We start from the raw sequence: 138,465 nt of genomic DNA, 5'->3' as shown, positions 1-138,465 counted from the left end.
CATTGACTATAATTTATGTCATGCCAAACCTAGCACATATGTAGCTAGTAAAGTTAATTTGAACTATTTGGGGAAAGGTTTGAAAACCAGTTGGATTGTTCCAGATAAAGATGAGCTGTAATCTGTTAGCTCCACACAGCCCATTAAATCAACTTAGATGCCCTATAATCACCTTTAATGGGCCCTTTATGAATGAAGCAGCTGTAGAAAGGTCTCTGTTTTACTTCTTCACTGGAAAACAGTCACAGATCCAATACATTGCCTTTTGTAGGTATTGAACATTATACATGATACATTACTTTAATATCAATATTTACTTTGATTCCCTCACAGTATACAGACACTTAATAAGTTAATAAAACACCACAGATATATATATTTAATATTTATATATAAGTTATTCTGTAGGATTACAACAGTTTTATATCATATTGTTTGTCTTTAAATGTCATGTTGACCTTTTCAAGTTACGTTGATCTCTCTGAGGTTTGTTCTGACATGCATCACAAAGGGTGACTCAGTATTGTGCCCCGCGGAAGTTTCGTAAAAGTTATTTAGAAGAATCAAATTGCCATCCTGAATTTTCAGAGAAATACCTCTGGGGAATTTTTAGATCAATTGACTCAGTTTAAATGTAAGAGAAATGGCGTAGATGTGCCATTTCACTTCTCTTTCTGTGAACTCCCATGAGTGTAGTGTTAAAAGCTGCTAAAACGTCAGTGAATGCCTGTAGAGTGGTGAGATGTGGTCTATCGTTTGTAGTTAAGTAGCGAGAAATGGGTACTGACATCCTGCCAGTGCACTGTGATTCTGAACATGTACGTACCCATGGTAATGCTTCCTCCAAAATTTGTTCAAACAATCCTCTGTGATGTTATCAGAGGGTTTTTCCCACCGTTGGTTTTGAGTTGCTGAAAGGTTGGCATGTCTTACTATTTATATGCCATTCTTGCGTGTTTCAGTTTATGATGAGGTCACAGTATTGGTTGCTGAGGTGTGAGATTTTCTCAAGGGAGAGGAGAGGCATAAATGCAACCTAAGAATTAATGACGTCAACATTTTTTGTAATGGAAACTCATTTCAGAACGGGAAAAGAAACAAAAAATAAATGAAAAGTTTTGAGTCAGATTCATTGATCATTTTGAGTACACTGGTTAAAATGACATTTGACTCAGAATTAAAATGAAAAGCTAAAAAAATGGACTGGCTTACATTGCAATTTTGACATTTGACTTAGTATTATCTAATGATTCTGATGTAGCAAGTTACTTTACTTTTACTTGCATCTAACTTTCCACTTACTTTTTTCTTGTCCTGACAGAAGCAATCTTCCATACAATGTAGGATTTAATCATATTTAACTGGATTTAAACTATGAATCTACACCATGAAATAAAGCTGACAAGAGACCAAATCAGGCTCTGAGGAATGAAGGAAGAAAAAAAAGGCCCCTCAATACAAAAACATGACAGGACAAATGTAAATATTTTGAGACAGATGGGATGACAGATATCTCACCTGCTCACACATACGTCACCAGTAAAGCGCCCGCATTAGACGCCTCTCTCAGTGTCACTGCTGGCTCTGTGCCCTTTCCATTGCATCCTCCATGTCTACAGAGGTGCTGACAGATGGGGGAGGGTCAAGCAGCCAGGTGTGGGCCCATCAGTGGCCCTATGTAAAAAGATGTGAATGCTATAAAAAGTAACTTGAAGAATATATAAATATAAAAGTTTTAGAAAACCTTTAGATACAGAACAAACATTTCAAGTTTACTGTATCTTTTAGGAAAGCATGTGTACTATTACAGAATGCCACAGAGGTTAGTGTTACTTCCACATACACTGTGTTCATGCATTTTCTTTGTGTGATTGTTTGAACTGATAAAGTTTGTGTAGTGGTCGCAGTACTGATCTGACAAGCGATGATCACCCCACACTTTCTCATATGTTTTGGATTATCACAGTCAGAACTTTCCACCTTAGATGAAAATGTATCAGGGGCTTTCAGTGTTACAGTGTAACACTTTAACAGTTTTCACACTTTTGATAACAGGCGTTTTTTTACCCACTTTATTTGAGTGTCTTGCAGTGGGTGTAATGTATTTCTCATTTGGGATACAAAACAGAAATCCACGATTGCATGCTGTGAGTGCTACAATTAGCTGCTTTGCTTTTGGCCTGCTGCGCTATTATTATTTATCACCGGCGGCAATGTGTCTGTGGGAGCTGAAATAAAATGAAAGAGCTACTGTGTGGTTAAGTACTACTCAATGAATCTGATGCGCTCAAGTGGATCATCACGAGGAACAAAGTGATTTTTATGTGGGTTAATAGAAAAGTGATTATTGCACAGCAGCAGGGTCATGTGATTTTGTATTGTGCCAATGTCTTTGGTATAACCTGTTCAACTTGACTTGTATAGAGGCCCAGCTCAGATGAAATTTACAGTACACATGCAAAGAGAAAGTAGAAGGCAACTCCAACAGTGAGTATTCAGACATTTGAGGTTGGACTTAAGCAAGTTAAAATGTCCAGAGTATTATTGTGCCACATCTGTATGTGTATGACAACATGCTAAGAGCTAAGTAAAAATGCAGCTGATGATGATAGTCTCTTATTTTCTGCATCTTATCATAGCATATCTTATCATCTGCAGAAGGGCATTTGCTCTGCTCAGCCTTTCCTTCTCTACCTTCATTAAACACACAAGCAGATACAAACATTGGTGCAAAAGTAGGGCTTTTATGCAGACTAGGAAACAGCAAGAACATGCAAACAAATGGCTGGTTTATTGTTTTCACACTGGTGCTCTATTTCTCAGCATGCCTCCATATCTAAACTCTCACACTATCTCCCACCCCCTCTCTATGACCCTGCAGCTGTGGCTCCCTCAAGTCCCTCCGTTAGTAGGGTATTATTGTCTGCAACCTACCCCCAGGCCAGTCACATGGTAGTCAAGTGACAGAGCTCAGGTTACTTTATGCTATTGATCTCTGAAGACATTTGTGTTGGACCAATATTTTACTGAGCTTGTTTCTCAAATGCAGAGTACAACTATTTGACTATCTTTTCAAACAGACACTAACTCTGATATCTCTGTCTGTGTACACAGTAGCAGCTAGTGGAGTCGACAGCACCTCTTTGTTATATGCGAGAACCGGTTTTAAAGAGCTGACTGTATTTACATTGTTTGTGATAATCCTGCTTTATCAATCATGATACAGCATCCATTGTCTACCCTTGAAGATACAGAAAGCAATGAGCTGAAGAGACACAGAAAATGACCAAAAGCTTTTACCTTCAGTGCCCAAATGACTTGTGTACTTTTATGCTACAATGCAAGATGAATTTAATCTCAGCAACAAGGTTTGACAGCTCAAGTCATGTCAAACTGAAAATAGAACAACAACCGCTCCCTGACACAAAACCACATCCCCCTGACTTTACTCAACTTTGTATGACCTGACCTAATAACTAATAGCTACCTAGCTTCAACTGCTGCTTTAGCTACTGTTGTAGTTTATACCATAGATATTTACCCTGAATGTATTATATGAGGTGGATATCTGACTGAAAATGGAATTGATTGCCTGGTGCATAAGCTGAAAATGTTTCTAGCTTCCAGGTTTACTTCCATTTCCACAACAGAGGAATTAAAAAAAAAAAAAAGTTTATTTTCCATGTAGATCATACACCCTTGCACATATAAATCACTCATTCAAATTTGTTGAGTAATTTAAACATCATAGTGCTTTATATAGGGCTTTTTATTTGTAAAATAAAACATCCAGGGGTCAAACATTCATAATAGAAAGGGTCATAATTAACCTTGTTTAAAGTTTGAGGTGTCCTGTCAACAGTTTAACAGACGTCTTTTTTTCAATGGAGGTCTATGGGAACAAATGCTTTTTGGACAGCAGGAGTTTTTCACTACAATGCCACTAGTGAACACTGGGAAAATTGGTTGCAAGGCTAAGCAGCAGAGTCGTATCCAGCTCTTATTATACATGCATGATATATACATGTAGATACCACATTTGGTGCTGCTAATCATTGTATTGATGCATCAATGGCAGCTACTGTATTGGAATGGGGTAGTCGACTTTCTGAATGCATAAAAGTATATTGCTGCAGGAGGTCAATTGGCTTTTACATTCACCATAACTTAAATTGGTCAATCAATCTATCAGTTTTCCAGTGGGTTGCTAATCTTTTATGTGTAATAAAGAATTTTTGTTGATCAGAAAACAAAAACAAAAAAACTTATAGAATGTAGTAATATACTACTATGATGATTTACAAAAATACAGAAAATACAGACTCAGTATATTTTTTTCATAGTTATAACTATTACAAATGTCAAATGTCAGTGCATGTTGACATGCATCACAATTCTGTTTTAATGATATTCATATTTTCACACGTACATTCTACTGATGTTATAGCATCAGGTTTGTGCAAGTTCTGCTCATTCATTATGTAAAATCCAAACCAAAAGCAGCAGGAACATGAAAATTAGTTGTCGGCTGCATGTATATGTATGAGAGACATAATCAATATACATTTAGCCATAATCAGCTTGGTCCACAATAAAGGCACTGTTTATTTGTTAAGGCTCCTGTGTGGATGTGGCTGCATCCACGTTTGGTGTCAATGAATCGAATTAAAATTAAGGTAGGTAGGTTAACGTTATTTGCCGGTGGGAGATTCTCGCTGGATTTTGAAGTATCACTTTAATTCAGAAAAAAAATTAGTTTGAAAAACAGAAAAACATTGACTCCAAAAAACAGAAATAAATTACTCAGAAAAAGCAGCAGAATATTGTGAAATGTTGTGAAACTATTCAACCATAAAATTTGTTTTCATTTTTCTGGAACATCCGAATACAGAACAAATGTCAGGTTCCCTGTATTGAATGTACAAATGTTAAGCCATGTTGGTGACATCACGCACTCTTGACAACACAAAAGTACTAGTAAATGTATTCCTTTCATTTTCCAACCGCTTATCCTCTCTAGAGGGTTGTGGGGGGACTGGAGCCAATCTCAGCTGTCATTGGCCGGGGTACACCCTGAACAGGTTGCCATTGCATCACAGGACTAACATATAGAGACAAACAAACATTCACACTCACATTCACACCTACGGGCAATTTAGAGTCTCCAATGAACCTAACCTGCATGTTTTTGATCTGTGGGAGGAATCCAGAGTACCTGGAGAGAACCCATGCAGGTTCGAGGAGAACATGCAAACTCCACACAATAAATTCAGATTTGATTGAAGTCCTACCGCTGGTGTCTGAGATATCACATTTGACAAAGTAAATCCTTTTAAATGGGGGATGGGATTAGTAGCTAGTGCTGTAGATGTTGGGGGAAGTACAGTATGTTTCCCATTCTCCCTTAATCTGATTGAATGTCAGACAAGGCCCATAAATACCAACATAGAGTTTTTGTGCTGGAACTTCCACATTGTCATGTGGTGTGCAGCTTGAAAGGAAACATTATCCTTCCTCAATGAAACTACTCTAAAAGAGAAATTTAAAAAATCATGGCAGCATTATTGTGGAATGGCCCTGACTGTTAAGTCTAAACTTCCCTGTTTAGTTTCACTCACAACTAAATTATTTATCCTGATATTTGATTTAAATGTTTTCTATACTGTATCATGTTAAGTAGTTCCCAGTGTGATTTACTCAGTCTTATTTTGCTGTTTTCCTGGTGAATGATTCTCATTTCTTTCTTCAAGAACATAAATCAGTAGCTGCTATTTTAACTTAAAGGCTGTGGGCACTCACATGAATCATTACCATGATTTATGTTAAATACAGTGGAGCTTCCTAACAAAGCCCCTCACGAGGTGAAAGTCATTGACTGGAGCATACACTGTTTTACGCTTCAGAATTAAGGGCTGTTGCCGTGACAGTTGAGCTTTAGTCAGGACTGAGAGACGACCGTCATGGTTGCATGCTCCTACACTCTGCACACAGGTGAACTGTGCAAGCAGGAATTACTGTCAAGCCCAGTGAGTAAATGTATAGCTCAATTTATTTCTGCCTTTCTGGACTGACAGTGGTTGCTTGTTGTCTGGCTGAAATTATATCAACCCTGCATTAATGGGTGATTCTGATAAAAAATCAAGGAAGTAAATGGCATTATAAGGTCAGTGAACCAGGCTCAAAAGCCTAATTTAATTCCCAACTTTTTGCAGTCTTACATAATTGAAGAGTTTGAGAAAAGCTGAACTCTTGCTGCCTCTTAAAATTCACAGTAACACACAGCAATAAAGCTTCTATGTGGATGTAAATGACCTTAATACTGTACACAGACCTATGAATGAAAGTACCAAGATGACTGGTGTATGTTACACTTACCAATATGATAAATCTGATACAATGTGTGGGAAAATGTCATGTACGATGCTGAATGGCTGGCAGCAGAGATGTAACCTTACCATAGCCTAGCCACATGTCTTGTATCCTCAGTATTAGCACACTGCTTGTCACAACCTGCCAACTGGCTAAGTTCGACTTCCTCTTGCAAGCCCCCTCAAACACATAATAGGAAGGCTTTGCAACATGCTTTGCTGACACCCTGCAATAGAGTAGCCATGAATGGAGACATAAAGCCTGTCCGTGCATGTACACACACACACACACACACGCAAGGAAGTGGTAGACAGACAAGCGTGTGTGTATATTTGTGTCATCGACAGAGACAGAGAGTCTACATGGGTTAAATAGTGAGTTGATAAACACATCGAGGGAAGACAGAATGACGCCGAGCTGTGTGGAAGTTGCAGCCGATACAAGTAAATAATAAGTGTTTCCTCCATTGACTCACAAGCTTCTTTCTATGGTTTTTCTCTTTATAGTGTCATTTGCACTTAAAAGCTGTACACATTTCAAAATACACTATTAGAGAGAAAGAAAGTATATTTTTCTGTGATACGTATTGTTTTATCTTTTGGTATTATTACATCACTTTATTTTTCCTTTGCCCTACTTTGCTTGCTGCATATGATGCCGATATCAAAGGGAATGAGAAAACGATCATATGTATGCCGTCTGATGGAGAAATACTCTGTTGTGCCATACAAAGCAAATATAAACTATGTATCTTTCTTCCCCATTGTCTATGTGGACTATATGTACAGTGCTGCTATTTAGATCATGCACTCTTTGTCTGTGTCTTTCTAATGGGACTTCCTGTTGTTGCCACCTCATTAAGCAGCAGACTGCAGCAATCTAAGCCTATAGGTTTCCCCAAGGCTCTACTTTGGCCCTACTTTATCACATGATGGATCGAGCCCATAATCGTCTGAGCAATGTTGTGTCTGCAAGCACGCAATCTTTCCCAGTACCAGAGCCACCAGTTCTCATCTTGCATGGTTGGAAGTATATTGGGTGAGTCTGTTCCTCCCACAAATTAAAGATCATGGTCGTTGTGGGTGATTTCGTTACCATAAATATACAAATATATTGACACTGCAAATTCATAGAAGGGTGTTTTCGATCAAATATGTAAAGTAAACAAAATGAGAAGTGACATAATACATGGGACTCGTGTCTTGTAGCTCTATTTTTTATGTGGATATAATTTCCAAAAATCTATATTATCACTAAAGTAAGTTATTAGTTATTAGGGTTAGTTATTAGTAGACGGATATGCCAGGAATTGCAAGTGATCCCACAAATCCCACAAAATATCTCTCACATTATAAGCCCCTCTTACCTCTTCTACAAAGGTCAAATTAATTTTTTTCTACATTCAATACAGATATTTTATGGAATAATATTGGAATAATAATAGGACATGTCAGAATAGCTGCTATACTTTTCAATCATAGCAAGCAATGGAGATTTTCCTATACTTCCTGTGCTGGTTGTGGTTAAAGGGAATTACCTAAGACACCCGTTTTCTTTGTCATCCGAGTGTTCTTCGTTATTGGTTAACCAGTGTTTGCAGATTTAGCTCCAAGGGCAGTGACCACATCAGATTGAGTCACTCGTATTGCCACTCTCTTTTGGAAATACCTCTCTATATGAGCGTCTGATCATTTATTCAGTTGTACAGTGGTACTTTCTGTCTGTGTCATCCTAAACTGAGAACTCTGAGAACTTGCAGTCGCAGCTTAGAAGGTAAAGTTTGTTTCTAACTTCTGGAAATTTTAAGTCATAAACCACAGATATCATTTTTAATTATGTACATATATATATATATACACGGTCGCCCATAAAGTTGGAATAAAATATTTTTTTACCTCTTTCCATGAAATGATTGTGAAAATGTGATTTATTCTTGATAGATAAAGTGTATATATTATCAAAATTTTATTGATCAATCGTATTTCAAAGGTGGCCAAAGGTGATTACTGATGTGTATAAATAGAAAATAAAAAGAGGAATGTGTCTGAAAACAAAATTATTCCAACTTTATGGGAAGACCGTATATATATGTATATATATATATATATATATATGTGTGTGTGTGTGTGTGTGCATATTGATTTTTTTTTTAAGTATTTGTTTATAACATTACTAATCACTGACTTTAAAGCAGAGTAATATTTGAACACACACACACACACACACACACACACACACACACACTACAGTTTTCTGCTCGCTGTGTTGCTGTGCAGATAGCAATAAAATCTCTTTTACTCATCTTTGTAAAAGGAAATAACTCTGTAATTCTTACCTCAGATGTGCCGTTAAGCTGCTAGTATGTTGACAGTGTCGTCCACCATCAGATATGATCTAATTAAGAGCCCAAATGATGCACAATATGTCATCCACAAAATCATTTTCAGCATGGTGATGTACAGTAATGTTTGTGTATGGCTTTGCATGGGAATGTTTTTTCCATGTTATCTGTCTCCTAAGATATGATCAAAGATACAGCCTTGAAACAAAAACAGGAATCATTGTGGGCCAAGGATGAATCCATGACCTTGGCCTAGTGGGGCTTAAAATAAGCTCCTTGGCACTCTCTGCGAATTTAGAGAGTGACTCCGTAAACTGTACCCTCCATAAGAAAGCCATCTGTGTATGTTGTATTTTAGAATTTGGAAAAAAGCAAGTAGAGTTTTTAATTTCAAAGTTTTTCGTAACCACAAACTATATAAAAACTGCACAAACACATCTATTTACAAGAGTTTGAGCAGATGAATGGTTGTTAATGGAAAATAATACATTGTTGTTCATTACAGCTAGCTAAGAAATGAAATGATCACTGTTCAGTTCTACAGGTAAATAATAACTATTGTATTATTATTAAAGGAAAATACACATATTCATTTACTTGCCAATCGTTACATGAGAAGATTGATACCACTCTCACATGCTTCTGTCTGCTCTAGTGGCTAGAGGAAAATCCACACCACTCAGCAGATAGTTCATCTATGATTTAGATGATACAACAATCAATTATTTATTTTGCCACAGTAAAGTTTGGCACTGTTCATGTAGGAATTTCACTCAGAGACATGAAATGATCAAACATGAAAAAGCCTGTTTAAAAAATCTTGTTTTCTGTTCAGTGTTTGCTAAATGATAGGTATTTTCTTAAATACACTTATTAATGGTATGGTTCATTAAAATTGTTTGCAGATGATGAATGACTTGAATAGCTGGCAAGAGAGGTTAAGAACAAGAATACAGATTATGGGCCTTTAAGAAGGGATTTATTATTCAGTCTTTGAGTTTCTTAGGGGTTAGAAGTTACAGTAGACACTGATGTTATCTCTGGTGAGCTTCTTTCCTGAGGTTGAGCTTTCGCGCAGATAGTATTCCCTAGTATTATGATTCACGTATCAGCTATACAGTTTTACTAAAGTCTTAAGAATAGGAATAGCTGAAAAAACCCTTAAACTACTTCAGTGGTAAATTGATTCATATAAAGCTGCAATTATTACAAGCATGTGGAAGGTATAACATTTTCCCTAGACATTTTTTCAGTTTTCATCTCCCACTGATCTCTTGTCCCCTTTGAGCTCCTGGAGTGTCAGTGTTATTTCCAGATGTGGACCTTAAGTGAAGGACACATTAAGTGAAGGAAGAATATCTCTGTTAACATGACAGAGATGTCACTCAAAGCTACACTGGCCTGTTATTTATGCACTTGCCAGTTTTAAACCAATTAGGGCAATGGGGCATGAAGGAGAAGAAGAAGGAAAACCACAGTTGTACAAGACTGAGTCATGTTTCAAGCCCCCGTAGTATCACATTAAGTTGGATGTGGCATTATCTTGGCAACTTGATTTAGGATGTGCAGTGCAGCAGATGCATTGCTAGAAAACAAAGTGTGCTTTCCTCTTCAGGAACACGGCTCCTTACTGGCAGACCACAAATAACCGTGCGCTTCTCAGATATGGTTAAAGGATGCTTCCTGGATTGTTTTTCTGGTTATTGATCAGTCCCTCTTGTAAGTGACGTACATTAATTATCTATATGCCAAAGGCCATGAAGTGCCGCCAAACTCAACAGGAGTCCCATGTCAGCTCTGAAAAGCCTGTGACCTTTGGACACTTCAATAGATTTGTGTACAGTATATGTGTGCATGGGCACATCTCAGGGTTTGCTTGTGTATATATTTAATTCTCTTGGCACGTACAAATCTCCTGACCCCAGATGGAGAGCAGCGGGTGAGCAGATTGTATTTCCTGCTTGATTCAATATTAATAGATTGGTATGCTACCCTGCCACACTCTTTGCAAGACAATAACGGAAGGCGCCAAGCCCCCCTTACCCTAACCACTGTGTCTCACCTTGGTTCTCAGCCCAACAACTGCTTATGTAGGATATAGAGAGACCTTGTGAGTGTCAGGGCATTAATAAGACCCAAGATGTGAAAACTGAATTAGAGTAACCCAAGCAGGTATGAGGGACAGTACTATGGATTTGCTGCCATACAACAATCTGCTGTGAGCAGACACATGATAGGATGAAAGTACAACTGTATACAACAACAGGGCCCATGTTGCAGTTTAATTTTCTCATCTATTAATATCACTACTTGTATTCTCATAAGCTTGATAAACATAGTGTCTGTTCAAACTGTGTGACTGTGTCAAAATTGTCATGTTCATGCTGCTCTTCATTTTACACTGAGACTGACAGCTGGTAATGAGGACTGATTTAAACAGGTACAGACATCTGAATTTGACTCCAGGCTCTGACTCAACATACATTGGCTTGACTGCACATGTGTGCACAGGAAAATGAGCTGGAATTTCATGTGCAGTGATTGCTGGCAGAGGACAACCATCATTTCCCTTTAACATAATGGTAGTGATGGCAGATTAACTTGGTCTGACACAGGGACAAGGCATGGTGTATGAGTAAAGGTCAGTAATGAAAGAAAGTTAGGGAGAAATAAAAAGAAGCATTTGGGTAGTTTTATTTTCATTCCAAATGATATGTGAACACCACAACGGTAATTACTGTGCCTGTTGACAGAGATCATTTTTCTTCTTCTTTGTGGCAGATAGATGAGAGTAGACAGCAAAGATCACGCTTTTACAAACTGCCTAACAGCGCTGTAAATTCATGACAGATTCCTGTTACTCTTCTGTACATTTAAGAATCCTTGGTCCTCTATAGACCTGTGTGTATTGACATGAGTGACCCTGATTTGTAACTCATTCATAACTCAAAGATGTACACGTTTGCCTGTGCCTTAACAAACTCTGTCCTCCCACAACCAAACCTGTTTGTAACCCCTCCGTCTCCCAATCCATATCTCACTGAAGTCATCAGTTATCATCTCAGTTTTTATACATGGCAGTTTAAGTTTTATAACTTTTTTCTGACAGTGCAGTCAGTGTTCAGCTGTGACTCAAGATGATCACCTGGATTCTCTCACTTCACAATGACAGTAGAAACCACCTACTTGAATACAGAGTTGGTCTTTAAATGAATCATGGAGCAAAGAGGATTGCTTTTCTGTAAGTGATGATTATTTGTGGTCCTGAAAGGGATAATTAGAGCGAAGCATTTTTAGGAAAAGCTCTACAAACCTGAATAGAACCACCAAATGCAGCCACTAATGGACGGCTGCATGATGGTGTTTCTATATTTAGACTACTCGACTTTGTCAATATTATTGAAGGTGTGCTGGAAATTGATTTCGAACATTACTGTTCATGGCCAGTGTCTAAACAAGACATTAAGGATTGTCTGGAGAAAATAGTTTGTACTCAAAACAGACAGTGGTCGAAAGTAACTAAGTATATTGACTTAAGTACTGTACTTAAGTACCATTTTTACCAGCTTTTAAAATACAACACATTGTTAAAGGTAAAACCAGTAGTCCTTTTTGGCTTTCGACATCTTACAAAAAGCAGTATGTAGTTGGGGTTCCATTTCAGATGTCTATGAGTTGTTAACAGCTCCACCAAACATTGATTTTCCCTCTAGACTTCTCACATGTTTAATTTCAGTAAATGTTCAAATGATTCTATATTTCAGCTAAAATCAAAGATAGATAAAAAGTCCAAAAACCGATTTGTGTATCATAATTTTGTTTTTTCTTTTCCCCTTTGGAGGGACCAGACTCTTTCAAAGGGTCAAATATCAGTGATAGGGATGAAATAAGTACTTTTAATTTAATTATTCAAGTACATTTAGGTACTAATGTGTAGGCATGTGCCTGATATGGTTGTCCACAAAAAGAATATAATCACCATAATAAAATTCTTAAAATGGCATCTATTCCTACTTCTACTCTAAATCATGCTCCTAGACCTGCCCCTTAAAATCTGATTTTCAGTGAGCACAGATAAACTTTCCACTTTCAGCAGATAACTGTGAAAACAGACTTCTATTATCAAACACTGCACATATCATTCTGTATTAAACTTAAACATCCAACTGAAGTACCAAGAAAAAAACATATTTTTCAATGGAGAGGGGCTTAAAGTAGGATTTTTACCTGAAATTAAGAATATATATTTAAATAGCTTTGTTGGCACTTTGGTAAAGAATCTGAATACTTCTCCCACTAACGTCTACTACTTCCGCACCACTTCTAACCTGTTAGGTCTTTGGATTTCAGCAAAGTCAACCATGGCAATAAGATGAAAAACACGCCTCTCACCTAGTCAATCAAAAAATAGTGCTAGCTAAGCACATACCATTATTGTGTGTGGCAGCCAGTCCAACGAGCCCTACACATTATTGCATTTGCTGCCGTGCTGAACAAGGACTGTTACAGCTGTGTGGGATGTTGACGTGTCTGCTGGCTATAAATGCAAGAGCACACCCAGTCACAATGCGATTTGAACATCTGACGAACAGAGAGCAAAACCATGTGAAAAGAAGAGGATGAAAAGGTGCATTCATTTACACTTCGCTAAAAAGAGGGGGCGGGGGTACAACATAATTTACTGAGATACCTCATGTGACCGTCAGTGACACCGCTGCTCTAGACCAGTGATCTGCCTCCGCCGCCGCTGATGATGATGGAGGGAGTGCTTTTTCCTTCTGCCAGTCTTGATGCAAAGTACAGCTGGTGAGACGGTGGGACACACACACTCACACACACACACACACATATATATATATACAGTCAGACTGGCCGCCGTCTTGTGCTCACAGAGCCTGGGTACTTTCACGGATTTCATCACGATGGCTTGGAGAGGAGGGAGAACACGGTCGTTTTATCCACCAGTCCATTATTTACACTAAGGCTGCTATTGTTTCTGACTCGAGGACTCAAGAGGAAAAGAAAAGGTAATGTTTACTACTCCCCCCTATCATTGGGAAATGCAATTGAGAAGCTGCTACGACGTGTTTTACTCGACAATGATGGTGGTGGTGGTGGTTAAATTTGGCAAACCCTTGGTGAAACGTGAGTCTTCTCCCAACACCAGCTAACGTTCACCGGGATACCTTAGTATTGTTCCCAGTTAAGACTGCGGTAACGACACACTCACATACCATCATTATCCTACATGTCTAAACTGGTTTGCCACCTATTGCGCTTGCTGCTGTGTGAGCTTGTGTCTGGCCACAACATTTCCCAACCAGTGCTGTGTTGTTACGCTGCAGGCCTGCCGACGGGATCAAGGCAAATGTCCCACTATGCCAACGTAGCGTTGTTAGCATTAGACCCCGGCTAACCAAAGCTAAGGCTTAGCCGCTCGGCACCCACCGCTGCCTTTTTTTTTTTACACTTCTCATTTACTTTCTCTGTTTATAAACACATTGCAACAGTTCTGCCCTTTGTGTCGATTTGCCATTTAAAAAAGAACAAAGCCCCCCAGGAAATGTTAAAGTAGCCATTGTGTTTGGAGAGACAGAGGTGTAACGTTAGCGTTGAATAAAAGGACTCCAAAGTCCCGTTATGTTTGTCTTGCTAGCTGCTCAACTTCGTTTCGTGTAAACTGCTCATGTTGTCAGCCAGGAATGTAACATGAAATAAAACACACGACTTTAAAGTGAAAGTGGAGACCTAACCTTGGCCCGAAATACAATGCTTTTTAAACCCTGCTTAAACCTTGCTGTGGCTACGAAAACAATTTCTCATTGTAAGTGGTTAGTTTAAACACTTTGATGTGTTCTCGGTAACAACGCTCTCGGTTAGGCTTTTCCTGCTGCTTGGTCGTACCCTAGTTTTTTGTTTTTTTTTCCTGTCACAAATCCGATCTAACTATATTTAGTTGTTATGTATGTAATCGTGATTGGTTGTTTCTGTAAGTGGCAGTTAACTCGGTGTTTTGAACCCCCCCCCACCTCTCATGTAACCGCATGCGTGGATACATTGATGCAGGAAATGCTGTTGAATTTGTGCCACATGTGTCTGTTTCTCAGTTGATAGACACCCCCCCCCCCCCAGCCCCAAGCCTGGTTAGAGTGAGGGCTCAATCAGACTCGTTGGTTGTTTGTTGGATAACTTTTAATATAATTCATCACGTGGTTTACTGATCTTTTGAAGTGCATGGTTTTGCAAAAGTATTAGAGACTGAGTTAATCTGAACTCTTCCCTCTGCTAAAAGCTCCATAGTCCCATATTTACACATAGTCATGCCTAGGGTGAAACAAAGATGAATCATATGACTCATTTTTTTTTTTTTAACATTTCACATCTGAGAAGTCCTGCACAGTGTGAGGTGTTTTAACAGGGCCTGTTTTTTTTAAATAAAAGCTAAAGATTATGCTTAAATAAAAACATGTCGGGGGTTGAAAGAAAGTTGCACAATGCTGGGTTACAGTCTGTAAAATTAACAGTATTGACAACTTGGGTTGTTTGGTACATTAATCCAAAACCACAGTAACCATGCCACACTGACACATGAGTCACTGATGGGTTGACCTGTTTGCTGTCAGACAACATGCAGGCTGAACATGAATCACTGTGTGTAGACTGCATGTTTTGCTGGTTTAATATCTATCATCTAATGCATATATTTTACATATTACTTATTCTTATGGGGTTTTTTTATAATGTCTCTATGCTTACATGTATTTCTCTTTGAATGTGAGCAGCTGTAATATGAACCAATTTTCCTTCAGGGATCAATAAAGTATTTCTGATCTGTACAGTGGAGATCATGTGTGCCTAAGGCTGGTCGGCCAAGGTTAAGTGACACTAAATAGAGCAATAATTATGCGTTATCATCCTCATCATGTATCTTTAATTCATGTGCAACAGTTGTCAGGGTGTGGTTTCCTTGAAACTTAAACAGACTTCCTTTTCACACACACCCCCACACACACACATGAATAAAATATAAAACTTATGTTAAAAATGATTTTCTCAGAGCGCTCTGCTAAAAACAAACATCCCTGGTTTGCTTACTGCCAGGGAGCTTTGTTGCATGTCATACCCATCTTTCTCCGACATTTTTCCTGTCTGCCACTTTACTATTGACTCTCCAATAAAGGCAAAAATGCCCCCATAAAATCTAGAAATTATTTCCTCATAAGTTTTTATTGCCTTTGGAGAATACCGAGAAGCAGACTCTGTCCTCCAGGCATGATTTGAATAATCCTCAGTGGGAGAGGATATTGTATGTTGCCATGGATGATATGTGATATTCAGCCTAGGCGAAGACAGATCAAAAACAATCTTTATAAAACTGCCTGGCATCTCACATGTCTTAGATACATTATATTTTCTTTTAATTTCATACATGTCGTCCAGCCTGTCCTCTACTTGGTCTCCACCTTTTTTCCTCCTCTTTCTCTCATCCTCTCTCTTTGCTGTTGCTGTATGTAATCGCCATGACAATGTTCTTTTGTCAATTTATTGTTCTTGTTGCTCACAAATGCATATCTTCTCTGGGATTTTTAAATGCAGCGCCTCTCTTTCATTTCAGGTGATGACCTGGATGGTGCCATGTAAATGACTGAAGACCATGAAGCCCACACACAAGCTGCTGTTCGTCCTGTGCCCCATGCTGGTCCTGGGCTTTATTTACTACTCCTCCGGGAAGCTACATCTACACGTATGGGGCCAGAAGCCTCGTAAGTGACATCTCCAGTCTGACTGTTTTGAAACATTGATGTATCACCTCATTATCCACGTGTCATAGTCTGTGGTCCTTCTGAAACCTACACGTCTGTTATTTCAAACTGTTTTTCTTATTTCTCTGTCTCTTCACTGAACTGTTACTATGTCAAGCTGTTTGTGGGTGTCTCAAACCTGTCTGTCTCTGATATTATTGAATTAGCTTTCACTTCACCAGAGCACCGGATGTTGCAGGGAGAATTTAATCAGATTTTCTTGTACATCCAGCATTAGTTGCTCCAACTCTGGGGAAGCCTATTGACAGCCCTCTTCCTATGCTACAATAAGAGAGAGAGAGAGAGAGAGAGTGTGTTTTAACCTAGATATGAGAGGGCTTCTTCGGACAATGTCTTAAGCTTCCTGTTTATCTTCTCTCCTTTCTCTGTGAATAGGAGGAAAGGGCATTGTGAGGTTTCTACACCGAAATGATACAACATTATCACACAAAACTGGAAAGATATTTCGCAATACTACTTCAACTTAAAAACCCTTTTGCGTGTTTGTTCGTCGGCCATGACTCAGCTTTCTTGTGAAATTAGATATCCTGAATCCATATTTAGAAGAGCATTGACGAGCCACCTGGATGTTTGTATACTGTTGCTGTTTGGATAAGTAAAAAATATCTCTTTCGGCTTCTTTACTCACTAAACTCCAGCAGAGGGGGCTACAAGATTTCTCGTAAAAACTTTAAATCTTGAAGCAGCATTCATGCCTGCACCCCCTACAGAGTTTATCTTCTGGGAAAACATTCTCAGGGAGCACCGTACAGTGCAGAAAACATGTACATGCCGGTGTTGTGAACCAGATCGAGAGCCCAGCTAGAGGGACAACATGTTGTCTAAAGCATCCAGCTTGGGGAAAAAGGTTTATATCCCTCTGTGGTGTCTTCATCTCTTAAAATAAATTGGTTGTAAAGTTTGATTATGGGACTGGATTTGGATTTTCAAAATTGTCCATCTAACTTGGATTAGTTTTAGGCTTAAAGAGGAGTGTTCCCACCCCTAACAAATACACATACATTTCACAACACTGATCTCAGGTAGCGCGTGTGTTTCTGGTTGGCAGTGGTTGATTCAGGATGATGATGAAATCCATCCTCAGCTCCAGTTGTAGTCAGCTGTAGTACTAGTTGAAAGTACTAGTACTCGTAGTATCAGGAGTACTTGTTATAGACTCCTTTTTCAGACCTTCCTCACTCAATGGTCAGAAATTTGATGTGCTCGAAGTCATTTATGGAAAGAACCCCCAACTTTTTTGCACAAATGTCTGACTGAAGTAGTCAAGTATGAAACTGACATGGAAATGTGTAGTATCTGTGCTTAAACAGCCACAGGGCCTCTGAAGCAATCAAGCCATGAAGACAACATCATACTGCTGAATAATTGTTGTTTCTTTAGATGCCTATGGGGCAACTGAGACTGTTCTTCTTCTTTGGTGTCATTACTTTCTTGGGTGCATCTTATACACCGGTGTGTCCTAAACAGCAGTACAATACAGAGAGAGGTTGGTCTGTAAAAGGCTGTCCACACGACGAATGATAACTAGAACAATAACGATAAATGTAACAATGTAGACTTTACACGATCAGGATTTTTGGGGCCGATCACCGATCAGTGAGTTTAAATAAACCGATCACCGATCCGATCACGTCTTCTTTGTCCACGCTCTGTTCCTTAAACTCTGCATGCTCCTCCTCGTGTTCCCTATCCAGGTACATTTGTGGTGTTGAAACATTTTACAGATGCTTCCCCACGAGGTTCTTTAGTGTTGCACAGATAAAACACAAGCCATCTGCAATCTATGCAACGGGAGCATCTGCAAAAAGTTTCAACATGACGACACTGATCGGATCGGCATATTAAGACATTACAGCCGATCTCACACATTGCATAAAATGCAAAATATCGTCCGATCCGATATAGCCAATCAGATCAGCATAAAGCCTACAACAATGTGAGCATCCACACGTATGACCTATAAACAGTGGTATCAAGCATACACTGTGCGCTCCAGCTGTGTCGACGGCTAATAAAAATAGATTGATTGACTATTGATGACCTGTTAATGCTGTATGCTGTACGGAAAAATAAAAACTAAAAGCAGGTGGGTTCACCGGTGTTTGCTGATTCAGTGTGTTGATCAGAAGTATTTCAGGACACTAGTTTGAGAGCACAGATCTGAGGCCTTCGCTAACGTTGTTGTTTTTCCACTGGGTGGTTCAGAGGATGATGCTTCCTTTGACTCAATCAGGCGCAATATTTGCACACAGCAACAGAACTGATGAATATGTAAATGAAAATTGAAAAAGGTTTGGAGTATAAACGTATATGTTTGTAAATGAAGCGCTACTGGTGCATTCGAATAAACCAGTCTTTAATAGAAAAGGTTTTTTCCCAGCATGGCACCTCCAAAATAGACTGCATTTTATACACCAGTGCGACTTAAACACTGATTTTTAGGGTAGATAGGAGATTTGGCTACTTGTCTGAAAGGGGCTACAGAGCCGGCACAGATTAAACTTTAAATGTGTGTCATAAGACGTTGTGTACTAGGAGTGTGACGATTCACTCAGCTCACGAGACGAGACACGATATTGGGTTCACGAGATCAAGACGAGATGAGATCTTAACTATATTTTTAAGAAAACCTCAATGAGGAAATACATGACTGTTTCACAAAATTCACAAAATTGAATTTTTTTAACTAATCATCCTTTAATGAACCACTTTAGTTCCACTTTCTAAATATATAATTATCATGCAGTATGCAGCACTGTAAAAGGTTTCCTCATATAGATAGATATTTTATAGATGCATCATTTTGGTATTTTTGGAAATAACAACCATAAATACAAAAGTTAGATACAATCACAAATACCAAATATATTGCTAATAAAAAAAACACAGAAATAAAAGTAAATTGCACAATTCCTGTATCACATAAACACACAAGTAGAAAAACATATAAATTGTGTTATAATTTGGTAGTGTGACTCATTTTACTTTTGGCATCATTAGGCTTCCATAGCTGCGCTAGATTCCTCTGCTCCTCCTACCTCAGGCTTAGTGTAGAGACCTGAGGTTAACCTGCTCCTCTCATCATCTCATACTTCTGACTGAGATCTTCTCAGCAGGTAGAAGCTGCGACTAGGTTAATGAAGACATGAAGTGCGAATGAGCGATACAAAACCGATCGTCTTTTTTTTTTTTTTTTTTTGGTGCGGCCCTTTAATTATAGCTTTGCGAGACAAATTTCACGTCAACTAGAAATATCACACCCCTATTGTGTACTAATGTTTGTTTATTTTATAGTGAAGCAGGTAATGTTAGCTAATACTAGTCTCAGTAAAACACCTGAGCGGTTTGCTTCAGGTTCCCTATTAGCTACAGCTTTGTTTCTTGCTGTGCCCACCATTATTATAACCCACTATTCCTGGTCCCAGTAACAACCAGCAGGATCACATTTGCATAAATCTGTGTCAACTAACTATAGCATATAAAACTTCTTTTGTAGTTCAACCTGACCTTGTGTTGCCCCTCTGCCATGTAGAGGAAAGTGTACATACAGTACCAGTTTGGACACACCTTCCCACACACACACACACATAAAAAAAGTGTGTCCAAACTTTGAACTGGTACTGTATACTGTAGATTATATATTTAGGAAATTGGTCATTAAATACATAATTTTTCCCTTCACACTAATTTGAACAATTAAACCGTTTATCTTCTATATTGGTGAAAACGTCCTCTTTGTGTGATATAGTTGGATCACTGACAATATTCCAGATGAATAGTTGACTTTGTCCTGTGATTCATAATGCTGAAAATTTTCAAGCTGTGACCCAGGAGTTTGTGTAACTAAGCTCCAGTGTTCTGTCCCAACACCACTCTATTTAATCTAGATTCAGCTCAGGCACACTAAATTCTGAAGAGGCGAAATCAAATGTTTTCAACCTCATACTGTCAGTCGGTTTATTTTAATAACTGCTTGATATAAAGAAGGGAACTTTTTGTTTTTCAGCAGCACAAATAGGGAGAGCAACTTTGATTTCAGTGAGAGATATTGGCTTTCTGCAGCATTGTAGTGCCAGATGTTTGGCCTAAAGAGGCTCAAAGGGGAAAGATGAGCATGTTGATAGTCTCTCCTGCCCTCCACGCTGGTCAGCTAAGCTATGCTGTCTCACTGAGAGGATCAAATCTGGATAATCTTTCCTCCTCATTCTTCACTTTAAGTGTTAGAGACTCAGTCATACAGACAAATGGGACATATACTGTATAGGTTGATCCCCTGCTCATCCTATACATAGATGAAGACCATTTTGCTACCATGGTACTCAATGCTCATTAGATCTAGTAGATGATCAGCAGGGCTAAATTTAATTTTCTTGCAGCAGAAAACACATCTTTTGGATGAGTTGGGTTATAAAATCATGGTGAAAACCTGTCTGAACTCTTCTGGGGGTGTAAAATGATGAGCCCTACTAATACAAAGCCTTCCATCCTGTTTTAGTAGTATATTCAGCAAGTCCATGAATGAAAAGTTGGATTCCTGTATAAAGCATGTGTGGTGCTTGTATCTACGGGCTGTGACAGGAGTCGGGCTCAACCAGCTGCTGTGCGCTTATCTACCAGATGGTCACCACATACAGAAGGTTTTGGGGCCAAATCCTCTTTTTTACTGGTGTTTACTGATGCCTTTAGTCAGAGGCAGGCATTCCTTTGGCTGCTTAATACGTGGCTTCCTTTTTAACTCTGCCTCACTACATTGAGAGTGTTGATTTCAGAGCCAGTGTCATTCCTGTGGAGGCTGGAGTGTCTCTTGGCTGCAGTACAATTCACCTGTTGTCGTAACAGTGGTGTCCTCTTCTTTCCACTTAATTTAGTTAGTGTTCAGATTCTCTTCGTGGTAGCACTGTCAGTTAACACGGTCAAGAGCTGCTGCAAAAACAGGCTGTTTTGTGTGCACTGATTATGCAGCTGAACAAGCAATGACATGTGCCTGCATAGACATGACGGGATACTTAATTAGTTAACAAAGCAAACTTTCCCTGTGACTGCTCACAACTTCACAACTTGCAGAGCAGGGATTTGATCGACTGCCAGGAGTTATTGTTGGCCTTGTTTAGCAGAAACACATCAGAACTAGTCCATCATGTGTTTTAGCTTTATTATAAGACACTAGAAGTAATCTGTAAGAAAAAAGGTTGCAATGTACAGTTTTGTTGTTTACAAACTGATAAGAGGAAAAAAAGGTTGTTCTTTTGTTTCAGTGTGCTGTGAATGGGACTTTTTGTTAATATGGCCATTGTATTGATTCTCTTTTACACACGTTTCCACAATATCACTTTTTCAAGTCTGTCTTGCGTCCGCCCACATGTAACACATTTCAAATATATTGGCCAAAGCTTGTGTGAAGCCCAGTATCTTCAAATTGAACTTTCACTGGAGTAATGGCATGTAATGTGGTTGCAGCCAAGTCTTTGATTTCATTGCTTCCCATCAGGGCAGTTGCTTATAATAGGTTTGGTTGACTTCTAGTAACAGGAACATCACCTCAGGGTGTCACCTCACACTGGAAATTAACACCCGCAGGGTGAGAAATTAATGTGGGCCACCAGCCAAGCTGCTGTCTTTTTTATTTTATTTGCAGTAGCCAACAAGCCACAACTTTCAACCCCTTAACTCCAGCCTTAAACAGCCTTTTGAAAACGAAACCGAGAAGTAGCATGAAAATGTGATGCCAGTTGTCACGATAAGAGACAATCCAGCTGTTTATGTTGTATAGATCTTTAAGAATGTATTCATGGTTTGCTCTTGAATTTGTAATCTGTGATATTTCCTGGTCTCTTATAGTGCTTGGTTAGCAGAAAGGTCAGCAACACCCAGCTTTGTTATATTAGGGATTTCTCTCTCATGTCCTGTAGAGATGTTGCCTATACATTTTCAGCTGCAACAGAGTTTGAGGTTTACTAATTGGGGAATTTGATCTGTGACAGCCTCTCCTTCACATGGAGAGGCTGCGTTGTACATGCAGCCTCTGGCACAATGTTGCACACTCGTTGTGTCACAAGGAGCACTTTTTGTCCTTGTTCTGTTTTGAAAAGAACGTTGTAGTGGTGTCGTACTTAATGGCTGTCGGCTGTCGTCTGATTGTTTTCACAGAAGACATTTTAAAACTTTTTTTCCTCATAATTGTGTTTGTTTGAAGCCAACCTTGTTAAGCAACATCCTCAGCTTTAACCGATTTTGCAAAAAAAACAAATATGTTAATAATTTGAAAAGAGAAGTAGAGAAGAAACGTGCAATGCTTGTCAAAATCTGTTAAAATTTCACATTACTCTGTAAACCTGTAATAAGACTCATTCTTGTAGGGTCTTTAGTGTTCTGGCTGTATTGTTGCAGTACTGAGCGGCACTATTGTGATGGTAGACAAACATTGGAGGATTAGCTATAAACCTTTGGTGTGTTGGGTTTCTTTCTGTCTCTGTGTCTGCCTTTCTTTTTTGTGCAATTCCGGTGTGTGTGTGTGTGTGTGTGTGTGTGTGTGTGTGTGTGTGTGTGTGTGTGTTTTAGTGAAGCTGCTACAGAAAAAAAAAATATTCTGAGTATTTTGGTTTTGGTTAATAGTTGCTTCCACAGCTCAACAGTGATCATGTTTTTTTCAGTGTCTTAACCCCGTTTTGTTTTCAGAGAGTGATGCAGAAACGACAGCTGTAGACCTGACTAAAGGTGCTGAAGTGAAAAGGATAACAGGTAGAGGCACTGAGACTCTGGCCATTTTATACTGGTTGACTATCAAAGTATTGTGAAGCAGGTGATTTTAAAACTGGGCTGTAGAGTTTTTTTTGTTTTTTGCCATAGAATATAAATATCTGCTAACTCAACAACGAAAGCTTTGCATTTTACCACTTTCATCTACCTTTCATAATTGTTTTTAATTACACAAAATGTTTGTGCTCATTCACTCATTCAGTCTTGTATGGGTAACTCTCAATATACCACTGCCATAATAATCACAAAAGCACAATGGGGGCTTTCTGCAGTTAATTTTCCACTTCACTGAGCTTGTGTCTTTGAATTAAGACTGAGACTAAGAATTATAATTCAACCTACTGGGATTAAAGCTACTAACGTCGCCGCCGCCTCCTCCTCCTCGTGCTCTGTTATATCTGACATTTGCAGTTGGCCTTATCTTCAAGTCCAATGCTGCCATAACAGACTGACCTCAAACGGTGCTAACTGACCCTTTTGTGTTACAGAGTTGGAAACGGACATCTCCGTGGGACGAATAGTAGGCTCAGGTACATCTGCAGCCCAAACCAATTTAACTTTTACCCATCCATATTGTCCCTGCACCATTTGAAAATAAATAACAGAACATTTTAAAAACCCTGCAATACTTCAGCAGCCACATTTGGAAAGCTCTCAACATTTTTTTTGACAAATGACTGAAGTTGTTATTGTAATGAGGGACTACATTTGGTACAAAGAACAACTAGTGAAATCAAGCATCTGCTCAGTCGTCCTCCTCCTCATGAAGCTGCAGTGTGATACAACATTGCCCTCTGTTGTCTTGGCCTGGTAACAAATGGTTGGCAAGTCAAGCAGTATGCAGGAGTTTTGGTGCATATATTGTAAAAAAATGTGTTTTACTAATAGGGTACCCCCGCTGCTTTAATTTTTCTTGCGCTGTTGCCTCTGGCTGCTTTATGCTTCTCAACAGAAACATAATGCACACACGCTCACAATCGCTCATCTTGGCTGCTATAGTAAAACGTGCTCATCCACCAGGGCAGTGCTTGGATCCTTCCCTAACCAGCCGTCACACATTCCCATTGTCTTTTTCTTTATCTTTCTCCCTCAGCTTCTCTGTGAAGACAAGATCCACATCCACAGGAGTAAAACCACGCTCTTCCTACTTTCCACTAATGCTCGTGTTTCTAAACGTAGCGTTCTTTCGTTCTAATGCAATCACGGCATGCAACAGACAGACATTAATAAATGATAAGTGTTTTTATAGATCCTGTAAGTATCATTATATAATATTGCACTTCCAGAAGAGCCTGCAGTAAACACTCAAATTACGTAATTCAGAGTTCTCATCTCAGTATAAATATTGACCTCCTCGTTTTCTCTGCTTCTCTGTCTTCTAAATGGCCTTACCTCAACGCTTCACCAGGCACCTATTGGCTGCCCCTTCGGTTGTCCATAGGTGATCTCTAACTTCTTTTCTAACTTTTTATTTTAAACTCAACAGACTGTTTTGGCTGGCTTCTCCCTAACTTTGCTTGTTTGTACACTCCTTAATTCTAATGCTTTTACATTTGCCATCTTATTTTCCGTATGAAAAAAGTGCAGGTTGTTTACCACTACAGCTAATGAGCTGATAGGCAATTATGGTACAGCTTAGATTGATCCAGCGCTAATGCTCCAACCATATAATGACACCGTACTCTCTAACAGTGTTCTATTTAGAGCTGGGTAGTAATGGATCATATCCATCTCTGCTTTTGTCTTTCTCTTCCAGTGTATGATAAGCAGGGCTTTTTGCTGCAGCTGGACACAAAACTGTGAGTACATGTCTTTCTAGTAATCACCTCTGTCATTTCATGTAGTACGTTAGCCAACTGTCCATCACATACTGTGTGGGATATTTCCAAGTTGTTATATTTAGAACAGCTGAATTCTCAGTCTGACACCGACCCCATTATTTAAGGTATGTTTTACAGCTATTTTCACTAAATACTTATTCATACAGGTTCTGGTTGATCAATGGGGAAACATGAAACATGAAAATGTAAACCTTCAGCGAATTAATCTCACTTGATTATTTTTTTAAATAAACATCTAACATCTCATTGGAGTCCAAGCCAAAACCTCATGACAAATGCTCCTATTTGATTGCTGACCTGAGCAATACATTTTGAAATTAGTGTGGTTTGAGTTTTTGTTAGTGTTTTTCCGTTTATTCCAGAGCAGCTGGGGTTTGTCAGGGTGAGAACGTGCTACATTGAGTCATTATGCAGCTGTCGTTGTGTCAGTGTGTCTGTTGAAATGTGTATATTTCCCTGAATTGGTTTGACACTCTTGCTCTAAACTGCCATGATAAGGCCTTTTCTTCCGCCCATCCTCCCCCTTTACCAAACAGGCAATATGCATTTTCTGCCATCACCACCCTGGTTCTCACAGGGCATGTCTGTCCACACTCTGCACACACACTGTAAGCATCATGTCAGCACACATTTTAAGGTGGTTTTACATGGATGATACTGCTCCTTACATTGTATGTACAATCTTCCTTTATTACACCGTTAAAGAAAATACATACATAAATGCAAAACTTGTTGCAATAATTAATTTTGTGTAGTGACCAACCTATACTGAATTTTTGGTGCCAATGGCAATACCGATATGTGGGATAAAAAAAAAATCAGATATCGAAATAATGGATGATAATCTTTTTTATATTTATATATACAAAATATATTCTTAATTTTTTGCGATGATTCCTTAAAATGTGATTATCAAACACTTGACAGTGTTTTGACAAAGTCTTCTACAGTTTAACAATACATTTTATTTATGAACTTGGAATTTAACAATTATAAATTACTAATAAATAAAAAAAAACATGGATCTGTATATTAAACTTGAATAAAGAAAAAGTAATCAAATATACATAAAATGCTGCTTATATCATTTTTTAAAATGAAAGAAAATGGTAATATCAGTAATGCCAGTTATATCGAATGATATATCGGTTGGGCTCGAGTTGTGTAACTCTGGTAATTTATTCCTGCTTCAATGAAGGACTGATGGTGTCCTCTACGCTTCATCACTTACAAGTGAACTGAAATGTGTTATATTAGCATCAGAAGAGCTTCAGATTTTGTACAAACAGGCCTCAGTCAAGCTGCTACTTCTGCCAACTCTGGCAGACCTGGGCCTCTCTCCCTTCTCCCTGTTTATTTGAACTAGACTCATGGCATACATCAAGTTATTAATGATCATGCTGGTAATCGGGCGGTTCTAGTTTTAGCACTGCCCGTGTGATTATTTGTACAAGGCCCCTCTGCTTTGTCTCGCCACACACAGGTGATGCGTTGAGCTGCTGTTGAGTTCTCCAACTTCCTCAGCAAACCGTTTTCCTATCTCTCAAGCGGATTGTTTGACAAGAGTGGTTTTTGAGGGTTGAAAATGTGTGGTAGTATAATTAATAATCAGTTATCACGATGTGTCGGATTAATCTCTCCCTATGTTCTTTTAATGTGCAGGCCACCGGAGTTGGCATACAAGTATGGCAACCTCAGCGAAGGAGTGTGCAAGCTGGGATATGCAGCAGCCAAGATGACTGCCATCTATCCTAAGTGAGAAGGATTGCCCTTTATTTTTTTGGGGGGGCAGGGGGGCGGGGGGGGGGGGTGTGGTATACACAAGTTCACAAAATAGTACTGAAATTAACTGGATGTCCCCAAGTGTCTTTTATCTAAACGTACGAAGCAGACTCCTTCAAACAAGTGTAAGATCTCCACATACAATTTCAGGAGTTCTGCAAACAAATCATTTTAATTGCATGTCAGCACGAGAACAGCCAAAAACGAAGTATTCAAGCATACCAAGATGCATGATGTCACTTCTCCAGCCACCCTCGCCTTGAGGGTTTTGAGTCAGATACAGAGAAGCCCCCGCATTCCTATGCAATCTTCCACAGTTTCAATCATGTTTCTACCACCATCTCCCCCACCACAAAAACTTGACTGTGTCCTTGTGATCCTCCTGTTACACAAAAGAACCGTTGTCATCTGAGCACAAGGTCTCCCATCTCTCTCCTATCAAGTCCTAGAGCCTTAGAGTCTTTCACTATGAACCACACGAACCAACTTCCTGTCGATCATGCCATGACTCACTATGAGCTTCCTGGTACCCAGCCCACACTGTCCGCTGAATCCTCCACGGCCCTCCCTGATGTCAGTGGCTCTTTTGATTCTGAGGCTCTATGTGCCGCCCATCTCAGCTCAATGTATAGGACATTGTCCTATTAGCATTCTTGGAGCTAAGCTAATAGAGGGGTAATTTTCCGCATTGCTGAACAATAGCAAGTGGCACTTCAATGCAGTACTTGACCTAGTTATGGTGCAAATTCGCCAACTTGTTTCCAAGCATTGAGCTCTGAGCCTAATTTATCTATTGCCTGAAGATATTGTAAGCATTAGATCAAATAAAAAATCATGTCAGTTTAGCTAAAAAAGTCCCATATATTATGAAAGCTTTACTTTCTTTCACATATTTGTACATTTCAAAGTACTTTTTCTTTCTACAAGGGAAATGTATATCAATAAAACACTCTTAAGTGTTTTAAGTTGGGTTATCCAAGGCTTTTAAATAAGATGTATAGTATACACTATATCAAATGACTTATTGGTGTGTATTTGTGTACAAACTGCTCTAAATAACACCATGAGCTGCACTGTTGGCTGGAAATTCAACACTTCTTAACAAGACAGACGAGGCAGTTTTGTGGAGGTGCCCTATACCTATCTGAGAGGCTACGTGTTAACAATGTCCTCCCTCATAATGACTTCCTCTAATCAGCCGCACGTGTCGGATCAAAGTTCTGTACAACACAGAACCCCCACTGGGAGCCCACTGATTACTACCACGTTCAACCCAGTCACACATAGGTCAATGAGCACAATTAATGCTGCACTTTGTAAGTTTGAGTGTGTATATGTGTTTGTATGCATTTATGTTTGTTTGCCCAATTCTGTGATTTATTGTATCCTGTGTGAATGGGTGGGTGTCAACCGGTTAATATCTTGTTTGTTAACTTGTTTGTTCTTTTAAAAAAAATTCTCATCATCGTCATCTTTTTAGTTTACTACAAAAAAACCTCAAAATCAATTTAAATGTTCTTGTTAACATTTTGTATAAATAGGCGTGTCATGCTGCTCAGCTGTTAGAGAAAACCTACTTAACCTCTAGCAGTGAGGTCCTGTAGCTGTCCTTCTAATCATCTCCTGCTTCCTCCATGTTTGTCTTCTCTGAAGCCCCTGCCCTGGAGAATCCAATTTATTTTCCACAGCCCCCTTTCCCTCGTTTTACCCAAAACTGTTTGTATTGGACCCCTAAATCAAGTGTTGGCAGTGAACTTGAAGCTGCACGGTTATGAAAATATTGCCAGTGAGAGATGGACCTAGCAAAGGAAATGAGTACAATGCTTTCCGGCCTGTCGGCTGTTTTGGGAACCCTCACTTTGTATTTAACAACAAGCAGCCCCCTGTCTCTGCTTTGTCAGGATGTCAGTGACTGACTGTTGGTCAGGGCTCGGCAGCTTGCAATGGTCCTGTGTTATTTATAGCCCCTTATGGCCTCAGAAGTCTTGGATTCAATGAATCTCCACTTGTTTTGGCAGGTCAGAAGTCTCTGAGTGTATGTGCTCCTGTCAGGTGATGTGAAGAGGAGAGAGAGAGAGAGACATACATAACTGCTTCTCCTCTCTGAGTCTGTCTCTCTCTGCTCACATGCTTTAAAGACCGAGGATAATGAGGGTATCAAAGACTGATTAGAGTGCTTGGAAAAGAGACAAGCTAACCGGAAGGCCTCCCAGTAATGTCGGCCATGTTTGGTCATCGTGCCGCAGAGCTCAGCATATTTGTTGTGAACCCATGGCAGTGTTATGGTAACAAGCTATCCAAGATACCTGAAGAGAAACAAAGGAGTATGATCCTGCTTGTGTGTCCTCTCTTGATCCCACAGTTTAAAATGCCTTTTGCTTGTTGATGTTGTCTCTGGGAGCCACAATTTATGTGTCTGTATCTGTATGGGGGGGGCAAAATGCAATAGTTGTTGCTGGTGGTCTGGTTCCAGCTAATGAGACAGTGCAACAATCTCTGTCATAAACAGAATAATTCACACCAGCTCAATAGATCTTCACCAGGCGCCCAGCATTGTCGTGTGTGTGTGTGTGTGTGTGTGTGTGTGTGTGTGTGTGTGTGTGTGTGTGTGTGTGTGTGTGTGTGTGTGTGTGTGTGTGTGTGTGTGTGTGTGTGTGTGTGTGTGTGTGTGTGTGTGTGTGTGTGTGTGTGTGTGTGTGTGATAAAGTACAGCTTAGGAGCTCCATTCATATTAACATCATAAGAGAGACTTCCAGATTGACTTGTCTCTTTCCTTCTGTGCCCCCTCCTCCCCCGTCCAAGCATGACAGCAGGTCATAAAAACACACATCCATCCTGAAGCCACACTCGCACAAGTGGCACGTAGCCCAGCTCTCGGGTCGCAGGCGTGACTAAGAGGAAATGGATGCTTTTGATTTTAGAGCTGCGATTAATCAAAGTGGGACACACACATACCTCTACAGACACACAGGATAAGGAAGAGGCGATGCTGGAAGTTACAGTTCATGGAGCATTAAAACATTGGTCACAGGCGTGTTTTTGAATATCATCTTTTTTTTTAGGGTGGCAGGATGACTGGCGTCTCGCTGGAGCAGTTTAAACTGTGTGTCTGTCACAGGCAAACAGGCTTTTTTTTAAAAAACAATTTTTGTCTGTGTAAATTTCATGGTTACTTATTGTTTTTTAGTGTGTCTTCCCCTAAACTGATGTAACTTCCTACCACTCTAATTCAGTTTGCATAAACAGTCTCTGCAGATTTATCAAAACCGTGTGTCAGCTGTGATTTAGGCTCGGGTGGAGAGGTTATGTTGATGGTTCATGCCCTGCAGCCTCCTTTTGTGTCTCTCCCTGCCTCTCACTATCACCCCTTTTAGTTTTTAGCTGCCTTGCTAATGTTTGTGCAGGTTCTGCTTGTTTTGGGAAGCTTAATCAGTGTGTAGGAGGTGGAGATGTCATTGGATTAATGTCAGTGGAACAAGCAAATTTGGTTATCACTTTGTGCCTTAAAATTTGCCCGAGACATTGACACTGCTGGACAGGATAAAAAGTGTCTTGGGGAGATGCACATTAGAATAGATCTTCCTTAAAGGGTATTTGTCACCATTTGTTCTTTGTCTCAGCTAATGAAACATTTTTTCCTCTTTTTTTTTTTTTCTTTCTTCCTTTCCTGTGTCTCATTGAAGGTTTATGAAACCAGCGCCCATGTTTCTTGATCGGAACTTCAAACGTCTTGCAAAAGTCAGCAATTACTTACCTCCATTTGGTTTCAAAACACAAGGTAAGAAATATTGATTTGTTTCTGGATTAACTGTCATCTAAAATCAAAACCCATTAAACCAACTAGAGACATTTTAATCAGATCTGTAAGACATGCTTCTGTTAAAACCAACTCTGAGCTTTCAGTTCTCAGTGCTACTGTTTCTATGGGTTTAGAAGGCATGTTAGGACCTTAACAGCGACTGCTTGTAGGGTATTTATTGCCCGCAATGCCCTGCATCTCAGAATAATAAACCATCTGATTTAGCTTGTGTAAAGCACAACTTTGTGTGTTTCCACAAGTTACAATGTTGTCCTGGTTTGCCAACAATTACACTTGAGGGCTGCCAAGCCCTTCTCCTTGTCAGCAGACATCAGTTAACTTCTAACACTGTATCTACTTGTGGCATCACTGATTTAACATGTGAGACCTTTCAACACACTGTGTACGTCTCTAGAGACTAGTTCTTCTGTAGCGTGATAATCAGACTGAACTGCCATTTTGAACAGTTCATATGTAGAGAATGCGAAATGTTGTGCCATATTGCTCCGTTCATGGTTCATTATTGTTGCAAGGCTTGAGTTTTCTGCCTGGTTGGTTACTGTGCCTTCTCCCGAGTTAAGACACAGGTGATATATTTAGTCACCTTTAGCTTTCGCTATAGGGCCAGTTAACTTGATTAGCCTCCATCATCTGGATTTTGAGATGATCATAACTGATGAACTGATGTTCAAAATAGCGTTGGAAAGCTGCGTCACCAGTTAGTTACTGACACCTGTGTCATTACCACGGCAACCCATGAAGATGATGTCTGAGTACACAAATCCAATCTGATCACTTGCAAATAACAGTGCAGACAGTCTGTCTTTAAAGTTCTGATTTGAGAAACAAATTTGACTGCAGTCTAAACAAAGCCAAGTCTCCCAGGACTCCACTTACATGTATCCACACATAACGCTTTCACTAGTTCTCTGACCTCAACACACTACAGCTCTTCAGGTATCAAACCAGTGCACAATGCCATGGGAACTGAAGAGATAACATTAACCGACCTTCAGTGACATGCCCTGTCACATTTTCCAATCCTTAAAGCAGAAGGTACAGTGAATGTTACCTTTGTGCTCTGGCAAGTCCTCCGCTGTCATACGAACACACACACACACACACACACACACACACTGTCACAGTCGCTATCAAAGGAGCGCTCCCTGGGTGAGTGTTACACCTGGTTTCTGTTTTCTCCACGGATTGCGATGGCAGTGGGGTTTCCCTTTTAGCGGTACTCATGTGGAGAGATGATACGTGTGGATCTTGAATAGAACGCCACAAAGGATTCCAAATTAGGAACACAGAGTGGAGGCGGGCAGGAGTTTTATTTTTACTTTTTTTCTGCCTGGAGGTATCTGGCACACAGGGTTAGAGTGGGGTTTTGTTGGTCCTAGAAAAAAACCATGCTTATTAGCTCTGTGTGATGCAGTCAACCATTGATTCTTACTTTAAATAGCATACAGTATTATTCCCTCCTTAATTCTTTCTGCAGTCTAAAGTGAACATTTGTTTACATTCACACAATAACACAATATTTTAAAAAAATGCATTTGTCCAATTATAGGCTTTTTACTACTTCAGCGATACATGCTACGGGCTAATGAACTCATCAAATCGCCATTTATTTGAAATAATTTCTGGTATGAAAAGAGTTTTGCAACAATTCTTTTTTGGTAATGAGTTGCAAAAGAAGCACCTTTATCATACTTTTCGGAGGAACATGATTCAGCCAGAAAAGAATTTTAGTTATTTTTTTCTTTCTCAACATGGCAATCGCTGTTGAATCAAAAGCTTATTTAAGTGAAGGCCTAACAAATACCATTCTCTCATCACGTGATTCTTTTGTATTGTTTAGACTACACTCTTCCCAACAATGTGTCTATGTTTATGTGTTATGTGATGCTTCCAAGCTTCCTCAGTGTTACCAGTAAAGATTTTTGTCATTCATGCGCAGTGTTGCCATTCATCTTTGGCTGCACCACGAGACATACTTAGCTGAAATGTTTATCTCGGGTACTTATAACAATTAGCTTCCATGTCGTCCTCTGGAAGAAAGTCTTGCCCATCGTGATTTTTCACTTTTCACCCGCCTGGTTTCAGGTGTGGTCCTCAGCCTTGTGTTTATGCTGTTCGGGGTGGTGCTTGACGCCAGACATCGACACCACATCCAAACAATGGGCTGTTGCCTTGCTCGCCTCTCCTCAGCAGGTTAATCATTAGGATCGTTAACCAGGGTGAATGGGGCTGTAATATGTCTTACAAACAGCTTTGAGGCCCCACTCTAAACCCTCTTCTTCTCACTCTCCCTTACTCTCACTTTTGGTGTTTCTCTTGGCCCCCCTTTGCAGACTATATGCTGTATGGTGATTATATTACATGAAGTAGAGAGGGTAATGAAAATACCATACATGTTTTAAAAATGTGACACATGTGTTTCCATGTGGGATGCAGATAAATGAAACGACGATTAACCGTTATCACAGTAGTGTCATCCAAGTAGTCCTTCTATGGTGTTTCTGTATTACCACAAATATAACATGGATGAAGGATAGTGGATACTTTAATGGAATCTGCATATCGGATGTTATGATGGATGAATAAGTGTGAGAGGCCTAAAAAAGGTCAGGAGGAGAGACAAATATGTTTACTATCTAATGCTGGAAGCATGACTCCAGTCGAATGCCCTGTAGAACATGGCAGGAATGTACAGTATGGCTAAACATCCCTGTTTCTCACCCTGCGATCAGAAGGGTGCTATCCACGCAGGGAGACAAGCTTAACATCGCCCACTTAACCAGGAGAATGTGCTTGTTTGAAAACAGCATTCCTCTCTGAGTGCTTTTATGGGAGAGTTTCTACATATACACACATACCATCCTGAACCCTGTATGTCTCTTCCTTCCAGATTCACTCTTGAAGAACACAACAGCTTTTTTCCCTCCATAATCCCATCACGGCTATTTCTGTGCTTTCACTCCTTATCTGTAACTGAATAAACGGAGAGACGTGTTCTCTCCTCCAACTCCTCTTCAGACCACCTAGATTGCCATACCTCGAGTGTGATGGTGAAGTCCTTGGCAGTTTGTTGATCCTTTGAGGGATAATTTCCCTCAATTTTAGTTTTTCAAATATCCCATTATTTCAGTATTAGAGTTGACCTTGTTCCACCATCTAGTCTGATGCACTGCTTCATAAAGAGTGAACGCTTAAGGTAACTAACCCTGGTAATAATGGTACATTTTCTGGTAGCAAATTATGATATACAGACTTAATCACTAGTTATATAAATTCACTTGCCCCTTCTGCTGCCAAGAAAGCAATTAATCCACCAATGTATTTATACACAAACTGTCCTGTACGATAAAATAATCTACTCAAGTATTTATATTTAGTACGCTCATGTAAAAAGTGTGGGATACAACTAAATGTAATGGTGGTTCTTCTTGTTTTTCCTCTGCAGAGAGAGTCATAGACAGCATTTTAACTGCCACCAAAAACTACGGGCTTGGAGATGAACTGGACAGGTGATTATTGATTCTCTCACTCACATCAGCAGGAAGTTCTGTTTTGTCTATAATCACTTCTTAATACCACTGATCTCTGACCCTCCTGCCTGACAGTCTCAACTGTAAAAGATGCATCATTGTGGGCAACGGGGGCATCCTGTACAACAAGTCTCTGGGTTCCCGTATCGATGACTATGATGTTGTCGTGAGGTGAGATGATCCTCTCATGACAAAAGACACTGTGAAGAAAGTCTGAGCATTTTTCCACACAAAACAGTATTACGTGTACATTTAAAGAGCAGTATTAAAGTGCTCATAGTTGATGAAATGTAACTAACAACATCCCAGATTATTTAATCCCAGTGTTATGGATCATTTCTGATTTTCTGAAAGTCAACTTTCACTCATTAAGTGTCTCTTTTTTTTTTTTGCTGGCAGGTTGAATGAAGCTCCAGTAGCTGGTTACAGCAAGGACGTAGGGACCAAAACTACCTTGCGGATTACCTATCCTGAGGGAGCTATTCAGAAGCCTGAAAACTATGAAAAAGACTCGCTTTTTGTTTTTTCTGCTTTCAAACCACTGGATTTCAAGTGGCTAAGACAGATGGTCTTCAAGGAGAAACTGGTAAGGAAATGTTAAATATTTTTTACAGAATTAAGATGAATGTTCTAAATCCCAATAATGTCAGTATAAGACTTCTTTGTGTGTATGTTGTGCCATATTTGCCTGTTGGTGGCGTTAATTTACCATTTGGCATTTGGCTTTGAGGTTCACAATAGTTTTTGAATCAAGATGTTCAGTCATTACAGATTTGTTTGGGTGGGTCGCACAGGCCCGTGAAATAAAGGGTTGATGACTCATAGCTGACAGATGTGCAGGCATATCAAAAACACTTGAAGTATGTTCAGGTGTGATTAAATCCAAAATGAAAACTGGTTCTGACACACAGCAAAACTCCATGTAAAAGCTTTATTTACTCATGTATTTCAACATTTAACCCTACCGTATCCTAGGTTACTGTCTCATCATGCTCCCTATCTTATTTACCATTCTTTCACATTATGCCACATTATTTTTCTTCTTTTTTTTTTAAAGCTAAACATAGCAGTCCAACCTCTGATCACATTCTGCACACTCCTTCCTTTGGAAATGTAAGCCATTTTTGTAAAGGGGTTAAGAGGACAACATGACTGTCTGCTATATAGTTTGGATGTTTTAGATGGTTTAAATGCTTAATGTGGAAAGGACAGATGAGAGAAAACAAAATGCTAGTACATACTTTTTTTTTCTTTCATTCTCATGCAACAGAATTAATTTTTTTCACACTTTGTCACCATTTCCTCCTGACTGATATTGTTAAAAAAGTAAATTACCCTCCTAACTTGTACTCTCCCATTGGGTTAGTTTAATGATGTCCTACCAATTAATTTCTACTTTTTTCCTCTAACAGCTCTTTTGGATGTCCTTTAAAACGTAATGATTGCTACAGTTATATGACAAGCTGTGAATTGGCCTCTTAATCGGAAGGGTCTGCCTGACAGACAGAACGGTCTTTCCCTTATCTCTTAGTGTTACAGAGGGTTGTCATTTTAATGGCTGCTGTGTCCTCTCCATCCTTTCTCACTAAAAAGCTCACATAAGCATTTTCATTTTGTTCTTGTTAAACAGTCTCTAGTATCTCTCAGACTGAGATTATTTTGAGTCCATTCAACTCCCCAACAATGGAGTGACTTATTAAAAGTCCCTCATAGAGTCATTACAAAATCATTTTAAAGGACCATTGCAGGGTTTCTTGAATGATTTTTCTCATTTACTATAAATACATATGAACTTAGAAAAGCATAGAGTGTTTAAGATTTGTAAACATGTTTCCCAGACAAATGTTTGAGTTTGAATGGATTTATTGTAAGTTACTTTGGACAAATGTAGGTAGTGTTAATATAATTTCTTGACAGAATAAGAGGAGAAAGCTGCAAATATAGTTAGTGAAGAGAAGCATAAGTAAATGGGCAACATCATACAAAAGCACTTGTACAGTCCTGGCAAGTTCTCTACAGACAGAAAAGCATAACTCCTTTTTTCCCTCATTTTTGTTGAGCGATGCTTCTGTCTAATTGGGTAATCCAAGATTGGGGAAACCTGCTTTATTTTCCAGCACAGCTGTGTGACTGTGGGCTACCAGCTGCCAGCTGGAATTTTTTACAAGGTGACATTTGTCATAATACAAGAGCCATGAGTTAGGGAAGGGGGACAAAAATAAAGAGGAAAGGACAATACTGTTACAATAGGGGATGAAAAGGGCATATGATGTCAAGCTGAAAGTAAGTAATGGTGCAAAGTTGGATTAAAGCACATGGCAGAATAGAGGAAAGATAGATGGAAAGGATAAAGTGAAAACGAGTAAAAAGGATAATAGCTGGGGAAAAGAAAATGAGCAGTGGAAGGTAACGGTGAAGTAAAATGGAGGAAAATAGCTGGGTTGGCTGGCTGATGGCCCCTTCAGCCTTTGATAGGGCCCAGATTTTTCTGGTGTGTCAGAAGGGGAGAGGACAGTGGAAATGGCTGTTTGGAATAATTGATCTGGCCCCTGGCATCCAACTCAGCCCTCTTTGATCTGCTGAGGAAGGAAGAATGTTTCTCATTGGTTAAAAATCAGGTTGGTTTGTGCCTTGATGATAATATGGCAGAAGAGAACTGACAGATGTGCAAGCACCCCCGTTTGACCTATGGACGGTCTGTTTTATACACATGCAGCAGTTAATTTACTGTCATGTAAACACATCACCTTATGTCCATGTTTCCTGTGCACTTTAGTCCACTTTAATAACCACTTGATGGAGGACTCTTTGGGACTATGTTGTAGATATGCTCAACAACATCATACATAAACACATAACACACAAATACAATACTGAATGAGTTGGTGCTGCTCAGTCACTTATTCCATTTGGTGAAGATGAGTGTGATGGGTTGTGTTGCTCTTTCTAGTGCCTCCTATTGTGCTGTTAGATACATGGTTGTGGTAGGTGTTGTTATTAGTATTGTATGTGCATATTAAATAGCAGGTGTCTGGTTAATTTAAATGACAGTAACTCAAAATTTCGAAATTCTCAATATCGATGTTTTTTTTCTTATACATGAAGATGTGTTGCAACTGGTAATTAGATTTTGGTACCTACATAAGAAGCTGGAAAAGCAACAATAAAAAAAAAACTTGTGTTACCAGGGCAACAGTATCTGTTTACTATGGACAGTGTATTTTATGTCTTAGCAGCAACATGAAAGAAACTGAAGTCCTGTTAAAAGACTGGTATCCTAGCTTCATTGTATCTGACTCACATCCAGCATAGACTAAAGCAGTGGAAACATAAACATTTAGAGGTGGTCTTGTGTGTGTGTGTGTGTGTGTGTGTGCTGTCTGTGCACGCAGGGACCCATTCAGATTAACAGTGACTCAAAGCTTTTTCATTTTTATTTTATACATTTATTTGTCTTATTACCAGACAACATCAGTTTATCTACATCAGTAAAAAGACATTAGCAGCTGGGCATTTGGTTCAGGGAGTGATGGTGCATACTTTAAAAGATGAAACAGGCTAATTTCACTTAGTAGTAAGCAACTCTCCCATCACCGGATCCATTTAGTCCATCTGAGAGAAAGAGAAAGAGAAAGAGAAAGAGAAAGAGTGAGAGTCTTAATGTAACTTGGCACAGTTATCCTTTGGCAGCTTTTACATCTGTTAGTCCAGCAGGGGTTTTCTTTGTGTAACCTGTACACTCCCAGCTGGAGGGGATGCAAAACCTTTTCACTCTTTTTTCAATGGTTATGAAAGCAAGTGTATTTCTTCTTCTTCTTCTTCTCTAAAAGGTTAGTGGGTGGTAAAGAGTTGTTGTAGCCGCAAGTGACTCATCCAGTCAGTGGTCAGCGTGCTCGTCTCTCCTGCGCTATTGTGGCTTCTTAGATGCATGCAGCACAGTCTTGGATGGCTGAGCAGAATTCAAATTAGCGAGGCAATTTCCCAATCTGTTATTTAGTGTTTTAGTACACTCTCACAAACACACACACACACACACACACACACACACACACACACACACATAACCTCCCACGCACACAGAGTCATAAACTTCAGGGCAAAATTCAGAACAAGTTCAGATTTGGAAACTAGACCTCGGTCCTGATCAGGTTCTAGGCTTCCCTCCCCGAGTGTGTCCTGCGCTGTAGATCAAAGAAGTCCTCTGCTACGTATACAATTACAATATAGGAGCATTACAAGGATTTTAACATCCCTAATCCCTCATTACAGCAGGTCTGCGTGATTACCACTCAACTTTGTCACTCTGCTTGAAAGTCTGACCCCACAGACGCAGCGGCCTGGTTGATTGCCCAGTTACACGCTGTTTACATATGTGCTCAAACATGATTTTGCAGATTGTTGTCTTTTCCCTACGTGTCTAATTTTGATTTTGCACTCATGCACAGCACACGCTCATGGTTCACGCACACACACAGCCGCAGTTGTTTGTATATGCGGGGATATTTTCAAACAGAGCCAGTGAAGGATATACAGCCGGTGGTAAACACGGGGTTCGAAGGTGGAGTGTCGGTGTTCTATCTCTGCTGTTTGTTTACAGGAGCTCTCCCTGTGCTCTGCAGGCCAGAGAGATAAATGATGGATGGAGACAATTTGAAGAACAGAGTACTTCTTTAATAGAAAAACAGCCAGGGTTCTTACTAAAAAAGTATCATAATATTGTGATCAAACCAATATTTCATAAACATTGCACATCTCTCAGGCAATGCCAGAAATGGAGTGTGTGGGGAATTACTAAAATAGCCAGTTTGGAAGAAATTGAAAGTTGCGCCACATCACTGACAAATGTCCAATTTAACTTCCTACAGCCACAATTTTGTTATGAAGGCTTCCCTGTTTTACACTCTGGTTTTTCCCTTTTAGAGACGTGTCATTTTAACCTATAGGTTTATGCTACAGAATGTATGTTACAGAAATAGCCGCTATATGACTCTTTTTTTTTTTAAAGCCCAAACATCTGTGCAGAAGCCCAAAGTAGCATGCATACATGCATTCATAAACATTTACATACTTGTAAACATGGATTTTGAACATGAACCAAGTGACTAACATAAGGTCCGGATGTCACTGATTACCATGGGTATCATGTTTCACAAATGAGTCACCTACCTAGAAAGAGATGATTAACACTCAGACCAGTACACAGGGTTCCTAAAGTATTGTGTCCTAATGCCATGGATGTGTTGGTTGAAGTATTTATGTAAGTTAACGTATTAAAATAGGTGAATAGAATAATTTTTTCTCTTAAATTACTGTAAAAAAACCAAACAGCAGGATAAAATAGTGAATCTGCCAGTGGGCCAATGGAGCAATAGCCTTCTGATCTGTGTATATGTCACCGTGGGTCACAATGTTGTCAAATGTCCACGCTGTTTTTACGTTTGCCGTCATGGGAGCGTGAAGACAAGGGTTTCACACACCGGATAACCCTCCTAAGAGGCCAAGAAAAGAGAAACCACCATGACCTCGATGAGGGCAGAGGTCGTGGTATGTGTCAAGAAAAGCAAAAGCAAATCGGCGAATGCTTCAGATTCCTGACTAACAAAAGGGAATAAAACAACCAAAGCTGACCACCATTTTTCTTCTCTGAAACTTCCGAACCATAACCCTCCGTTGTTCACCTCCAGTATTAACCACCTTCTTTGGAAAAACCTCTCTGCTTTCAAACATTCCTACAGAAATACTTCCTTCTCAATGGAGCGCTTATGTGGTGAGACACTGTAACTTGTAAAACTCAAAGGTCCAACATGTACACAGTGCTAATGACCTCCAGACAACCTTAATTGTGATTGTTAGCAGTTCGTGGGCTGCCGTTTTTGTTTTAAATTGTTTTAGGTCTACCTTCCGGGAATCAAGTCCACCTCGTTTGAGTCGTCCGCTCCTTAAACATCAAACACAATCACATCCTTTTAGAGAGTGGTTTACAGGACTGAAGAACTCAGACAGAGGCAAATAGTATGGATAGCTGCCTATTAAGGAAGAAAGGACATCCCTCTGTTTTACTGATTATGTGAGATCATTCTGGAGAGCAGCAAATAAAACACCAAACCTTTTTTGAAATCACTCGTTTTGTATCTGGTGACAAGATGGTCATGCTTCACTACTTGCGGCCGACTGAAAACTGAACTTTTGGTTTTTGTTTGTTCACATCGAAGGGATTCCCAGCCACCTGTAGAAACCCTGCAGATGTGAAAACATTTAGTTCTTCCCTTTCCCCTCTTATTACAGTCCTGCTCAGTGCTCCACTTTCACACGCAGAGAATGAAGCTCAGTTAATAGCTCCTGAGGGACTGCTTTGCTCAAGACAGAGACACATTTCAGGTTGAGTTAAGTTTCATAGGCTTGTGCTGTAAGCCACACTGAAAACCAAACCACACTGAAAACCATAAACTCAAATTTTGGGTAAGACTCTAAATCTGTAAACCAAGCTGTTTCTTATTTGGGCCATTTTACGTTTGTAGAGAGAAAGTGTAACGGAAGTGCTTTTTTCAGTTTCATGCAACTGTAAAGTGATGTATGTCATCATGTTTATGCCCAGTCTAATTTAAGTCTTACACAACCACTAACCAATAGTTATGGCTAAGGTATGGAGTTAAACATTTAAAAACAGTTTATATATTTTCCATTTTAGTACCCCTCTTCTCATTGTCCCTATCCGTCTTCATCTCTCAGTTTACATCACTTCCCTTTCTTCTCTTGGCTTACAGTAGGTGCTCTCCTCACCCTTTGAATCTCTCATGCTCTAATCCTGAGTATTAAACTCCTTTGGTGATGGTTTGTATGGTTGTGATATTCCTACAGCTGTAAAATTACAAGATAAATACTTAAAGTTTGCAAAGCTTCTGTTCTAGTTGAACAACACTGACATGGAGAGTGTTTTAGGGTATTAGTGTGCGCTCAGAAATGCATTAAAGGAGAATTCAAGCGATTAAGTATTGCACTCTATAAAGTTGGGGGATTTGTAAGAGACAAAAGAATGAATGTAGTATATTCATTTTTAGTCTCCAATGGATCCTACACTTTCCATAACGCAACTACCTGCTTTGTAAATGCCCATATCTTTCAAACGTCAGAGCTCCAGGTTGTAGCACAGGCTTTCTTTTTTATTAGTCTCCAAGCCCAACCTGAGCCATCATCAGGGTTATTTTTTAGTTTAGATTAGTGTCATATTTAGTCCCCATGACAAGTAAACTCGTCTTGATGTGTAAAATCAGTGCAGTACCCCTTTCACAGTACATCCTGAGGTCTCCTGACAAATAAGGATCTTCATTAAAACTTAGCAATTTAGTAGTGTTTAGCTCAGTGGGTAGAGCACCTGCCCCATGTGTTGAGGCTACAGTCCTCACTGCAGGCGACCCCGGTTTGAATCCCGTGCCGACTGGTCCTATCTTGCATGTCATTCCCCCCTCTTTGCCTCCCATTTCCTGTCTCTCTCTTCTATCTACATTAAAGGCAAAAAAGCCCCCCCCCCCAAAAAAAAGAACTTAGCAATTTAGGCTAAAGCAATTAAATAGTTTAATCATACACAACAAATTAAGTCTTGCCTCTTTGAAATCATTAAAGATGTATTCAGACATTACACACATATACAAGCACACGTGTACAACCCCACTTCTTTCGACAGGAACCATGTTTTCATCAGTTTGTTCTCAGCAAATGCTTCAACTGTTTATGACAACTCTCCACTTGCATATGAAGAGCTGTTACTGCAAATTATACAAATTTGCCTCTCATTCTGGCTTTTAAAACCACTCAACCATTCTCAGCCCTGGTTTCTTTAAGGCCCACTTCTAAACCTCTTCTGAAGCTTTGGAGCAGCAGTGGTGTGGGACCTTATCTTTTTTTGTACATTCCTGCTAAACACTCCTGAGGATTGACAAACTTCACCTGGATTCACAGAAGAGGAAAACTTGGCACAGAAATAGAGACCTCATTGTGGGTTATTGTCGAGCCCTGTTAAATGTAAAGCTAGGGACTGTGACGATTCTTATCTTTTCATGTAATCTGTCATTCGTCAATAGTACTTTTCCTCCTCGTTTACTCTTAATCTCAGAAACACCAAGAACTGCTGAAAAATTGTTGTCACTGTGATTTCTCTGGAATCCACTTTCAGTTTCAAGATGCATCTGTCCCTGTTAAGAGTTGAAAGGCTGTTAACCTCTGATAGCCAATGTCAACACAAGTGTAGCTCTAATATCCAAGTTTAGTTCTAAACTAAACTTATTCTAGTCTCAGTCTGTCTCCTTGCATTGCAAACAATTAACTCTCCCAGTTAAAGCTTGTTTTAACAGGTGCTTTATTGGAGCGCGCAGCCTTACGCACACACTTAAATCTAATAATCCAGGCCAATTTAACCATAAAGCTGTTGCCGGAGAAGGGAAACAGCCATTTCCTCTCGGACCACATCCCAGTGACAGCCCAAACGCCAAAGCTACACACTTCTCTTCACCTCTGAGCGTGTGTGTGTGTGTGTGTGTGTGTGTGTGTGCCAGGCTTGCTGAGTTAGTGGTGTACGACCACTCCGCTGTTTCCTGTTCTGTCTGTGCTGCTGTTTCTCTTGACAAACTAATATGCACTCACACAGAGGTTAGCGGTCAGTTCGCAGTGGAAGCCACATCCTGTTCCCTTTAGGGTATTTGAAAGATCATTTGAGTACCCGGCCTGCTGTCCTGGCAATGTTTTCAGCATTTCAGAAGTCATATTCATTTCTATTTTCCATCATTTACAGTTTGCTTTTAACCTTTATTTTACCTGACACGGTTTGGTAAATAATTTTTAAAGGGGACATAAAAATATATACTGTTATGTCTATGTTAGATATAATAAGTCAAAGCTAGGGTTTCAGCTTGTTGTGAATGCTCAGTTTGCAAAGTTACCTCTACTTCCCCATTGAACTCACATCAGATTGTTCACACATGCCCACAAACTGGCATCCATTCCATAGCCTTTGTTGCTGAGGTTGTCCACTCACATAATTCACAGTCTGGCCTGAACATGTACAAATCTTTTTGAGAAGTTTGTATTTGGAGTAAAGAAAAGGAAAAAGAAGTGAACTCCTACTACTAAAACTGTTTGTTTACGTAGCCTGGGTGGACTGCAAAAGTCTGCTGAGGGGCAGCTTATGGGAGCTAAACTATCAGAACGGACTGGGCTCATTGGTAAAGAGCCCTTAATAAGACAGGAGCTAAAGCAGCCTGTTTTAGACACACACTGAACTGAGGGTCCAGTATAAAATAATAATTATTAGTTTTAACTGTAAATCATGCATCAAGATATTCTGACTGAGCCCCAGAGTAAATATATAGATCTGGAAATGTGCATGATACGTCTCCTATAAAACTCACCTGTATCATTTTGGCACATTTCAAAATATATAACAACCAAATTCTTCAATGATGTCGCTTCATTTAGAGTTACATCTCTGGTGTAGTGTGTCCTGTTGTAAGCACACTGCTGTCTAACAAGCTTGGAAGATTATCATAAACTTGTACTCTCTATTGTAACTGGTGTACATTTGAGCTGGTGACATCTCCTGTAATCGACTGCCCACCCCCCCCCCCCCCCCCCCCCCCTCCTCCCTCTGACAGTCCTAAGTCCTTACATACTAATTGCTCTTACATCTCTCAAAACCACCTGTACTTTGCCAGTTGTCTGAATGTCTTCAAAGCGATCCCCACCCCGTGACATTTGTGTCTGTGTACATGTCGGGTCTTTGCTGTGTAAAGCGAGGGGTGTGTGTTGTGTGTCATTAGCTGCTCGCTTTCCTAGAATAAAGAAAAAAACGCATCACTCTCTTTATTCAGCGTACACAGACACGCACACATCCAAACAGCACTGCTAAATAGATTCCTGGCAAACACAAGCTGTGTTGACAGGAGAGATGAGCTGCTGTTCCTGTTGCAGCTTGCCGAAGGCACAGAGCTGGGCCTGCGTTCAAAAAGAGCCGCCACTGTTGTAGCCACAAAGCCAGCAGACTTGTTGCTACTGCCTCTGCCAACACACACAAACGCACACAAACACACACACAGAGTCATGCATTGCTGTATCAAAGACGGCCGGGCGGGTGCTTCACTATTTGAACAGGTGATTCCCATTTACATCTGCTGCTGACCCGATTGGCTTCATGCCTTCAAGGAAGTCATACTGTCGGGCAAGTCAATCACGCACTGTTAGTCTGCTGCACATTGATTTGGTTTGTCATTTTACGGTAGTTAGGCTGTAAGGATTGATTTGTTGGAGGTGTTGTCATGTTGATTTGTTTTTGTTAAGAAACCAGAATTGGGTATTGATTTATATTATAATTAGCCGCTACAGTCGTGTCAGATTCCTGTTTGTGACTTTGAGTCTAAAGGTATGCTAATGTTCAAATGCTGTTCTGGTATGACTGACTGCAACAAGTGCATTTCATTAGAATTGCATAATTTCATTCAGGTGGTGCTGCCTGACTGTCTGACAGTAATGGAAAGGAAAATCTTAAGTCAGAGAGCGTGAACATGGTTTTACGTCTTAAAAGTTCTCCCTCAGCGTCATAAACATCTGTCATTGTTCTCTCTGTTGTCAAATATATGAGATACAAAACAGGAATAATATAGTCATATGTTTTAAATATAAGTGAGACAGAGTGAGAGTAAGACTTTGTATCTGCTGTTACTTTCAGAAATACTATACTGAAAAATGTTAAGATGCTTTTGGAAAAATTGTGGTTCCTAAAATGCAGATAAATGCCACTGATAATATAATATAAGGATTATCATATTAACTATAGTCCCACAGCTAATAAAAAAAACTGGGTAGAGGGAGGCTGTAAAGCAGTACCTTGTCAGCAATCCAGGGCAGCTGCACCCCTCACCCACTGCTCCAACTATGGTCGTAATTACTAATGTCCCGCGAGCCCCTCGCCCTGACTTCATCCATTAAAGGTCCAAAAGCCATTTGCCTAATCAGTGCTGGTAGGGGTCTGGCTCCTGGTTGGCTTCTGTGTTTTATGTCAGCGGTGCACAAGATTATCTCACTTTGATGTTTAGTCTGTAAATTACAGTTGGTTGTCCCCAGCGGAGGTGTCATCACATGGGTGTCAGTCTTTGTGTTTTATGTACATAGGAAAAATACTCTACTGTTGACTAATGCACAGTTTCTGTTTTTCTTCCTTTCCTTTTGTCTGCATCAGAGGGGTACAGAGGGTTTTTGGAAGTCGGTGGCCCACTATGTGCCTCGTGAGCCGACCGAGATGAGAATCCTCAATCCCTACTTCATCCAAGAGGCCGCCTTCCAGTTCATAGGCCTGCCTTTCAACAATGGCCTGATGGGCAAAGGGGTAAGACACATGCAGGCTCACACACATCATCAACATCATGATCGGACCTTAAAGAATTATTGTCACTAGGCCTCAGCAGAATATTGGTGTAAACACTACTTGATGAAAACACATTGGTTTGCATTTTCTTTCGCAAAGAAAAAAGAAAAGAAAAAAGAAATCTTAGCATATTCACATTTTTATGGAAATACAGAATGAGGGATTTGGTGAAAAATAAAGAACTAAAGTGAAGAATGAGCTGCATTCAGTTTATCAGAAAATCATTAAGAATGCACAAACAGCATCTGGATTGCATTTGAAGGGAAATTAAGTAAACTAACAAATCTGGATGTTGGATGAGTCAATCCAGACTTGGGCAAACAAATATTTAGATCATCATTATTATTATTATTATTATTATTACTATAATATTCTACATGGCTCAGCACATCGTTCTGTCTTAACCCCTCAGGAAAACTGCATGAACATTACTCAATAGTCCTACACTAAAGCCAAGATAAGATGAAGATGGCATGTTTTGTTTTTTTTAATTACTGATTGGAGGGAAAAAAATCAAATATTATGAGGACAAGAGCACGAATGTAATGTTATATGTTTGGATTCAAATGTGCTTTTTGCCAAGGTGGTAGACATGTTTCAAAAGATGCTTCACAGATGTACACAATCCCCTCCTCATTTGTGTTTTCCAGCAGTGCTAATGTATTCTCATAGGCCATCTTAGTCATTCTTAACCTCCAAATTGCAACATGTCTCCACCATTTTCAAAATACTAAGATGGAGAAAAAAAGTACATTTGAGAGGAAAATTTCTAAATTTTGACATAGCAGAAATGTTGAATAGCTGCTGCAAGTTTATTCTACACTATATTTTACCATTTGATTTCAGAGGTTGAAATATATTCCTGACTTATGAATCATGTCTGTCTTGACATGAGAGTGTGTGCATGTGTTATGTTGGAAAGTAGAGAGGGAATGTTGTTGGAGAATTGGAGAGGACATGAGGAGTGTATCACCATAACTCTGCCCTCCGGGTCCACCAGAACACCCCTGCATGAACTCCACTCTGCAACATGTGTTCAACATGTGGGCATCTGGCCTGTGTATGTGTATTTGTGTATGTGTGTGTGTGTGAGAGAGAATGGTCTGGTCATTTGTGTTTGCAGTGCTGTCTTATACAATACAGGCAGCACAGTTGCATGATTTTCTTTTTTTTTTTCTCCTAGCACACTTTCCTGTCTCTACCCTGACCATTGTAGTGTATGTTTATGTATGTGGAAATTAATGACTAGTTCTATTTGTTATGCTAGAGTTTATGTTGAGTGTGTATGAGCATGTGTGTAAATTAATCTGTATTAGAGCACGCAGTAGGGGGTTGGCCAGCTGCTGGTTCAGCTCCACCTACCCTGAGGGCTGCAAATCAGGGTAATGGTTTAAATGGGGCCTCCCTCCACTCTTTCTTCTACACCCCCCCCCCTTTTTTTTTCAACAACACACACACAAGCTGTACCCCCCAGATCTCTGGCAGCCCAAGGCGTTTAGGAAGCATAGTTCAACCCTGTAGATCAGTGTGTGTCGTAGCAGGGGTCGCGTCTTAAAGGTAATAGTTAATCACCAAGTGCTCAAAGTCAGTTAGCAGCAGTGTAGCAGAACAAAGACAGAGGTACAGAGGAGGGAGGGAAGCAGATACATGAGCATGAGTGGATGTACCTCTCTTAACCAGAGTCAGAAATTCAAAATTGTCTGACAATATTAATCCATGTGTTTATCATCATAAATGATCTGCTCACTGTATTCCTCATCAAATAACAGTCTCAGTATATAAGGTAAACAGTGTGTGAGTTGTTACTGTCTAACGGCCCGTGTCTCTTCCTTTTATTACAGAACATTCCAACTTTAGGCACAGTTGCCATAACGATGGCACTGCATAACTGTGATGAGGTGGCGGTGGCTGGTTTCGGGTACGACATGAACACGCCCCACGCACCCTTGCACTATTACGAGACTGTCAAAATGTCTGCCATCAAAGAGGTGAGTGTTTGAACATCTCAACACAGCACTTATTTCACTATAGAAACTCTTCTGAGGGGTTTTGTTTGGCTTTTCTTCAACTATTAAATGACCAAATTTGAAAATGAAATCAGGAATTACATTTCCTTTCATGTGTAAGAGAACAATGTATTACAGCTCCTTCTTACCCCCCAAAAAAAGAAAAAGAAAAACTGTAATCTTTGATGAGGAGGGACCACCACTTGTGTGGAGGAGGGTGAATGGGGATTTAAACTGGACTGCAGCCAAAACACATTCACTACAAAGTATTCACTATTTAATCTGATGGGAATATTAGCCAAGGAATTGTGCATGAACTCTCAGGTACTGTTTTTACATCCAATGTGACAGTTTTAAACTTGATGAACATTGTGGAAATATGTGTGGAGGTGCACTAAAAGGAACAGTCATTCAGGACTTTGACAGCAGACGTTATTTCCAGAGTTTAATGGCCGCTCTTTGGTGCTGGTCAATTCTGGTAAATTTATAAGTGGTTAAGATGGTTTTATTTGTATCTATGATTGCTGCCCAGTCACATTTATACTTGGCTACTATGTTCTTTTCAGTCCAAGATCAATAGTTTTTTTTATATAAAACACATTTTGAACTTCTGATGTCCTCTGATAGGGTCTCAGACATCACTATTGCCACAGTGTACCCTTAAACATAAAATGTCTCGTCACTACAGCCTCACTGCACAAAGTCTTCCTCCGCAAAATCATCTTTTGTGAGTTAGCCAAACTACAAAATGAAAAAGTTCACCATTATCTGGATCACAAGCTCATCTACACTTTGCCAAAGATGGTTTGTTATAGAAAGAATCAGCACTCTGTACTGTTTCGTTAGTGAGGTTCTCAAGTTAATGAGGTTTGTGTGTTTTGGTGTTCAAGAAGACCACCAGAGTTAGCTGCTTCCATGCATCATACTGTAATACATTGTAGATCGATAAGATAATGCTAGCAGATAGTAAACAACAAAATGAATAGCTCAGTTACACTTTAAGTATGTCACATTTATATATTAATCACTTTAATCGGGGTCTCCAGACATTTAGAGCTGAGCACCTGCTTGTCCTGTCCTGTAACTTATAACGTTAGCTAACATTAGCTAATGTTCAACAGTGAAAAGGAAGACTGGGAGCTGTCAGAAGGATTTATTTAGATATCTGATGTCGTCAGTTTTATTGTTTCACATTACTTAAAAGGTTTGTATTCACTCACTACTAAATGTGATTCCACTTTTGAATGTAATGAGTAATGAAAAAGTACATTTGAATATCACAGTAACACAGGAATTATCTCTAAATATGAGCTACAGTAAAATAGTCTTGTTTTCTAGACACTGAGGAATTAAGAAATTCTTTGACTTCAAGCTAATTGCTGATTAAAATATGTGTATGTATATATGTGTACAGTTAAACCCTGGTGTTCTACATGATTTTTGTTTAGAGTAATAGAAAATTAAAACTAAAAATAAACTTAACTAAAAGAAAAGTAACACTGAAAAAAATCATAATCCTTAAAAAAAGAAACAAAAAAAATTAATTAGTAATTTCCGCAGATTAAAGTGACACTAGTCTCTTTTTGGATTAGCTTTTTGAACGATCATTTTCTAACCGCCTTCATGACGGATCTCTCTCCTCTCCATCAGTCAAGTCTTCCTTGCACTGTTTACACTCAAGCCCAGTGGAATCAAAGATGTCACCCATGTGCTGACGTGTGTAAACCATGAGCTCAGTATGATGGTCATTTTTTTAAACTCCCAGTGAACCTTTGGCATTTATTATCATCATCTTCATCAACATTGTCATCATCAGCCACACATGGATAATTAATGGGAATAGTTTTGGCTTTAATGTTTGGAACACTTAACCACTGCCAGTCCCATGGGTCGTCTGATTTTCTGGAACCACACAGCTGCTGAGCTGTGAAATCAACCACATATTATTCCACTGCTTTGGAGAAAGAGCCTGTTTCCTATTTGGTTGGATGCTTTAAAGCTCCACGGAAATCATGTAACCTGACAAACTACATAAAAAGTGATTAGAAAACATTCTTGAGACAGCGCAGTGCTTGCCGTGACGTTATTTCATCCTCAGCTCTGTTATCTCAAAGATAATTAAGGACTGATTTAGTTATTATCAATATTTTCATATTACCAATGGAACAAATGAATCCACAGAGAATCATCGCCAGTTTCTGCAGTAGCGCTAAGTAGCTTTCGTTGACATTTAATTTATTGTTTACAGCCCGCAATTATACTGTTTTGATTTACTTTCATCCACCTCGTTTACAACCACGAAAATGCTCCGTTTCCCCCGCTGTATGTCGCCTGCCAGCACCAAACTGCAGGCAGCCAGGGGAAGAAAGTGGAGCATTTAGCAGCTGAAGAGGCAGATATTTCCCTCGGGAGATGGTGGAAGGCAAATCAGAGCCTAAAGGAGAATACTAATGTTGCTACATGTCTGCTAAAAAATGCAACTGTTTGTTTAGGGTGATGGTATAATAGTGATGCTTGTTTCTGCTGCCTCTAAAAGAGTGGAAATATGCAGAAAATTAAAGTCCAAGAGAAATGAGTTTAATATTGAAAGTCAGGATCAGTCGATTTGGTTACTAAATGATGGCCATCTTTATTCTTCATCACCACTATATCTACTAACACACAGTGGCTCAGCTGTCAATCACACACGTTCTGTAACAAGCATATTTTTTTCTTTCATTGTAATGATTAAAATGTTTAACACATTATTTTAAATTCACTTTGACATGATTTTTAACTGCAAAAAAAGGATGAGCTACACCACAGCCCAGTTTCCTATGTTGATTTCCAATACAGCTGTAGCTTATTGTTCTTTGTGGTCCTGGTGCATTCTCCATCGTACAGTGGTAGGAGGTCTGACCCAGACAGACTTGAAACCAACAGGAGAGTCTTACACTAAGTCTGAGTCTTACAGGGCCCAACCTAGCTCTCCACTTTTCTCCTCCAATTCCCTCCTGTATGTTTCTTCCTCCACCCTCTGCCTCCTTCATTTGCTCTCTGGCTGTTCCTTCGTCTCTGCATCCCAAAGCAGCACACAGGAACCTCCGGCTCTGGTTACACATCAGCCCACAGGACTGAATCCTCATAGCACAGCAGGGAGGAAAACTGATCCAGCCGATGGCTTTATATATATGATATGGCTTTCAGTATAAGGGTTGTTAAATATGACCAGCACAGTACGGTGTACACTAGACTCAGGTTTTCCTTCTGATGTATTCTCACAATGGTCTTAAGTTACCTGATCAGTTTTCCTTCTTCTGTATCTGTGATTTTATGTATGACTCTGAATCTGTTCCTCTGATTCTCCCACAGTCTTGGACACACAACATATCTAAGGAGAAAGAGTTCCTGCGCAAGCTAGTGAAGGCCAATGTCATCACAGACCTGACCAACGGTATCTGAGTTTACACCCACCCAGTCTCCTTCTGCCTTTCCCAAAGGACTACAAAACAGGAAGCTGGGAAATGGATCAAGTCTGGGAGAAAGAACCGTTAGAGTCCGGGTGGCCTGCACACTGCCGGGGTTTTTATATCAAAGGAGATTATTTAAAAAAAATTAATAAATACAAAAAAAGATACAGTAGGGTTTTTGTGGAGTGATGCACACACATGTGCCTTCTGAACCAAAGACTCCTGCTGATTGAAGCTGGGGGGGGTGGCGACGTGGGGAGAACTGAATCTGCCCGTTTCCTATCTTATCAAAAGGACAGTTGCAGGAAAGCTCCGCTGGGCCAGCACTTCAGCGTTTGACGTTTGCCACTTCAAACCCTCCTCCACCCCCCCACGAGTATCATATGAATGAATCGCAAGAGCAGAGGTGACCAAGGATGTACAGATGTCAGGATTTCAGTTGACGGAAGGGACAGAAGAGAAAAGGAATAATTAAAGGACTGAAACAGAGAGCGTGCAGGGATTGGGTTGTGTATTAGCAGTGCCAAACGTACCTCGATCAAAGGAGAGGTGGCCCTCCTCTCCTTTTGCTGCCTGAATGTATTTACCTTCCTCAGTGTAAATATCAAAGATTTTTACTGTGCTACAAGCTGCAGCAGCCCCCCAACCCCTTCCCCTCCCCTCCTCACCCCCGTCTGCCATTTGTCCATTCATTCACTCATTCATTAATTTTTTATTTTTTTTTTACTTTTTTTTTAAACTGTCTGTCCAGAGTCCAAAATTACCACTTGCCAAGCCAGGTGACAAGAGTTAAATCAGCAAGAGGTCACCTGTCAAAATGGTTGGTTTCATGTTTTTAGACGCCATCGTTCAAGTGTTTTAGGAGTATTCAGACATCAGAGTTTGAAGATTTGTTTGTTTTTGCTGCCATGTTGACCTCTGTAAATTCACTGGAATCAAATTAAAGCAGTGACTCCGAAATCCCGGCAGTCGCTGCCTGTTAAGCTGGCTCAGCACAGGATGCTTATTTGTGTTTCCTGATGTCTTAATGGATCTCTGGCAGCTCGCATCAGTTGAGACGCCAAGTTTTAAATTAAAACTAAATATGCTTGTTTTTTGAATTATTTAAAAATGATCAGATTCTCTACATGCAATGGCGCTGACAACAGGTAGGAGTTAAAAAAGTGTATGAATTATTTTGTCTAAATTATTTTTATTGTGGGATTTAATTTTTATAGTTTACTAGCTCTGGCAGGTGAGACCTGAAGTTAAACATGCAGCATCTCTTCCACCTCTACGTCTCTTTGTAAACCCTTCTTCCTCTTACTCCATTCATGTCACGATACAGTCTTCATTGCCATGGAGACGTGCCCTGTCCTGGTCAAACATAGAACAGACTGCACGTATGTCGAATCCATAGACTATATAAGCGAATCCCTCTTCCATCCTCTCGTTGCTGCAGATTTTCCTTGTTCTTCAGTAACTGGTGAAATCTTTGATTGTAGAATATAAATATATATTTTTGTTTTTAGGTTGATTTTAAATTATTTATTTCGTTACAAGGTCCCAGCATTTTGGTCACAGGCAGGCCTGCTTTCTGTTGTTTTGTTCACAGGAAACAAGAGTTTGTGTTTCTTTTGAATTCACCACCATGTGCTTCCTCAGAGACTGCATCATCTTTATGTTTGTGGCAGACGCTATGTTTAAATCCATACATGAATCTGTCTTTAATTGGCTTAATGTTGAATGTTGTTAAACCAGCAGCCTTTTATTTCTTTACTTGTGCTTTTTTGTGACAATGGACATACAATAGCATTTTTTTTTTTTTTTTCTTGGCAACATTTAGAGAATATGTGAGTTGTGAGTAAATCACCATTCAATCTCAAATCAGCATTTCATGTGTTGATCTTGCCTTTGCACTTTGATGGCACGGTCACATTTGCCACGTATTTTTCAGTATTTTGACACTGCATAAGCAGAGCAGTTGTTCAGTGTTATATAATCAAACAGTTTGCTTCTCCTTCTGCTTGCTCCTCGTCAAAAAAAAAAAAATCAATGCGAGAATGTCAAAATGTCACCTCTCTGTTTGCTCATCATCTCTACATATGAATGCGATAATCAGCTTTATGTAGTAATGGTGCATTTTAAATTTTTAATTACTTTATCAGATGACAGTTTAGTGGGATTTCACCTAATTTCTGTATCTACTTCTTTGGAAGTGCATACTTACTGTACACACACACACTTGCACACACACAGACTCACTTTCATTCCTCTCAATCAGTAAGCTGCTGTTATTACATCTGTTAAATTGCTACTTTTTTTTTTTTTTTTTCATTTCACAAACACTGCTGGGATTGTGCAGCCAGTTCTGTCGGAGCAGGCTGCAGGGTTTAAATGAAAAGATCACTTTTTGCATAAATAGGCCCTGCTTGGGTACTTCAGAGCAAAGGTACAGGGAACAGCTGACCATTGCACTATCATGAGGCATCTCAGCGCCTTACACCTCATCACCTGGAAACTGTGGCAAGGAGTTTGACGCAGGAAAGTAACTCCAGCCGGTCCAGTATGTCAGCTGTCAGCTGCAGGTCAGGACAGGTCATTCCTCTGATTTGGGACCAGTCCATTTCATATCTGTGGTGTATAAACAGCACATTACATACAGTATAGGAAGACTTGAAGCAACCATAATGGTGGTTTTGTATGTTTTAGCCACAAATCCACATATATGTTGGCTGCTATAAAGTAATTGTTTTGTTTGTCTGAGGTTGCGTATGTTTGTGTGTAGCGTATGGTTTCGGACAACATGGCTCATCAGTGATATATTTTCCGGCAGCTGACTGTTTATGCTTGATCATCAGTGTCCTTGAATGCAGCCACACTATCGTATCATGATAGTACGTGACTCACAAAAAAAAAAAAAAAAGACAACTGTCATAGATTACATATCATTAACAACTTAGTAGACTTTCCAGTGTGCTAAAATGTTTGATAACCACTCAAATCTTGTCGTATGTCTTCGGGAAAGGGTCATTAATAATGTAAAATATGTACAATTTGTACTCAGCAGGATAAAACGTGCCAAACCACCAGTATGGTCTTTAAAGGTTTGAGACTAAGCAGATCCTTAGTTGGAGTAGACTCTATTCTTTTCTTTTCTTTTTTTTTTTCTAGGTTTTGAATTTGTATGAATGCTGGAAGTGTTCAGATGGATTGGGCCAAATCCGCTCCTCTAATAACCTGTTCATAATAAAGCAGAATGTATTCGCTTTGAGCATTTCACTTTCATATTTATAGACATTTTTTGTTTCTTTTTAACATTTGAACATCATCAGTGGGAAGTTTATGTGATCAAAAATAAAGTGGGTTTTTTTTATATACAGTTATAAATGGCATTCTGCAACTCAATAAATACGTTTGTAAAGCATATTTGCCTCTGCACGTTTGCATCTTTTAACAGATTCTGTGGAGCATCTGGATACATTTTCCCCAAACAGCTCAACACTGACTTTCTGTTTGTTTGTTTTTTTCTGAACAGTGTATTTAGTCTACGTTTCTGTTTTATCTCTGCTCGACGTTCTTTTTCATCCTTGTTTCTGTCAAAATGTGACAGCTGATGCTCTTTGCAGATAGCTCTTTACAGCAGATGCCCTCTCAACTGTGCTTATAGTGGATGGGTCCTCATTATGCAGCGTACTGTAGCACAGGCATTATTATACTGCTTGTGTGTCCATTAGTCTGTTTGAGAGGTTATAAACTGCAGGAAGTTCACAGTAAAGATGAAGGAGGGATGGAGCGAAGAAGCATGGAGAAGGGGATTTCCTCTCCTACTCTGTACTCTGTATCTCCTACCTGCAGAACTAAGAGGAAATCATTTTTCAATCCCCATCCACAGGACTTCCTCCCTAATGTACTCTCCTTCTCCCTTGTGTGTTTATGTCTGTCCCTCTCCAACTGTCACTTCCCCCCCAAAAAAACTCTCTCATCCCCCCCCCCACCACCACCCCTCTTTATTTTGCTGTCTGTTCCCATCTCTCTGTGCTGTGTATTTTTCTCTCTTCACCTGCTCGGCTCTGAGGCAGATCTTGTTTCATTGCTGTAGCCATGCGGGACCCATTGGAAATCTATTATGCACGCGCACGCACACACACACACAATAAACACACAGACTGTTCAGCTGCAGTCATGAATCTCTCACTCACATTCACACACCACAACATCACCATAAACCAGAGGAGCGCTGCTTGTCCAGCTGTGGCGGCTGTAAGTCACTATTGGTGTGAGGTGAAAGAGGACAAGACGCCGAGGGCCCTTAAAGCACCGCTGGACCGTCCCATCCTGCTGTTAATGGGGTGCCAGAAACTTCAACCACACACACATACACACGTCACGCCTCACCGATCACCAAAACCTCCCCGAGCTCCATCTACTCTTGACTCAACAGATTTCCTGATTTGCACTGGCTGGGATTGAATGCTCGCTCCCTTGTGCCTCTGGAAGGAGGATATTTGCCAACTGGGATCACCCTGAGGCAGCTGGCTGAGCGGCTAGAGGCGGTCGTTCTTGTTCGTCCAGCAGACAGAGGTATGAGCATGCCTGCACCTCTTCAGCCGACGGGCCTTTTATTCTCTGCGACAGGTTCCCCACCCCACCTCCTCTCTGTAGGGTTGGAACGGAGAGGCCACGACCTCCGGGCCTGAAATTTAAACTCCTCGTAAAAAGAGTTGGAATAGGGAGAGAAACACCCATACAGACACCCATGTAGGAAGACAGGACCCTTTTCTTCTTGTGTTTACTTAATGCTGGGTCAGCTGAGATGAGGGAAAACAACATTCCCTGATCCAGACGGTGTTCCACATTCAGTCAGTCCACCTTTGTCTCTGGGTGTGACACACTTATAGCCCTGTCATGTACCTGTGTCAAAAGCAAACTTTCTTTTTTGGTTATTTCTCAGGGAATATCTACAAACACAGTTTCAGAATGACACAAATCTTTGAAGATGTGACTGAATTGTTAAAAGATGTCAAGACCTCCTGTTGGATGTTTCTGATTTCTGTTCTTTGTTTCTCTGTCCTGCTGCAATGGAAACGACACACAAACAAGTGCTCATAGGCAAGAAGCAAGTTAGAAACATCTGTAAGTTTGAACATCTGTAAATCAGAAAAGACTCTATTAAGTCAGTTATGTGGCCCTTAAGATGATGTATGAGAGGAAGGGAGTACGAATTACTGTCTCTACTCCTGTGAATAGTGCAACATGTTGCACCTTTTCAGAAGACTGCAAAGTAAGACTGCAAACCTAACTACTGTACTGTAGTTCTGAATAGCTGTAATATTATATTCATTCATGCTGATGTCATCTTTATCTTTAGCCTGCTTACAAAATCATTTTTGTCCTTGCAGCTAACTATAGTTTTAATGTATCAGTCAGAAAATAGTAGGAAAAGCATCAATTTAAATTTCCTAGCCCAGTATTTTCAATTGTCTTGCTTTCACAGACCAAAAACCCCTAAATCTTTGGTTGACAAAGGTCCATTTAGTAGCTGTTCTGGAGCTTTTGATCTTATGGCATGATCTTTATTAGCAGATGGTGTTTGTCCAGTTGTCATGGAGTTCTAGATGGTCATTTATCTTTTTTTTTTCTTAGCACTTTAAGGACTTTTCATCCATGTTGGCTTTTTTAAAATCTACTACAGCATGCGTATGAGTTCTGTAAATCACTGCGTTCTCCAGATAGAAGATCAGAAATTATTTGTTTTTAAATTATTTGATTTCCTGATTGGGCCACCTAATTTTACTTTATTTTGATCAACTGTTCTGATAATGTGGTGCTCTATCATTGACAGAGCAGATTATCACACTGAGCCTGATAGCAGCTTGCTTCACAACACAACAGCCACAGACTCTGTACAACAACCCACATTAGCTGTCCTGCAAAAGTCTCCTCCTCATCCAACATAAAAACATGGACATGCATCTTGTTCTGTTTCTCAGCTGCAGTACATTAAACAGCATGTTAACATACATGAAAATGTACTTTGGACCCATTAAATGCTGGTTTGGTCATTGCTCTTCAAAATCAGCGGAATGCTGTTAATCCATGATGTGTGCAGCAGTTTGTTTCTGTCTGTTCTGTACAGTGTAACACCAGCAGCCTGTCAGCTAATGTCAATCAAATAAGTCTCCAACATGTTCCCCCAGCCAGCTGAGACAAAAAGAGCCAAAGACCTTTTATCATTCTAGTGGATTCAACACTATTACCACTGAAAAAGCATGTTGAGATTCTTGGCTTAGTTTTTGGACTTAAAAAGTTTAAAGTTCTTTCTTAAACTTTGAAAGAACCTATTCTGGAGTTTTTGAGCATATGGTTTGCTACTAAACTGACTTTACAGTGAGATTATTTTATCATCTGCAAAGTCAAGAATTAATTTTTAGCCTAAATTTAAAAGCCAACATGCACAAGAAGTCCTTAAAGTACTGTAAAATCTGAACATCTATAATTTTATTAAAACCAGGCAAATCTCATCTGCTGAAGATCATGTGGTTTCATAGAAAGTTCCAGAGCAGCTACTAAATTGGTTTTGTGGTGAGATTATTTTGTCAACTGCTTTGTCCAAGATCAAGAATTAACCTCAACCCAAATGTTAGGTTGAAATGTATACAAAATAACAAAAAGCAGTAATTATTCATGTTTTGCTTCATGAATGAATTATTAATTGGTCATCCAAATTGTTGCCAATCAGCTATCCTATCTTGAGATAAGGATAAGGCCGTAGTAATGTGCTGAAGTCTAACTGTAACTCCCACGCTGTGTACTCTGCTCAGCCTCCATCCATCCACATTGTAACGCCTCTAATCAAGCCACACGCTGGCGCTTTGCTTTACAATTTGTTTGTATGAACAATGATACAAACAAATCTGGAAGACGGCTGTGGGAATGCAGCCTTGAAATGCTCTGAAGTGTAAATCACTGCAGAGATGATTATCAGAGCTACAGTCACTTGTTGAGCTAATGTGGAAACACGTTGTTATGGAGCTCACTGTTTTTGCTTTCTAGTTATAACTTTGTCCTACAGATTTGGCTTTGTTCCATACATTTGGCCAGGGGGGCTTTTGCACAGTTATGCTGGATGAGGGGAGTTCCACTTGAAAAGTGAAAACAAACTTGGAAGCTGGAAGAGGCCCAAGAAAGAAAGGCACCTTTGGATGAAGAGAGCACAAAAGAGACAGAGAGGAAGGACGAGCAGTGAGGGCAGTGACCTGTGCCTCCAGAAGAAACTGGAGAAACTGTTGAGGGAATTTAGGAAGCATCTAACTGTCCTTTACATCTGGAGAGCCACTCTTCTGTCTCCTTTCTGTCTTTCTGTCACTACCCAAAATCCCACCCTTTCCTCTATCCGGTCCTGATCTTGCGTGGACTTAAAGCAGCTCCAAAGGCCCAGACCAGTACCCTGTATCCATGGAAACCACCATGCATGCACATCCCAAAGTGACAGCAGCACTTTCTGGAGAATAGTTGACACTCAATAAATGAATACTACAAATCATGAATATCTTCTAGATAGTTGTCCTCATAAATTCCTTACAAGGAAATGAAGAAATTCCACAACAGCCATCATGTTCCTGGAACTTGCCAGAGAGGAGGTGTGTGTGTGTGTGTGTGTGTGTGTGTGTGTGTGTGTGTGTGTGTGTGTGTGTGTGTGTGGGCTGAAGATGTATGTGTGTTTAGCTTGCATGGGGTTTTACTGTGGGTGTACAAGCAGTGTCAAACTGCAAAGCCTCTGACAATGCTGAACAAGTTCATCGTTATTGCTCACCATGATGGATGACACACTTCTGAAAAGCACTCTCACACACACACACAGCGGTGCCTTCTGCTGATATTCTGCCACCTACCTACTTTCTTGAGTTTACATAGTGATTCATTTTATTAAGGACATTTTTCACTCTGGAGGTTATAATCTGATTTTGTTAAGAGGGGAGGACTGGCATGATTTGGCAGTCAAATCAGTGTGATGTGTGTGATAATGTTTCAAGTGTGTTTAATGAGTAAAGCATCTTTGTGTTGGATGATATCAGGAAAGGAAAGTTTTTAAAAACTTTTTTCATGAATCTGTCTCCTTGATCTCTCACTTAATTTCCCTACACTTGGTATTAAGCTCATCCTTATTATCTGACGGTACATTCCTGCATGTCATGCGCCTCAGCTGTGTGCATTGTTGGCTTGTTGGTCGCTTCTATTAATAGCGCAGTGGCATAGACCAGGGATCCTCCCTGCATTTGTCTCTGCCTCGGCGCGAAGAGTGGGCCCGGAGAGGAAAGCTAAGGAGCTGTTTACCCAGCCTTTGTGTTCAGCGGGCCTCAGTGTTTGCCCTGCAGGGAGTGCCTCAGCTGGAGGACCTTTCCGTGTGTAGGAGGGTGGAGGGCCGGTGCGCCTGAGCAAGTGTCTGTGGTGTATCCCTGCTCCTTCCTATACTTCCTCTGTCCATCCTTCAGGCTTCATAGCAGGTGAATCAGTCTGCTGAAGAAGCCATAGCAGAACTGGGCAAACACACAGAAGTGTGTGCACAGTACGCGCACTCATTGTGTGTGTGTGTGTGTGTGTGTGTGTGTGTGTGTGTGTGTGTGTGTGTGTGTGTGTGTGTCCATGCTTTGCAGTCTGTGTGTGCTCCCAGTGGAATGGTAAGTGGAATGTAGTGAAACACATTTATGAGACTGAGAGTGTAAACAGTACAGGACAGATGTCACTCGGTGGATTCTTCCACTGGAACACTTTTCGCTCCATGACCATCCTGTATGGTCCCTGTCTATATAATCACCCCTCTCTCTTTCTCTCTCACTCTCTATCCCTCCTCCTCCTCGCGGAGGAACAAAAAGACATCTGAGCTATGTGGATGGGGAAGAAAAATCACAGCACTTTGAACAGCGGCCACTGCGCTCCGGTTTCAGAGTCTCTGACAGGCGGAGCGGCGCGCTGTTTTTACGCATAGCCTCCAGTCCTGCGGGGCATTGTAGACATTGTTTAGTAGCTGTGTAGTAGACTCCTGAGAAGACACCGCAGCGACAGAAGCTCTGATAACCGGATACCCGAGTCCTGAGTAAGAGCATTTTTAGAAAGCAAGTCAGGTACATTTGGAGACGCTGCGTAAAGGCGTGACGCATGGACTTTTCGCTTTCGCGAAAGATATTTTGACAGAACAGCGTTTTTCTTCTGAATTTGAACTTCACTCACAGACCAATTGATACACAAAAGAAGAAGAAAAAGACATTTTCTCGTTGATCCCGTCCTTCATCAGGAGCCGCGCACTGAGTCTCCCCGGAGGTCTTGATATCGTCTCGTCCTTGACTTCTTCTTTAAAGAGACGCAGAACACGTTGTGAGAAATTTACTCATTATTCCTACGAACTGTTTGGAGGCAAGACTGAACAGGTTGCTGGAGGTAAGAAGACGGGGAGTCATGCCTGAAAAACTGGCTTCATTTCATTAGACGATGGGACGTTGAAGTGTGACATTTGTTACACTTCTGACTGTTTATCTGTCCTCTCCCGCCCACAGTGTTGGCTTGTTTATCTCATTGCAAACAATCTCTTACTTAATTAGATTTTATAGGCTTTGGTGTACATGCGCCAGGCGGTTGTATAGTTTATTTTCACTGTCCCGGGAGGCTTTCCGACTGTAAAATATCCATCCTAACGACTAATTTGGCCTTGGGTTCCAACCTAAAAATTGCATTTCTTGAAACAACTGAAATACCTTTGATATAACACAATTTATTTCCAAAAAGAGCGGGATTTGTTTCATATTTTTGGCGGTGGCAGATGAACAAAGTGATATTGCTTCAGTCAGCTCACAAAGTGGCAGCTGATTTTATAAAACACTTAATTCGGGAAATTGGTTAAAAACTGTTTGAGAAACTTTGAGAAACCCAAACTTAAATAGCTCTTACAAAACTTGAGAACAATATGAGAGTTCGTAGGTCTTATCTTCATTAACCACCCTCTGTGTTCTTGTTCAGGGTGCTGAGATTCTGCAAGGAGCCGTGACAGGAGACCGGTCAGAGAAAAGGATTTTGGGCCACGCAAAAACTAGGAGGAGGCGCCTCTCGCGTTGAAGCAGCGCCGCTTTTAGATGGATTCTTCATGTTTGCTTCAGCCTCAGAGGAGACAGCCTGCTCTGAAGAGTTGTACGCTGTGACAATCAGGCGAAAAGCATGACACATCATAGTGTATGGATAGCCAAAAACATGACCTGCACCCAGCGTGGGACAAGCGTCTTTCCTGTCCTCTCCGGTGCGCACTTGGAGCAGAGCGTACACAGGACAGCTGGTAAGATTCCATAAGGATGTCTTTATATTGATTTCATTAAAATACATTGAGAGATGTCAAAGTTTTCAGATTAATATTGTTGAATATCACTAGTGATTCCCTGCGCAATGCTGCTGTGATGTCATTTGTCAGGGCTCTTGTCTTTCTGTTTGCTGTGACAACACTGGAGTGGCTGTTTGATTTCTTTTCACATAAGTGTTTTTTTTTTTGTTTTTTGTTTTTTGCTGAGCTCCGAACCTCCGTGCTCGCACCTGCCAGCTGTTTTAGACTCTTTTCACTCTCGAGGTCACCGTGACCTGGATTCAGAGTTGGATTTAATTCAGTGTTTATTGGAAGTGTTCGTGAGACGCCCTCTGGGAGGAGGATAGTGGTGAAGGTGTTTGTTTTCTGTGTTTTATGGAGGGAAGTTTCGTGATTTGTGGTCTGAAGGTACGAGAAGGTGATTCTGAAAAAGAGAGAAATATAAATCTCTCTCTCTGTGTGTGTGTGTGTGTGTGTGTGTGTGTGTGTGTGTGTGTGTTCTTCTGGCTGGCGAGGAAACAGTGGCAGTCAGGAAGTCTTCCAGTGTGACCCTCTTCTGTGGTGGGCTGCAAATCTAAATATCAAAGTGCTGGTCATACACAGAAACACACATACATACAGACAGAGAGAGAGAGAGAGAGAGAGAGAGAGAGAAAGAGAGAGAGAGAGAGAGAGCTACATCTATATCCCTCCCCTTTGGTACCTCTGAGGGTTTCTGTGGCAGATGAAGTCTTTAAGCTTCAGGTATTTTGACATGCTGGAAGTCAAGCGAGTTTCTTTTCAGTCTCACATGAAACTGTTTTGATCGTGTCAGCAGTGATACAGTTTTAGGATCTCAAGACTTAATTTTTATCATCATCACACCTACAGTTTCAGTTTTTGGTGCTTTCCATCCCAAACTGTGCAATCTGTCCACATTGGTCCTCTTAAAGATGAAGAAACATGATGCCTCACTGACTCATAGTCATAGATGAACTTTCATAGTTAACGCCTGACTCAGTGACCCACTGACTCACACATTCATGTACATACAATGTCACTCATGCATGCACAACACAGGCCAGGCTTAGTTGGAGGACTGCTGTTCAGTTGAATCCTGCTTTGGTTTGGTTTTTCCTTTTCTCAGTGTGAGTGTGTGAGAGTTTTGAGACTTGTCGCACATGGCCAGCAGGCATTCCTCTACTAAATGCCTGTAAAATGTGCATAAGACATGTCGTGAAACAACCTTGTTTTTCATCACTGGTGTCTCCTAAAATCTCAGGTTTGCTCTCCGACTGAACATGAGAGCATCGCCTCTGCTTCAGGCATCTCACACTCCCCCGTCACACTGCCACAGCTTTCACTTCCTGCAGTCAAAGGTCACAAGGTCAGCGGCCCTGTCGAGGGTCAGGTACGGCAGGGCCGGCTTGTTCTCTTTACCAGCAGCCTCCTGATGTGTGGTCTGGTTTGTTTTAACTGGCATGCGGCTTTACGAGAGCAAGCGTGCCGTTTGTTGGTGTTACAGGTTTAACTCTTCTTTTGCTCTACTCTGTGCTGCTCCTCAGACTCACCAAAAGTCAGTTAAACACTTGTAATAAAAATGACAAAATAAGTTATCGTTATTACCACTTATTTATATAGAAGGATTCTCATAAATGTATTTTGGAGCCATTGTGGCTATAGACAGACTCTGACACAGTTTTTCCTTCTCTTCCAGTTGTCTTCATTACTCACTAAGCATTCAGAGTTTTTTTTAATAAACAATAAATATTCCAAAATGATTTTTTTTAAAGTGTTCATGACCATATAGGGTAGTTTTCCTGCTGACCTTGTCTTCATTTAACTAGATAAGCTGTAATGCTCAGCTTCTGTAATCGGATCAATTAGAAGTAGATTTGCAGAATAAACCTTTTCCTACCTGTCTCAGTAGGAAATTAATAGTTGTAAATAATAAAATAAATGTTGGCTGAATTCCATGTAGCTGCTTCAGTTTCAGGGTCCTGGTGTTGTGCATGATGTCTCGCTGTGACAGTGTCATGGTTTACTGGGACACTTGAACGCAGCAGAGTCATTGTTAATGTTGGCATTTTTCAGTCTTGCATTGCTGGGTGACAAATTGAGGAAGAATTAGTTTAAATGGCTCAGAAAACAATATATCTATACTTAATAAAATTAAGATTTGCTCCTTAATGACCTTTAATTTACAATGTAGTTTTCATTCTTTTGACCTTGTTCTTCCAATAACCAAATTAAGTATAATGCCTGGATTTCTAAATCTGAAGTCATCATTTTGTCCATTTTCAGGATCAAACACTGGGCTCGACTAATCTATAGATTGTTTAAACATCCAATAAAGTCCAGAGTCTTGTAATATAACTTTAATTGCATCGTAAACCTTACTCACTAAAGAATAATAAAGATAGAATCGAGAGCTTGTAAGAATCCCGAAAACAAATACAAAGTAAGAAAAGACCTTAAAGTACAGGTTCATATTTTTGAAACAATGATCAGGTGCCCATATGAACACTGAAAGAAGTTTTGCTATCATTCCTCCTGCTAATACTGACCAATAAAAGATTGTTTCTAAATGTGCTCTCAATGTAAGTGATGAAGAACAAAATCCAAAGTCCTTATTTTGTGCAGAAATCTATTTAAAAGTTTATTTGAAGTTGAAGTGAGGCTTCAAGAGTCTGAGTTAGTCAAATTATCTGGATATCTTAGAATTCACACTATTTTATTTTGAAAGTGACAGTCACAGGAAGGAGGATTTGGTAATACAACTATAACTTGGAAAGACAACGACTTGATATTGACTAATTCTGATGGCTGACACTTCACATTAGCTTTAAATGAACTTTTAAACAAATTTCTACACAGAAGGTCAACCGTGGATTTTGTCTCCCATCACGTACATTGTAAGCACCTTTTTTTGGCTTGTATGAACAGAAGGGATGATTACAGCAAGAAAAAAACTATTTCAATGGTCATTTGGGCATCTGAATGTTGTTTTAAGACAGACTTGAAAAACAGAATCCATCCTTTTATGTTGAAATGTACAGATTTCTTAGAAGGAACAAAAACTATAGAGATACATAAAAAGCATCATTAACACTGACAGGTTCAACAGATTCAAGCTTTTTATACCTTATACATGGACTTAAACGTTCAACCATTAAAGAGGTGTACATTATTTTCATATTAGTGGAAATCAATTATTAAAAGATGGATGTTTGCTCAGCGCAGGGAGCCTCGTCTTCAGCTGGGCCTCAGTCTCGGCGTGTAACATTACTCTGGTTGTTTTGTCCTGGCGCTAATGGAGAGAGTGCGGTGAGAGAGATTGATTATGCAACCTGAAGTGCCACAGGGCAACTTCAATCTGGAAGTGCTTAGAGTATGCAGCGAACCACAGTGATTCCTTCAGGGCAAATTGAAGGAGGCATGATCTGACAACAAGGAATTTCAATTTGTTAGATGTATTCCTTCAGACAAATGCTTCCCATGCTACTTCTGTTCTTTGGGTTCCTTGCTTTTGTTACAGCGGACAATCTCGTGTAAGTATGCCGGGGGAATTATTTCTTTTCTCTGATCTTGAATTGTTTTGTTGTTGTTGAGCACTTTGGCTTCTTCAAGTTCAAACAGCTTAAATTATTTAGAACAAAGCAGCAGTTAATACTTTTGGAGCCGCTGATGAAACATAAAGCTAACTCCTGTCCTTATCGTAAAATCTCCCTCCTTAAAACAACTTTTTCTCAAAATGCAGAAGAATGTTAACTAGCCCGGTGCAGTGTTTGTGTCTGTGAGAGCCTTTTTTTGATACAATAAGCTGTATTCTTCTAAAATTAGAGGGTCAGATTCATTAATCATAGCATCTGAGGGTTGCTTTGAACTATCAGGCCAGGTCATTAAACCCAGTCTGTCTGGGGCACAAGCGGGCGACACGGAAACACTTTGGAGAGCGCTGGTTCACCCAGACACAAGTCACACTAATAATGACCAGTGTGTGTGTGTGTGTGTATGTGAGTGTGTGTGTGTGTGTGTGTGTGTGTGTGTGTGTGTGTGTGTGTGTGTGTGTGTGTGTGTGTGTGTCACTGATGGCCACTTTTCTGAGTGCTACTCTTGGGCTCAGTGTGGGCTTAATTTGGAGAAATAACAACATGAGATGGGAGCAAGAAAAGGTCGTGAGGGTGGGAAACTGGATTTCAGTGTGTGTGTGTGTGGTTTTGTATCAAAGGTGTGTGTATGTGTGTGTGTGTGTGTGTGCCTGCACATTGCAGTGGAAATATCTGTTATACAGAATGTGTTTGAGAAAGAGGAAAAAGAAAGAAACAAAAAGGCGCCTGGGTCGAATCTGTTTCCCTCTGTCCTCTTTGCGGCCTTTTCAGTGCTGCCGTCCTCTTTACAAACACCGGAAAGTGAAATCTTACCCTCTGATCACCGCTCCAACACCGCTAAAATGTGTTCCCATTTAAGGTGAAGCTAACCCAACCGCTCTCTGTGTGGCTTCCTTTTAAAACCAACTTAATCAGGCAGGAATTTGGGTTATTAAGGTCAGACACTGGGGAAACTGCCTTAGTGAGAAACAATGTGAAGGAGAGCGAGACGGTGAGGACACAGATGTGTCGCATCAGGAGGCCGTTTTTACCTCAGTGCTCATGGGGGGAAAATGGCCCAGCTCGGCAGATGATGGTGTCCCAACCAATTTATCTGATCGGGTCACAAGACACGTATAAGTCTGTTGCATTTTGGGTCTCTGTATGGGTAATTAGTGCTAACTGCACATTAGCTAAACTTTCCAGTGACCCTGCACGCTTAATCTTGTAGAGGCCATTGTACATCATGGACATTACAGCTGATGTGGAAAATCCTACATCAGGTTCATTATAGCTCCTTACTGTACCAGAAACCCTTCACTGTTCATGCTTCACCATTTCTAGCATTGATTCAGTTCTCTGGTTGTGTACCCTAAACCATTTCAAAGATGCTTTTTTTAAATGTTCTGTCATTTATGTTGTTATAATGCTGGATGTTCATGTTCATGTTACCTGAAAGTCGAACACCAAGGCTTCAACTGATTACTGTTACTTCCTCTTCAAAATGACGCCAGATCATTCTGTTGTCTTCGTTGCTATGGTTCCATGGGTTATTTGTGTTGTCTGCTTACATATTTTGGATCGGAATTGAACATGTCAATCAAAATAGGGTGGAGACTACTATCATTTTGTAATGCTCTCTTGGTTGCCAAATGCCCCATAGTGCCTGTGTTTCCTCTGCTGTGAGCTATATTGCAGCGATTATGCTTCACAGTGAGAACATGTTTCCATTAGTGGAGTCAGGTGGCTTTAGTGGCAGCTCTCTCCCTCTTTCTGTCTTAAGGGTTGAAGCTCCAGGTTAATGTGCCGGTCACATATGACACTTTTACATACTGTGAAAACGTGTACTTTATCGTGCTTGTTGTGACCCCCCCTGATCCCAGCTCCATGATGACCTGCAGTAACGTTCCTCAGCACCTTTGGCAGCTTGAACCTGCTCGTGTGAAGGTGTTAAACCAGAACTGTTACACTTCAAACACATTGTTCCCTGTGGAAAGTGCTTTATTTATCCCACGGAAGAACCATTAGACACCTGGAGCTCTTGTCTCTTTGGTGTGGAGAGAAAGCTGCAGGGTCAGTGAAATAAATCGCTAATCACTCAGGTTTATCATCAGACAACCAATAAGTTTACCTCTAATAGGTACTTCTAATGAGGTCCAGGTTGTATCGTCGAACCCTACAGGCAGTGCTTGAAAGAAGTACTGCTTCCCATAATCTGTGGCTACTTAACCCTTCACAAGCACATAATCTACAATAGTCATCATAATAATGTGTATGATGCATTTTAAAGCTCCTAAAGATTTTTATATTAACACTGGATCATATGAAGAGATGTAATATTAATAATAAATAAATATAAATAAATATTAAAGCTGTTGTTTATAGTGACCCAACTCTGCTTTATGGAGTGTTTTAGCATCTTTTAGCTCACTGTTTTGACTTTACAGCCTGCAACTTTCCTGTTTTGGTTCCCTCTACACAGCTCTCATCAGTTAAAGAGCTAGATATTTTGCTCAGGAGACTGAATATTAAGAGAGAGACATGACTTCAAATGAATGATAATCTTTCTCTGTTTCTCTGTGTGTGTGTGTTGGATGTGTAAATAAGCAACTGATAGCCAGTACGTTAGTCATATCTCATAAACTAATGTAGCACATGATGAAAAACAGTAGGACTATTTATATATACCTTAACATTTTTTGAATAATCACTTAGTCAGACAGTGAAAAATGCCAGTCACAACATCCCAAAACCCAAGGTGACATCTTCACATTGCTTGTTTTGCTCGACCCAACAGTCAATGAAATTCAATTTATATGTAATACACTGTGATGCAAAACTGATGAAGACATTTGAGAAACTGAAACTAGCAAATGTTTTATATTTTAGCTCCAATGTCATAAATGATCAATTGATAATCAAATTTGTTGGAGATTCATTTCAATTTTCAATCAATTGTCCATTCAGTTAATCAGTAAATTAATTTGCCACTAATAAATGGGTGAATAGCACCTGTCTTGAACATGTGGTTCTTGGTGAGAGATTGGAATCAAACCCGGTTTGTGTTACTCACAGTCACGCTCGCTGATCCTGACAGCTTATTCCTCTCAGCTAACCGATGTTCTCCTCCCTGCTCATTTCTCTCTCACACTTTACGTACCTACTTTTTCTGTTACTGGCCCGACAGATTCTCAGACATGTACGGCCTCAGATGTTGTCAGTCGGGTTAATAAAACCTCCTGGTGGGAGAAACGCAGCGAGGGGTGAGGTCACATAGATTCCCTTCACTCTTCACCATCCTCCTCCAGGCTCTGTAATGTCCACACCTCTGATTACCCCGGCCTCCTCCTCTATGTTTGAGTGTGTGTAGAAGAGAAATTGATGAAGATAGGGTGTATATGTGTGTGTTTGTGGCAGAGAAATTACTATGAGTTAAAGAAAGGACAATTAAAAGGGCAACAGACAGAAAGAGCGAGGCGGCGTGCACTCATGTGTGTGTGTGTGTATTTCATGGGAGGGAGTATGGTTGAGGGGCCTACCTACCTATTTGAACCGAGGCATGGGATCTGCTATCTGTTTCTCATTTTGGCGGCGCTCTGTGGTTTTCCAGCAGTGACAGGCCTCAGAGTGGAAACTGGCACTAACGAGCAATTACATCCTGCCTGGCTGCCAGGGATTATGGGATTACAGACTGACTGGTCCTCAGTCTGCGCTCTCTTTCTGCACTCTCATTTGGCCATTCCCTTGCTTCCCTGTGTTCAGCTTATCTTTACTTTTAGACTTCTCCCATTTAATGGTCCAATTATCTTTTTCTCCATTTTCTTTTACCTTGGAAAAAGCCCCATTCTCCTTTTTCATTCTCCTTACGCTTCACCTTTTTCTCCTTGTGTCTTTTTTCACCCCAATATGTATTATCTTATCGCTCCTCCTCTAGTTTTTTTTACTGTGACTTTGTGGCTGCTTTGAATAGTTATGACATGCTGTCATTAACTGCTGAAGAGTGAAATTGGTTTAGCCAGAAAGGAGACGATAGCACATTAAACAAGAGAAAAATATATTTAATGTGTATGAAGCATTAAGTGAAGTGTCATTAAAATGAAAAGGTATTTATTTATTTTCATTATTGATTAATCTGGTGATTATTTTATTTATTAGTCCATAAATTGCTTTGTCTATAAAAGTTAAAAAAATTGTGTTCTTTATAATTTACCACTTCTTCAAATGTCTCGTTTTATCTGACCAACAGTCCAAAACTCAAAGATATTTTGTTTAAAATCATGTACAATAAAAAAAGCTTCATATTGTTACACTTGAGCAGCTGAAGCCAGCAAATGTTTGGCATTTTTACTCCAAAATGAATGATTGTTTAAAATAATTAGGGTTAAACTACTAGACATAGCCCTGAATCAGAAGTTTGTTTCTTAAAAAACTGTTTAAATAAGGATAAAAGATAAAACAAACACGCATGTCAGATTGTGAGTGCTTAGCGTTAAACCCTGAAGCCATCGACTGTCAATAGAATGTCACAAGCAAGATTAGAGGAAAGTTCTCACACTGCTCTGGATGTATGTATGCAGAGCAGATTTCACAGATTTCTCAGTGTCTGGTAGTGATCAGACGGCTCTCCTGGTGTTCTGCCTCTCTCTCCCGCATCTCCTCTTACACTGCAGGTGTCTTTTACTGAGCCAGCGGTGATTTACTGTACCCTGTTTTCCTCCTCGCTCCTGCAATCAGGCACCGCGGTAGTGACAGGTTAAAGCTGGAGGTCAGAACATTTCGCGTACGTGCATGCGCGCACAGCAGAGAACAATATTGTGTCTCTAATAGCAGGTCATTATCAGAGAAGTTTGGCTTTTAGAGAGAGGTGAAACACCAGAGAGCTCAGAGCTTTCTTTCTTTTCTTTTTTTCCTTTTTTTTTACAAGGTGAGAGGTTTATAGAGGCACTGTGGGCAAAACCCAGGTCTGAGGATGTAATAGTATACAGTAGGCACCAAGATCACTAATCAGAAACACATTTATATTATGTTGCCCTGCTTTCTTTCATAGCAAACACGTGTCTCTGCTGGAAATAGCAATAATAATAAAAGTCTGAATGATATCTTTAACAGTAATAAAATTGTTGATTTATTGTATTACTTTTGCTGCCGTACAAAGGCAGACAAAGACAATGATGTTGGCTAAAAAGGAAGTCAGCCAAATGTGTAATAGATTTACAAGTTGTAAAACCTTCATTGTATGCCTTAGGCTGATTATTAATAACTGTCACAGATTTTATGAAACCTTAAACAAAATCAGCTTTTTTGTCCATTTGAACAAGTTAAGTAATTTAATACATTATTCTATAATTGAAAACAAATGTGTGTTTAAAGGCTGCTTGAACCACATCATAACATACTAATTCTGCCGAGTTACAGTCAGATGCTGCAGAGACAGCAGTTACTGCTACTCTGCAACCCTAATTATCTTTTTGCAGGACTAGTTTATCTGGTATAACTATTTGCATTATGATAAGATTTAGATTTTATTTTTGTAGTATAAAAAACTCAATTACTGAAGCATTGGAACATCTAAATGTAACGCAGGAAAACAGAGAAATGTAGATAATTTAGCGTTAGCTGTGACTATTTCACCTGCTAGCCTAAACTAGCCAGACTGCAGTCACTACAGTTTCAATTTTTCTCTTGTTTCCTAATTATTGAACATTCCTTTCCTGCCCGAAAACACATTTCTGTGGTTTAATATTTTTTTAAACAATTCTGGCCTTAACTCAACCTTGACTGACTGTTGCTGTGTTTTGACTTGTAAATTGATAGACCAAATGCTGGCAAAACTGATGTCCCTGGTTTAGTGCATCCTGCTCCTTTGTGAGTAAATTCAGTGAAATAATGGTGCATTTGGACTGGCCGCCTCTGTTTTAAAGCTAATATCCTACTCCTACCTTATAAATATCCTCAAAACAAAGTCCACATTCATCCTGTCCAAGCACTTAAATAGTATTTGGAATTACAGTGAACAGCAGAATAAGCTCTGGAGATAGTAACTGGCTCCATCTTTATGGGTTGTCTCTGCTTAGGGAGGCCTTACCCTGCTGCAGACATCCAGCCTGATGAACAAACCAATGGCTTTAATCAGCCACTCAAGGAAGAAACACACGCTCTGTTCTCTAAACACGCATAGAAACACACATGAACTTTGTTGGATCTGAATCGTTACATATACACACACCATCAGCAGGCTTGTGTCAGTCTGGAGCTCTTTAGGACCAGTGTCCCACTCCTCCTCTTCCTCTTCTCTCCACCCCTCAACCCCCCCACTCGCCTCATCCTTGAAAAGGCTGGAGGCGTCGAGCTGTAAACAGCTCCAGAGTACCCAAGTGAAATGAACCAGCAGACAGGCCCATGTAGGCTCCCAGCTTGCTGACCTAAAAGGAGCTAAACACTCCCAGCTGTGGCATTAGGGACTCAGAATGGCACCTCTCCTGAGACCCAGTGAAGATCTGTGGAGGAAGGCCTGCACGCTGCATCCCCCTCTGTCCCGCCTCACACTGCTGTCAGGTTTTAAATCAGCTCAGAGACAGAGGGAGACGGAGGGCCGAGGAGTCAGCACAGTTTGGTTTTAGGTTGCAGCCGTGGTGTGTACTCTGTCTGTCTGCCTGAATTATGCTCACTTTGTCTCTTTGTCCCCCTCTCACCCCTCACTGTCTGTAACTTTACTTCGCAGCCTTTTCTCTCGACTGGATCACTACAGCTGGACTATGCAGGATTGCATAAAAGCATCAACTGTTCTTATCATGACCTGTGATCCGTAACGCTTTGTCAGTCTTCCATCTCAGAACTGCTGGGATTGTTTTTGACTTTTAAATAAACATGGTACACTACATATCAGTGAAATCTAGATGAACAGTACATGCTTGAATACGTTACTATGGGTGTATGGTCTTGCCGTAGTTCAGTGCCAAAGTTATACAAAGCATTTCAGAGATGACAGATGTGGTTTAAAAGATGTTGGGGGTATCTGTAGACATAATGTTGTTACACAAATCTGTTTTTCATGTTGCATTTAAACAGGTTAGACATTATTGCTGATGGCCAAATCTCAAAATATGAAGTAATGAAAAGTCAAAGAAAACAAGATGTCTTCGAAGATTTGTGCATTGATTTGGCGTCTGTGAGACTTGGTGGGAGGGCTTGCTTGACACCAGCAACAGCATGATCACCTTTGTTTTCAGTCCTGACTTTAGAGTAATCAAAACTCTCAAGTCTTAAAAAACAGAGGCACAAAAACTCTTTAAAGTATGATTATTAAGATAATTAGGAGCAATCTCATAATTGTTTAAGTCATTTATCAGGCAAAAATGCCAAACGATCACTCATCACTTTAGCCTTTTAAATGTGAGGACCTGTTGCTTTCCTCTGTTTATGGCAGTTTTCAACATACAAAGTGAAATGTACTACAAGTTGGGTGAGCAGTCACTTAGTGTTAATGTTAAATGTTTTGACCTATCATCAGTCCCTGCAGTGTGTGTGTTTGAGCGTGAGAGTGCAGAAAAGTGTACAGGTTCATCAGGGGGGCTTTACCTCAAGCACTAGTGTTTCATTGAGTTGGACCCACAACACCGAGGCTTCACAGTGTGTTCAAGCATCCCAGAACCACACTACATTCACTTCTGTCAACATACTAACAGAATCTCCAGCTAGCTAGCATATTGCCATCACTGGTAGCATGCTGCATGACCCGCCATGTCATTATGAATATAATATACATGCCTAGGAAGCCCTTAAAAATGATATAATTGCTATTTTTTTGTAATAGCAATGTATCAAAGGACCAGAATTACAGAGGTGTTACTCATAGTGATGAGTGGACAGAGCATCATAACCCAATTCTGCTGCTCCCCTTGGCTTTACAGAGATTTATAAGTTTCATTTCATTGTTTGGCAGCCTGGCTATGACTTTGCTGTTTTGGTTCACTCTCACCACTCTCAACACTATGAGACACAGTTTACAGATTTCTGGTGAACATTGTGAAACATTTAGCAGCAAAAGATCTAGAAATTTCCCTTAGAAGTTACGACAGACCACAAACAGCTAAAAGAGAGTGAATACTGTAATTTCACTCAGCAGGTGGACAGAAACATGACTCGTAATGAATGATAATGATGCTCCATAACTGCTGAATGTGTAAGCAACAGCTTGAGAATAATTGAACATATTAATGTGATACGTCACAACTTGTTCACAACTTGTTTCCATTGCCCTCAAGTGGCCAAAAAAATCGGTTAATTGGTCAATTCAAGTTTAAAGTGCTGAGAAGAATGGAAATTTTAATATCTACAATTTCATGAGAACTGTATAGTTGGACATTTTTGAGGAGGATCCTGTGATACAGTCAAAAGGTCCAGAACAGCTACTTATTGACCTTGGTACAAATCTTTTCAACTGCTGTTTCCAAGATCAAAAATGAACTTTCGATCTCAACTTAATACATACTACATATTTGGGTTTAAACCCCGTTAATTTCTTCTCATACTTTTTTACAGTATTTCTTTCTGTGCCAATAAACTGATGCAACATAGACGAGGAACATCTACAAACATGATGCTCTGATCTCCGCCGTTATGGATGGGTGGCACTCTGCAGCCAGTGCAACTCTCCACACTGCACGTACTATATATAAACATCTCTATCCGTGACACTTCTTATCACCTGTCCTGCATCTCTGTGGTTTTTGTCCAGGACCTCCGCGAAGTGCTCTCGCTATGCCTGGTTCCCCCTGCTTGTACCTCTGCCACAGGAATAACCCTGAAGAATGCCTTTGACAAGTATATCGCAGATGTTGCCTTTTGTTGCTGGACTGAGGCTGTTTGCATGACTGTATGAACTGACAAGCCAACACTAGCCACACTAGCTGGCAGCAAACACTGGTCTTTTACTGAAGCGGCAACAAACACGCCATACTCGTGCATTGAGGACGTGATTTATGTGACATGTCGGCTTGCTCAGGGGCCCACAGGGCTGTTTTTTTTTTTACAGTATCTGGACAATTGTGAATGTATAGACTTCATATTGCCCGCATATTGTGCCTTTAGTTTATGTTACCCTTTTCAAAGGGAGTTCTGGGAAGGGGAAAGTTGACAGAGTGAAGCCTTGTTCTTGTTCTTACATTCCTCTCTCTTTCTCTTTCTCTTTCTCTCCAGGTGGGACCAGGTGGAGGGTTCGGAGGAAGGATAGACAAGAGATTACTTCTGTAATGTCAGCCAAGGCCAAGGTATGTCAGGAACAGACGTCACTGCCAAAAGAGCACCCTGAAATGTCCCTGTCTTTCTTTATCATACTGTTTGTCTTCCTGTTGTCATTTATCTCTTTTTTTCATCTACTTTTCTTCTCTTCTTCCATTCATCTTTTTTTGTATTATTCTTATTTGCCATCATCTTCCATGAAATCACCATCTCTGCAAATAACCTCCCCTTATCATTTTTCATTTCAACTCTACAGACCTCTATAAACCAGAGGATGAGTTATGTGTGGGTATAAATTGTTAATGAAATCCATTCCCACCAGCCTCAGAAGTGAGCTTTCCATAAAATTATGTCAGAGCTGAGGCTTTCATTGCTAAATTATAAGCCAGTGGACAAAGTTTGATCCGGGGACGAAAGGAAGCAGAGTTATTTGACTTAAGAGTAAATTAGATCACTTTAGATGGAAAAGGATTAAGTAAGACTAGCTGTTGCTCCTTCATATAGCTTCTGAATTTGATGTGCTTACATGAGTATTATCTCATTGTCCTTATCAGTTTTTTTGTCTGTATAGCATCCTGACTGTGACTATCTTTACTTTGTATGTAAGCTTACTTATGAAAGAAAAGAGCTTAGCTTAGCATAAAGACTGGAAACAAGGGGAAATAGCTCGCCTGTCTGTGTTAAATGTAAAGGTATGTTTATGTAAACAATGGAAAAAATCTCCAAGCATTACATAAAAGGTGTTTTGGTTCAGTCTCACTGCTATCATCAGCTTTGTCTCCAGCTGTTTCCAACAAAAAAGTATGCTACCTGCCCAGCATCACATGACAGACACAGTTAGCATCTAGCTGGTGTGTTGCTTTTAGCAGCTAAAGAGCCAAATATGTCCCTCAGTAATTGGAGGAGACAAAAACAGAGCTGAAAGAACAGTAAATATGGGACATAGACTCATCACATGGACCTGAAACATGAATCCAAAATAATGCTAATTATATCATAAATGTTAACATTGTACCAAAGTACTTCATAAAGTACCATTTAATGAAAAAGCTACTCAAGAAGTTAGAGTCCTTGTAGTAAGTTACTGGCAACTGCCTTTTTAAGGCAATCCTTGGCTTCATTTGCACATTTATCATTTGCTAAAAAGTACCTAAAAGTTAATTAGAGAAGTCCCTCTCACATTTGTCCTCTGTCTCTTGAAGGTGCTGCTTTGGGTGCTCCTGTCTCTGTTGCCTCTGGCAGAAGGAGCTCATGTGAAAGCTGGTGCTGGTGTAGCTGGTGTCGGAGCAGACTCGGGCCCTGCTGTGGCCCTGCTGGGAGGCCAGGAGGAGCGAGAGCTTCCTGTGACGCTGCCAGAGGTGGTGGAGGATGAGGAGCAGGAAGACGACAGTGACCCTTACTCTACTTGGCGTGCTCTATATGGTACTGAAGCCCTTATGCAAGTGTAATTTACAGCACATCTGCTGTAGCAGACAGTATTAGAGTGGAAAGAGGGCGCGAGTTTTAGGATCTGCTTTGTATCTCAGCCATCAAAATATATTTCATATGAATTCAAGGAGTGTTTTTTGTCTATTGTATTCACTTGTCATTCTGTCCACCACTCCTTTTATTTCCTCTCTTTATTAGACCCTTTTGTAATGGATGAGGTAGATGACCATCCCAGTAGTCGCTGGGTGGGGCGCTCTCCAAGATCCTCCGACCCCTCTGAACCTCCACCCAAGGGATCACCAAAGAAAAAGAAGAAGAGGAAGAAGAAAGAAAAGGAGGAAGAGGTAGAGACAGGAAAAGGAGATAGAAGGGGTAAAGGTAAAAACAGGCAGCCAAAGCAGAGCAGCAGGGACTGCCGTGTGGAGAAGAGAGAGATGAAGGTTCGGGACCTGGGACTGGGGTTTGACTCAGATGAGATTGTCCTCTTCAAGTTCTGCGTGGGCTCCTGTCAGTCTTCGCGAACAAACTACGACTTGGCACTGAGAGCCCTGCTGGAGAATGGCTCGCTCCCCCGGCGTACTACCCGCAAGGTCAGCAACCACCCCTGCTGTCGGCCTGACCGATATGAGCCAGTTTCCTTCATGGATGCGCAGACCACATGGAGGACCATCCAGTCATTATCCGCTGCCAGCTGCATGTGTATGGGCTGAAGAAATTAACGAGGGAGAGGGTGACAAAAAGGGGGAGAGTAGCTGCTTCCCCCTCTTGAACAGAAAGGAGTCAAGAGGCTCAGTGTGGATGGTACAGTACGTACAAGAAAGCCGGGGTGCATGGAAGAGCCAGATGGGGGTGCTGTAACACACAGAGCAGAGGACGTGATGGAGGCCGCTTGTTAGCTTCCTGTTAAGGAGGAAGAGGTCTGGGTGCAGCTGAACAACTGAGGGCAAAGGTCAAGATCAGAGCCTGAGGGGGAGGTCATCAGGGAATCACAGTCTGGATTTATTGTTTGCTTCTTCAAAGAGTGAATTGTTTTCAACTGGTACCCAATGCAGTACACCCCAGACCGGTTATTACTCATGAAATAGACTCTTAATGTGTAACAGGACTGTTTTGATTTGGGTGAGACCTAAAGACTGAAGCTCAAGAGATACAAAGAAAAGACACAGTTAAAGGACTGACACTGTGTTTATATGCTGACTCAGACTAAAGAAAGAAAAAGACTGACACAATGTTCACTATTACTCACAGTGAAGACAGCTCCTCCCAGAAGTTCAATATGATTTTTTTTCCCACACAAAAACAGGGACATTATATTTTCTATGTTCAGGTGAACTCATCCAAATGGATGCCATGCATCTTCATGTATTACTGTATAAAAGTAAAAATATATTTATTTCTGATAAATTATTTATTTATTATAGCTTCATATGAGAGCTGTTTTTACGAACTCTATATTGTAGATGAAGATCTATTTATTTCAAGATTCAGATTTCATGTTGACAGTTATTCTGCTCTCGTACATCATTTATAAAGGTGCTGATTTTTTTTCTGAGCTGTCAAATGCCTCATAAACCTGGACTCAACAGCTGATTCTGAGTGGAACGAGACTGGATGCAATTTATGTTTCTGAAATGTGGAAACAAAAACACCAAAGCTTAAATACTTCCTCACATTTCACACCAGATAAACATTTAGACAGAAATCACAATAACAGATTTTAGAAATAAATTGACCTACAGTGAAATGATGTGGTGTACTTAAAAAGAGTATCTCACATATTTGAGTCTGACAGCTGACCTCTACAGTTGTGGCTGATATTGAGTCATTATTTCAGCTTTTCCCAAACTGTAATGGAAACTGAAAATCAGTTTTATGTGTCCAGAATGTAGCATGATGCATTTATACTACAGGACCTCAACATGTCTCATCTTAAAGTGGTTGAGTAATTCAGTTACACACTACCAGTATGTCATGTATTATTATTATTTTATTATTATTATTATTATTATTATTATTATTATAAATTTATTTTTGTATGGCATTATCCTCCAAGGGAATAAAGTTCTTTTTTAATATATACCTGGTTATAACTGTTTATTACATATGACATAACTTCAAACTGACCTTAACGATGATGACACAGTAAAGGATGTAATATAACCAATACTGTTTTTTGCCCTATGCTGATTAACCTGGACTTTTTTATGTTGTTGCGCCACCTGCTGGTTGAAAAAGCACAGGGCAAAATGTTAACTTCATGTCTCAATTTTAAGAAAAAGGCAGTATCCTCTCCTGCCACCTGGCTGTTCAACTGGGAATGTTTGCTATGAATAATAGGATTTCACTTTTCTTTAAACAGCAGAACAGGCAGCGTGCCATCTTCAGTGTCATTTTATTTCTCTGCACGGACCCACCAACACATCCAGCAAACTCCACAGGTCATGCAGCTCACAGCAACAGTTTTTTTCACATTACTTTTTTTCACAGGTGATATGTTCACTTTGACTGGTTTACAGCAGTGGTTATCAAAATATATGCAAATGTGTAATATAAAAACAAGATTAAACAAATGGTATACATTCAGTTTCCCCTGCTTTATACAACACTGTTTAATTGCACAGAGTAGATTAGCAGCATGTAGATAAAAAAAGAGATACAGTGTAATATCAACCCATGCACATGAGTGATACCTGGTATGAATACACAATTGGCACATTTTCAAAATTCATACAATCACACTTTTATTTGTACCCATAGGGTATGCTAATATTTTGTATAACTTCCCCTGTTTGGAAATTGAATACATTGATACCCCGCCCCCTTCCATATCAGCATTCACTGCACACACACACACACACACACACACACACACACACACACACACACACACACACACACACACACACACACACACAAGTTAGGTGAACAATTATACAGACAACGAAACTCCATTTGTGTGGAGCTTTGAGTATTTCTGGCACAGGTTTTCTGGACTTCATCTGAATGGAGAAACATTCTGTTTAAAATTTGAAAAAGAAAAATGTACTGAGCACTAAAGCACTTTAATTTTTATGAGACACATTTCTGCAGGAGGCTAAATGATGATGTGCGAGAAATGCTTGATGACCCAATACTCCTGTTGAGAGGTTGATTTGAGTTCAGTTTCAGCTGCTAAGTGTTGACTCAAGTATTTCATAATTGAAGCTGATATGGATCTTTGATGGATTAAAACCGTCTAGTGATAAATTCACTGATGATGGTGTGAACTTCAACACCTACAGCGCTGATTTTTCTCCAAGTGTAATTTTAAAAGTGTCAGTTTGCGGTCCACCTGACGTAGCTGCTTCTGCTGAGATGTTTTAAAGTGGTGTAAGTAAATTATAAACTGTCTATCAAACGCATTTCCCTGACTGGCAGGAACTCGGTGTGCTGAACGTGCAGGTGACAATGTCCCCTCTTATAATGTGTCCAGAGAGCAGCGATGTGGCGCTGCGTCCTGGAGAAGCCTTCACGGCCGCCTCCTGTTTTGAATCAGCTACTTCTTCCTCACACCCGAGGATCGCGGTGGACTCAATGCCAAACGGGTGGAAGTTGATCCGGGCGGTGTCGCAATCCCACGCTTGTCTCATTGCGAAGTCTGTAAAGGATTCAGTCTTGATGGTGACTCGGTTTTCCATACCGTTCCTGTAGCTGGCTGTGCGTAAAGATGCACAACTTGTGTCGTCACTGTTTAAGGACGGGGGAGAGTGCTGACACCCCACCCAACCAGTATTGTCATCATGTCCCTCTTTAAACCGAGTCACAACCCTCTTCAGCTTCTCGCAGCCCTTTAGCAGCAGGTTCTTCCTGCACAGAATGTACACCCAGGGGTCTAAAATGGGATTGAATGAGGCGAAGCGGATCGCCATCAGGTCACTCCGGTAGTCAGGCTGCCCCCCAGCAGAAATATAAGCAGGGTCATAAAGTTGGTTGACGAAGATTCGCACCTGTCGATACAAACAGAGAGACAGAGAACGTCTGAGATGTAACGAAGTGTAAAAATTAGTAAAGCCCAAAGTATTTGTCACACGCCCTGCATATCATAAAATATATGAATAAAAAAAACAGTTGTCCTTACCACTAGAGGGATGGAGCACACCAGGAAAACGATGGTCATGAAGACCAGAAGCCACAACATTTGGATCTCTGCTGCAGAAGTGACCGACGGCAGCCGAGGGAAGCGGCGACGTGAGCCTCCCTGCTCACACAGCTCCGTCCTCACTATTCCTGTTCTCTGGTTCATCCCCACCAGCGACCTGCACACCGCCAAGTTACACAGAACTGTCACCGCAATCAGCACCAGCATCACTCCGCCGTACAAGAAGGAGTAGCAGGCGCCGAGTGGATCCATCGCCCTCCAATCCAGGAAGCACCAGGTACCTGGAAAGTGTCTGACGTGCTGCCCGAAGCCAAAACTGGGCATAATACACAGTACAATGTTGGCTAAGTAGGTGACCAAGAGCGCAAAGCGCGCCATGGTTCGGTCTATGTGCTGGGAGTAGAAATAGGCATGGTTTATGGCCAAGTATCGCTCCACAGCCATGGCGCACAGGATGGACATCCCAGCTGAGCCGAAGAACAGCATGGAGAAGGAGAAGAAATGGCAGAGCAGGGTGCCTCCTGGCCAGCGGCTGGCCACATAGGTGGCGATCACCACTGGGCTGGTGAAGCATGTGCCCAAAAGATCAGTGATGGCCATCCCGCAAACTAGAGTGTAGAAAGTTGTTTCCTTCTGCTCCTTTTTGGAGATGCACAGCACAACTATGGCGATCAGGTTCCCTAGGACTCCCACGGCGAACATCGTGGCCGAGGTGACCAGAGACTTTGAGTCCAGTCTGAGCGGCTCAGAAACATTCGTGTCCAGTTCTCCAAACCCAAGTGTGTCGTTGATCATTCTTAAAACCAACAATGCACAAGAATTAAAGAGCGGGAACTTTCTCTGATATTCAGAAAACCTGCTCTGGAAATATAGAACGTTACCTTCCAGCTAAAACAAAGTGAACTGCAAGTATTACATGATGAAAATTTTATTTCAGAGAGAACATAAAGTGCATCACTCTTAAGTGATTTTCCTGTTTTGTTCCCAATGCGCCCATATGCAGGTGTGTCTGGTTGTGTTTACAATGCTCTGTGCTGCGGGTATTTAAGCTGTGTGCTGATGTCAGGAGAGTGACGCGCGGGCTGTAGGCTCAGCGGTATAGGCTTCCCATTATCACTTTTCTGCAGTCAAACAATCAATATTCAACACTTTTCATTACTCGACACGTATTAGAAATAAAATGCTAGCAGCACCGGAAACACAAACCCAAGCTCAAAATGCCCATTCACCTTTCGTATCATTTAGTACAAATACGTCAAACTTAAGTAAAAGCAAGGAGCATGAACTAAATACTATGTTTTTATTAAAAGTACTCATAATAACATATGACTATCTCTTACTAGATTTGCTTAAACTTTGCTCACCATTAAATTCTAACCATACTGCTAGATCTACTCTGAATTGAGGCCACATGGAGTGTTCGTCTATCCAATTCACTATTGCAAGATTCCCACGAGTGGAAGAATGAGATGGTTCACCAATAGAAGCGCAGTATTATAATTACATGGGTTTCTGTATACTGGGTAGGTTATTCAGGGAAACAAAAGCAGTCTCTGTAGCCACATACGATCCAGAAATAAATGACACGGAAATGGTGTAGGTCCACTTCAGCACCAAGGTCAGCACCTTCAACACAATCAGCACCACGAACAGAGACAGTCAACACAGTGCTGCTGCTGCTGCTGCTGCTGTTTGAAACCACAAACCCAATATTGGATATTTATATGCCTGGACCGATAGTACAACCAATCGAGACATCTTTCCAATCCATGCATCCAGGGTATTTCTGATATGATTGCTACCCTGTAATTTGATTTCAAAACAGAGCACAGCCTGATAAAGACAAGAGCCCAGATATTGCAGTGAGAAGTTGGCTTTTGGTATTTGGCGCAGCTTTATTATTTTTTTGTTGTTATTTATTTATTTAAATTTGAAACAAGAATTCCTGGCAGCCAAGTGTAACACTGAGGGTTTAAATCTTTCATGTAGTGTAGTGTCTCAGACAGCGACTTAAAACAAGGAAAAGTCTAGCACTAATGAGTACAACGGTGCCAGTCAAGTTGAGCCATGCTTTCTCCTTTTTGCTTGTTAGACATGTTTAGGGTTCAGCATTGAATATTAAGGGAGCTGAATCAACTGAATCAACTAAAATCAAACACATGAATAGCCTACAAATAAATGACTAAATAAAAACTCATCCGGGAATATAAATAAACATCTGAAGAGATAAATAAACATCTAATTGACACGACCAACAAAGGGGGAAAGGAGAGTGGCTTTTTTGTGTTAATTAAAATTACTTTTTAAGTTGATGCTCAATGAAATGTGAAAGAAGGGAAGTGAAAGTTTATTATTTCAGTCTTTTTCTTTTTTCTATTTCCTTTGAAGTTCGTTTATTAACTCCTACAATATAAATAGGCCCACGGCTTAGGCTGTATTCACATTTTGTAAGTAATCATGATTAATAATTGAGTAGCCTATTTTTCAGCTGGAAATTGCACTGCGGGCTTGGTTTTGTTTGGAATCTCTTCTATGCAGTATGTTTTTTTTTAACCCGGGGCTCAGTCTGCAGACTGCGCCTGCAGGGCAATCCCGGTGCTGACTGCGCAGATAACTGCAGGTTGCTAATCGGCCACTAATGACAGTGAGCACAAATGTAATGTAAAAGGTTTCACATACTTGTTCTGTAGGAATCTGGCTGCAGGTGTTGCGTTGCTGGCTCCTCCCTTATCATCACATTATGTGAATATATGAGTCACTGTGAAACGCAAGTTGCAGTTCTATTGAGGTTTTGGTTTAGAGCAGTGTTTGGGGGATTTTGCAGTCTTTAGGGCGTATAGGGAAAAACTGTAGAGTATAGCACAACTAAATTCATTAGAAACGTTTGATCCGATTCAAAAATAACCTTTCGCACTTTGTCTTTAGGTGGAAAATGAAACCACAAACAGGATTACAATCTGGTGTGAGGGTTTAGCCTACTATATTTATTGTCATAATAACCTACCAGCTGCTAGGTGGAGTGCAGTACAGACCTCTCACCAAAATGATCATGTTGCCATGGAGATGACAAAAAAAAACTGGTTAGCATGTGAGCATAGAAGTTGAAACAGGTGTAAATATTGGCTACATTGTTTCAATTGTTGGCTCAAAGTAAACATTTTCCACAACTAAACAAAAGTGATGAACAAACAGTTGAAATAATAAGAAAAAAGTCATCTGAAGGGTTAAAACCTATGGATAAATAGTTGAGATGTCTTAGCTAAAATTAGGCTAATACATAAATGGTTGAAGGGTCCTGCTTCTGCCACTTGTGGTAAAGTGGTAATAGTGATAATAATACATTTTATTTCAAAGCACCTGTCAAGACACTCAAGGATACTTTAAAGAATGAAACCAAGTAATGAAAAAAAGCTATGAAAAAAATAGATCGCAATAGTTATATACACTAAATTGACCAAATCTACCTAAACAGAAATTATGATTATTATTATAGAATTATGATTCCTAGCAAATACTGAAGCCTACATCAATAAACACTTGGCCTCGTATTTGCTTATGAATACATGATAGTGTGTTGTAAACTGTTTAACCTGTCAGACAAAAGAAAAGTAGGGAGGTTTAGTATTGCTGATGGTGTCAAAAGCTATACATCTAATGAGATGATCTTAGAGCTATTTAACATACAATAACAGAGTAATATGTTCTAAACAATGTGGTATAATAATGCAAACCTCTACTGTAATAAATTAATTATAGTGGTATAGTGTGTGTGCAGTAGGTCTACTGTACAGGTTAACTCCCCCATTTACAATCTTTACACACACACACACACACACACACACACACACACACACACACACACACACACACTTGCTTAGGGAATACTTTAGGCACAAATGAAACAAATTCCCCCTCTTTGAGACACCACTTTCTGGATACCACCATCAATAGATTACAAATGCCATCCATATAATAAAAAAAAACACATCACACTTCAGATTCTACCAGCTAACCCTAACCATAACCATCAAAAATCAGTGTTTTACCAATTAACTGGTCCTGAATCTGACATTTCTCCCTGAAAGTAGCCTATTACACATGTGCAACACACACACACACACACACACACACACACACACACACACACACACACACACACACACACACACACACACACACACACACACACGCACACACACCTGTGAGCTCAGCAGCAGGATAATCTGATCAATAGAAATGATAGAATTCATCATATACAATGGAGGAAAGGTCTGTCTAATGGTAGACTGTGGCAGAGGCTGGACCTCTCTGTCTTTGTCCGTGTAAGTGGATTCCTCTCCTCTCTCATGGACAGATGCCTCCTGGGTGTGTTTATGTTGGTGTGTTGGAGTCTGCTCTCTGTGGTGTAATAACCCAAAGCCTTCAGGCTGATACCCACACATAAAAATACAGTCTTTCATTCTCACACACGCACACGCACACACGCTACCTAAGGGACTCGTTGCCGCCCACTCACTGAGCAGATATGGATTGGGCTTAAATAAAATTAAATATTTCTTTGTGTGTGGTTGTGAATGTCAATATTCTCCTCATCCGGCACATGTGAACTATGGGGATTCCCAGTTCAAATTACAGCACTTTAATCTCTTATTAGGGCCCCTGATCAAGTGTCTTTGGAGGGGCTGTGCACTCTGGAAGAATGAGGCTGAGACACTGATATACACATTTATTACGCTGTCTATAAGGAGAGGAGGCTGATATATGTGGAAACCACACAGGTTGGATGAACTACTTCACTGGTCTTAATGGTTTGGATGGCCATCTTAGTTCTCACTGAGCAATAAAGCTCTATAGCCTTAGAAGATTGTCCCTGATCACTATGTACACAACACTATATCAATGTTCTGTCTCAGGCCTAATCAATACCTATACAAGTTAAATATTGATCAGTATGAAACACATCTGCAAACTAAAAGTCACAGAGCGGTATTATTTTGGGCTGAATGTGGACATGCAGTTAAAACAATTCATTTTTTAAAGTTAATTTAATATTACATGCTCTGTTTACTTGTGTTAAAGCACAAACGATCACCACTTTGACCTTTTTCAGCTTCTAATGAAAAAATAAATCAACAGGCTTTTGTGTTTATGTGGCCTCCAAAAACACCTTTAGCTTATTTTTTTCCAGTTTAACAGCTCTACCGGCCAAACTGGTTAAAACATACTGGAGAATACTTTTTTTTGGTGCTATTTACCAAAGACAAGACTTATATCAATCTTCTTAATTCTTTTCAGAAATGAATGTAGGAATAAGAGTAAGTGCTTCAGTTTTACATTGGCCCAAAAGTGAAAAGGGTGTACAACTTGTATAGTACAAGGAGACCAGCACCTGGATTTTGTTTTCTCTCATTCATTCTTTCAGTCCTACTCCCAAACGGTCACAGTGACGACAAGTTTCCTTTCTGGATAAAGTGATTGAATGAGATGCTGGAATGGCTCCACGTTGATGATGTCAGCATCGCAGTTGTAATTTGGTGGTGATGCTTTACTGTCTCACACAGCTCAGTGCTGCCGGTGGTACTGCGCCACTGCGACGTCATCATCCAGCTTTATCTGATTTTTCTTCTTCCACTGCTGTCTCTCCACATAGATATCCAATCATATGGCTGCTTCTGCTGCAGCCTGCCAAGCTTATTACACCGAGGAGCTAAGGCTCATCTCTCCTGTTCTATCCAATTTATTTTTCTCTGTTTCTCTCTATGCAGTGTGGACTAATCTTCTTTTTTTCCTTTTCTGTTAATTTCCAGATATTGTAGCAAAGCGAGTCCCTGACTGAGGAGGAACATTTAGTTTTTATTGCATTTAGTATCATTCCCTTGTTAATGTATGTATTAAAGCGACTGAATACTTTATTTGAATGTTCAGTGTGGTCTATTGTTTGTGCTACATTAGATGCAGGTGTTAAAAACCCAGGCACAATACACATCTGTTCCTCCCACACACAAAAATACAACGTGTATGTGTGTGTGTGTGTGTCCATTGCATGCATCCCCATCTTTCAGCTCACCTCTTATAAGGCAGTACTACAGCACTTTAAAAGCAGTTCAAGGTGTGTCAAACTTAATAAATGTGATATGATATTTAAAAAGAGCCTTTAAATATGGCATTATATATATGGTGATAGAAAAATATACCAAAATGCAACACAAAAAAAACGGTGTATGTGGAGTTAGACTGTTAAGAAACTGGCAGAAAAAAATGAACACTTCCATTTTCCACTCTGAGTGCTCTTACTCTGGTATTTGTGCCAAGAGAAATTTCATCATTATACAAATCATTATAAGGAGACACCCTACACTCATGTGCTCTCTCTCTCACTGGAGATGAATTAACTGGTTCGGCCTGCTCAGACAAAGTACCTCCATCAGTGATAATGGCCCTCCATACTGTTTTTTCTGAAGTGATGGTGGCTGCAGGATATTGAACACTTTAATCATGTAAGACACTCAAAATGTAAACACACAACTTAACATACAGGCAACACACAACTGGCTACTGTCAGATCCGTGCCAGTTGTATATGTTCATAAAGCCTAATTAGTGTCCTAATTTCTGATGTAAGAGTACAATGAAATAGTGTGGCATTCTCATTAAGGATGTATTCAGAAAAAGGTGATTATGTGTACACATATGCAGAAATGTCAGTCTTCAAAATTAAACAGTGTATTTCATAAGAGATGTTTATCAGGTCTACAATTATTTTAATTAGACATTCTCATTACATTCTATTATTTGGCATCTATTATAATTTATGTGATAGTGAAAGCATTTCAGCTGCCTCATGATCAGTTCAGGAGAAATTAAAAAATTTAATTCTCACTTCATGAACTGTTGGATTGTATTCCAACTTTTCATTGAAGGTTAAAATAATAAACAGTCCCACAACTCCATAGAAAATGGATCTACAAGGTTAATTGGAAATGTGTTCTTTTTTATATGTACTTTTTTAGCTTATTCACTTTCTTGCCTTGAGGTAGACAGGAGACGGTTAGCATAAAGCCTGGAAACAGGTACCCTGACTCTATCTGAAGGTAAAATGGTCCACCATCCAGCACATTTAAAACTTGTTCATTAACATATTATATCTTATTTGTTTAATCTTTAAAAAAAAGAAGAAAAAAAGAAGAATTGTAATAATGACAATTTGCTGTTTTACAGAAAGTTATGTGCCGGGCTATTTCTTGGCCAGGAGCAGTGACTTCCTGCGTCTCCACTGGTTAAAGAGCCACTGTGAGGCTGTTTTGACTTGGTGGCCACACTTAGTACTGCAGTTTCACTAAATGCACAGTGGCCCAAAAAGCATATGCAATTATTAGAGAAGAAGCAGCTGTGGAAGCAGTGGGGTCCACAGACTTTTTGAAGGGTTAGGGTTGGCTTTTCATTAGAGACTGTCCTTAATTTAATTTAATTTAATTCAAATCACTTTGTCCCTGAGGGGCAATTTAAAAGGGGGATGACAGTAGCTAAAAAGAAGTCTGCGTCCTGAGGGGAGCCACTCAAATTCAGGAAACAGAATATGGGAGGGGTCCTGTAGAATCCTGCGTGCTGATTAAGTGACAGAAGCCCTCTGGCAGCCGTAGTAATTATGACAGGAGCAGACAGGTGACAGGTGACATTTTATTGCAACAAAGACCACATAGGGAAGAGATCAGGGTGAATGCTTTGGTCGACACAGGAGATAACCACCCGGTTACTATTGTAGCTTTACACGTGATGACGAATTCAAGTCATTTTAGCCAGAAAGTGTTGGAATGCTCAGACCAACAACGTACCACTTTGGAGCTCAGTATGCAGTTCTTCTGAATACATTCATAGCTAATAGACCCTCTTCACTGCAGACATTTTGACCTTTCAAAGCAGGATGAGCACAGCTGTAAATGATTCCATCATTCCTGTAACTGTTCTAGTAAGCTACGTCAGTGAGTGACCATGCACAGCATTAGAGCCCTGCAACTGGCTCACCTAAATGTAATGCAGCCAACATTAATAATATTAATTCCACCTGTGCTTTTTCTGCTTTGACAAGTCAAAATGTCTGTTGTGAAAAAAGTCTACTGTCTGGCAACTGCCTCTGCCCAAGAAATAGTCAAGCAAATAAGCCCTGGAAGATGTTTTTACACTTCAGTTTTTTCTATGGATTAAACAAATAAGATAAAGCAAGTCAATTAATGAGCTGGTAGACAGACTTTTTTTTAAACTTAGACAGATCCAAGCCAGCTGTTTCCAGTCTTTATGCTAATTAATTGACATTGACATGGAGACATGTTTGGTAAATAAATGAATAAATGTCAGTGCACCTGAGTGTGTTATCAGTGTGTTAATGAGTGTATTCCGCAAAATATCAAATTATTCCTTTAAGAAATTTCAGGCTACTAAACAGTGTTTTCCTTTTTATAAAGGTTCATTAATTGATGTTGTTTGTGTGAACAATTCTTGCTTCTTTTGCTGTAGTTTAGTTCTACCTTAAAGAAAGTCTACAGAACACAAAATGCACAATACAAAACTGTCTTCAGGGGTAATTTAGTTTACGGCAGGTGCTTCCACATCACCTCCATAGGTTTTATTAGTGTGACACTAACTGGTATTATTATCATCATCTCACCTCGTCCTTCATCCAGTGAAATCCACAAGCAATATTAGTCTGCACCTCTGAAGCAACTAATGTTAATCCTATTACGGTGCTTTAAAGTATCAGTTTCACATAAAGCATATTGGTTGAATAGCCTACTGAATCTGAGAGAGGAAGAAATCACATTATCTCCAGAATTTTGACAAGTTGAATGAAACCAGGAGGCTTAATAAAGCTGATTTTAAGCCCTACCCCACGAGACATAAGTATTAGATTTCATATCTCTATTATAGAGTCACATCATCTTTCATTGCCTGTAATGAAAGAGAAATTATGATTGATTTTACAAGCCTATATTCGCATCATTGAGATAATTGCTAAAATATCGGTGCAATCCAAAGAGAAAACACACGTACATGTATCTAGATTTCATGAAGGTTAAATTTCACAGACAGTGGGCAGTGTGTAGGATGAACAACTAAAAGCAGAGTTGCAGGCTATAAAGTTGTCTTAGGGGGAATGTGTGTGTGTGTGTGTGTGTGTGTGTGTATGTGTGTGTGTGTGTGGAGAAGGGGGCAGAGAGGAATATCTCCCAGAACAACTTGTCTCTGCTATTTTCACCCTATGGGTTTTTCTTTCACATCTAATGCACACCCTACCACAAAATATCCACAGGAAGGACCATTATACAAAAAGTACGGTACAATTTAGAGATACTATACTTGTACTTTCTATTTCTATATGATACTATTTTATACTACTACAGTACATTTTGGAGGGAAATGTTGGACATTCAGCTGCAATACATTTATTTGACAGCCTTAGTTACTTTTCAGATCAAGATTTGACACAATGGATATTATAACAGGCTTTTAAAACAAAACACATTGTTAAACCTTTTTGTCTTTTGACATCTTATAAAAAGCAGTGTGTAGTCGGCTCACATTTCAGATGTCTATGAGTTGTTAACAGCTCCACCAAATAGTGATTTTCCCTCTAAACTTCTCACATAGTTTCATTAGATTTTATTTTAGATTACGTGAAATAAATGTTTCACAGGGTCATGTTTTTTTAAACATACCCTCCAGACATGTTTTTAGATGAATATAAAATACTTTTCCACTTTTTCCACAAAAAAGTTATACATCTACACGTTCTCCATCATTAAAAATTCTAGAAAAATATATTTTGTTTCAAAGATTTAACTGCTGGACCCCACATGTGTCCTACTTCACTGTTTTGTGCACAGGTGGCTACATCATGCTGCAGTAGGTCACATACTGGACCTGGACTGGCTTCCACACTATACAGTATAGCATGTACAATTTTTGTCTTGGAACATTCAGAACCACTGAAATGTGTTCAGGTGATTTTCTTCACATAGCAATCTAAACCAGTGGTGGGAAGTAACTAGTATATTTACTCAAGTACTAAAGTACAATTTTGAAGTACTTTACTTGAATAAACGGATCTTCATCTCACTGATTAGCTGTCTGGCTGCAACTTTAATGTTTTGTTTCACTCTCACCACTGTCATAACTTTATTTTCAGCTACAACACGCGGCTGTTTTCAGAGGAGAAAGCTGTAAAGACCCACTGTACACTACCAGCTCTGCATCAAACGGCAAACAAATGCAGTTAGTGACTAGCTGGTGAACATAGTGATAATTTCCTCAGGAGTTGATAGAGACCAAAAACAAAGCAAAAAAGGGTGAATATTGGGCTTACACTCACCAAATGGTCAGAAACACAACTCCAAATGAATGATGATGTTGCTCTTTAACTGCTTAATGTGTAAATAAGTGTTGTGCTCACAACTTGTTTCCACATCCCCAGTTAATGCAGGTTTATCTTAAATGAATTGAAATAACAAAACTCTTAACATTTGAGTACAAATGTAAAGAGTTTCTCTGCAGTTTTTGTTTTATTGAACTATTATTTAAGACAGCTACCATTTAATTTTATCCCAGTACCTCTTTGTCTTCCACTGCTGAGTCTCACCCTTGTTTACTGGTTTAGCATTCTCCTTAACACAGCAGCAATCAGTCAATAATCATTCATTGAAGTGAGAAGAATTCGGCCAAGCTACACCATCAATACCACCAAAGACAACATCACAGAAGTAATTTTTTCACCCCCACCAACACAGCTCATGAGTGGATACGTAGCATCGGAATAAAAAAGACTTTCTAATTGGCAAGACTTGATTTGAGATGAATCACATTTAAAGGCAATTAAAAGCAGTTTGACACTTCAGTTAAACAGAGCAAGTGAGTAAAGCCAGAGGGACAGAAACATGGTGATGAGGGCACACTAATTAACTGATAGAATAATATGTCTGTCACCATCTTCTCCACCAAAGCTCACAAGCCTGTTTGACCACACTAATTGAAATATTTTAATTGTGAAAATCTGCTACAGTCAAACTCAGAGACCACCTCTGATTACTAACCAGCCGCTGAACACAAAGTACTGATTACAGGTGATGTCACTCCCACCTGTCATCAGTCTTTCATTAGAAGAAAAGGAAAAAGACTGTCGCAGCACTTCAGCATTTTAGACAAGCTGAAGCAACATTTTTGAGATAATTATATGTAATTGCAGTTTTTTCTCAAAATATGTCACTGAGTAGTAAATATGATGCAACTGTCTAATTCAACTCTAGCAAATAACTCAATTTTTTTGCAAATTATAATGAACACATTTTCTTCTGTATTTTTGTATGTCACAAATTCTGTGTTGATGTTTTTATGTCTTTTTTTTAAATGCATGAACTTGTTTTTGAGCGAGAAAGGGAACCTAATTAAAATAGAAAAATGACATCAGATTATTCAAGTTTAAAACTAAATGAAGACAGAAAAATAATCTACTAGAAAGTCAAACACAATCAGGACTTTTAAAAACATGAATTTCTTGCAGTCAGAAATGCATGAACTTTAGTACAAATATGTGCTTGGTGATCCCTTCACTTTTCAACTGGTTCAGTCATAAATCAAATGTTTCAGATATCGGACAGGCGTTGCAGTTGTATCATTTGTGATGCTTTTTTAGAACAAATTCACATGATAGATGTTGGTTACAGTCTGCATCCTCTACTAATGTAACAAATGTCTAAACTAAACATGCCACTCGGAGTCTACTACTTGTCTTATGATACTGTATGATGTAGTGATGTCTCTCTTTGGTGACTACTTAGCCTTAATAACACAATCCATCCTAATCTGTGTACCTTCCGTCCCTTTCAAGGTATTTCTCTTCCCTCAACTGATCTAATAGCTTGGAACAGTCCAAGATATGAGTCATTGGGTAGAGACTGGGTTATTATACTGTCGTAGGGCCGCTGTCATAGTCTCCATTTGCATACTCAGATACAGCAAGTCATAAGACATACAGTATTATTTCAGTCCTGAAATAATGAGTCATATTCCTCTGTGGAGATCCTATCTTTTATGTAAAAGACATGTGCAAGATTTTACTGCCTGCAGAAAAAGATAGTGCTTTATCTACAGAAACTGCAGATTATTGCATGTTAATTCAACATGGATGTCTAAGGTCGACTGTATTAGCCCAGACCAGTTTGAATTTTCATCTAGGTTTATGTAAGACATCCGCTAATTTGAAAATGCAAATGCAAAGTCCATTTCACACGTGATTCATTCTGCATATGGTAGTGCTTTGGTACAGTATATAGTATATGTATGTATGTTTGTGTAGTAGATTGCATATTTCATGTCATAGGAATTTGCTTTTTTTTTTTTTTTAAGATTTTTTAAAGATTTTTTTTGGCATCCTCTATCCTGTAGATAGACAGGAAACAGGAGAGAGACAGGGGGGCTGTGCGCCCATGAATTTGCATTTTAAGGGAAATAAGATCTCCAAAACATATTAAGGACAATAAGAGCTGTGCAAATGGAAATGAAAACGGAAGTTTTGTTGAATTTTAATATTGCAAAATGTTGAGGAAATTTGATTTCAGTGTTTTCCCTTTTCTTCAATTCTGAAGTTCCACCATCGTGGACAATAAAGTTGTATTCTATTATATTATATTATACTATATTATATCTAAAAGCAGAGATGCAATTGTTTCAATTAAAGCAATTTCCACTTTCCAGTTAATTTCCTTAATTAATTTTTTTAAATTGCATTTGAAAAACCGCTGTACAGAGCATGAAAGAGGGAAACATTTTATTGTATTCAAATCAGAGAGAGGAAAGGATCCCCTACACAGAATTAGTCATACGTGGAGAGACTGACTCATTTGATTGACTTAACAATCCTCCTTCTCTTTACTATCGTCTGGAAAATGAAGAGAATTTTAAGATCAATTCACTATATGTGTAACAGTTTCTTTACACCTTCTTGATCCTTCCCCTCTGCATTAATAATTCACCCTGAATCACACACAAACTACTGGATGCCTTGGACACATGTGTGGTGGGTAGGTACTCTTCCCCATCTTAGACTGCATATTAAAGAGAGGCACATAATTGGCTGGGAACACCTTAGCACCTTCAGGCTCTGTGGTATGCACATTAGTCAATGGGAGTGTGTGTGTGTGTTTTGGGGGTGTTGGGGGTGGGGGGATATAGGTGGAAGGTTGGGTAGATGTGCCCTTTACTTTGACAGAGTATGTGTTATGTCTTCTGTTTCTGTCTGTACAGACTAAGGGCACATGAGGGGGCATGAGCACTATAGGGGGATTGATCCTTAGAGAGGCAAGAAAGGAAGAACATATTGTTAGAAAGAATATGTTGCTCATATATAACACCACCTTGTCTGGATTTTTGTATTCAGGGCCAGGGTGAAACCTTAATGCCAGATGGGCAAGCCAAGCAATTTAATCCAGTGTAAGAAGCAGCTCTTGTCTCAGCCTCAGCCTCAAAATTGTGTGAAACTGATGTCAAACGCACCACAGCAGCACCAACTAAATATAAAAAGGTACATTAAGCTAGTGAGTCATAGTTACTTGGTTTATAATGTGATATGTCCTGTTGGTCATAAGGGAGGCCTCTGTATTTAGAGCGGTGACAGGCACAAACATTCACCATTTGGCCATTTAATGATGGGAGTGTTAAAGGTCAGGTGAAAATTGCAAATACAGTCCTCCTGTGTCAATTGATTCTCTCAGCCTTAATGAAAATGTGTTCTAATGTGTCCTACTGCTAAGGAAAATGGACCCTGTGAGCTCCCAATCAATTTAGGAGAGCACTGTGCACTTATTACTTAAAGCTTTTAAATATGACCTCCTGTAATGCACATTAGATGTATTTTTTCATTTTCACATAATGCCAAGAAATAAATGTTGCTGGTGTCAAAGCTCTGTTTACCTGGAATACAGAGTATTAAAGGACCAGTGTGTAAGATTTAGTCATTTCTAGTGGTGAAGTTGCAAATTGCACTAACTGAATACCCCTACCCTCGACCTCCCCTTCCAAGCTTGTGGGAGAATCCACAGTGGCCACGAAACCCGTGAAAAAAGTCAGTGTTTGGTTTGTCTGTTTAGGGCTACTGTAGAAACATGGCCTTTCTTATAGATGCCACTAAGTCTTACACACTTTTCCTTCAAAACTATCAGTTTAATGGATAGGTTTTTATCCCAATGGTTAATGTATTACTACCCAGTCCCAAAATACTAGAGTGTGGAGTTCCCCAGGGAAGCGTCCTAGGGCCTCTGTTCCTGCTGTATGTCAATTATTTAAAATCAGCATGCTCATGTGACCTCGTTCTCCATGCAGACAATTCTGCCTAACTTATCTTGCATAAAGATAACGTGTTGAAATAACCTTAAACTCAGAGCTTACATTGGTTGGCAGATGACTAGGATACAATAAGTTATCTCTCCATGTAGAAAAGATTCACTATTTTTCTTTTATTTATTCCACTTCCTTTTCCCCACTTACCTCACTTCCTTTCTTCTCTTTTCCTTCTCACTAATTGGCTGTTTGGGTCACTCCTCTGTCACCCCTGACTGTCCTGATTGACTTCACCTGGTACACTTTTGAATATCTGAGCTGTCAAGTTTGTCATGTGCTGATGACAATCAGTGTCCCCTTCCATCAAGGACCACAATGGAAATAAGCAAACTATGTTGTATGTTACTTTGTTGTGTTATCCATCCTGTATTCATATTGTTTTTATTGTTGAATGAACTCTATCAATCAAAATTGTTGTGGCTTCAAGGGAGCCATGTGTTGTGATGTGCTCATGCTTAGCATAGAGTATCTGCAGTCACATCACCAGTGTTTACTATAAATGTACCATCTGTGCAGAACTTATGATAACAGGCTATTTAAAGTCCCATGCTGGGATCACAAAGCCTGCAGTGTCACAAACTACTGTCAGTGAGGCCGGCCTGACACAGAAAATGTGTGTTTTTTCATAACAGGAATGAATAATCTCTGAGATGGAAACTTTTAATGCTTTGAAAAAATAAAAAAATTTGAAGGTCTGCATTGGAAGAATACTGATAATTATTTACCTCCAGTGGTCATTATAACACCAAAGGATATAATCACATCTGACAATAGAACATCTCTAGTTCTCAAAATCACAAAAAACATAGTAACACTGTCATAAGTGTTATATTTTTCAATGTAGACTTCATGCTGTAAGAATTGTGTGCAAAACAAATGAAAAGAAAAACAAAAAACAAATACTGAGTATCACTTAACATGAATGAGGGTTATTTTCACTTCAAGTAGTATTTCATTATTTGTGTCTGCCCAGGATGTGTAAGTATGGAAATGCTAACACATCAACTATTTTATGATATATCTGATATATGTTGAGGCTGCAGTGTAGTGGCCAAAAACAATTTATGCCACTTTGGGATGCCATTAGAAATTTAACAGTTTTATCTGTTCCAAAATGTTGTATTGCTGCCTTTAGACATCTGAAATCTCACTACATCTAAATGGGAACATTTTGTTTTGGTATTTTGCCTCAGGCAAGTAGCAGTTGAACTCTTTGCTTTAGCAAAAGTGCCAGTTCAACAAAGTCAAACACTCCATTACTGGTAAAGGCACATTCAAAATCTTACTTTAATAAAGAAGTATTATCAACAAAATATAATTATTAAAGTACTCCTTCCACAGAAAAAATGGTCTGTATGACAAATATATTATATTAATGTATTTGTTGTGTCTCTCCAAAGGGTCATACCGGAAACAGAGAGAGAGAAAAGGAAATGACATGCAGCAAAGGTCCCTTACTGGCATTAAACCAGGGATACTATGATCATGATCAAAGCCACTTCCACTAATTCAATCTTTAACAAAGCATTTTACTTTATAAGCTCATCATGTTCTTTTTCTGTGTAAATCTTTCTCTGAGTATAAGTGCTGATGATTAGTAACTATAGCTGTCAATTACAGGTACTGGTGTAAAAATGACAATATTTCCATCTGAAATGTAGTGGAATGGAATATAAAGTAGCGTACAAAGGAAATATAAGTACCTAAATATTGTAATTAGTTTGTGCAGTACTTGAATAAATGTACTTACTATATACCATTCAGGATACCAAAACACTACATGTGATCCTCCTGACAAGTGAAAACATAACCAACTATAGCTCAAAGCCAGCTGGGAGAAGAAAAAACTCACTGTACTGTATTTTTGACACGTTATTACTTTTTTCCATTCTTAAACATAAAATGATAAGATTGCACTTATAAGTCTCTCATACTTTTTCAGCTAACCAAATGAAAACGGCAAATACCCAAATTACTCTTTTCAAATATTTCTAACAAATTTGCTTTGTTCAAAATTTGGATATTGCTTTCACGGTACAATTTTGCGCAAATAGCAAAATATGCAAAACATGACAGAGATTATTATATTGAGGGACTGCAGCTGTGAGTTGAAGGACTTTTTTTCTGTCTCCACATGCCTGCTGCAGCACCAGTGACAGGCTCAGGGTGTGGAGGCTAATGAACAAATGACGCAAGAAGCCAAAACTGTTCAATATTAACGTCAGCTTCACTTTTAATACTTTATAACACAATTTTCAGTGCAACATTATTCACACATCACCCGCCAAGAATGTAATACATATCATAGCAGTGATGATACTTGGCTTATTACTTTTTCTTCTTCATCACGTTTTGGTTTGCAGAGACTTTTACCAGATTGATCAAACAGCCTCACCCTGTCACAGGTTATTGCCCTCCAAGCTGAAACATCAGGATGTTAGTCACTTTCAAAATGTATTGGCTTCAGTCAGGCTTGTCTAATGATACTTGTGTCGACTGTGGATGTAACCTGTGCCCTTTCATCAGGTTCTGGGAAGCTTCTTTCATATAAAGTGCAGCCATGTGAAAATTATGAATGGTTCGTTGAAGGAGGTGTGCGTATTTATTATTGAAAAATAATGAGGGTGTGATAGTGAGTCATCACATGAAGCAACATAATGGATAGCCCACTTGTTGACATTTTATTGTTTTTTATTGTTTGTTCATTTTCCATTTTGTATCGTAACCTATAACACACTGATCCAGGACACCATATAGAGTTGGCTATCATACACCATACACACGGTTGTTTATGTTGTTCCGTGTGGAAATCTTCCTTTTTTCCATCTTTCGATCACCCTTTCTTTCATTCTCATCTCGTTCTCATGGAAGGCAGGGTGACTCATGATCAGTTATAAAAACAAAACAAAATAACAAAAACATAACATGAACAATTAGTGCTGATCTACATAATGTCTACTGACTTTCCAGTGAACCCACATGTTTATATTAGCTTTTATGTCTTTTCTTTTAGTGACTTGTTTGTGTAGCTGTATATATCTTGAGCCATTTGCTTAGTTTAACGTGTGTTAATAAAAATGTTCTCAACATAAAATACGATAAAATAAACAAATCAAAAATATAAATATAAATAAGGAACCTATAACAGAAAAAACAAAAGAAGCTTAACTTAATCTAGTTTATCCTCTTTAAAACTGTTATTACAGCGTGTTGAGTTCGTAATGAAGGTGAGTAGAAGTTCTTCTAATAAAAGTTCTGCAGTTTAAAGTAAAAAATAAAAGTTCTGCAGTTTAAAGTAAAAAATAAAAGTTCTGCAGCTATATCCGGAAACCCATGTGTACGCATACATGACGTCACCTGACTCAATACCATTGATTGGTCGTTGCTCCTGAGAGGGGGCGTACCTTCTCGTCTTTCATTGGCTGCATTTTTAAATCGCCCACCCTGATTGGTCAAGAGCGTGGCTCTGCTATTGGCTAAACTGCACGCACCGATAATTTGAAATCGGAGTTTGAGAAACGAAGAGCAGCTGTACTGAGAAAGGAAGAAGTGTTTGATAAACAAAGGTAAGCTCAGAGCTCAGATATGTTTCTGAACTTCACTTTAATGTTATTATGATGATGAAGTCAAGTTAATATGTTTGTTAATTAAGCGAGATCACGACATGCTGGATGTTTGTGTTGATTGAATGAAACACAGCTGCGGTCATGTTACATTGTTTCACTACTGGCTTTTAAAACAGATATTATATGTCATGCACCGTCGCGCTGTTTTGTTTTTGTTTTTGTTTGTACCTTTTCTCAAACTGCTGGAGCACACTGTGATTCAGTCATAATATGAACTATTGTAATCCTGCTGAAGGCTGCTGCCATGTTACCTGGAGATGACGGTGCCCAGCTGCAGTGCTGTGTGACGGTGGAGCATCTCAACACCTCCGGCCAGGCAACCCGCAGACAGGTCATCCGCAAAGCCTCCGTGACTCTGGGACGGAACGAGTTCCAGGAGATCATCCTCCGGGTCCACGACGGCAAAGTCCCGCAAAGCTACAATTTGAAGGACATTAAACTGTTCACAAAGTTTGTCAGAGATGGAAAGTGCACCGTCAAACTGCTCCCCGAAAACATCCAGGTGCTCATCTCCAACTGCCCGCCTGACAGACTGAACCTCTTCCTCAAAACCCTGAGCATCAAACATCAGGCCTGGCAGGGAGGCAAACCCATGAGCGACCGAGAGAAGCTCAAAGCCGGTCTGCCCCGCAGCTTCGAGGCCATCAGCCCCCTGCAGCAAAAAGACATCCAGAAGGTGAATGAGCTCAGATCCAAAGAGCCCCCCAAAGGGCTGACAGAACGGACCAATAAGATGAAAGCGTCAGGAGCAGGACAGCAGGTCAAAAGGTCAAGGGGTGACTGTAACTTCAGCCCTGTGAGTCAAACTTCACACATTGATTTTATTTGTGACCACATATCTTATTTTGAGATTGTAGCAGACAGCTGCACCCTACACTCTATCTTTGTGTCTTATCTGTCGTTATCAATTATTTCAGGTGAAATCCAACCCTAGTAAGAAGCCCATCCTGTCTCTGGCCTCACGTAAACTGAACAAAGAACAGACTGCTGTCCTCAGTGCTGTGCTAAGCGGGAAAAATGTCTTCTTCACAGGAAGTGCAGGTATGAAATGTGGGGCACAAGCTACATTTTCATAGTAGGAGATGAAAAAGAGATGTGTATATGATCTATTTTGCATCACTGTCCTTTTGAATTATGTTACATCTTACTGATATTGCCATTTAATAACAGTTTGTCTTTCTTTTATAATGTTTAAAGCAAACTTGTTATAAATCTCCTTTTTTTTTTAATAACTGATTTATATTAAGCACAGATATGTTTCATATTCCTGTGATTGTTGGTTCTTAGCTCATTTTAATGTGTGTTTTTCAGGTACTGGAAAGTCCTTTTTACTCAAGAGAATCATGGGATCTCTTCCCCCAAAGAGCACTTTTGCCACAGCCAGCACAGGTGTGGCTGCGTGTCATATCGGAGGAACAACACTACACAGTTTTGCTGGTCAGTTATTAAAGCTTCTTCAGATATAAAATTGATATTACAAAACAGTGACGTAAGTGTATCTCTTTACATAAGCTCAGGCTGTTTTTCTTTCATCAAGCATCTAGTATTGTTATCCAAATAATTGGTCAGTTCACTGGTTTCAACCAAGGTCTGCCCTTAAATGAGGCTCTATGGACAGGCACACAAATGTTTTTTTTTTCTTTCTTTCTTTCTTTTGCTGTCCTGATAATGAAAAGCATGAAATACAGCAACTAACAATGATTTTCATCACTGTTTAATCTGCCTAATGTTTCCACAATTATTACTTATACTTCCAAAATATGCCCATCACAATCATGTCTGTTGTGTCTAAGCAACAGTGAAAACCCAGAGACATTCAGTGTAATGATATGAAAGCAAATCCTCACATTTATGAAACTAGAACCTGTATAAAAGTAATACTTATAATATGTAAGTGAGTAAATGACTTATTGTTTCAGCTCTAATCACCATTTCTTCTGTGGTACTTGGTTACAGTGTCTATGTGATGGTGTATTGTTCATTATGAATCTTAAAAGTTGGGATGAAATTAACCCTATTTAACAATATATGCAAAAATATACTAAAAAAATCAATTTCTTTGTATTCTTATATCAAAATTATCTTTTCTTCCTGTAAAACAAAACCTGACGTTTGCTTGTGTTGGCTTGCACCAAACAGTGATATCTTGATATCCACCCATGAATCAACTTTTTTTTTTTCTCCTCCTCCCTACATTATGTCCTACCTGTCACTTTGAGATACAGAAATCAGATAATCTCAAAATGCCATTTCCTCTGGACTTTAATATAATCCAGAGGAGGTGTCCATGTCTTTCCACACACCATATAGTATGAAGTGTAGATTGAGTATTTTGCCTAGATGCTTATCATGTATGTCCCTTTCCACCCTGTGCTCCTCTGCCTCCCACTCTCAATCTGTCTATAGGTATTGGCTCCGGCTCTGCCCCGCTGGAGCAGTGTATCGAACTGGCTCAGAGGCCTGGGGTCCTGCAGCATTGGACCAGCTGTCGACACCTCATCATTGACGAGGTCTCCATGGTGGAGGCCCAGTTCTTTGACAAGCTCGAGTCTGTAGCCAGGTGAGATTGGATTCAAAGCTGAACAACACACATTTCAGGGTCTGTAACTGTAACGGTGTGTCACAATAGAAATGTACAAACAGCTTGGTAAAGTGAATACAGATTGTTTTGTGGTGGAATGCTTGTTTTTGTGTTTCAGCATCTTTAATTTTATTTACACTACTTGTGTAAGAGATTTGCTTCATATGTAGCTACAGAATGGGCAGAATGGCATGTTTCCTATTATGTCTGTAACCACAAATCAACTGAACAATAAATTACTCATGTAATAAGTCTTGGCACATTCACACAAGTTCCTTCAGGCAGCTGACGAGTACAATCCAATTTTATAATTTATAAAACTAAGAAACTGTTATTTGAAATGTGTAAACAATTAATTAAAAAGTAAAAAATGAGACTTGGAAGATAGTTAAAACTTTTACTAACATACTTTCAAGCATTTCAAACTTAGTGTCAGTTTTATGCATTGAGAATGTGATGTTACCTAATTTACATATTTTGAGGGAAGTAACTTGTTTTTATATTTTTAGTAGCAGCAACAATCAACCTTTTGATGTAAATAGAAGGTTTTATCTAATGAGTACTAAAATAATAACCTACACTACCTCATGAACTTAATACCATGTGTATCTTTGACCAAATTGAAGTATTGGTCATGTAAGCTAACAGGTCTCTTGCTATAGAGATTTGGTACACTAAGTATATTCCCCTTCAGTGACATAGCCTACTGTACTCCTGGTTGTGCACTGTCGCAGGTCGGTGAGGAGGTCTACTGAACCATTTGGCGGCATCCAGCTGATTGTCTGTGGTGACTTCCTCCAGCTGCCTCCTGTCTCTAAGGGAAAGGAAAAGGCCAGCTTCTGTTTCCAGGTCAGAGCAACCCATTTACATGTTTTTATGCCTTTACCTTGAAAGATGAGTTCACTATTTTTCACATCTGTCTTAAAACACTAGTCAGATGCCCAAAAGAACATTGAAATGAGTTTGTTTTGTTTGTTTATTTTTTTTGTGAGGGATTGTCATTATTATTCCTCCTGTTTATACTGGCCAATACAATCATAAAGTTTTCATCATCCAACATCATCAAATCAAGTGGCTAGATTTCCACTCTTTGTTACAATCTATCCACTGAGATTCAGAAGGGAAACACATTAGTCTGTAAATGTGGCAGATTTGACCTCATTATCTTCACATTTTAAAAACATTTTTGCACACAACTGGAACTGTGGATTTTGTCCCTCATCACTTTGTTAGTACATTTGTGGAGGTCTTTCAATGCCCAGTTTTAGCAGGAGCAATGATTAGAGGATCAAACCTTTTCATTGGTAATTTGGGCTTCTGACAGTTGCTTTAAGACAGACTTGAACATTTTTGAACCCATTCTTTTAAAGATGTTATGTATCAAATGCGTAATACTTTACTTTTTCTACCACACATGAGGCTAATGTTTAAACTGGCACAGTTAGAGAAGCGTTACTATATATAAACTATATAGTCCTTTTTAAGGTAATAGTTGGTGGTTGATAGTTGTGTATTTATGTGTTTGTGGTTGACCAGTAAGCTGTAATGTGGTGCATTTGCTCTGGTTTATAGAGGTGTCCCTACTTTTCTGATATTTCAGTATTCCACATATGCCCAGAGGTTTAGCTGGTATGGTTGCCATGAATACAGGTTCTCTACTTAACACCCAAATGGACTTAATTGAAAAAGACCTTGTCATTTCTATTACCCTTCAGGCCAGGAGTTGGCGTAAAGTCATCCAGGTCAACATGGAGCTTATGGAAGTGCGGCGCCAAACAGACCAGTCCTTCATCTCCCTCCTACAGGCTGTGAGAGTGGGCAGGTAACTTCACAGCCACTGTCTATTTTTTGAAGTAATCTCATGGCCAGCATGTACAATTATATAACTAATCCCAGTTCAAATGCAAAAGTAGTTTTTCTACAAGAGAAGTTTAAGCAAGCTCTTTGTCAATTAATCCCACTCAGGGTGACGGAGGAAGTCACTGCGAAGCTAATGGGAAGCGCCTACCATCACATCGAGAAGGACGGCATTCTAGCAACCAGACTGTGCACACACAAGGATGACGTAGAGCTCACAAACGAGAACAAACTCCAGCAGCTGCCAGGTCTGAATTGGTCTGACTCATGTAACCTTATTGAAACTTCCCCTCCAGGGGTGTTTTCAGCCTCAGCTGAATACCACTTGTTTTCTGACTTATTTCCTGTACTGATCTACACTTATTCTCTAAGACATAATTGCATCAGGAAGGTGTGCAGAGTGTATATTTGATCCTCCAGTTTTTCCTTCCCTCTTTTTGGGAAAAGAGGGAAGGAAACATTTACAACATTACAACATTCTCGTTGTGTGGTTTGTTACTTGAGATATTTTGGGATGCATCACATGAAGTATTTTGGATAAAACAGTTATGTTCACAACAATATTATCTGTTATTGAATCATCAGGGTCGGTGCGGGTATTTGAGGCCCTTGACAGTGACCCAGCCTTGGTGAAGACCATAGACGCTCAGAGCCCCGTCAGCAGACTGCTCCAACTCAAAGTGGGAGCTCAGGTAAGTGTGTGTAGCTTTCATTAATTTTCCTCAGACTCTGTACCTACGTGTGTTATGTGTATCGAGAATACTGTACTACAGTTTCAGTGAAAAAATGCATTGAAAGTTGTTTTGTTTTTTTTGTTTTTTTTAAAGGTCATGTTGACAAAGAACCTGGATGTTGCTCGTGGTCTGGTGAATGGAGCACGAGGGGTTGTGGTGGCTTTTGAGTCTGGAAAATCTGGTCAGTAACCCATTTATTTATTTATTTAACATAGTTCACTCTGCTCAGAAACGCCAGAATTGAAATCTTCTATATCCATCTGTTAATATATCCCAAGTGGCAAGAGAATTGCAGATTACTTTTTTTTTTGCAGAAAACACACTAATTTATTATCTTCCCAAAAGTTAAATGAAAGGATGAAAAGGTAAAAGAATCAGCCTGCCTGTACATCTAAAGCACTGTTATAACACATTATATCACTTGTGTGTTATGTTCAAAACCAAAATGTGAAGAGGAGAAGTTGTAGTTTATCTGCTCAAACTCTTTCTTGGCCAGGTATTGTCAATTGTTCCACTGTTTAGCTAAACCGTCTCCTGGCTCCAGCTTCATATTTAGTGTGCACACATGGCAATAGTATTGATCTTCTCTTCTAAGCAAGAAATTAAATAAATGTATTTCCTATTTTTTTCAAAAAGTTGTTATTGTTTTTTTTTTGGTCAATTGTTGTTGTTTTGTTTTATTGCAGCATATTTGTCAGATCACTTCACGGTGTCCAATTCTGTGACATATGTTTTTCATTTGGGATGTTGTTCAACAGCAGTGTTTCCTAACAGATTTTTTTCCAGCAATGGTGCTGTTGTATGTATCTTGACACCAAGGCCTGTATTAGCATAGACTCTCAGTGAACTCACCTCAGAAATGTACCAGACAGGTTTATTCATGTTCATTGAGTCATTTGTGTTAATTTACCAGGAGCTTTTGACACCAGCACGGCTCTGGAGGACCAGATAGCTGTCATATAAAGAATAAAATGCCTCAAAACAATTCAGGGGATGTTATTAGAGTAAAAACTTTCCATTTTCACATCATTTTGAACCATTGTTATTACAATATTTATTTATTTATTTTTTAAAAACAGGTTGTAGTTTTTCACAGTACATTGACATTAACAAAAAGAAAAAGGAAACAAATATGCTCACTGATGAAGTGCTCTGTGTAATCCTTCACATTTCTGAGAGTGATTGCATTGTGTGCTGTACAAAATAACATTGGCAAAACAGATTATAGTGAATGGATTACAACTGCAGTTTTCTCAGCCTCTCATAGACAGGTTGAAGTCACTATTTAGCTGTAGGCATGGTGTCAGTAGAATTTTATCTTATCGATACTCCTTATTGGTTTGGTTCTTTATCAATACTGATCGGTTCTTTTTTTATTAGAATCGCTTTGTTTATTTTTAAAAAAAATAATTCAGAAGAGGATTAAAATTGATTTACATTTTAAATGAAATTTAATATTGTTTCTAGAGCAGCAACAGTAATTTTTTTTTCAACAGCAAAGTCAAAATATAAATAAGCTTTCATTCCTTCCCTGTTTCCTCAGGACTCCCACGTGTGCGTTTCCTGTGTGGTGTTACAGAGGTGCTGAAGCAAGAGCGCTGGGTGTTTAAATCTGGGGGCGGGATCCACCTGAGTCGACAGCAACTGCCACTCAAACTGGCCTGGGCCATCTCCATTCACAAGAGCCAGGTGAGCAAAGGTTCAATAACATTGGTTACAACTCACACACAAATATCAGAGAGATTAATGCTGACCAAATCTGTGATGACCTTGTTTTGTCTTAGCAGACAACTCATTGTTGCCATGGGACACCAGTGTTTTATGTGATTTTTCTTTCTGTGAGTGAATGACTCACTTGATTGTCTATTTTGATTTAATTGGCCAGGAACTCATTTATTTTTCTATTTGTAGTCACCTCCAGACAGCTAAACACATCTGCAGGCTTGATTTCAGTGTCTGAGACATCCACAGACTTAATCAAGTCCACGTTATAACTTCAACTCATCCAAGGTTACGGTCAACATGACCAGGAAGACAAGAGTGGTGTCAGAAATACAGACTGTATTCAACTAAAAAGTATCATTTCTAAACCTTAATATACAGGAATGGTTCAATGAATTCACTAATATTGTATAATTATTTGATCTGTTTCTGGCAGCAGCTCAATAGAATGTCTGGCTTTTCCACTAGAGTCAGTGAGGTTTGTATTTGTAGCTTTGAGTGAAATATCTCCAACATGAATGTACAGACAATTATCGCTCCCCTCAGAAAGAATTGTAACAACTTAGCCCCATCATGTGGTCATATTTGAATTTGTCCAATACTTAGTTTCATGCCCAACTAGACTTAACTTTTTCTTTTATTAGCTGGTTTCACTGATTTGCTGGTCTAACAATGTTGTTGAAACAGAGATTTTATTTATTTGATTTATTTATTACTGAATCAATCAATCATGAGTTGAAGTGAACCACCTGCAAAACTAGTGACATTTGCATCAGCCTAAGCTTTGCTGTGTATTCAGTGTTGATGTAAGCATCCTGAGATGAACATGGTAAACATTTTACTTGCTTAATATCAACGTATTAGCATCCTTACTGTTAGCATGATTGTGTTAGCATTTAGCTCAGCCTCACAGAGTCAATAGCGTGTCTGTAACTGAATTTTATTTAGATATTTAATCAATTTAATTTGATTACACATTAATTCTATTTAAACAAAAACAATTTGTTTAAATAGAATTAATTAAATTAAATTTTTGATTTTTATCAAATCTGAAGAAGATTCAAATATGACATGTAATTTTAAAATGTCAATTAAATGTAGTAAATTTGACTTAATTTAAAAATGAAAGTAAATCAAATGAATGTTAATTATTTTAAAATCAAATTAATTACAAATTTGATCTCTGGATTTTCTTTCATTTGTCAAAAACGTAGGTTCTGAATTTCAGACTGACGTCCCTTATTTGTAAAGATTTTTGTAACTTAGCCAGTCAGGAGCTACTTTTAATGTTGGGGATATTTGTGAATGCGGCCCCTCTTCAGACACCCTGAATACTCCCAGCCAGTGTTTCTGCTTCCCATGACTGTTTCTTCACCAATCACTCTGTTGTCTCATCAGCCGCCCCCACTTAACTCTCACAGCAGATTCCAATATCCTGACCTTAAGACTCTTGAATTGGTATCAGAGGAAAAAGGGGCCCTGTGGGTAATTGAGTTTATTGCTCACGACCAATGTGTCAACAGAGTTTGATCTACACCAGAACAAACAAAACTAAGACATGAGAAACAAATCCCACACCTTCATCCCCACAGAGGAAATGAGTGGACATACTAGAACTATAATACAGGAGGGTCACTGGCATTGTGGGTGGAGATATAGCAGAGCTGGCTTTAAAATTGTGAAATAAGTGCTCTGACACACTGAGTAATGAAACACTTTCCTGTGCAAGGAATTGACCCAATAAAAGCAGTTACATTACTTTGTTTGATGTAGGTGAGTTTTTACTCATGAAAGGTATTTTAATGGGCGATCTGCATAGCAGGGCACTGATAATGACCTGTGGATGAATCCTGGAATCTGCTGCTGTTCTTGTTTACGTCAGATACGGGAACATCCATCTATTAGTGCAGACTACTTTATCTTTAATTACAGTATGCCAGTCAGTGGTTATAAAATTGCTTTTGTCACCCCAACCTTTTTTAATTACCGTTTTATTTATTTTAGGGAATGACCTTGGACTGTGTGGAAATCTCTCTGGCACGTGTGTTTGAGAGTGGTCAGGCCTACGTAGCCCTGTCTCGGGCTCGGAGTCTGGAGGGTCTGAGGGTCATGGACTTTGACCCCAGTGTGGTGCGAGCAGACCCAGATGTTCTACTCTTTTACAGGAAACTGAGGAAGGAGAGGCTGCTCATGCAGGTGGGTAAAGAGCTCAAACCTGACTGACATCATTTTTAAACCCTCAGGACATTTTTGTTTCTGTTGGCACGTTAAGGTGAAAATTAGTTGAAAAACATTAAGTCTGCACACATCATTTCCTGATTACTATAAAATCCCAGCCAAGACATAACACCATATTAAATTATATAGCAGTCACATTTCAGTTATTAAGTTTTTCTAATTTCCTGTCTGTATTGCTCTCTACAGGCCTCCATGGATGAGTTTGTTGGCAGCAGAAACAAAGAAAACTCTTGGTGAGAACTGTAATAAGTCATCTGCATGTTACCATTTTATTCTTTTGGCAACAATCTGGTCTTCTGAAATACAACAACCAGAAACATCGACATTCACCATCTACCTCTCAGATTTAGACAATACTTGAAGTCAGACTGCCACCATGTGTTCAAAACTGTTACTATTTTTAAAAGCTTATTTTTTTATAATGCCTTATTTTTTAATTTATTATCATGATTGTTTCAATCAAATAAAGTTTTACTCAACTTACACCTGTTTTAGTGTTTTGTTTACTGTTATTTTCAATGAGCTCTGTGTCCTGCCTTCACTAAACATGATTTTTAAAACTTAATAAAATGCTTTCCTGCCATTCGTAAAAAAGCAGATCTATATTATTTTTAACCAAGATGGAGATGCTATGACTTTTTAACTAGAACTAGTTTTTAATAACCAAAACATGCAGGTTAAATATCACAGCACATAAAGGATTTGAGACACACTGGAGTAACAATTTGGTTTTGAGTACTTATTATAATTATGCGATAACCATTTCAAATCTGTCTTTATCATCTAAACCTTCACTCACCACCCCCCCCCCCCCCTCCCCTCCCCTCTCCTCATATTACAAACCATGACAGCCAGCCTTCTGTACTTGAACTTGGTAAAGTATACTGTGAATATGCAGTCAGTCACTTCTTGCACCACCAAAAAATCAAGACAGACAAACTGGAAACCAAAGAATGTATTTTACAGTTCAGGTGAAATATCAATGACCAAACCTGAGGTAATTGCTGCATTACTGGAAGAGGTGTATTTGTTATTGTCACATGAACTGATCACAGGAAAACTGATAATCTGAGCCCTTTCTATGCATAACCTTTAACAACTTGCACCTATCAGTCAAACAAGCAGCGACTCACAATTTACAAACTGCTTAAGACTGTCTGAAAAGAGTGGCATGTGTTAAGTCCAGGAATCTGAGAAAATTCATTTACATTAATACACAGAAGAACAATAACAGACATCAGAACTGTTCTAATTATTTTACAATTTTAGAAGTTAAATAGATACTACAGCTGCAAGTAGTGGGAACTGGGTGGGAAGGTCATTTCACCTTGTGGAACAGCTTGTGAGCTACCTATAAAAGAGAAAAAAAAAAGAGGCGTTTATTATTTGGAGACAAATGGAAGCACAAAATGAGATCTTTCATCAGACTCTACTTGTGTCACACACACACACTTACACAATGGTCCCGTGCATGTAGGAAGTCAAACAGTTCTTCAGTGCAGTCCTCCTCGGTGGTGGACTTGGAGCCGACTCGGGCTTCGCAGGTCTCCAGACGCTCCTTGTAGTGCACACAGTGTTCACTTTGTTCACACTTGGCTCGTATTGTTTCTAAAGGGTCCTGAGGGGGGGCAAGAAGGGAATGTTGTGTATTAAGGAAACTAGAAAAATGTCATGAAGAATGCAACTTTTTTTTGTTACAATGACAAACATTCAAGTGATTTTGAAGCCAGATTCTTCAGCCTTACATGAGATATTTATTGAACCTTTGGTAAATCAAACCCGGCCAACACAGATGATCAATACATTAAAAAGCTATGATATGTAACTTTTTCCATATTAAAATATTACTAGACCTATGTTATACATTTTGTTGTTATGAAGTTTACAGTATCCCAAATGTTTCCGACAATGTTCAAACATTGGCGTTGAGCTTGTCTGCTAGAAGCTGTCAGTTTTAAACCACATTTTAACAATACATCTGCTTAGATCATTTTTAAGTATGTCCTTTACCCAGATGCATGATTTTAATCATTGGATATCTGGATCTTAAGTTATCAGAGAAACATTAATGGCAGCTCAACTCATAGCCCCTCTGGACATCCATCCTCTATCCACTGTACAGCATCATAGAAACACTGATTTTTAACATGACACTGCTTTATTCAGTATTTTTACCAGTTTTAATTGACCAGTTTGTCTTGGAGAGGAGAAGACCTCTGTCTTTTGTAACGGCTTTCATTAAGAGCTGCAGAAATTACATAATTTGTTTAAAGCATGGTGTACAGAATCATGGCTGCTGTAGTTATTATTTTGGAAGCAAACAACTCATAAAAATTGCTCTGTGATTCTGTGTTGTTCCATAGTGGTAAACAGACTTTAACCCTGGACTCTGAGCTCAACATGTCATACACAGGTATGTATGCATTGTCTGGTCATTCAGAAAGATCTGACTGCACTTTTTCATTTTATTTAGCCAATTTCTGTCATTAAACCTCCATTCCTGTAAATATGTGTCATCAAAGGTGAATGGTGTCCATACTTTATGATTTACATCCGCAAAAGCTTTGTGTGTGACAGCAGGTGAATCCCTTATTTCTACACAAATAATATTCTTCAAATATAAAGAAGATGAAGAACAAACATACCACCATATCTTCCTCTTCCTCCTCTTCTTCCTCCTCCTCCTCTTCTTCTGCAGGTGCATCTTCCTCCTGGTCCATGACAATGATATCAAAGACATTTATTGAGTTTGGTCTGAAAAATGGGAACTTGCTGGGGAAATAATAGCAATGGCAGTTGGATAACCAATTTAATCCAACGCCTTTTATATTTGAGTGTATTTGGTGACTAATGTAAATTTACACGAACAACTGGAAATACATGTTTTACAGATTGACCTACATCATTCACTATAATAGAAAAGATCAATATAAATCATGGTTATTCATTGGTGGCCTGAAACAACCACAATAAAAAACAGCTCGATATCTCAAAAAACATAAAATCACGTATATTTGTTTTTAAATTTCGGTTAAGCTGTCTCTCAATTTAATAAACAGATTATATCCCATTGAGCATTGACCAGTTTTATAAGAGCCGACATTACACTTTCACGTTAGCTGACGTCTGCGCAGAGTTGAGCAACTCGTCCAAACACAAAAATCGACCACGATGCAACATACGGGTATTTTTCTTTACCTCGTCGTCGGGGTCGCCGTATGTGAGCATTTTCCTTTCGAAACCCATAATCACGGCGCTGATATTCACCAAAAAGTGGACAGAAGTGCCGACTTGAGCCTCACTGCTTCTCTTAAGGACGTGAGGTCACACGCAGGAAGCTGCTAGAAGGCTCACCGGATGTCGTCTCCTATTGGTTAGAATAGATTGTTCAACACGCTCTCGTCCAATTAGCGCTGCAGATTTTGTGTGAGTCCCGCCCATCAAAAGAGCCAAGGTATGCGGAACTTTTGTTTTAGCTGTCGGACCAAAAAAAGTGTTGCACCAGGGCATGATGGCGCTGCTCATGGATATCACCAGACTTTCTTATCTTTTAAGAAGAGTTAAAGATTTAAGGTGTTTCACTCCCAGACGAAACCGGATGAAAGAAAAATGGGTACGTAATCCTAACCCTCATCACAGTAATAGATAATGCCATCGATAATGGTATTTATCAGGGGAAATTAGATTCACTGAGGTGAAACAGACATTTATATTTGGAGCTGTCTACAATATGTAAGATATAAAAACACAGCATATATATTTCTTTTATTTTTTATAAGGCAGTTGTGTGTGTATAACTTAATGAATGAAGTTAAAGAGAGCAGGAGTGAGCAGCATTTGTGAAAAGAGATGACAGTTATGTTTTTAATGAATGGAAATATCTGCAGTTGTGTCTTGTGTCGCTAAATATCATCAATGAGACAGTGCATTCATCAAATAAAAGAGTATAAAAAATGAAATGAATCACATTCTTACAATTTCACATGTCCAAGCCCCACAGTATCAAAACCTGCTCCTTATTCCTCATGACATACAAGTTAACATGTAAACTCATTGTTTTGATGTCTCTACATTTCTGACAGGCTACCACGCGTCCCAAGCACCCTCCTACCACTCTCGCCTTACAGCACTTTGATTCCACCTACAGTGTTCAGCTGGGGCAGCTCTGGCCTTCAGTTCGAGCTGCCTTGCTTTCAGAGAGGAAGTACGGAGCCCTGCTCAATCATTTCTGCCATGATGATTCGCTGGCAGACCTCGAAGCCCAAGGATGCAGAGACTTCATCACTGACACAGATACACAGGGTAGGTGTTCATTTCCAGTGTTCAGGGTAAACTCTTGGCTGACATGATATTTGTGTAGTTGTGTAGCCACTTTATTTACACACAATTGCTCTTATTTTATGTTTTTTTACTACACACAACTACTTCTTCTTTTCTTTTGCCTTGAGATTTTGGTGATTATAATCCTCCTATATGATCATTTCCATGTTACTCCTCATTTCCGCAGCTCAGCCGTGCTCTGAGCAAGAAGCGGAGGTCAGATTGGAGGAGGAGGATGGCGTTTCTTTGAAGAAATCTGAAGCTGATCAGCAGTTATCACCTCTACGTCTTAGCCCTAATATCAAGTGCTTAGTGTTTCCAAGAGGGAATATCACAAGATTCAAGCCTGCTAAGTGAGCTTATTTATCATTTGTTAATTATCAAAAATTGGCATTTAGTTTTTTTTTTTGGTTTTATTTGTTCAAATTACCTGAAAATGTGCGAATTTAAAAAAAAAAAAAAACTGTTAACGTACTATATTTGGAAAATATTAATGTCAGAAATTCCGTGATGCTGACAACACAATCTCATACTACTCTCTTGTCCTCTCAAGACCAGACATGTTAGGGTATCTGGGGTACTACCTGATGGACGCAGCTTCTATGTTGCCTTGTCTTGTGCTGGATGTTCAGGAGGGTCACAGTGTGCTTGACCTCTGCGCTGCCCCGGGAGGCAAAGCCCTGGCTTTACTTCAGACCCAGTCTATAGGTAAGAGGTTTTTCCAAAATCTTTCTTGCATATATTTTGTCAGAGTTTGTGCAGTTACTCTCTCACTCAGTTTGTTGTTAACCATCCACTGTTTGTGTGTATGCCAAAGACTTCCTGTGTGTAAATGACACCTCAGTGTCGCGGACAATGCGACTGAAAAGGGTCTTCTACAGCTACGTTCCCAAAGAGCTTTTGAACAAGCAGAAGCTACGCATCACCTCCTTTGATGGAACCAAATGGGGGGAAATAGAAAGGGACACTTTTGACAGAGTAAGAAAATGCCATGTAATCATGTTTATCCTTTTTTTCTGAATAATTACAGATCAGCAGAGCTTGAATTGAACATGTTTATTAAAATACTACCACTTTGCTCACCTTGTTTTTCCCTGTGTTCAGGTTCTTGTTGATGTTCCCTGTACCACAGACCGACATTCACTCATAGAGGACGACAACAATATATTCAGTAAGAGCAGAACCGGTGAAAGACGAGGGCTGCCACAGCTACAGCTTGATCTGCTGCTGTAAGTCCTACAGGATGTCATTGACTATGATTTGGTAAAAATATGAATGAAGTATACATGTATGTACTTACATTTTGTCACATCAGTGTACAGTTAAGTTTAGCAGTTTCACTTATTTGTTGTATGTTTTATGGAAAACCTGCCATGCTTATACAAGTGTTTTGTTAAGACAAAAAGAACTCTCATCTTGCAGGGCAGGGATTGAAGCAGCGTGTCCAGGTGGGGAGATCGTTTATTCTACCTGCACGCTCTCTCAAGTTCAGAATCAGAGCGTGGTTGAACAGGCTGTCTCCTTGGCTCTGGAGGAACATGGGATCCAACTTCAGGTCAGTGAGACACATGCTGTCTGTATCAACAGCAAACAGAATAATTAGAGTTGTGCTGGAGAGTAGAGAGGAGGATGACTGGAATAGTAAGAATTCCTGATGATAAACTTGGGAACCCAAATGACACAATGTAATTTGACCTTTTTGTCTACTTTGTTTTCCTCCCTTTCCGATCAAATCCACCTCCAGGTTGTGGATCTGCGACCCCTCACACACATGTTTAGGAAAACCTTTCACTTTGCTCCTGACCTCCATGTCGGTGAGATGGTCATCCCACACTTAGCAGCTAACTTTGGACCCATCTATATGTGCAAGCTGAGGAGACTGACTTAGACCATGGGCTGTTGGACAGATTTACCCGTAAGCTTGTGGATATTTGAATCATTGCCTTATCACCGTGCGGACTACTGAAGCCATCCTCACTCTGCTGCCAGACTCAGACTCAAGACTTTACCTGGTAGACCACAACTGATGGACTTGATTGCACTTAGTATAATGCCAACGTATCTAAACTTCAGAATATATGAAGTATCCAGTTCATGCAGCTGGCTTGTGTCGTATAGGTTGTTATGGAGACTTTTTAAATAAGAGTTAATCTCTCAAATGAGACAATTTGCAAGTTGTTCAAGTTGCTGAAAACATGTGTATTTAAATTGCAGTTTTATTTTTGCCCCGTAGGTGGCAACAGTAGATTACAGATTAAGTGTATATTTCATACCCACTAGAGGACACTAACGATATATCTATAAAGGCTATATGTGGACAGGAACTCTAGTATGTATGTCCCCCTGCACTGTGTCAGACAGATAAAGATAAATATGTGCTTTCAGGTTGGTGAATCACATTACTGAGATACAAATTTTCCATCAGAATTACCAGCTCTCTTTAGCCCTCCAATTTAAATGGGTTGGTTATTCATCAGGTTTGATGGCTTTGCCTAATAATGCGATATGTGTGTATGCGGCAGGAGGGCATAATGAGAAGGCAGGTAATGGTTTATTTGACCATTTGCCTCCTCACATCTGAATCTGTGCAACTTTCATTATGATAGCTGGATCGACTCCGTTTTTGCATTGACATCACTCAGAGGTGAAATGTTTTCTCTTATTGTAACCTAATGAGAGCGGAGAGGTGCCTCTTTTTCCATCACACCGCCGATGACCCTTTATGTTGTCCTGGCCAGGCAATGTTGCGTGAAAAAGGTGTGTGTGTGTGTGTGTGTGTGTGTGTCTAATGAGTGGGGCATGCGAGAGTGTCATCCACATCCCACTGTCATTAAGCTGCTCCAAGTGCAGGAGCTGACTCCCATCCCTGTGCAGGGATGGACAGCAGCCATGCGGCTCCCAGATGAACATTAAAGAGGCAGCAGAGAGCTAAAATGGGACGTCTCGCCCTGTTTTTGCCCCTCCGCTTTTTTATTCCACAGATGAGTGCAGATAATTTTCTGTGCGATTGTGAGTGATTACTGTATTACTGCAGTAAAAGGGGGATGTATCAGGGAATGCAGAGGGAATTAATGACACATAAAAACTATTTTTGTATTGACTGCTTTCGTCTCCAGGGCCCTGAATGCCTGTTCGCATATCTTGTGATTACCTAAACGTATTGTAAATATGTGTTTCCTATGGGCTCTTACATAAATTTACATGTTTTAACACTCAGGAGACGGCAGACTGTTAGAGATGAGTTACTCTCTATTCTGCCCGTCTATAGACTCGACTGGCTGGCTGCTTTATTATTGAATTAGCCAATGAAGCGCTGTGCATTGTGTCCCTGTGTGTAAGCCTGCGTTAGGCAGACATATGCTGTGTATTAGAAAGATGAATATTATGGATTTAACTACACAACCGTGTTTCTGTTAGGTTTTCAGATACAATTTAAATGTTACATTTTTGTCAATAAACATGCAAAACACTCTTAATAGTCTTATGTTTTCACCTTGTACCACACAAGCTACTGAATGAATGATCTGCTACCCATTATATAAGTAATGAAAGTCATATATTAAAACTGAGCACCTGCACTAGACTATTAAAATGACAGAAGAAAAGGGAAAAGCGACTGTGAAACTTTAACCTGTTAGTAGAAAGATGGCTCAGTTTAATTTGAATAGGTTAATTACTTTACACTGCTAATGATAAGACTCCAATTTTGTGTATTCACCAGTTACAGTTGTTAAAACTGAGCATTGAGGTATTCAGTAAAGAAAAGGGACTAAGTTGTAGTACAGCTTATAGTTGTAGTCCAAGTTGTGTATTTAAAGCAGATGCTGCCGCTCCTGCTGTGGTGTTTTCCAGCCCAGAGGTGAAGATCAGAAGTGTGTCCCGGTTGGCGGTGGGAGAGAGGATTTCACCAGTGGGGGTCTTTGTCGCTGATGCACTGTGTAGTCTGAGCCCAGCAGGATGCGCGCTCCGCGGTGTGCAGCCACAGGGCGGATAAAAAAAATGCCATACAGTGTTTTTTTTTTTCTTCTACTATCTTCACTATTCATTGCTGAAAGTAATTTGCATCCTGTTGTCTATTAACATAAGCAGAGGGATTTGTCATTTGTAAAATGTGTTTTTACAGAAACTTTAAGTAATACCAGTGTGAGGAGCTGGATAGTGAAAGGTAACATTTTACTTACAAAGGTTTCCTCCTTCCCCTCCCCTTCGCTCTCTTTTTTTCTCATCTCATGTAATGTTGGGGGGAATGTGTAGTAGGAGCTGGTTTTGAGGCCATCATCATGCATGGATGATTTTCCAGGAAATTATAATAAAGCAGTATATCTACCAGCACATCACTGAGGCACACAAATAGATGTTCTATCATACCTGCTTATCATACAGTCCTCTGGAGACCTTTGGACATTATTGTGCTTTTTCTGTACGTTTAAGGGTTTCATAATGTGTTTTATTTTTACCTACATAATGTACACTGTGTGCCAGCATAGATTTAAGATTTTTGCCATCATTTTTAAACTGAGGTTACTATTCCTTTAACATCTCTTGTTGTAGGAGGCCATCATAGGCTGTGTTTAAATCAATTAGCAGGATTTTTATATTATTTCTGCATTAACATGATGAATCTGCCAAATTACTTTTTCCTGTCAAATTATTTTTTCCTTATACTGTATCAATTGATTTTCTTGAAAATCTACTATATTAATATCTCAGTATAAAATTGCCTATACTGTGATAAAGGACTTTACCCATATCGCCCCTGTCTAATGTGGGATTTTTATGTTTCATATGGACAAATCTGACCTGAAGTACAATCTAACGGGATAAACTGGAAAGATGCATATTATAACCCCAGCTTGCTTTTATGCAACATTTGATCACATCACATGAGATACTTTCATACGGTTTCTCTTGCTGCAAGTGGGAGGAAGATTTTTCCTTTTCATTTAACAACCATCCTTCAAATGACATAAAATCAGCTTCATATAGCAGACTTGTTTTTCAATGTGTGATCTAAGCATTCACAGACAGACTTGATACTCCATGAAGTGGCTGAGAGCTCTCCCGTTTGGTTCAGTGAGGCCCACATTGGAAATGCAACCGTAGGTTTAGGCTGCAGCCAGATTAAGAAGAGAGAGAATGGGGGTTTTCTTCTTTCTAAGAAGATTACCCGGGGAGGGGCGAGATGGCAGTCAGAGTGTTTAAGAAAAAAAGGACAAGAAGAAAATGGAAGATGAAGTGGAACTAAAGGAGGGTGGCCCAGGATACACAGTTTAGCCACCTGTTGTCTGCCTCTTGATATCACCCCTCTTTGTTTCTCTATCTCTATAACCATCTATCTTTTATCTGTCCCCTGCACCAGAAATTAGAAATTATAAATTAAGATAAAAGTCAAAGTTTAAAACAACTTGAGGACATAGGGGTGTGAAGAGTTTTAACACCTTCAAGCATCATGTATGAGTTGATTTTCCTTGAGCATTACGTGCTTTCTGGCAAAGTTTTGCTTTTTTTTGCATGTCTGTGTGCAGCTGTGAGCTGGATTGTACTTTGCGTCCTTCTCCCTTAAGTTCCTGCTGGTGGTTTCCAGGAGGGCTTTGATGTGTATCTGGGCAATGTGCTATTAGAGGGATTTCCCTGGGCCTGACAGCTCAGAGAATATGCAGCGAAATGGCAATGCCAGTGGGCTAAAAGAATGCTGGAAACAGGATTAGGATCATATTCTGGCAGACCCTGTCACCTCCTCAATAGGCCGAGGTTTCTAACGCTGGCACTTTTCATTCTCGCCATGGTTAAAACCTTTAAGAGAACCATGGAGAGGAGGGAGAAAAGAGCACTGATTGAATGGTACACTGTGATTTTTGTGTGGGGGGCTTGCTCCGGGGGGCTGTGTGTGTGTGAGAGGGAGAAAGAAAGGGAGTCAAAGCAAGAGATACAGCAAACCAGTGGGCCTGTGTGGGTCAGACACAAAACTCTCTTGTTTCCAAATATGTAAAGTCTTACTTTCTATTGCAGTCTTAACTCTATGGTACATATATTCTTAGTATATTCTTAGTAGTGAAGTGAAGTATTACCGTGTTATGTTACTTTTATAAAGTACTTCTCTAAAGAAAATCATACTGCTCATTAGGTAACAGACTCAACTGAATGAAAAGAGCACCCAAACACTCAAATCTGTGCAAGAATCCTTTTACTTAGCGACTTTTTGGTCAGAGACCTTCATCAAGACATGAACAGGTAGCAAATGAGCATGAACATGTGTGTCAGTCAGTTGAACTTGTGTGACTAAACATCACAGGGGGTTGTAGTCCTGGGTGTAGTGGACTACAAGTTAAAGACAGTATCTATAAAGATGCTCAAGAAATCAATAAGCACATTGAATAAAATTTTTCTTTTACAACATACACAACAAAACGGAATAACCTCCGGGCTAAATCACCCCTTTATGAAGAGTAATCTGCTCAGCGCCCTGGAACCTGAGGGAGGAAATGGGATGTGGGTGGTTATTAAAGTGATAGGCTACAGTATCGTTCATATCTTTGCATCTTACTAAACTTTTGTGTTCACTAATTCTTTGCTTAAGGGGATACATGGTCGACAGGAGATTTTTCCAGAGACAACTTTTTTTTTCTTTTTCTTTTTTCTGATTAGGAACTTTGACACATGTACTGCATTGAAGTTGATGAAGTGATGCTCCCTCAGCTGTTTCTTTGGATGTTTTTTTCCATTCAGTTTCATGAAGTACTTTTATGACATCTAAAATTTAAAAGTTGAATCTTCTGACCTTAAAGTAGTGGGTTCATGTCTTTATTACCACTATTTATTGGGCGATGGATTTTTTTTCCAAGTCTCACAAGCCCTCACTTACACACAAATACACACGTTATCAGTTGCTTAAAGGAAAGTAGATGGAGATACATGTGTGTGTGTCTATAAATAGGCAGTCAAGGCTTTAGTGGTGAATATACAGCCTTGAGTGTTAGAGATGGAAGCACCTGATCCAGCATCAAGGGCTCAACACACTTGACCCTGCAGCAGTACAATCTAGCCATCCCTGTTCAACCCTCAGGCGATTGTGTGTGTGTGTGTGTGTGTGTGTGTGTGTGTGTGTATGTGTGTTTGGGGGATGGGTGTTAAGAAAAGAGAATATTTGGAACAAGAGTATTGTGTTGTGTTCTCCGGTCAGGAGTCCCATGGGAGAAAATCCTGCCTTGTACCTGGACAGGTTCCTACTCTGGATAACAAGGACATTCACTTGTGCTGCATATCCACACCACAGTCTGATCAGTCATGTAATCAGGGTGCCCTTGGCCGAGGACACACACATGTTCGTGGTGTAATAAAACACAACAAGGTTAGGGTGAGGTGTTACACCCACATTAACACTGCTAATCTGGTGAGATCATTATCCCCCGCTATCCCATTTTTGGAAAGTGGTCATTCATAACGGTCAGAAAAATTGCTCCATGCAACACCCAAGGTGCAGCTGTTATTTACACACACTGGGAGGAAATATATTTTCAAGGCCGATTCAATTAACAGCAGAGCAATGTCACACAGTTCTCAGTGCATGTTAAGTTTACTGCAGGAAGAGCAAGGGCACATTTTGGAGGAGTTGGGCAGAGATGCCCAATTGCTGTGCGTGTGTGTGTGTGTGTGTGTGTGTGTGTGTGTGTGTGTGTGTGTGTGTGTGTGTGTGTGTGTGTGTGTGTGTGTGTGTGTGTGTGTGTGTGTGTGTGTGTGTGTGTGTGTGTGTGTGTGTGTACCAGCAGGATTGGGGTGGGGGTCTGTGCGTTTTGACAAACCATGCTGTTAAAGATATAATAGCAGCATAATCACCGCCCCAGGCCGTCATTCTTCAGGATAATGGGCTGCTTATTCATTGGGGATGGCTTATGTCTCCACGCGGCTTTTTATTTTTCAGATTTTTCAGATTACGTTGTTCTCTTTCTGTCTCTTGTGCTTGTATACTCTTTGTCTCTCTGCAGATACTTAAACATTTTATTTGTTTGGGGGGTTTTTTTTGTTCCCCTTATTTGACCTTATTTCCACCTCTTCATTGTCTTCATGCTTTTCTTCACCTTGTCATTTCTTTTCCTCTCATTACTATGCACTCTTTCCACATTTCTCTGAGACTGAAGAAAATCTGAATTGATGTCATACTAATTATATAATATGTATAATGTTATATTTTCTACAGCAGCACATTGACTGCAGAACACCACCCACCACCACCATCTTTATAAAAATAAGTATTTACATATTCAGAAAGATAGACAACTCTTCATTATAAAGATCTTCAAGCAATGTTTTTATTTGTGATTATTTTACAACAACACTAGTTCAAGTCTACATTGTTAGGGAGGAAACAACACTGCTGACGGTCCAGTCACTCTCTCCTCCAGCTTTATAAATCTATCTACCACTGGACCAAGTAGTTTGACAGAGACAGTGGAGCGAACAGCATTAGCAACAGCAGAACAACAGAACTCAAATAGGGTCAAGACAGCAGTACACAGAGGACTTGGCTCAATTATTCAATGAAATCTTCTCACTTTTATTGACTTCACGCTTTTCTGTCTGGATTGCAAAATGGACTGCAAAATACAGCAGTTGGTGTTGGCAGTTTTCTTAGCAATCCCAATTTGTTTCGTTACGTCTTTCTAGTCAACTTCAAAGCAGAAACTGAACACATTTAAAATATTAATTCAACACAGGATCGCTACATAGACAACCAAAAAAGGGAGGGGGAGGGAGGGGGGGAGGGTGGCGGCTGCCGGTGAGCTCAGCAAATACAATCTTACAATCAGACAGCTAAAGGAATTTTATCTGAGACCATTATCAATTATACAACATAATAGGAACTTTACAATTACCTTACCAGTAAACATTAATAGATAGATTTTTTTGTATTTTACATATTAAAATAATGTGCTTTTTTTCATATGAAGACATTATCTTCCAGAACACATGAACAGAAAAACATCAGAGACTTGCGTGATTCTTCTCATCAAGTGCTAACAGTCGGTGTGACTTTCAATGAACAGCGGCATGTTTCCTCAAGAGTATATTAAGGCTAAATCTGCACCAACTATAACATATCCAAATTTATTTACCACATCAGTTTAGATTCACTTTTTATAAGAAAATTTGATCAACTCATTGTAAAGTGATATCAATCATGCGGCCACGTTAATAGACCGTTTTAGTGTACAGACCTTTTGAATTGATAAAGGCGTTTTTTTTAAATGGTATGCATGTTCATAATTGCATTTGCCCCCGCTCTCTCAGCCCAGGGCAAAATGTAATTAAAGGCTTTGAGAATTTAGTCACTGAAATCATTTTCTCATTGTCAAGCCAGCCTCTGTTGAAGTGCCATATTACTGGCCATTAAACTGGTAAATTAGTCACTTTTAATTATGCTGTTGAGGACAACATGGCTTGAGTTTATTTTTATTTATGTGCTGTTATGTAGTACATGCTATGTACATAATAGCTTAATTGAAATGTCAGTGGTCCTGTGACAGAAATGGTCTCTTTGCCGCATAAGCAATGCTTTTTTTTTCTCCTCCTGGCCGACGAAGCCTAGTTCCTCCAAAAGTGCCTCATTTATTCACATTATTCTTGTAAACATTATTTGCATTGTCTTTAATCTTTGTGCCTCCATCGCCAGCTGTGCACATCATATTCAGTGATACTTTTTGCTTTTTTTTCAGATGTTAAATAGGTCCAGCATTACATGTCTGTTGGAAACATGATCTTACAATGTCATGTGTCAGAAATGCAATCAGTTTCCTTTTAGACGAGACATTCACTTTATTCATCATATTGTATTCTTGCAAAGTTCAGTATCGTAATGGTTGTCGTTTCCCGGGGTTACACTGCTGGACCTTTAGCTGCAACAGAAGCGAAGAGGAGTTAAACAGGCTGTAGAAGTGTGGTCTTTCTCAAAATGCTGAGCTATGGAGTTCTGTAAATCCGGTGCATGCTGGCAGGTTTTATTTTTGGACATTTTCTGCATGTCCCGTGCCCATCTACTCAAGAAGGGGTCAGTATACGGCTCCTAAAGAACTATCACAGTCACACAGACACAGGAGTAGGATGGGGCGATGTGTAAGCCGAGGATCTGGCCTAGATTTCACTGTCCTCCATACAGTCTCATTCTCAGTTAGTCATTGTGTCCAGTCCAAGAGAGGCAGCATGCTGTTTGGCCCTCAGACGCAGGTTCTCAATGCTGGTGGTCTTGCTGTTGTGGCTTGTGAGGCCGCCTGCAGCCGATGCCTGTAGCAGCGGGCTGTTCCACACCTGCTGGGCATGATGAGACAGGGACTGGTAGTAAGACTGGCAGGGCAGAGAGCCCAGCGGTGCAGGGGGCATGTTAACATTCATTCCCAGATAGGGGAGTGAAGATGGGGCAGCGAGGTCAAAAGCAGGGTAGTGCACCAGGTTGTTGGTGGCAGCCATGTGCTGACGGAACTGCTCCTGCAGACGAAACAGGCTGAGAGGGGAGGAAGAGTAAGAGTGGCTCTGAGAGAGAGGACCGCTGCCGGCCAGGCCGCTGCTGGAGGATGAGGGGGTCACCGACGGAGAGACCAGCGGAGAGTCTGGACAGAAAGAAGAGGGGATTAGTAAAGTTTTGATCAGTGTATACATTTAATTAGTGAACTGATGGGTTTGAGGGAGCGGCCATGAGACGAGTGTGTGAATGATAAAGAAATCAAGTATCTTATGTGCTTACCTGGTTTAGGGCTGAGTCTTTTGCAAGTGGGGGAGACATCTCCAGGTGTCACGGCTCTCTCACACTTCATCTCATCTCTCTGAGATTTAGTGTCGTCCTCCTTGTCTGTGGCATTATCCTCCGTCGCTGACTCACTGCCAGAGTGTTCTGCTGACGTGACGTTCAGCTCCATGTCCAGCGGCACGGGACGAACCACAGGACCTTCTGTCTCCAGAGAAGAGGAGGAGGACGAGGAGGATGGGGGAGGCAGTTGGGTGTCAGGGAGGATGGTGGTGGAGGGAGGTGCATCCTCCTTCTCAGCTCCTCCTTCCCCTGATGCCTCCTTCTGCTTCTGAAGCTGCTCTTTCTGGAGGCTGCGCTGCTTCTTACGGAACTTGGCTCTGCGGTTCTTGAACCAAACCTGGTGAGCAGAGAGGAAGACAGTCAGAGGCAAAGCAGACAAAATATGTGCTGCTGATGATGCACACTGTGTTAAGGACTGAAATGAGCCGCAGCGATTGATTTTGGTGAATGCAAAACCTTTGATTGGTGCATAAAAAAATCAATACAACAATGTGCAAGTGCCACTAATAACATGCATGTCTACAAGGCTCTAACAGCAGTGAGTTGGAGTTTAAAAACAAAATATGAGTTGATTCAGTTGGCCAACCTACTTTTTTTTGTGCAAGAGTTAGTAGAAAATTGTACTGTGTGCGAAGAAGCATTATGATTTTTTCCTTTAGTATGAATTTTTTATTTTAGTGCACACAGAATTGTTTTAATGAGTTTTTATGACCTGATAGAGATGTATCTATTTTGATTCTTGTTATTCCAAAAGAACAGTGATCTTAAAAACTCATAGGATAATAAAACTCCCAATATTACAGGAAGCTGGATATAATTTCACATAATACTGAAAGGATATTTCTATAATAAAATCACAGACATCTAACACCTCTCCTAATACATTATTTAGCTCTACAATCACACCAGTCCACATTTGAATATTATCTGTGTAATATTTAGTGTTTCAATATTAGGTCATTCCTACCTGCACGCGGGCTTCGGGCAGGTTGGTGCACATGGCCAGCCGCTCCCTCATCACCACATCCGGGTAGTGGGTCTTCTGGAAAGTCTTCTCCAGCGCTTCCAGCTGCTGTGCCGTGAAGGCCGTGCGGCTCCGGCGCTGTTTGCGGTGCTGAGAGCCGTAGCGAGCCTCTAAAATGATGTCTTGAAATGCGCAGCCGTTGGAAGAGAAAACACGCGGCAACTTTTATTGTACTGGGCATGATGGGATTATGCAGTGTTTCCAATGCCTAAATAGGTTATTAAAATAAAAAAAATCTAACATGCAAGTATTCAAAACTAAATATTGGCAAATTGGCTACAAGGTCATCTGTCATCATTTCGTTAAACTGTCAAACTAAGAAATTAAGAAAAGAGGCTCACATGCAGTTATAGCCTCCTACATTGCAGAATAAAAAAATCTTATGAAATATGTGCCGTTTTCAAAAGCTAGTTCCTTTAATGTTGGTAATTTGTGTGTGTGTGTGTGTGTGTGTGTGTGTGTGTGTGTGCGTGTGCGTGTGCGTGTGTGTGTGTGTGTGCGTGTGTGTGCGTGTGTGTGTGTGTGAGCGTGCACTCAATTACCAGCTAGTCTCTCTGCCAGTGTGAGCGCGTGCACGGACGGCCGGTAGTCGGGCGCGTGCTGTGCCTGTTGCGCGGCTTGCTGGTGCAGGTTGTACATGGCGCTCAGGGAGTTCATAGCGTGCAGAGAGTAGCCGTTCACCCCGTAGTGCTGCATGGTGAGAGGTCGCTATACCTGTGAACAGAAGAGAGGATTGGAGGGTTCAGTGTTTTACTCAAGGACATTTTGACGTGAAGGGCGCGTGGCTGCTGATGGACACGCTGCCACTATTGGACACGTCAAACCAACCCTACATTTTGATAATTTTAATACATCAGAAACATCTATTTCTGGGTGATCCACCAATATGACATGCACGAGCCTTTTTATTAGTAAATGACAGCAGGCCCACGCGCTTAAGGGCCAATAGATTTTAATGTGCGCACTCAGACAAACGTGTTATCCATTAACATCCAATTATCGCTCTGTTCATTCCATTAATTATACAAAAGACTTTTAATTGGGGTAATTATCACTCGTTCCCATAATGAACCGTGACGGATGCCTTATTCATGAATGTATTCACTACTTTTCTGTGATCCCGGAGAAGCCAAATCCCCATTGAAAACGTTGCTTTGACAGATCAGCGCATTGATGAAATGTGTTGGAAAATGATATAAGGAGATTTGTTCCGGGTCTCGGTGGCAAACCTGAAACGGGATAGCAGGATTATTTTTTAATAGGCTATGATTACTGAAATGCTTCTCTCGGTGGTCTTAATTTTTGCGACTTACTCATCTTTTCTAAATATTATTTTATATCTATCAGCAAAGCTTGTGATTTATTTCGGGCAACTTTATGTCATTTATAATTAACATAAGGTATATATTAGCTATTATTCCTGTATATTAATAGGAACAGATTAAACATATAAGTTACAGTCTTTCACAAGGCAGCAGCTTTCCAAAACTCTATTTTTGTGGTTCTCCTTCACCACCAAGATTTTCATAGATGAAACGCTTGAGGACACGATTAGATATGTATTAGTACGGAGGAGGCTGACAGGAGGGGATATCTCGGAGGCCCAACCAGTTATTATAACTATTAGGCTACAGAGAGACCACAGGGAAAAGATATAAATCTTTCTGCTGTGTGACAGGTACACTATCCAGGGAGCTGGTTACGTTTTTGGACTTGAAAATATTTTAGACAAAACTTTAAGTGTATCCTTTTTTATTAATTTGATTATTTTACAATATCAGTGGACATGGGCTTATAAATGTCACCAAATTAATTACAAGCTTTTATTACAAGGTTTTATAGAATGTTGTACCAATCTATAGGAAACCAATAAATGACCAGTCCATAGATCAATTATCACCTCTTTAAATGTATACATTTCCTGAAACAATACAATATAAATTGGTTTCAATTTTGGTCTATCAATCGATACGTGTATAATTAGTAAAACAATCCCATGTTAATTGTAAGCTTTACTCAATATGTATCGAGTAATTTATCAATAACAACAATAATTATAATAATAGTAATAATAATAATAACATTTTAACAGTGGTAATTATTGTTAATAATTAATAGAGTCATAGGCCAAAGGCTCTTGGAAACCAGGCTAACTTTTATAAAACAGAGAGGACTGGGTGGTCGTTCTCGGAAAACAGTTTTTTCTGCCCATTTCTCAGATTTCCAGTGCGTAGACCGAGCCTGTGTGTGTGTGTGTGTGTGTGTGTGTGTGTGTGTGTGTGTGTGTGTGTGTGTGTGTGTGTGTGTGTGTGTGTGTGTGTGTGTGTGATGCCCGCAGTGCCCATTCCCAGCCTATTAAGTGGCTGCGGCGGCTGATGAATGTGATCAGAGGGCAGTGGGGAATAGTTTAATTCGCCGGGACAGAAGGTGCTTCGCTAAACATTTACTTTACTCCCCCAAGTATTTGAGTTGAATGGGCCCCCCTCCCAGTATCCCCCCTCATCCCCCTCCCCTCTCGGGCGGCCTCTTATCCCATCGCCCCGGGGCAACGTTTTGGCTGAGATGTATGGCTTCTCCGCGGGTAAAAATATGCATGTTGATCCCCATTTGGCTCCTCGTCTAATGGAAGTGCAAATAGGTTTCGACTGCGAGGCCCTCCATTTATCATCAACGCTGACACGGACGGACGTACAGTGGGACTGGGTGGTTAGCTCTGGGTTGGAGATTCCGCGTGTGCGTTTATGCGTGCGCGCGTGGGCACGTGTGCGTGCGTGAGTGTTCTAGTAATAGACCCAAGATTGCCTTTTTTTCTTTTCTGCATGTTATCTCTGAAATTTAAAGTGTAGATTTAAATCGCTCAAGTTTATATGAAATAAATACATCTTGTAGGCTGTCGTCTACACGTTTTTGTATGTTTATTTGTGCTTGTTTGAACCTGCTTGTCTGCAAGCATAGATGGAAGTCTGAGGTCTTAAATTGTGTGCACTGATTTTAAACTCTCTTGTGCACATGGACACTATCCCCCCATTTAATATAACTCCAAAGAAAAACATTTTTTGGCCTTTTTTGAGGATGTGTAACTCCTATTCTTATGTTTTGCAAACTTTCTAGCTTGCATGTTTACCTTCTCATGATTACCTTCCTTTTATATTTACCATTACATGTGTGGTTATAGCCTGTATCCTCCTGCCCATATCAAATTCAGCACAATAGCTCATCACTGTGAGCCTGTCAGTGCTGTTATTGTCATTCATAAGCCTCTCTGTGCTCCAGGCACTGGGCCCTCCTGGCAGCCCCGCTCAATGCTTCGATTATCAAACCGTCATTATGTAAATTGGCATGTACAGTGCAACTCTTTGATCCGACTAAATGAGGAAAAATGTTATTTGATAACAGCCCTCAGGGGCACGAGTCGACCTGACAATCTGCTCTTTGCTGTGTCACCAGTGTAAACTGTCAGAGGGCGAGGACCATCTTTGATTTTCTCTCTGAGCAATTATTATGAAGGATATTTGTTATGCAGAATCCAGATTGAAATTTAAAGGTATTTTAATGTATGATAATTTATTGTCAGCATTTATTAAGTCTGTTAAACCGTTTTAAGATCAAAATATCACTGAATAATTCTGCAGGAGTCGACAGAACAGTGACATTTAAAACAGGAGAAAAAAACCTATCACCATGTTTGTGCATCTGTCAAATTGATTCAGTACTCATTTAGAGTAAATAATATCATAAACTCCAAAAAGCTTCCTTTCAGGAGAGACTGGGTCATGTGTGTAAAACGAGTCAAACACAGGAACCTTTTTATTTTGGGAGTGAATAATTAATAAAAAAATGTTGCCCCATAATTTTGAAATGTTGTATTATTTGTGATGTGACCGTTAGAAATGTAAGTTCTCGCGTCAGACTACATTTTTGGGTTTTACACAGAATGTTTAAAAATTAACCCTGATTTATGACAGAAATAAAAAGATGGTTCCAACCAAAACCTACTTTCGTCCTCACTGAATGAAGATTTAAATATAGGCTTCATATAATATAACATACATTTAGCCTGTTTCTTGTTCACTTTACACAATAGATAAACAATACATAAACTTCATTCTGAGCAAGAAACACTGGCAACTTTCCTTACTGACGTGAGACTGGCTGATAAAATGTGAATAGCTGTACACGGTAAAAACATGATACTGTTACAACTAGCATGTTCAACGGAATAAATAGATACCAGAAAAGTTTTTACCTCCTCAGGAGACAGTCGTCTTTTCTGTTTTGAGAGTCTGAGCTCCTCAACTTCTTCAGTCTGCAGGTTCCTCTTCAGCTGCTGTTTATCAGTTTCTAGAGCCCAACTTTGTCCGTCTTTTTGTCCGGCAGTGAGATAAGATGTTGGGTAAAGAAAAAGTCATCCAGTCTGTTTGTTTCACTCCGGTTCAGTCCGCTCGCGCTCCTATCGCGCGCAGCTCTCTTCTATGCTCGTGGTGAGTTCTCCGCGTCTCGCGCAGAAGTGGGAAGCCGCCATCTGCTGGAGCGCGAGAGCCTGGAGGAGGGATTTTAAGGAGAGCTTCGCTGGGGTCATGCTGGCTTTCTATTGGCTCTCCTTAATGTCAGTCAAGTCAATAAAGACGGCTGATCGTCCAGCTGCAGACTGCGCTGCTCTGACTTCTGGACTTATTTTCAAATATGAACTATTTAAGCACATTATGTCCGCCAAATCCCACATGTGTGTTTGTTTTTCTTCTCGTTTTCTGGTGTTGATAAACATCACTGAAATGTAAACAGTGAAGCTTTTTCACTGCTCCATATAGTAAATGCCTAGATAGGTTACTTTTAGTTTATATTAAATGGGATATAGCCTATGGGACCAATTTCGCATAGAATGATCTCAGACCTTTGAACACTGTATTTGATTTTATTGTACATTTGTGCTACAATTTACATAAATTATAGTGGTTTATATTCCTCAAGCTCAAACTTTGTGAGATAAAATGTTACTGTCAAGATACGAATTATCCATAAAAAATGTTTTTATAACAAAAGAAGACACTGTTTTAGCAAATTTTGAACATAAAATTATGAGGTGACCCTGACAGCATGTGAAATGATTTTACTTGTTTTTGTTTGCAAATATGCTCAAATCAGCTCCTCAAATTGCTTGTATGCACTTCGCACATAAATCCAATTGCCTTTCTTTAGTTTTTGTGGTAAAAAGGAACCAACCTTTGGTTTGTTTGCTTTTCGGCTTTTTTCTCTCATGCCACTGGAGGAGCGAGAGACTTTAGAAAGATGGCTAATAGATGCCAGGGTGCTGCCTTTAAACTCTCTCCCGGCCTGGAAGGATTTGGGATGGGATAGGGAAGACAAGACGCCATCTCAGCCTCCAAAAACCCCTGTCTTAAAATGACTGCGGGTAAGAGGATTAGGGCAATAATGCCCTTCTCTTCTTGAAGGGTTTTTAGAGAAGATTTCTTCTCCCGGAGCAAAACCGTTTAGGTAGGGAATTAAGGGCAGCGCAAAGTAGCCTTTTAATGTAAAGCTTGCATATTTTGTTGGGAGATTCTTTGGGAAAGTGCTTGGCCTATGACGCAGTTTTATCTCTGACCATGTTTCTCACTATTCTCACAAATTTAAACAGGAGACAAAAGATTTCATGGAATAGAGAATATTAATGTTCATGAGTTTATGCGCACATTAAAACACACAGCACATAACTGCTAAGGGACAATGTGTCGTTTTCGGACATTTATAAGGGTTTTCACTGGTTACTTTAAAGTTTGTGTGTGTGTGTGTGTGTGTGTGTGTGTGTGTGTGTGTGTGTGTGTGTGTGTGTGTGTGTGTGACTGAGAGAGAGAGAGAGAGAGAGAGAAAGAGATGGGGGCGTGATTTATTTTTTTAGTATTTCTTCTAATTTTTATGTCAAAACAAACCTTGTATTTTAAATATTGGCAGATGTCAGTCACTCTATTTTCTACTATGTAATTATTGAATTGATTTAAAATTTGGCACATTTTTTTTGGTAGGAAATTAGAAAATGTATGGTAGGAGGGGCGATTTAAATACTGAATGTGTATTTGTTTAAATGTTGTTAAGTATTAGCCTAAAACATGAATAAATCATTGAATGTGTAACTGTGGTTATTGTCATATCTAACAAGAAAAAACATTTGGGCCGGGTATTATTATTATTATTAATAGTATTAATTGTATTATTAATTTTATTATAATGTTAATAACCGTGATCAATGATTGATGTCGAGTTCTCTACTAGATTTGTTTCTTTTTAACCACCTGAAAGTTTTTCCATGTGCACTTCAAAGTCTCCCTCCTGGAAACTCGTGTGCCTCTCTGGTTCTGTCTTCTTGGTAGGCTCCTATCACTCGCTTTTCTCCGAGGTCTGAGAAAGAAAGAGGATTAACTTGTGAACCAATGGAAATAAGAACTTAAACGGGAGGTAAATCTGGCCACTGTCTCTTTGTGAGGACCGTCTCTAAAGCAATTAAAGCGAGAAAGAGTTTCTTCTCAGCGCCTCTCCACCTAAAGCTCCTTAGAGCGACTAGAGCTGTCCAGCGCATCTGAGGGGCTTAAACGCCAAAAAAAACAGCTCCCCTTACCCCTGTACCCGACAATACACTGCTCAATAAAAGGTGGGTAAACAATGACCTCCATGACGAATATAAAAATGTTCATTTGGCAGAAGCATTAATGATTCTCTCCCATCATTTCATTCAAGTTTGAACCCCTCCCAAAGTGATGAAACTCTATTTGGAGGGAAGAAGTGTCAGCTTTTCATTTTTCTCTATTAATACATCTAACTGAACTTCTTCTGGTTGTCTCTGCCTGTATTTGACAGAGGTATGAAGAACAAAACCATCTTTAATGCCGGTGAATTCTGCTCTCTAATGGCTAATTAATACTCTTAATGATGTTTCTGCAACTTCATGAATACATTAGGTCTGCAATCCAGCAAGCTTCAGCCTCCCCGGCACCATTCAAGGGTATTTCAGCATCTGTTCATCCCACGGCAATTAATCATTTTGATGTGTAGTTTAAAATCGACTTCTTGCAGGAGACCTTTTTGACAAGAATAACAAAGCAATTTGCCAGGAGCCACCTCTTAGACACGTTATTAGCAGCACTTCCACTGTAAGACCCTGCTCTCCTTTTCCTTTATTTATTTATTTGAATATTTCTGGATAAATGAATTTAAAGAGCCACAATTTGCGGTTTATTGTCAGCACCACACCTCTGAATCCTCCTGAAATCCCTTTTATTGGTGACAAGATCTCAGGATCTCCTCTGCAAATCCCTCATCTAAAAGTTTTCAACCTGTCAGTTTCCTCTTAGAGCTGTATAATTCCCCCCCTCTTCTTTCTCCATCCATCCCCTTCTCTTTTTCCTCCTGCCCTCTTTTCTCCCTTGTCTCAATCCCTCTGTCTCATTTCTTTTCCTTGCCTTCTCTCCTCTCTCTCTCTCTCTCCCTCTCTCTCTGGCCCGGATCCCTCTGCACAAGGGGCCCCATTGTATAGTCCTAATCCAGAGGCAACACAGCTTTAGGGACATGCAGGGATAAAAGGCCCATCAAGCCCACAACTTTATGGGGGCAAATCTCTCCCTAATCCTTCGCTTTATCTAAACAAAAGCCCCTCTGCCTTAATCCACCTATGTGTTGAAAAAAAAAGAAGAAGGAAAAACTGGAGAGAGTGGCAGAGAATGAGAAAGAAAAGGAGAGCGAGAACAAGAGATTGTTGGAGAGAGAAAAAAAATCTCACACACTCAAGGATTGAACCAGGAGAGATCACACAGGGAGGGTCAAAGTTTCCTGGAAGAGTTCAGTAATACTGACAAACCTCCACCAAATATATACCTGCAGGGAGGAAACATCATGTGTCAACATTAACTCCTGCATGCACCACCATCCTCTTTCATTTAAAGACCCAGTTCATATTTATGACCACAGAAATGCACATATATAAAATATAAATCCGTATTGGTGAATAAATTATTAATAGTGTGATATTAAAATGGACAAATTATTAAATTAAAGTATGTTTTCACTGCTGAAAGCATGTTGAAGAACTTGGGTAGAGACAACAGCAAAGTCACAGATGTATTTTACACATATATGAATATAGATAATTAAACAGTTAGACATATAGATGGAAAGCTGATGGGTTTCCATAATTATGTGTTACTGCTTACACATATGACTGGTGTAAAGGAATTATATGAGTGTCACAAAACATTAATAGCCGTAGCTGTTGATTAGGGTTACCACCTGTGTTAAAAGCTATTCATTAATACTACTACTACTGAAGGTCTACTGAGTGATCAAATGTGAATATAAGACTGACCCTTTTTTTTAAGATAAAAACAGTATTATTTACTTTTTTTCCTCCTTAACATTTCAACAACTGCAGCTCCTTTAACAGTACCTCATGGGATATGTTGTTATTGAATGCAAACAAAGTTAAATTGATGAGGTGCTCAAATTTAACTCGCTCGTACTGCAGATACACATTTACCTCAAATTATGGACAGAGAGACTCAGTACCATGTTTGCATCTTTTTAGTTGTATTTGTTCAGGCAGAAAAAAGGGGGCTGACATTTCAGTTCTCTGTTAGGACTTGTTAAACATTTAGCTCCACCTCTACAAGTTTTCATCATCTATATGAAAGTACTTACATTGTTTGAATTACATTTTTTTGTGGTTTATTAAAAATAAGTGTCACACTCAAAAATTGCTCAACTATTCATCTGTGATGCTCTCCACAGATTCAAGATAATACTATTTGATGCCAGAGTGGCTCTCCCTCTTATACCCTCTGTTCATAGTGACACAGGTTGTAGCCCACTTTGCCCAGATTCCTCCTCCAGTTAAAGTAATGGGTTCATAGGGCCAAATCTTAACAGCGATGACAATGCTATCCCCTGTAAAGCTCCTCTGTAGAGCCAGAATCCCTTCACTTCCTCTAAAACATCTGTCTTTACAACAGAAAATCCCACTGTATCTGCTCCACTGCGGACAGTCAGACCTTAATCTGGAGCTGGGTTTTAGGAGACTGAGAGCTCTAAATTTGAAAGGAATAGGTGGTGAGATGAAGTAATACCTGCAGTATTACAGACTAATGTTTACAATCAAAGTCTAGTGTATTCCATATGGTGTCATCTTGTGTAATTGATGTGATTTTGGCTAAGTTTTTCCTTTTTGAAAATCTCACTTATATACATTTTTAAATGTAATTTATCTGGTATTATTCCACATAAAAATCCCCCACCAATGCATCAAATTTATGTAAAGCAAAAACATCACACTTTTACTTTTAATTTTAGCCACATTCAGCATGGCACTCATCATGTTGCCTTCATTAACACTCTCAATTACCGTCTCCTCCTCGGCTCCGTTCCTTCCTAATAGAGCTAATAGAGCTAATGAAGCAAGTAGTTGGGACAATTTAGTCATTACAGGCAATTAAGACAATCCAATGCAATCCAACTCAAACCAAGAGACGAGGAGAGCTGTCGGGGAGAAATCCAACAAAGCAGCCACCCAAACCAACACAGTCCTTTGTGGAGTCAGCCAGTGTAAAGAAAGCTTTAAACTGGATTGAAGGAATTTTCCCTCTGGTGGTATCACTCGTAATACTTGAACCATTATAAGGCTGATCAGCAGTTGGCTGAAGGCATCTGTGTTTCCTCCATGCAGGGATTACACCTGGCCTCAGGAAGGGTAAAAATGTTTCCTAAAGAGGCAGGCAGACGGAGAAGGAGACGCAAGGCTGCCGTGATGCATTCCACCACAATAAAGTATAAATCCCCTTCTTCACAGCGTATTACGGGAATGAACATAAGGGATTGTGTCATTGTTGCCCAGTAATCTGGCTTTAAACTCCTTGTTTTACAAATGGTCCTCTTTAAAAAGCTCATTCTTTTTGTGTGGGTCTTTTTTTTCTTCCCTCTTCATCCTGTATTAACCTGCTGTTTTCTCATCAACAGTCTAAATATAGCCATCACCCATATTTGTAGAATCACAGGTATGGTTACCTTCTCCCTATGGTGATGCACTCAGGTAATGTGTGTTTAATTACACACAAGGAAGGTGGATCTGCTCTCCTTCTAAAAAGGTCAGATGTGCATTGTATTTCCTATAGTGATAGCACGCTCCTAACTTGGCCTGTCACCAAAACAGATCATTCACACTGCAAGATACACTATATGCTAAGATATTGTAATTTTCCAAATGCCTTTCCATGTGTCCTTGCCCTCAAAAGCTAAGGGTAATATCCTATCCTGCTTTGGAAGTGGAGATGGCGGCACTTTTTTCTGTTCGTTGAACAGGCAGCCTGCATGAAATAACTCCTGATAGAAATGCTGAAGCTGTCATCCTGCCTTGTGCCTCTATCTCCTCTATGTTTACTCAGCCACACATGGAGTTTGTGGTATTTGAAATGAATGAAGCCATTTTTGAGTCGTCCTTGTCACATGTATAGATTTCTTTACAAAGATGTTTCTCTAGAAGTCTGTTTTAAGTCAACTAGAGTGATTCTCCACGAAAACAGATTTTTCTCTTCTAGCATTAATTAAATTATTTTGATAGGCTTTCAGTTCTCCATCACTTTCTTGTTAAGATTAATTAGTTGTGGTTATCAAGTTTTCAGAGACTTCTGATGGATTAGAGAAACAAGCAACTGTGACCAATAAGAGACGTGGCTCAGTTAGTGTGGGGTGCACTGATTTATGGAACATTGATGTTTTGGCTTGCTCCAAATCCATACCTCTTTTCTCAAAAAAATAAATAAATGAAGAGAAAATAGGTGTTATGACCATGTTTTTAAAGTTCTAATCCTTAAGGTTTTCATCATGTAAAACCCTAATTTTGTACTATTTAAAGTTGGCATTTCTTTTGATGTAATCAATAAACATATTAGCACAAAGTTGCCTTTGCACAAAGTAGTTTGCGGTATCAGTGGTGGAGGCTGGTGCTGAAGTCAAATTCGGAAGACAAAAGCTGCAGGTGCACATTTTTTGTAATTTGTATCCATGCATGCAATGACGTAATCTAGAAGAGCATTTGTAGAGGAAACATATACACATTTGTACAAGTGTAGCCACAGTGATCTATAAAGAAGACAGAGTCACTGCTCAAAGCTTGCTTCCTGACAGATAAACGTGATGCGATTTCAAACAAAACTCCTGCACTTTAACTATTATTAAGATGTTCTTAGAGTTAACACCAGTATCCACAGGTGTGGCCAAACATATCAGAATTTAAATTTTAAGGGTTGTAAGCCCACTGAGCAGAGTTACAATACAAAAAATATTTAACTCTGTATTTACTTAGTATTATATTCAGTGTACCAGTCTCCACATGAGCCGTTTTATAGAGTTTAAATTAACAGTTGTTCCAACACTATTGAAGCAGTCACACACACACACTGACAGATTGGGATGAGGCCAGGCAGCAGGTCTCATTTCAGCCTCTTTACTTGTTCTTTCCCTTGTTTTCTCCATCCTGCTCCTAGCTTCAGTCTCTCAGAGGCCCCCGTCACCCCCCCCCCCCTTCCCCCCCTCCCTTTGCTCTCTCCATCGCCTCTGAAAGGAACCTTGCTGGGCCCAACTGTCTGTGTAACGAGCTGGGCAGGGCAGTCACAGTGGGGTATGCAGCGGTGTGTGTCAGTGTTTACACTTGTGTATATGTGTTTGCATTGAGCACTTTGTGTTTTTCTAGGGAGTCTCCACATGGAATCATATACTTGAGGCCGTATTTGCCTTCACCGCTCACACTCACATGAATGTGCTGTCACATACACACACAGACAAACGCACATACACATGTTCTCACCTCTCAGTGATCCTCCAGTACTCGTCCACAGCAGGGAGCAGAGGGAGGAGGTGAAGCAGGAGGCTAATGGATATGTTTGTTTACCTATTTGTCCTTGACATGATCAATTGATCAGCAGGCTAATTCACTGCCACATGGGCTCATTACATTTCCATTTAAATTGCAAATGGATTTCTGCAAGTTTTCATCTTCCATTCCCACTGCCTGTGTGTGGCATGGATATGCAGTAGGTGTGTGTCTGCCGACACCTCTGGAGCTTATAATACAACATAATGCCTTTGTCTGTATAAAAAAAAGTTGCATCTCAGAAGGGAAAACCCAAGCTGAGTCATACCTTGTGTCACCTCTGTCTCTATTTTCCTTGTTTTAATTTTATAAAGCGTACAATAGGGATAATTACCTGTATCATGAAGTGGATGTCAGTCATTAAATGGTTGTCATCAAGTCACACACACTAACACACTTACCCATGGGAGGAGTGTGAACTAATTCCTGAGTGTTAAAAGCCTGTGATTATGTGTTGCTGGGAAGATTACAGTGAACGATTACTGATGTGGAATTTAAACAGTGGGGAACGAACAGCCAAATTGAGCAGCAGCAGGAGATTGCTAAGCTAAGCGCTAATTGACACTATCGCAGATCAGCTTCTGGTAAAGTGGTTTGGGCTGCAAAGCTGCATTTTGAATACATTGAAACTGCATTTCTTGACATTAGAACACTGTGGTAATTGTCTTAATTTATGTTAAATGTAAAATTCCAGCTCTGCTTGTGCACTATTTTAAAGGAATATTTTTGATATTTTGGGAAGTACACTTTTATAGAGAGCTTCATGCAGAGAAGAAAAAGATTGATTACGTTTTCATGTCTGTATGAAAAAGATGGAGCTGGAGTCCCAGGAGTTAGCTTAGCTTAGCATAAAGTCTGGCTGGTCGGACATGAGAGTTGCACAGATCTTCTCATCGAGCAAGAAAGCATATAAGCATATTTCCTGAGATGTTGAACTGTTCCTTTAAGTGTGGAAAGTTTTTTTTAAATCACACTTCAAATGAATATCATTTTAAAATATCTTTTTGTACTGTGCTGTATCATTATTAAAGTCAAAAAATCGATGGATAGTCAGACAAATGGATGGATGGATGGATGGATGGATGGATACATGAATGGCAGGGCCTTTACTATGACATCTCAAGGGATTCATTTGTTTCATTGGCTTGTTAGGCCATAATGGGCTTTATATGATGACTCCTCACCCCTGTCAGATTCCACCATGATCCAAAGAAACACACATTCATCACCACCTCACACACACACATGCACACACAGCTTCGATCAATGGTCATAAATTTGATCCCTGACAAGCCTGACACATGCACCCACGAGGTCTTTGGTCGCTCTGTTTCTCTTGACCACTCCTTATGCAACACACACTCACACGCACACACACACACTCAGACAAGCACTTCTTTCCCACTCCTTCCTTCCCCTGACGCACTTGTCAAGCACCTCGTTGACCCCTGACCCCGCCCCACTTGGCACTGTTATTGATTTTTCCTCTGACCCTCTCAATCTGGGATGAAGAAGGGTGAGGACGGGGGAATTAGTCGCCATAGTCAGGTATAACGGAGGGGACGCTGAGGATGAAGGGGAGCGATCAATGCGTGCTGATGGCTGAGCTTGCAGCAGCAGAAACAACAGTCAGCCATGGAGAAAATCAAAAGGGCTTGAGGCAAGATGGGTGAGCAACACTGATGAGGGTGAGAGAGGGGAGACTGTGGGGGAGAAGGGGGAGGCAGGAGGACAAGGGGAAAAGTCTAGTTTGTTGTCTTATGTAACACATGTATTGAGTATTTATTGACTTTTACCAAAAACAGCTGCCAAAATGGTACTAAAGATGGAAGATATAGGAGAAATAGTCACATAGTACAATAAAAACAAACACAGAGCCTTCTTTTTATCATACAGTACAATGATCCATATCACTTAAAGTGGGAATGTCCAGTACAACTTTCCTAAACTACTATATGCACAGGACGGTTAAACATGACAGTTTAAACTAAATTAAAGGACTTATATATACTTATATATGTTAACCCTCCATCTTTATAACATCTCTCCTTCTGCTTCTTTTCCTTTTCTCCTTCTTTTGCTCTTAACCTCACATCTCCAGTTATTTGAAGACAGAGAAGAATATCGGGTGAGGAAAAATGGACATTAAGAGAGGTTTAATTACTTAAGTTTGATCCCACCTCACTACAATGAGGTTTAGGTGTAGACTAAGTGATGAATTTATCTCAAGGTGTCAGTATACTCAAAATGTTCAATCATGTCTGGCCACACTGGACAGTGGTGTAAAAGCTGGGTGTCATAAAGAGGAGCAGGATGTGATGAATTTTTCAGATGGGCGTAACAGCACACACCTTCACCTCATGTCTACCATACCTGGATTAACCTGCTAACGGAAATGATTGCTAAAATGTTACCTGGCCCAAAGTTAGCTGTATGAACTGTAATCAGAAATATTCACCTTGCAAGCTCAATTTTCTGTTGAAATAATACAAATCTGCAAACTAGACCCCTGTTGGTTGGTCACTTTATCCAGTTGGTAATCCAGTTTAAATCCCCAACACCACTGAGAGGCAAAACAAATACAGAGTTAATAGTTTGTTAAATCTTCCACCTTTTTTCTTCTAATTTATTATGAATGTTTAACCCCTTCAATCTGGACTCCCATTGGCTTGGTTCAAGATTCAAGTTTATTGGAGCTGGGACTTAGCTGTATTACATAACTTCATCTGAAAGATTTAGAATTTTGTAGCTATTTTCAAATGACTGTATGAATATCTCCCTTTGTGACCTCATAGTGTTTGAGCTTCATTCTCATTGTATGTTTGTCTGTGAGATTATACACGTTTCAAAGCAGAAAATATAGGTGAAGCATGTTTCACAGATGAATTCAGATTTCCAGCCCAGATGACACGTTGCCTCCCTTTGTCTTTGCTTGTTTTTGTGAGTCACACATAAAGTCGATACATCACATAGACGTTTGATATGTGTGTGTGCTCTCTCTCAGTGGAAAGCAAAAAGCTTTTTAAGCAACCGTTTGTCCTTTTTCAACGCGGCTTGCAATAATCCGTCCCCGCTCCTCCACTCCACCACCACCTCCTCGTGGATCAGGTTAGAGATTTCACAGCAGTGTTCGGAGGTGACACACTCAAACATAATCTTTTTTTTTCTTATTTAATTTCCCACCATCCTCTCAGCTGATTCTCCCCCTGTCACTTTAGACGCAGCTGAGAGACTGATTTGGCTTCCATAATCTCTTCTTGCACCCCCCACCCACCCCCACTCCTCTACTTGAAGAAACCTCGAAATATCATAAGGAGATTATTTCATTCGTAATTGATTGAGTGGCTCCTCACCACAGACCAAGATACTTCAAAGTGTCTGAATTAAGACTTGGGGTAGGGTGAGTGAGGCAGGGAGGGGTGCGAAGGCAGTGTGGCTCCATGAGGCCGGGGTCGT

The 138,465-nt window shown here is 39.8% G+C and overlaps 7 protein-coding genes across 12 annotated transcripts; 4 read left to right on the top strand and 3 right to left on the bottom strand.

The window, feature by feature from the left end:
• Nucleotides 1-7,984: 7,984 nt before the first annotated feature.
• st3gal3b (ST3 beta-galactoside alpha-2,3-sialyltransferase 3b) lies at nucleotides 7,985-54,037 on the top strand. Of its 4 annotated transcripts, none has more exons than XM_053329307.1 (13): nucleotides 7,985-8,142; nucleotides 16,326-16,473; nucleotides 23,209-23,271; nucleotides 23,778-23,819; nucleotides 25,046-25,088; nucleotides 26,793-26,885; nucleotides 30,596-30,690; nucleotides 34,178-34,241; nucleotides 34,338-34,433; nucleotides 34,662-34,848; nucleotides 45,487-45,633; nucleotides 47,514-47,660; nucleotides 51,030-54,037. In XM_053329307.1, exons 2-13 carry the CDS (start codon nucleotides 16,365-16,367, stop codon nucleotides 51,117-51,119), a joined length of 1,176 nt encoding a protein of 391 aa, XP_053185282.1. In that variant the 5' UTR covers nucleotides 7,985-8,142; nucleotides 16,326-16,364; the 3' UTR covers nucleotides 51,120-54,037. The 4 variants fall into 4 exon arrangements, with proteins under 4 accessions (XP_053185282.1, XP_053185286.1, XP_053185285.1 ...); XM_053329310.1 differs by lacking the exon at nucleotides 7,985-8,142 and adding an exon at nucleotides 13,052-13,516; XM_053329308.1 differs by lacking the exon at nucleotides 7,985-8,142 and adding an exon at nucleotides 13,538-13,737.
• Nucleotides 54,038-61,124: 7,087 nt separating this feature from the next.
• LOC128369015 (glial cell line-derived neurotrophic factor) lies at nucleotides 61,125-77,446 on the top strand. Its single transcript, XM_053329964.1, has 4 exons — nucleotides 61,125-61,430; nucleotides 74,219-74,289; nucleotides 75,463-75,682; nucleotides 75,887-77,446. The coding sequence occupies exons 1-4, from the start codon at nucleotides 61,316-61,318 to the stop codon at nucleotides 76,396-76,398; spliced, it is 918 nt and encodes a 305-aa protein (XP_053185939.1). The 5' UTR covers nucleotides 61,125-61,315; the 3' UTR covers nucleotides 76,399-77,446.
• Nucleotides 77,447-79,080: 1,634 nt separating this feature from the next.
• ptger4c (prostaglandin E receptor 4 (subtype EP4) c) lies at nucleotides 79,081-80,621 on the bottom strand. Its single transcript, XM_053330685.1, has 2 exons — nucleotides 79,806-80,621; nucleotides 79,081-79,674 (listed from the first exon to the last, which is right to left on the bottom strand). The coding sequence occupies exons 1-2, from the start codon at nucleotides 80,619-80,621 to the stop codon at nucleotides 79,081-79,083; spliced, it is 1,410 nt and encodes a 469-aa protein (XP_053186660.1).
• A 15,504-nt stretch (nucleotides 80,622-96,125) lies between these two features.
• pif1 (PIF1 5'-to-3' DNA helicase homolog (S. cerevisiae)) lies at nucleotides 96,126-107,366 on the top strand. The gene is made up of 13 exons (XM_053330045.1): nucleotides 96,126-96,138; nucleotides 98,073-98,629; nucleotides 98,751-98,874; nucleotides 99,145-99,270; nucleotides 100,240-100,393; nucleotides 101,149-101,263; nucleotides 102,130-102,236; nucleotides 102,380-102,519; nucleotides 102,857-102,963; nucleotides 103,099-103,186; nucleotides 104,549-104,694; nucleotides 106,732-106,923; nucleotides 107,152-107,366. The coding sequence occupies exons 2-13, from the start codon at nucleotides 98,078-98,080 to the stop codon at nucleotides 107,200-107,202; spliced, it is 1,902 nt and encodes a 633-aa protein (XP_053186020.1). The 5' UTR covers nucleotides 96,126-96,138; nucleotides 98,073-98,077; the 3' UTR covers nucleotides 107,203-107,366.
• Nucleotides 107,367-108,182: 816 nt separating this feature from the next.
• On the bottom strand, nucleotides 108,183-110,291 carry LOC128368864 (cytochrome b-c1 complex subunit 6, mitochondrial-like). Of its 2 annotated transcripts, none has more exons than XM_053329755.1 (4): nucleotides 110,164-110,291; nucleotides 109,611-109,676; nucleotides 108,422-108,583; nucleotides 108,183-108,316 (listed from the first exon to the last, which is right to left on the bottom strand). In XM_053329755.1, the coding sequence occupies exons 1-4, from the start codon at nucleotides 110,209-110,211 to the stop codon at nucleotides 108,284-108,286; spliced, it is 309 nt and encodes a 102-aa protein (XP_053185730.1). In that variant the 5' UTR covers nucleotides 110,212-110,291; the 3' UTR covers nucleotides 108,183-108,283. The 2 variants fall into 2 exon arrangements, with proteins under 2 accessions (XP_053185730.1, XP_053185731.1); XM_053329756.1 differs by having other exon boundaries at nucleotides 109,611-109,673.
• Nucleotides 110,292-110,475: 184 nt separating this feature from the next.
• Nucleotides 110,476-114,208, top strand: nsun4 (NOP2/Sun RNA methyltransferase 4). Its single transcript, XM_053329824.1, has 8 exons — nucleotides 110,476-110,578; nucleotides 111,048-111,267; nucleotides 111,473-111,638; nucleotides 111,839-111,993; nucleotides 112,103-112,263; nucleotides 112,390-112,514; nucleotides 112,708-112,840; nucleotides 113,030-114,208. Exons 1-8 carry the CDS (start codon nucleotides 110,477-110,479, stop codon nucleotides 113,171-113,173), a joined length of 1,206 nt encoding a protein of 401 aa, XP_053185799.1. The 5' UTR covers nucleotide 110,476; the 3' UTR covers nucleotides 113,174-114,208.
• Nucleotides 114,209-121,443: 7,235 nt separating this feature from the next.
• dmbx1a (diencephalon/mesencephalon homeobox 1a) lies at nucleotides 121,444-123,993 on the bottom strand. Of its 2 annotated transcripts, none has more exons than XM_053330149.1 (4): nucleotides 123,647-123,993; nucleotides 123,048-123,226; nucleotides 122,018-122,417; nucleotides 121,444-121,883 (listed from the first exon to the last, which is right to left on the bottom strand). In XM_053330149.1, the coding sequence occupies exons 1-4, from the start codon at nucleotides 123,798-123,800 to the stop codon at nucleotides 121,444-121,446; spliced, it is 1,173 nt and encodes a 390-aa protein (XP_053186124.1). In that variant the 5' UTR covers nucleotides 123,801-123,993. The 2 variants fall into 2 exon arrangements, with proteins under 2 accessions (XP_053186124.1, XP_053186123.1); XM_053330148.1 differs by having other exon boundaries at nucleotides 123,048-123,243; nucleotides 123,649-123,993.
• Nucleotides 123,994-138,465: the final 14,472 nt, after the last annotated feature.

Source organism: Scomber japonicus, chromosome 12, assembly GCF_027409825.1.
Source record: "Scomber japonicus isolate fScoJap1 chromosome 12, fScoJap1.pri, whole genome shotgun sequence".
NCBI lineage: Eukaryota > Metazoa > Chordata > Actinopteri > Scombriformes > Scombridae > Scomber > Scomber japonicus.
Note: the sequence above shows the minus strand (reverse complement) of the source record. Positions and strands in the feature narration are given on the sequence as shown.

Coding starts and splice junctions, on each gene's coding strand:
- st3gal3b (XM_053329307.1), top strand. CDS start 16,365: ATGAAGCCCACACACAAGCTGCTGTTCGTCCTGTGCCCCATGCTGGTC. Junction 26,886..30,595: donor ATGACTGCCATCTATCCTAA/GTGAGAAGGATT, acceptor GTCTCATTGAAG/GTTTATGAAACCAGCGCCCA. Junction 47,661..51,029: donor AAATGTCTGCCATCAAAGAG/GTGAGTGTTTGA, acceptor ATTCTCCCACAG/TCTTGGACACACAACATATC.
- LOC128369015 (XM_053329964.1), top strand. CDS start 61,316: ATGACACATCATAGTGTATGGATAGCCAAAAACATGACCTGCACCCAG. Junction 74,290..75,462: donor TAATGTCAGCCAAGGCCAAG/GTATGTCAGGAA, acceptor TGTCTCTTGAAG/GTGCTGCTTTGGGTGCTCCT. Junction 75,683..75,886: donor TACTTGGCGTGCTCTATATG/GTACTGAAGCCC, acceptor TCTCTTTATTAG/ACCCTTTTGTAATGGATGAG.
- ptger4c (XM_053330685.1), bottom strand. CDS start 80,621: ATGATCAACGACACACTTGGGTTTGGAGAACTGGACACGAATGTTTCT. Junction 79,675..79,805: donor TGTGCTCCATCCCTCTAGTG/GTAAGGACAACT, acceptor TTGTATCGACAG/GTGCGAATCTTCGTCAACCA.
- pif1 (XM_053330045.1), top strand. CDS start 98,078: ATGTTACCTGGAGATGACGGTGCCCAGCTGCAGTGCTGTGTGACGGTG. Junction 98,630..98,750: donor GTGACTGTAACTTCAGCCCT/GTGAGTCAAACT, acceptor CAATTATTTCAG/GTGAAATCCAACCCTAGTAA. Junction 101,264..102,129: donor AGGCCAGCTTCTGTTTCCAG/GTCAGAGCAACC, acceptor ATTACCCTTCAG/GCCAGGAGTTGGCGTAAAGT.
- LOC128368864 (XM_053329755.1), bottom strand. CDS start 110,211: ATGGGTTTCGAAAGGAAAATGCTCACATACGGCGACCCCGACGACGAG. Junction 109,677..110,163: donor ACGGCGACCCCGACGACGAG/GTAAAGAAAAAT, acceptor GTCATGGACCAG/GAGGAAGATGCACCTGCAGA. Junction 108,317..108,421: donor TACATGCACGGGACCATTGT/GTAAGTGTGTGT, acceptor TCTCTTTTATAG/GTAGCTCACAAGCTGTTCCA.
- nsun4 (XM_053329824.1), top strand. CDS start 110,477: ATGGCGCTGCTCATGGATATCACCAGACTTTCTTATCTTTTAAGAAGA. Junction 111,994..112,102: donor ACTTCAGACCCAGTCTATAG/GTAAGAGGTTTT, acceptor TGTATGCCAAAG/ACTTCCTGTGTGTAAATGAC. Junction 112,841..113,029: donor AACATGGGATCCAACTTCAG/GTCAGTGAGACA, acceptor ATCCACCTCCAG/GTTGTGGATCTGCGACCCCT.
- dmbx1a (XM_053330148.1), bottom strand. CDS start 123,800: ATGCAGCACTACGGGGTGAACGGCTACTCTCTGCACGCTATGAACTCC. Junction 123,244..123,648: donor ACACTGGCAGAGAGACTAGC/TGGTAATTGAGT, acceptor TTTCTCTTCCAA/CGGCTGCGCATTTCAAGACA. Junction 121,884..122,017: donor AAGACTCAGCCCTAAACCAG/GTAAGCACATAA, acceptor CTTTCTGTCCAG/ACTCTCCGCTGGTCTCTCCG.